The sequence below is a fragment of the Aquarana catesbeiana genome, linkage group LG02, assembly GCF_042186555.1.
Source record: "Aquarana catesbeiana isolate 2022-GZ linkage group LG02, ASM4218655v1, whole genome shotgun sequence".
Lineage (NCBI taxonomy): Eukaryota > Metazoa > Chordata > Amphibia > Anura > Ranidae > Aquarana > Aquarana catesbeiana.
The window spans coordinates 421,514,304-421,625,735 of NC_133325.1; the positions used below are offsets into that span (position 1 = coordinate 421,514,304).

The 111,432-nt window shown below is 42.5% G+C and overlaps 1 protein-coding gene across 1 annotated transcript; it reads left to right on the top strand.

Annotated features, from left to right (window-relative positions):
• The first annotated feature begins 23,796 nt into the window (after positions 1–23,796).
• On the top strand, positions 23,797–92,451 carry SRRM1 (serine and arginine repetitive matrix 1). The gene is made up of 18 exons (XM_073615467.1): positions 23,797–23,892; positions 26,795–26,917; positions 28,867–29,037; positions 31,041–31,144; positions 31,386–31,586; positions 49,236–49,277; positions 50,388–50,576; positions 58,309–58,428; positions 58,688–58,953; positions 59,382–59,462; positions 70,667–70,753; positions 82,166–82,307; positions 82,415–82,456; positions 83,327–83,431; positions 83,635–84,105; positions 84,201–84,393; positions 90,923–91,135; positions 91,448–92,451. Exons 2-18 carry the CDS (start codon positions 26,801–26,803, stop codon positions 91,550–91,552), a joined length of 2,649 nt encoding a protein of 882 aa, XP_073471568.1. The 5' UTR covers positions 23,797–23,892; positions 26,795–26,800; the 3' UTR covers positions 91,553–92,451.
• Positions 92,452–111,432: the final 18,981 nt, after the last annotated feature.

Below are 111,432 nucleotides of genomic sequence, written 5' to 3' on the forward strand. Positions count from 1 at the left end.
CTAAAATGAGAATCACAATTTTTTTGCCTAGAAAATAGATCATGATTCTTGTAGTGTAACATTATCTTTCACATTAAAACAAAAAAGATTGGGCTAACTTTACTGTTTTTTTTTTTTCATTGACGTGTATTTTTTCCCAAAAAATTGCGTTTGAAAGACCACTGGGCAAATACAGTGTGACATAAAATATTGCAGCAACCGACATTTTATTCCCCTAGGGTCTCTGCTAAAATATGTTTGGGGGTTCCAAGTAATTTTCTAGCAAAAAATATTGATTTTAAATTAAGAGACAAGTGTCAGAAAAAGATTTAGACTTTTAAGTGGTTAAACTTCCTGCATTTACACTTGTTTAAAAACTTGGCAGACTGCCTGGATTTTTGTTTTTACACAGAAGTTTTATCCCTTTGATCTAAGAAGGAAGAGTTAGTTACAATGTTTCATGAAAAATTTGGCAGACTGCCCAGATGTTTTCCTTTGACAGCTGAGTGAGCAGATAAGTCTCTCCACTTCTTATATGAAAGAATTGGAAAACTCTGCAATAGAGATAGTCAGGGGGGGTTGAATCGAGATCACGATTTTTTTTAACGATTAATTGTGCAGCTATTGTCTCCGTCAGGGACTCTTTACCTAGGTCGGAGTTGCGATATGTCAGACTGACACACCTGAACAACGATCGCCGTGATGCGCGCGCCCCCGCTTGTTATCCTGAAAGACGTCATATGATCGGTCAGGATAACACAACTACTTTGCTGATGTAATTTTGCTTTATGGCGTGCGGCAAGTGGTTAATTAATGAAAGATCACATCACAAAACGGTGTAGTGCAATATTTTGTCAGATGCCTGATGAATGGGGTCCTGCGTGACTCTGAAATGTTGCACTGTTATGTGATCTTTCTAGGTGTTCTGGTTAGTATCTACATCACCATACAAAACAAATGGACGCAAATCGCACTGCAAAGAATTGCCTGAGACTTGGACAGGAATGCAGTGTGATTCCTATCTGAATCGCATGATTCCTGTGCTGCTCCTCTGTGAACCCAGGCTGAAATCGCTGACAAGCCTGGATTCACCCAGGAGCAATGTGGGAAACCTCACATGATTCAGTCAGGAGTTGCACCGCATTCCTGTTCAAACCACCTGCAATTCTTTGCTGTGCGAGTTGCACCCATTCATTTTGTATGGACGCAAAGTTTCGGTATGAAGTATTTTCACGAGTACTCCTGAAAATACTCATATCGTCACTGGTATTGATGCATTATTAGGCCTCTTGCACACTGCAGCTTGAAAAGCTCAGTACAGTTTTTATTTTATTTTTTTACTGATCTAAAATAAAGCCCATTAATTGTAATGGGCCTATGCACACAGGTTCGTAAACAAGCGCTGTGCATTCTTAACCACTTGCCGACCGGCTCCTGTACATATACGTTGGCACTTTGAAGATGGTTATCTCGATAACGGCAGCAGCTGCTGCTACAACCGAGGTATCCATCTCTTCAGGAGCCGGTCATGTTTACGATGATGGTGGTCTCTGCGGCGGATTCACCGTGAGATCACCGTTAGCTTACCGGAGCCGTTGGCAGCGGCGGAGGCGATCGGGTCCTTGTCGTGGCTGGGTATGGAGACGGGTGAGGCTAAGATGGCCCCCACCCATCTCCATACCATAGCAGGGCGGAAGCGACGTCATAACGTCACTTCCGCCCATACGTCTTAAAGGGCCATTTTTTCAATGTCATTTTTTCCAAATGACAATTTTTTTTTTTTTATTGCATTTTAGTCCAAATATGAGATCTGTGGACTTTTTGACCCCAGATCTCATATTTAAGAGGACTTGTCATGCTTTTTTTTTTCTATTACTAGGGATGTTTACATTTTTTGTAATAGGAATTAAAGTGACCCAAATTAAAAAAAAAAAAAAAGCAAAAAAAAAAAAAAAAACAAACAGTGAAAAAATAAAATCAAGTAAAATAAATAAGAAAAAAATTATTTTTTAAAGCGCCCCGTCCCGATGAGCTTGCATGCAGAAGTGAATGCATATGTGAGTAGCGCCCGCATCTGAAAACGGTGGTCAAACCACACGTGAGGTATCGCCGCGATTGTTGGAGAGCAATAATTATAGCCCTAGAACTCCTGTAACTTGCAACATGTAGAATTTTTTTAAACGTCGCCTATGGAGATTTTTAAGGGTAAAAGTTTGACGCCATTCCACGAGCGGGCGCAATTTTGAAGCGTGACATGTTGGGTATCAATTTACTTGGCATAACATTATCTTTCACAATATAAAAAAAAAATGGGCTAACTTTACTGTTGCAAGTAGAAGAGAACAAGAAACCCCTGACAGCCGCACACTGGAATGGATAAATCGGTCTTTTTATTCAAAGTACAGGATCATGGGGTACACAAAACACAACTTGGGGTGGTACAAATTGTTTCTATGCCTACTTGCTATGGGGATTTCCATTTTAGATTTATAAATCAGCAGCAGGTGCGGAGATCTTATATGGCTGCTTCTCAGCTGTTTTGTATTCTCATCATTGCATGGTCACATGTTCTAATATTTTTATTATATATATGGCTTTTCATTCCCATTTTAGCCAGCCAGCTATGAGTAAGCACTTGGTGTAAGTGCGAAACCCGTCAGCTATTTTTGTACCACCCCACAGTTGTTTTTTGTGTACCCCATGATCCTGTACTTTGAATAAAAAGACAGATTTATCCATTCCGGTGTGTGGCTGTCCAGGCTTTCTTGTTCTCTTCTCTTCTACTTGCACCAGCATTTAGCCAGCACCTGGGGCTCTTCTCTTTCTGGAGGTAATGAGACACTAGTACTCTGGTTTAGGCCCCTCTTTGAGCGGAGGATCCCACATCTCGTTTAATTCCTGGACTTTAACTTTACTGACTTATTTTTTTATTCAAAAAAGTGAATTTTTTCAAAAGTGCGCTTGTAAGACTGCTGTGCAAATACGGTGTGAAAAAAAGTATTGCAACTACCACCATTTTATTCTCTAGGGTTTTAAAAAAAAAAAAAACAGTATATAATGTTTGGGGGTTCTAAGTACCGTATTTTTCGGCATATAACACGCACATATATTTTAAGAGGAAGTTTCAGGAAAAAAACTTAAATTTTTAATAAGGAACTTTGAAGCAAAATAAGGGTCAGTGCCCATCTGCAGCCTCACCATTTGCCATCAATGCAGCCTCATTAGTCCACATCAATGCAGCAGCCTCACCACTGCCATCAATGCAGCAGCCTCACCACTGCCATCAATGCAGCAGCCTCACCACTGCCATCAATGCAGCAGCCTCACCACTGCCATCAATGCAGCAGCCTCACCACTGCCATCAATGCAGCAGCCTCACCACTGCCATCAATGCAGCAGCCTCACCACTGCCATCAATGCAGCAGCCTCACCACTGCCATTAGTGCAGCCTGATTGATGCCCATCTGCAGCCTAGAGGGGGGCGGGATGAGCGCCGACAGATTACATACAGTGAGAATCTCCTATGATAGACAGAACAGTGGTCCAATGGCGGCCCAGGAGACAGGACTTTCTATTACAGAGGCCGCCAAGTAAACAGGAGATTCTCGCTGTATGTAATCTGACGGCGCTCGTCCCGCCCCCCTCTCTGTCCCCTCCGAGGCAGCTAAAATTAAAGTATTGGCGTATAACACGCACACGCTATTTGCACCCGATTTTCATGGTGAAAAAGTGAGTGTTATACACCAATAAATACAGTAATTTTCTAGCAAAAAAAACTGTTTTAAACTTGTAAACACCAAAATCTCAAAACAAGGCTAGTCCTTAAGTGGTTAAGGAAAAAAATAAAATAGAAAAATCTGATTTTTGTTCTGTAATTTACGCAAAAGCATGTGTGAGAAAATACGCACAAATACATACAAGAAAAGTCTGAAAAAGTAGATGCACAAACAGGAGTATTGTGTGCAAGGGGCCTTATACAGGATTTATATAGTGCCAGCAATTTGCGCAGCACTCTACAACGTTTGGGCAAACAGTACAGGTACAATACAATTCAATGCATCCCTATTTTCAACTGGTGCGTTTTTTGAAAAAGCTCTGACTTTTTTGCCTGCAGCAGATTGTTTTTTTTGTTCCATAGACTTCAATGGAAGTGCATGTAAAAGCACATTTCCTGCATAACAAACGCCTTCCTCTAGCAACATTAACACATCCCACATCGCCTGCAACCTGCATAGGTGTGAACTTAGCCTAAAGTGATTGTAAACCCTCACTCTATAAAACAACCCATTTAGTTTAACATAGAAATGAAAGGCAAAACGTGTGTATACATATAAAGAAAATACACTTTTTTTCTTTCCCATTTTTATATATATATATATATATATATATATATATATATATATATATGTATGTGTGTGGCAATACTCAAGGTGGAGCTGCTGGTTTAAGCGGGCCTGTCCTCTTTGCTCTACACCCTTCTTAAATTGTTCACTCCCCTTGACATAACTGTAGTTCAGTGTTGATATGAGCATTAACTTTAACCCACAATATACACTTACAATTAGGATTACCTCTGCCTGGGTGCTGGTAACTCTACCTGTAGGAGAAATGACAACACTGCACGCAAACTTCAATAATGACCAAAAAAATAACTTCTTTCTTTGAGTAAGTAATATATTTATATAAAGAGTTATTTCAATGAATATACTATCACACCAACATAGTGTGATAGTATAAGGAATGATAATGACGGTCAATAACAATCACAGAAATATATGTATGTACAGTGGTATAGGCCTATACCCGGGAGCTCCCCTTAATCTAAACCTTAAAGTCACTATACTAAAATGCAGGGCCCTGCAATGAAAAAGGCAGTCCAGACATCTTCAGTCTTCGCTAGCTTTTATAATTGTAATCCGTATAGGGGGGTTTCACAGTATATAGTGTAACACACTAAATAATTGTATTCCAAATGAGTGACTAGGTGTCTTTATATGCAGAAACAAACATCTAACATCCGCTCTTGAACGCTGAAGTCTATTTGGATGTGATACTCTCAGACTTAACTTGTTCCGTGGGACTATCAGTCCCAGCAACACTCTGTACAGTTCTAAAGATGTGTGTGTAATACTCAATTAAACTTCTGGGTAACAACCCTCTCACCACACGAAATCCAGGCAGGTGGATGTCTCCAGTTCAGCAGTTCTCAGTTCCGTATGGAGGCACCACCACGCCGTCACACTGTTCCATTCACAAACGACCGGGAGTCCTCGGTTATCTCCCCACGGGTCCGCCGAAACAATCACGTCTCTTGTCCGGCTCACTGCGATGCAATCGCAAGATGCTGCAGCTGCTCTGCTCCTTCGCATGGTAGGCCGCAACCCTGTGGGACACACACACCCACAGAATCCTGCTGACAGGCCACGCGTCCCAGGAACAAGAGAGCTAAAATGGCCGCTGCTTACCCTTTTATATCCTCCCACAATGCAGTTCAGTTCTGACTTTGTCCAGGAGCATTGTGGGTGGGTCAAAGCTACAGTTCCGAAGTAAACAGTGAATCACTTCCATGTCACTTAATCCTGAGACGTAAACTTATTGTGCTTTATCAATTATCCACAAGATGGCACTAACACAACTATTGTACTAAATAATACACATAGAGCTAGAAACAACAGTTGTCAGCGCTACATACTCCCCCTGCTCTAAATCTTTGGTCCCCAAAGATATGTAGGACTTTGTTTCTGCTACACATCTTAGCCTCTAAACGAGAACATAGGACCGACAGGGGAGCCTCCCACCAGTTTTCAGGTGTTGGAAAGCTACCCTGTGTACCCACAACTGTCACTCTAGTATCAGTTACAGGTGTGCCAAAGGGTGAAACAGGGTTCTCATTATCCAGATTGACTGAGGAGGAACTAGGCTCATCAATGTTCCTTTTACTGGTAATCTTGGTTGTTTCAGAACACTCACCCAATGTATCGTATGTTAGTCTCTTGGGTGGGCGAATGTTCCTCTTTTCCCTTTGTTGTTTTGGTGCGTCCCCTATTTCTGGCTGGACACCACTTTCTTCTACTTCGGTGGGAGACAAACACTCTTCAGCTCTTCCAGACAATGGCACAAACTCTGGTCTTCTGGCCTGAGGGTCTCACTACTCTCCTCAGCAGTGGGTTATGAAACATTCCCTTCAGTTTCTGGTATATTAGATGACCACAACCAGCTAATGTCCATCTTTCTCTCCTCATTGTCTTCAGTTGCTGAAGTCCCAGACTGGAATCTAGTTATAGGCCGTTGTGCAACTTCTGATGTGGATGATAATTCCTCTTCGGGGATTATCCTGACTGCATCAGTAAGGGGCAAAAGGTGATTCCGATGCCAAGTTTTAGTTGGTCTATCACTTCCTTCTGGCCTGATTTCAAATACTGGAAGCCCTGGGAGCTGTTTACACACAACGTATGGCTGTGATCTCCATTGATTTGCCAACTTGTGTTTGCCAGGAATACCCAAATTCCTTAGTAAGACTCGGTCACCTGGTTGAAGATCTTGGACCCTTACTTTAAGGTCAAAGTTTCTCTTATTCCTGCTCTCTCTGTTTTCTGACATGGTCCGAGCCTTCTCATAAGCAACCTTCAGACTCTTCCTCAACCTATTTGCATATCCTCGGTGAGAAGCTCCTGATGTGTGATCCAGAGAAGTTCCAAAGGCTAGGTCCACTGGTAGCCTAGACTCATGCCCAAACATCAGTCGATAAGGTGAATATCCTGTGATGTCACTCTTGGTGCTGTTGTATGCATGTACTAAAGCGGCAATATGCTTACTCCAGTTGGGCTTTTGCTCGGAGGTTAATGTCCCTAACATATTAAGAGTTCTATTAAATCTCTCTGGCTGAGGGTCTCCTTGCGGATGATAGGGTGTAGTTCTGGATTTTTTTATTCCCAGTAGATCCAGCAACCTCCTGATGAGTCTACTTTCAAAGTCCCTTCCCTGGTCTGTTTCTTGTCCGGCTCACTGCGATGCGATCCAAAGATGCTGCTCCGCTCCTTTGCAAGGTAGGCCGCAACCCTGTGGGACACACACACCCGCAGAGTCCTGCTGACAGGCCACGCGTCCCAGGAACAAGAGAGCTAAAATGGCCGCTGCTTACCCTTTTATATCCTCCCACAATGCAGTTCAGTTCTGACTTTGTCCAGGAGCATTGTGGGTGGGTCAAAGCTACAGTTCCGAAGTAAACAGTGAATCACTTCCATGTCACTTAATCCTGAGACGTAAACTTATTGTGCATTATCAATTATCCACAAGATGGCACTAACACAACTATTGTACTAAATAATACACATAGAGCTAGAAACAACAGTTGTCAGCGATGTGTGTGTGTGTATATATATATATATATATATATATATATATATATATATATATATATATATATATATATATATATATATATAATGTGTGTGTGTATAAGCTACATAAGAGCTGGAGGAGCAAAAGCAGCAGCTTCCTGGTGAATGGCTGTACGGGGGGGGGGGGTCAGGACCAGGCTGTGGTCTCCGCGGGGAGCATCAAAAGTTTCAAAAAACTATTAGATAAGCGCCTGAGTGACTGCAACATACGGGCATATACATTGTAATACTGACATCACACCCATAGGTTGGACTTGTGTCTTTATTCAACCTCACCTACTATGCAACTATGATAATTTGGAGGAGAGTTCTCAGCATAATTAGAAAACTGACCACGCTGTGTTCTGCTAGTGTGGTCAGTTTTTATTAGAAATGCAGAGGGACTGGCAGGAACACCAGGGATTTTATACAGAGGAAGCAATACAAACAGAACAGGATACTTTTTCATACAAGCACATGATACAGCAGGCACATATCGGGGATAGGAAATGTTGGGTTTACATATTCTTTAAAGTTTTTTTTTTTGTTTTTTTTTGTTTAACCGGTTATAGACCGCCCCACGCAGGTACACCGCGGCTGAGGCAGCCCTCCTGCGTGAAATCACATGACCCGCTCACCCTGTGATTGGACACAACGGGAGCCAATCAGCGGGTCTGGCGGACACGCCGATTGTTCTCAGGAGAGGCAGAATGGCGGTAAACAAGACAGATTGCTGTTCTGTGAGAGGAGAAGATGAAGGATCTTGTGTTTCTGCTAATCAGGAACACTGATCTCTGTCTTTCCACAATTAAAGCATCCCCCACACAGAAAGCATTCCTTAGGAGCACATATAACCCTTTGATTGTCCCTGATGTTAACCCCTTCCGTGCCAGTGTCATCAGTACAGTGCAATTTTTTTTAGCACTGATCACTTTATTAGTGTTACTGGTCCCCAAAAAGTCAGATTTGTCCGCCGCAATATCGCAGTCCCGCTAAATATCGTTGATCGCTGCCATTACTAGTAAAAAATAAATACAAATTCAATAGATATATCCCATAGTTTGTAGGCACTATAACTTTTGCGCAAACCAATCAATATATGCTTTTTTCAGCAGCTACATTTTTGGAAGGGATCAGGGACTTTTTTAAAATGCAAAACGGTGCATTTTTTTTTTTTTTGGATCCATAGACTTCGATAGAGAAGCTGCAGAAAAGCATGTACAGTGCCTTGCAAAAGTATTCACCCCCTTGGCATTTTTCGTGTTTTGTTGCCTCACAACCTGGAATTAACATGGATTGTGTGAGGATTTGCATCATTTAATTTACAGAACATGCCCACAACTTTGAAGATGATTTTTTTTTTTTTTTAAATCGTGAAGCAAACAAATAGGACAAAATAACAGAAAAACTCAATGTGCATAACTATTCACCCCCCCCCCAAGTCAATACTTTGTAGAGCCACCTTTTGCGGCTATCACAGCTCCAAGCAGCTTTGGATAAGTCTCTATGAGCTTGCCACATCTTACCACTGGGATTTTTGCCCATTCCTCCTTGCAAAACTGCTCCAGCTCCTTTAATTTCGATGGTTTGCACTTGTGAACAGCAATCTTTAAGTATGACCACAGATTTTATTGGATTGAGGTCTGGGCTTTGACTAGTCCATTCCAACACATTTACATGTTTCCCCTTAAACCACTCAAGTGTTGCTTTAGCAGTGTGTTTGGGGTCATTGTCCTGCTGGAAGGTGAACCTCCATCCTGGCCTCAAATCATACACAGAGTGGTACAGGTTTTGTTCAAGAATATCCCTGTATTTAGCACCACCCATCTTTCCCTCAACTCTGACCAGTTTCCCAGTCCCGACTGCTGAAAAACATCCCCACAGCATGATGCTGCCACCACCATGTTTCACTGTGGGGATGGTGTTCTTTGGGTGATGTGTTGGGTTTGCGCCAGACATAGTGTTTTCTTTGATGGCCAAAAAGTTCAATCTTAGTCTCCTCAGACCAGAGCACCTTCCTCCATACATTTTGGGAGTCTCCCACATGCCATTTTGTTTTTTGCTGAAAGTAATGGCTTTCTTCTGGCCACTCTGCCATAAAGCCCAACTCTATGGAGTACACGGCTTATTGTTATCCTATGTACAGATACTCCAGTCTCTGCTGTGGAACTCTGCAGCTCCTCCAGGCTTACCTTATGTCTCTGTGCTGCCTCTCTGATTAATGCCCTCCTTGCCTGGTCTGTGAGTTTTGGTGTGCGGCCGTCTCTTGGCAGGTTTGCTGTTGTGCCATGTTCTTTCCATTTGGTTATGATAGATTTGCTGGTGCTCCTAGGGATCATCAGAGATTTGGATAGTTTTTTTACAACCTAACCCTGACCTGTACTTCTCAACAACATTGTCCCTTACTTGTTTGGAGAGTTCCTTGGTCTTCATGGCAGTGTTTGGTTAGTGGTGCCTCTTGCTTAGGTGTTGCAGCCTCTGGGGCCTTTCAAAAAGGTGTGTATATGTAATGACAGATCATGTGACACTTAGATTGCACACAGGTGGACATCATTTCACTAATTATGTGACATCTGAAGGTAATTGGTTGCACCAGAGCTTTTTATGGGCTTGATAACAAAGGGGGTGAATACATACGCACATGCCAATTATCATTTTTTTATTTCTGAAAAATATATACATAACTATTTTTCTAATTTTACTTCACCAACTTAGACTGTTGTGTTCTGATCCATCACATATAATTCAGATTAAAAAAAAAAACATTGAACTAAAGGTTGTAATGTAACAAAATAGGTAAAAAGCCAAGGGGGTGAATACTTTTGCAAGGCACTGTAGTGTTTTTGTTGCAATTTTACTGTGTTTTGCTTTTTTAATCTGCACTGACAAATTGGTCAAAAACAAAATTGAACCGCAAATTGCAGTAAAATCGAGTGTGCAAAAATGCACGGCAAAATGCAGTCTAGATCGCACCAATCGCAAACTGCATAGATGTGAACCGAGCCTTAGAACTACTTTAATAAAAAGCATAGCCTTGTCTGGAAAGAAAATGGGTAAGCCCACCTGTGGGCCCAAGAAAAAAAAATTGAACCTTTCAGTGTGGCCAACCAGACTGCAAAGGGTAAAGTTGTTGTAAAGGCTTTTTTTTAAATATTTATTAAAATGGTTCTAAAGCCTAAACGTTTTTTACCTTAATGCATTCCTTGCATTAAAGGAGTTGTAAAGTCAGAAGTTTTTTTTTTTTTATCTTAATGCATTAAGATAAAAAGCCTTCTGCGTGCAGCAGCCACCCCTGCACCCCCCTAATACTCACCTGACCCCCTGGCCGAGCCACGTTGTTTGTGTTTATAGCCACAGGCCGTGTGGTTCAGAATCAATCCCGCAGGTGTACCACCATAAGAAGTAGCTCCTTGTGGTGATACACCAAGAAGAGGAGGAGCAGAGTGCCAGTGGGGGATGCATATGCCAGCAGGCATTTCTTTTTATAGAATAGGGGAAATAAACAGGTGGCACCAGATCACGTTTGCCAAGATCTGGAGCTGCTCTTGTATTCTATTCAGATCACAATATGTAAACCAGGGGTTTCCAACCTGTGACCCAACACAAAATCGTAAATTTGTTTTTTTTTTTTGTTTTTTTTTTTCTGTAAAAATGCATTTAACTTTGGCAAACGCATCCGTCCAAAGAAAATTTTGAGTGTCTCTTTACTGGACTTAAAGTGATTGAAAAGTCTTGTGTTTTTCTTTTAAAAAAAAAAATTGCTAACATGTTATACTTACCACCTCTGTGCAGTGGATTTGCACAGAGCAGCCTGGGTCCACTTTTCGGGTCCCTCTTCTGTGTTCCTGGCCCCTCCCTCCTGTCGAGTGCCCCCACAGCAAGCAGCTTGCTATGGGGGCACCCAAGCAAAATCGTAGTGTCCTGTGTCCTTTCAGACATGGAGCAGCAGCCCCGCCCCCTCTCTCTCCTGATTGGGTGACTGACTTTGACAGCAGCGGAAGCCAGTGGCACCACTGCTATGTCTCAGCCAATCAGGAGGGAAAGTCTCAGAGGGCCGAGACACTTGTGGACAGAGATGGGGCTCAGGTAAGTATTAGGGGGGCTGCTGCACACAGAAGGCTTTTTATCTTAATGCATAGAATGCATTAGGATAAAAAAACCTTCTGACTTTTCAACCCCTTTAAGTTTTATCTTCCCAAAGAAAAATATCCCACTTCAATCACACCTTATTCATGTCACCTATATTTGTGAGCAACTATTTTCAAAGATGAAGTACACGAAGTGCAAAATTAGAACCAAAATATCTGATGAGCACCTTGAGAATTAATTGAGATTTGCTAATACATCCATCGAATACGATATTGATGCATTCGTTTATCAAAAACTGTGTCAAACATCACACTAGTTTTATGTTGCCCTCTTTTACTTTTTATAATAAAAAAAATGAAGCAGCCATCCTTATTGTTCATGTATTTTATGTGTGGCCCAAGACAATTAGGCATCTTCTTCCAATGTGGCCCAGGAAGGTTGGATACCTCTGATGTAAACCATTCCATAACTCTGCCCATGTATGCATGAGATCTGGCACTCTGTCATTGTGGGGCTGGCACAAGAGACACGAAAAGGCAGCCTGCTCCCTGTAACATGAACAAAGAAGATGACAGCGTGGGGCAGTGGGTGGATTTGATTTGAATCACTAGTAAAAATGCTTGATTTAAATCAACTCAATTTAAATAAAAATTTTTAAAGAGCAACTGTCATCTCTGGCCCGCAGTGGCTCCTCCTCTGACCGGCTGTTGACTCACCGACAGTCCCATTCACTTTGATGGGGCGGCTGGTGATGCGGCAGTGACACAACAAGTTGAGGGACGTGGTGGCAGCAGGTGAGTGGATGCCCGCTAACAGGCGCTGCCATGATGGATCTGAAATTTTATTTTTTTATTTCAGGTACTTATATAGCGCAGTCAGTTTACGCAGCGCTTTACATATACATTATACATTCACATCAGTCCCTACACCCTCAAGGAGCTTACAATTTAAGGTCCCTAACTCACATTCATACATACTAGGGCCAATTTAGACAGGATCCAATTAACCTACCAGCATGTCTTTGGAGTGTGGGAGGAAACCGGAGTACCGGGAGGAAACCGGAGTACCCGGAGGAAACCCACGCAGACACAGGGAGAACATGCAAACTCCAGGCAGGTAGTGTCATGGTTGGAATTCGAACCAGCGACCCTTCTTACTGCTAGGCGAGAGTGCTATCCACTACACCACTGTGCCACGACAGGTGCTCTTTAAAGGCTGGGCTCACACTGCCGCATGGAGCTGCTCACAGCAGGAGTCCGGTGCATTCCTGTTTACCGTTTCAGGTCCAATTTTAGCCTGAGATTTTGGCTGAATTCTGACACTGAAATGGACCAGAAAAGGACTACGGAGCAATTCGCACTGTTGCCGCTCTAAAGATGTGTAAACCGGTTCCATAGAGAGCCGGACGCACTCTCCTGACATACAAATTGAATGGAGAAACCTCTGCATCCAATTCGCAATAGTGTGATCCCAGCCTGAATGTAAGGACTCGTTCTTGAAGGTAGTAAGAATCTTTAATATTTGCAAACAAAATGAAGGTTTCTCATTTAGAATAATAAGCTGTCAGGTTAGTAAATATCCCAAACTGAGTCTCTTTTACGGCCTGCTTCCATTTTGCTCACAAAGATCACAAGGTTCATAAGCTGCTTCGAATGTTTTTACTTTCGTTTTTTTTTTTTTTTTTTGCTTGCCCTTCCTCCTCACACAGAGCCTGGTACAGATGCATTTCTCTTCAAACAATCATACAGTTTGTAGTGTACGTAGATTTGCAAAACAACGGGATAAAGGAATATTCATGAACTTTGTTTTATCTCATGGTTACTGTGAAATTGTGTGAATACATCAATGCAGTGCATGTTCTCAGCTTGGATTCATTAAATGAGTTTACCGAAAATGTCTATCTTTAGATTTTTACTCCAAAAGAATTTTATTAAAATAATTTTGATAAAAATCAAAAAAAATCTGAATTTTTTTTAATCATTTATTTTTGTCCACCCTGGTGGGACAGGACCTGGAGAGGGAGAGCATTGCCAGAAGAGAGGACAACCCTAGATCTTCTAGGCTTGTGATTCTATTTATCTAGCATAATAAAGCATCAAAAGTAATTGGGAATGACACTGAAATTTGCATTGGAAGGGTAAAGTTCCTCGTTAAAGTATATGCAAGGCCAACACTTTTGGAGATCATGAGATTATCGTCGGCCCACCTCTCGGCCAATCGGAAAACGCTTTGTTTTCATTCATAGGCTAGATTTTGTTCTGGTAGTGGACAAGACAGGAAGGTCTTGTCCTACTGCTGGTGCACAGTGCTGTATACTTTATGTAGCTGATGCTACATACAGCTAATACAGTGCACATATTTGCTGCATCTCCTCTTAGTGAAGTTGTTTGGAATTAATTAAACCTACTAAAACAGTGGTCATTAACCCTGTCCTCAGGGCCCGCCAACAGGCCAGGTTTGCAAGATAACTGAAATACATCACAGGTGATACAATTTGCTGCTCAGTGAGTGCAGTATTCTAGTCTGCATCTCCCCAAGGTAATACTTAATTCTGGCCTGTTAGTGGGCCCTGAGGGCGACAGGGTTGATGACCACTGTATTAAAAGCTGGAGATCGACCTTATAAACTATGTGACAGTGGCTAAAGGGGTGTGGTGCAGTTTGTGGGTGGAGAGAGGGCTATTTGCACCATATTACGTTACACCCTAAATACAGGTGTACCATAGAGCAAAATGTGAACGTAGCCTTTAATTGCGTGCACCTGCAAAGTACTTGACTGGGAGACTAAAGCCGGCCATAAACAGTTTGGATCTCGGCTGGCTCAGCAGCGACTGGCTGAGATTCAAGACTTGTACTACAACCAGCCTGTCAGTTTTCCTGTGATTAAGCCACTGGCAAAAATCACTGTGTTTTCTCCCAGCCCAGACAACTCATCCTGCTAGATCACAATAGCTTCATGAGAGGGATTCAGTTAGCTTGATTCCCTCATCAACACTATTTTCTTCTGTTGCAGGAAAGAAAGCCGCTCTATCTATGGCTGGCTTCAGGCATTGTGTGACGTGTAGCTTCACAGGAAGTACCAGTTCTTAGACTACAGATTGATGTCATGCATTAACCTATGGAGTGCCCTGCGGCATGCCTCATGATTTAAACAGGCATTTTGGAATGGGGACAATTTACTCTGCTATAGGCTGTGCATACAGGGCAACAAATGGCACCATGGCATAATATGGTCTTAGCACATTTAATGAGTTGAAAAAAAACAAGGTGCAGGTAGGAACATTTGTAATGCATTTAACTCTGTTGTAGAGCTACAAGTGACTAAAAAAAAATCTTCTGCATCTCACACTTGGCAGCAACAGGACACAGCAAGATGGAGAAATTCCCATTTGCACAGGTCACTCATTTTCTCATTGGTTGGATGAGCAGGGCATCGATCTTGCTCATCTAGCCAATGACCTTTAGAAACAAGTATACATTTCCAAATCTTGTCAATGGCAGGTTGTCGCCAAGTTTGCAAGTGTGATTAACCACTTCCCACCCGCAGTACGTCATATGACGTCCTGGGCTTTGAGTGGGGATATCTGAATAATGCCTGCAGCTGCAGGCATCATTCAGATATTTTTTTTCAGCCGGCGACTTACTGCATCGTAAGAACTATCATAGTGGTTGTTCAGCCGCTTGATTGTTCTTACAGGTGGTGGGAGGGGGCATCCTGTTCCCCTCTCCCTCTGCGATCGGCGAGCCGGAGAAGGAATACACCGGCGGTGAAAGTTTATCATAGAGAATACAGAGGACCAGATCGTCCCCGGCAGTCTCCATGACTCTCAGAGGCCCGGGCTTGACGTTATGACATCGCGTCTGGCCTGGCAGTTGTAAATACTGCTGTGTACTTGTCTGGAAAGTCGAGATTGTTCGTTTTTTTTTTTTTTTTTTTTCTCTGGCTTTCCAGCCTGAAGGAGAGATCTGGGGTCTCCTATTGACCCCAGATCTCTCCATAAACAGGATCTGTCATGCCTTATACCTATTACAAGGGATGTTTACATTCCTTGTATTATGAATAAAAGTGCTAAAAAAAAAAAAAAAAAAAAAGTTAGTGTAAAAATAGAAAAAAAAATGTTTTACAGTCCCCCCAAGCGCGCGCGCAGAAGTGAATACGTGCGTACATCGTGCCCACATATGTAAATGGCGCTCAATCCACACGTGATGTATCGCTGCGAACGTTAGAGCGAGAGCAGCAATTCTATCCCCAGACCTCTTCTGTGACTCTAAACAGGTAACCTGTAAAAAATGTAAAGCGTTGCGTGTTGAGATTTTTAAGTACTGAAGTTTGGCGCCATTCCACGAGTGTGCGCAATTTTAAAGCGTGACATGTTAGTTATCCATTTACTCAGTGTACCATCATATTTCACATTATACAAAAAATTTGGCTAACTTTAGTGGTTTTTTTTTTTTTTTTCATGAAACAGTCTTTTTTCCCCCCAAGAAACATGTCTGAAAAATTGGGCGCAAATACTGTGACATAAAAAGTTGCATCGACCTCAGTTTTATACCTTAGGGTCTTTACTAAGATACATATATAATGTTTGGGGGTTCGGAGTAATTTTCTAGCAAAAAAAAAAAAAAAAGATTTTTACATGTAGGCACGGAGTGCCAGAATTGGCCCGGTATGATAGTGGTTAATATTACGATTTATATATTGCCAACAGTTTGCACAGTGCTTCACAAAATAAAGGTAGACAGTACAGTTGCAATGAAAGGATTGAGAAGGCCCTGCTCGCAAGAGCTTACAATCTAAGCTTTTGGCCTTTGATAGTAAACCTATAATTGCTCACGGTAAAAATGCAGAGCTATAAAAGTAATGCAGGTTTGCGATTGCTGCACTTAACTTCAGATGTACAGAGGTACAAGCATCATTATAACATGCATATTTTTTCCACATCAATGACTAAAGAGCTGTCATGGACTGAGAAGTAGCTAATATAGAAGTAACAATAGTAATCAGTAAAGCAGTGATTACCATCTAAGTACGGGATGATGTAAAGTAGCTTTGTAGTCATTGAATGCAAGTTATCTGGGGGTGGCTGATTTGCCAAAAATGGCAATAGGTAAAAAGCTTGTTTGTATAGGTATTTGTGTCTGATTTACTGTGCTGGTGAGAAGAACCAGTCAGATGCGCCCAAGCTTGGACATTCCTCCCTAACCACAGGTAACAGCTTAGGCTGGCCATACATTATACAATTTTCTCCTTTAATTCTTTCGTTTTACCCTTCAGCTATGTCATGCAAGGGCCTCTCTGATTGCATGCAAATTTAAAGAGTTTGACCTTATATTGTATGGTTCTGGCAAATTTAAAAAAAAAACTGTACAAGAAAATTGTGTAATGTTTGACTATCTTTAGTGTGCAGCTACAAGCGAACAGCAATGACTGCTGTCAGCCTGTCATTGGTTTGTACAGGCTGAGTGGCTGCTACTATTCGCATGCATTTGTCCTTCCAGTCGCAAAAAAAATGGATTCTTGCAGCAGGAATCTGGTGTATAAGTAAAACGTCTGTTTGAAGGAGACCTAAGAACATTTGAATTTGCGCTATAGTCGCAACAGCTAGTTAATTTGTGTAGAACAAGTTTACATGAGGTTTTCCTGAAAAAATAGCTATGTAAATATTTTTTTTTTTTTTTTTTAATAAATAGACCTCTAAAGCCCCATACACACGATCCGAATATCGGACGAATGATCGTCCGTTTTTGTTTGCATGCTAATCTCACATCGAATCTGATGAGTTTACTAAAGTCCCGAAAATTCCCGTACGACAGAATAAAAATTCGGAAGCGATGTCATGTGTTGCAATGCATTTGTATTGCATTTTCGAACGATAGCTGTACCGATTAAACGAAAATCGTACGATCTGGCATCGTACGGAAAAAATTTCCGTGCATGTCCGATAGAATAATATCGGATGAACTGTCCTGATCGGCTCTCGAAAGCTCTGTACTAACGATCCGATTATCGTACGATCGTTTCGAATGCGGCATTTTACGTACGACTTTCGGATCGTGTGTACGGGGCATTAGTGTTAAAGGGTTGTAAAGGCAGAAGGTTTTTTTATCTTACTGCATTTTAAGATAAAAAGCCTTATGTGTGCAGCAGCCTCCCTAACACTTACCTGAGGTCCCTCTCTGTCCAGCGATGTCCACAAGTGTCTCAGCCGTCTGAGATTCTCCTTCCTGATTGGCTGAAACACAACAGTGGCGCCATTTGCTCCCGCTGCTGTCAATCAAAGTCAGCTAGCCAATCGGGAGAGGGGGTGGCAGGTCGCGGCTTCGTGTTTGAATCGATACAGGGAGCTGTGACTCAGCTCAGGTGCCCCCATTGTAAGCTGCTTGCTGTGGGGGCACTCGACAAGGGAGGGGCCAGGAGCTTCAAAGAGTCACCCAAGAAGAGGAGGCTCTGGGCTGCATGTGCAAATACACTGCAACAGAGCAGGTAAGTATAACATGTTTATTTTTATAGGGAAAAAAAACAAAAACAAGACTTTACAATCTCTTTAATTTAAGGAAAATAAAACCCTGGTGACAGGTATGAAATCCATGCACCCATAGGTAGGGGTGCGCATCTTCACTGGCTTCACGATTCGATTACGATTATCAAGTCAACGATTCGATTCGGCGATGCATCACGATTACAGCACAAGTCTGCAAGTGCTCATGGTTTTCATCAAAAAAATTCAAGTAGTCAGGGAAACTCCATTTTTTTTTTTTTTTATTCTATCTGTTTTTAAGAAAAAAGACAGCAGAGGAGCTCCAGGCTCTCTTCCAAATTACTAAAGGAGATGGTCAGAGACTGCAGACATACTACAGGAGACGATCAGAGACTGCGGACATGCTACAGGAGATGGTCAGAGACTGCGGACATGCTACAGGAGATGGTCAGAGACTGCGGACATGCTACAGGAGATGGTCAGAGACTGCGGACAATAATGCAGAGTTGTGGTGTGATGAAGGCACATAGAAGACAATTCTATGATATGGGCTTGTGTTGGGATCACAGTGCCCCCTCCCCCTCTGTACTTACATGCTGCTCTGCCGGTGCTGGTGGCAGCCTGTAATGAGAAGGACGATCTGCTCACCCCCCCCCCCCCCCCCCCCCCATCTCCATTCCAGCTGCCATGTGATTAAAAAGTGCAATGCCCAGTATTCTTTTTTTTTTTTTACATATTTCAGCAACATCTGAAAGCTCCTGTCACTGGAAATATTTGTCTCTTTTTCTGATTAAGTTCACATATATACTTACCTTTTAGGAGGAATTATTTATTTTATAAAGCAGTGATTTTTAATACGTTTAAATTACTGCTCTTAGAAGCATGTGATTAAAAAGTGCAATGCCCAGTATTCATTTTTTTTTTTTTTGTTACATATTTCAGAAACATCTGAAATATGTGTCTTGCTGTATCACAGACAACAACAAGCTTTGCTGGTTTTTAAAAAAAAAAAAATTAACCGAGGATTTGCTTTGTGTCTGCTTGAGTTGCTGTCTACAGAATGCAAACGATTTGATCAGGTTGCACGTCAGTTACATCCAAAATGAGACGATGCATCTTTTCTACCTGAATGCTTGACAGTTTGGTCTCGTGTCTCTCCTGGCTCGGTCAGCAGGGAATTCTCCAGGGAGAGGGCTCTGTGCGTAAAGCTGTTACTAGTGTGTGTATATTCCGCTCATATGACTCCCGGGCGCGCCTCCCTCCTCTCACGTCTCTCCTGATGTCAGCCCCTCCTGCCTCTCTTCTGACCTGATAGCTCCAGTCAGTGGGCGGGGCTGACATCAGGAGAGATGTGAGAGGAGGGAGGCTTGGTCGGGAGTCACATGAGCGGAATATATACACACTAGTAACAGCTTTACGCACGGATCGCTCTGCCGGGAGGGGGCGGGGCAAGAAATCGATTTTTCGGGTCGCATGCATCGATGACACCCGAATCGCGATGCATCGATTAATTTCAGCACCCCTACCCATAGGTGACTGCACATACCTATGGCATCATTCAATACCTTCCACACTACCCTGTGCTGTTCTTTGAGCTAAAAATCCCAACACATCTAGTTTGTACTTGCCAACAACTTCCCTCTAACAAACACTTTTTGTTGGTCTATCGCTATGAGCAGCTGCCTCATTGGCCAATAGGAATGTGTGAGGGGGGGCGTGGCCCAGCCAACCCTTTATTAGCATTGAAATGGCGAAAGGTTTGTCAGATAGTAATGTCTTGGCAAATGACATTGGCTATAAAGGGGATTTGAATTATAAAGGAGTGCTACTGTTTATGACGGGGTTTTAAGGTCCAAACATGGACTGGTTTTTCTTTGCCAATTGGGTCACTGACCCAGAAAAAAAGCATTCAACCATTTCATTGTTGGGACATTTCATTGTAGAGACAAAAGGGATGAGCTTACCCCTTCAGAAAAACAAGTCAGTGGTGGCAGCTCCTAATTTTTAATCCTAACCAATTCTTTCAACTACTTGCCACCCACACACAGTTTTTACTGTGGAGGAGCGGCACAGGCAGGCTGGACAAGATAACATTATGCTGCTGGCTTGCTTCCGGGTGTGGGACGCATGCAGCAAAGCCTGTTAGAGTAGGAAATTAGGGTAGAGGAGCTGCACAGCGCTGGATCAAATGAGGGCTTAGCTAAGTAAAAGAAGGGTGGAATGCTGATGCCTAAATATTTTTTTTAACCCAAAGAAGGCGTTAAAAACGCCCCTGTTGCGGCGCTTCCGAAGCGCTACCCATTCATTTCAGTGGGCAGGGTGTTTTGGGAGTACTGTATACAGCGCTCCCAAAGCGCCCCAAAGATGCTGCTTGCAGGACTTTTTCTAACGTCCCGCAAGCACACCGCCCGCCCCAGTGTGAAAGCGCTCGGGCAGCATGCACGGCAGTTTTCAGGTGCTATTTCTAAATATGTTTATCTTGGTCTCATCAGACCACAGGACATGGTTCCAGTAATTCATGTCCTTAGTCTGCTTGTCTTTAGAAAATTGTTTGCAGGCTTTCTTTTGCATCATCTTTAGAAGAGTCTTCCTTCTGGGACGACAGCCATGAAGACCAATTTGATGCAGTGTACGGGCGTATGGTGTGAGCACTGACAGGCTGACCCCCCCACCTCTTCAACCTCTACAGCAATGCTGACAGCACTCATACATCTATTTCCCAAAGACAAACTCTGGATATGACGCCGAGCATGTGCACTCAACTTCTTGGGTTGACCATGGTGAGGCCTGTTCTGAGTGGAACCGCTGTATGGTCTTGGCCACCGTGCTGCAGCTCAGTTTCAGGGTCTTGGCAATCTTCTTATAGTCTAGAGCTAGGCCATCTTTATGTAGAGCCACAATTCTTTTTTTCAGATCTTCAGAGTTCTTTGCTGTATGGTGCCATGTTGAACTTTCAGTGGCCAGTATGAAAGAGTGAGAGCGAACACACCTGAGACCTTGTATCACTGAGTCACATGACAGCGGGGATAGAAAATGGCTAATTGGGCCCAAGTTGTACATTTTCACTTAGGGGTGTACTAACTTTTGTTGCCAGCGGTTTAGACATTAATGGCTGTGTTTGAGTTATTTTGAGGGGACCTCAAATTTATACTGTTGTGGCCCTTTCAGATGTGTGGATCCGTATTCAGCCATCCGCTTGCTCAGCAGGGATCGATCCGTTGATCTCCGCTGAGCCATCGGATGACAAGTCCCTGTCTGCACACTGTGCAGGGGACGGACCTGTCAGATCTCCACTCTCCTCTATGGGGGATCGGATGATTACAGACCACCTGTCCGTTTCCATCTGGTCCGATCCGCCAGTCGGATGGAAAATAGGGTTTCCATTCGTCTGGATTTTGCGGATCCGATGTCACCCCTGACATCCGTTGCTCCATAGAGATGTATGGAGCAACCGTTCAGATCCGCTGAAAAAACTGAGGTGGATCTGAATGTGTGAAAGGGCCCTTATACAAGCTGTACACTCACTACATTGTAGCAAAAGTGTCATTTCTTCAGTGTTGTCACATGACAAAATATAATAAAATATTTACACATGAGGGGTGTACTCGCTTTTGTGAGATACTGTATATCACACCTTTATCACCTGAGTTACATTGTGTGCGAAAGTGATATCTTGCTGGTCCATCTGGCATGAAATGTATACATACAAACAGGTATCTTGATTATTACTAAGATTGTACGTTTACGCGTGGTGTTGTAATTTTACAAACTAAATTTATTTGATAATGCAAATGGAGAGCTTCTTGTCCTGGCTTACAAGTCTGTTTGCACCTGCCTTATTGGTGCCATATGGAGCATTGGAGACTCCACTAATTCCTAGTATATTCTAAGAATAGCATTAGTGTGTACTTGTTGGAGGACAGTGCAGTTAAAAGAAAATTTGTAGACCTTTGGGTTTGCTTAATTTCTGTACAATTTTTTTTTTTTTTTTAATATTGTTTTTGTTCAAGTACACCTATAAGCAGAGCTATTGGTGGCTGCCTAATTGTTTTGAAAATGCAAGTCACTAGGCTGTCTCTAGTGTTAATATTTGAGTCATTTTGTGCCAGTTTCCAGCAGTAATCTTTGACAGCATGGCCTGTTGGTGGCTGATGCAGTGTGTACATCCTGTGGCTCGCTGATCATGTACAAAAAGAAGGGATACTGGGTCTATGTCTACCTATATATAGAGGTGTACTTTTTTGTAAGGTAAACTTTTTAAAATGTTTAGGGCTATTTACACAGCTACAGAGGGCCTTGCAGTGTTCAAGGTTGCTTGATTGTTGTGCCCAGGAGTCATGAGTATTGCCGTACAGCCTAGGCAGCAGTCTGTACAAATTAGTCACACACTGGCTGTATGCACATCTGACTGCATATATCCATACAGGTAATGGATGAGCAGCCTTTGACACAAATTGGTTCCAGGGCTGCTCATTGTCCCTGTAGGCCTTAAGGTTCTAATTATTTGTTCCATCTTCAACAGAAAATTATGTAAAATAAAATGCACTGTGTATCTGCATTCTTAGATCTTTCTACGTTTTGGGTGCATAGCTGAAAATGTTTGTTTCTTTCTAAGCCGTTGAACACAGGAATTCAGATAGTGTCTGGTTATATTACTGCCCACAGAATTAGATACTGGCGAGCGGGAAAAAAAAATTGTAGGCCAGGGTAACTTCAACTCAATCCAGCATACCTTAGTTTTTTGATTGAGTTTTGCTGAGTAAATGCTTAGTGTTACTAAACCCACAACAGTAAAATCAGTCTGTATATGCAGTAAAGCATGCTTCTTATACTTACCGTGGAACCTAAGGGGTTAATTCTCTGCATTGTGTAAAAAGATTGTTTGATCTTGTATGCATAGATTCCCCTTTTCTTCCACTAACTCCAGAACAGGTCAGTATAAGATAAAGTTACTGGAGTCGGGCTGCAAATCCAGCATTGTTCTGAAGTAACTTGCTATTTTGCTATGTATGTTTAGATGTGTTTTATAAAGTAGCCAAAAAGATACAAGCAAAACATACTGCTGCTCACCCAGTCCCACACCACCATCTTCCCTCCTGCATTAACTGCGAACCTGTTGTCCCTACCCAGGAATAGACAGCTGGCCTCCAGGTGACGCTACGCATACGCTGTAGGTTTCTGGGATGCAGGACATGAGTATCCAAGAAGGCTACAGGCAGCTGTGGGATCTCATTCCCTGAAGTGTGGTGAGGTTTAGCAAATGAAATATTGTGTAAAAGGAGAATGGTAGTAAGTGGGTGAAGGTCCGCTTTAAAGAGACACTGTCGCTTTGCCCAATCAAGTCTAAGTGACAGCGTCAGCAGATAATCCACTCCTCCAGGCATTTACAAAGCCGTGCTTTTATGCCTCCTCCCTGCACTGCCAGAGCTTGCATTAATGGAGCAGCAATTCCAGGTATGAGGGAAAACTTGACCTCCCCCATGTGACAGTGCACAGACTTGAGTGGCTGATCAGCAGGCACCCACAGTCTGCCACGGCACACATTGCCTCAAGAACATTCTGGATAGAATTTATGTTCTTCCTTTGCTTTTGTGAGTTTCACAATCCAAAACCCTGCTGGTATATCGGCTTCCACTGTAACTATGGTTGTCAGGTTTTTCAGGTGACAATGACTCGTGGGTTCACTGTTCTCAGTTGTGCTAAGTGCTGGGATTAAGTTAATCTGTGATATACAAGCAAATATACATGTTGTTTGGATGTTTGAGCAGTTCCTGTTTATCACCTAATATGTATAAAATTGTTGTTTTTTTTTTTTTTTTTTCCCCCCAAATAGTTTTCTTTTATTCATCGTCTTTTTTTTTTTTTAATGCTTTGCAGGGCACAAGTGCAGAGCAGGATAATCGCTTTAGCAACAAACAGAAGAAGCTTTTGAAGCAGTTAAAGTTTGCAGAATGCTTGGAAAAGAAGGTACTGTTTGTTTAATATTGAAATGTTCTACCCAAAAGCTTATCTTTCAAAAGGCCAGGGTATCACTGGTGATAAATGGAGAACATTAAAATTCTACCATGGGGAAACGTTTAGACCTTTTTCATGCCATACTCATGCTGGAGTTTTGGATCTGATCACAGAACATCATATGCAACAGATGTTTACATATAATTCTTATAACTGCTGCATAGATGGCAATGGTGAGGCTGCATTGATGTGGACTGATTAGGCTGCATTGATGGCACTTGTGAGGCTGCGGATGGGCACTGATCAGGCTGCATTAATGGGCAATGGTGAGGTTGCAGATGGGCACTGACCTTTATTTTGCTTCAAAGTTCCTTATTTAAAATTTAAGTTTTTTTCCTGAAACTTCCCTCTTAAAATGAATGTGCGTGTTATACGCCGATTAATACGGTACTTATGTTGATGTTAATCCACTTCACAGAATTCTTGAAGACTGGCAATAAAACTTTTGTGATGGGAATTAGTGGTCCCTTTCTTTAAAGGAGTTGTAAAGGCAGATGGTTTTTAAAAGGGACACTAAAGGTTTCTTTTTGTTTTTCTTTTAAAATAACAAACATGTTATATATAGAAAAAAATCTGTGCTAATGTGTTATCAAAAGTAAATATAGCAGCTGTGCACTAAAACATAAATACCAGGTTAATCAAATATGTATTTCCTAAAAGTGCAGTGCTAAATAAAATTACCATGTGCAAAACACCATATATGACCTAGTGTAAAACCTTTACAGTGAACAGGAAATCCAATCAAAATATTATTTAATCCAAAAATGTCCTTATGCAAAAGTGCAAAATATATTATATTCTTAAATTGATCACTAAAGTGCTCCTGTGCAAACAGTTCATGCATGCCTGTGTCCCACACTGGATAGATTGATCCTGATGGCACAGTGCTCAGACATTCACCATTGTGACTCCTTCACCATAAATCAGATGGGGGCTTACCAGACAACCAGCGATCTTCCTTACTCAGGAAGATCATTCAGCACTTATTTGGGATCTCTGGTCCTCGGATGGAAATCCTGAAATGTTCCCTTGCCAGCTCTCTTTGTTCCCTTATGGCGACAAGTTGATCCAGCTCACCATCTCGCACCGTCCCACACGATGCACACACGCTGCAGCACAGATGCTTTTTTAAATTTATGACTGAAGGATAGCACTGGCTATAGTGGAGAGATTTACAGTCAGCAACATCTTTGTTTTTTATGAAAGTGCACTGATTTTAAAACAAAATGGTTGAGACCATACTACACCATGAGGAGTCTCCCTGTTTTATACCAATTTTAACGCTGAGGATTCATCCATCCAACCCATCCGAGACGATGAGCTGGATCAAATTGACACATAAGGGGAACACAGAGAGCTGGTGGGGGAACATTTTCGGATTTCCATCTGAATGATCTTCCTGAGTAAGGAAGAACGCTGGTTGTATGGTAAGCCCCCATCTGATTTATGTTGAAGGTGTCACAACGGTGAATGTCTGAGCACAGTCAGGATCAATCTATCCAATGTGGGACACTGCCATGCATGAACTGTTGGCAGAGGGGCACTTTAGTGTTCAGTTTATGAATATAATCTATTTTGCACTTTTGCATAAGGACATTTTTGGATTGAATAATATTTTGATTGGATTTTCTGTTCACTTTAAAGGTTTTGCACTGTCATATATGGTGTTTGCACATAGTAATTTTATTTAGCGCTGCACTTTTAGGACATACAGCAAACATGTTATACTTGCCTCCTCTGTACAGTTGGTTTCGCACAGAGTGGCCCCGATCCTCTTCTGGGGTCCCGCCGTGGCACTCTTGGCTCCTCCTCGCATCGAGTGACCTGTCGGAGAAGCGCTCTCCTTCAGAGCAACCGTGCAGGCGCACTCCTATGTCCTGCTGCACCATAGACAACAGGACTCTGCGCTGCTACCACACAGCCCCCCCCCCCCCCCCTCGGCACCCGCATCATTGGATTTAATTGACAGCAGTGGGAGCCAATGGCTGCGCTGCTATCAATCTATCTAATCAAGAGCCGAGACACTGGCAAGAGAGGGTGTGCGCGTCTCCGGCGTGGGAAACGAACGGGCTCAGCTGAGTAAAACGGGGGAGGGGTGGCTGGTGCACTACAATAGGTTTTTTACCTCAATGCAAAAACTGGGAGGGTTTACAACCCCTTTACTGTATTCTATGCATTAAGATAAAGTCTTCTGTGTGTAGCTGCCTCCCCAGCACCCCTAATACGTACCAGAGCGCTTTCTGTCCAGCGATGTCGCTGACTCCCCTTCCTGATTGGCTGAGACACAGCAGCGGCGCCATTGGCTCCCACAGGTGTCAGCCAGTCAGGAGAGAAGGGGGGGGCCAAACGGCAGCCCCGTGTCTGACTGGAGACAGAGCTGCAGCTCAGATCGGGTGTCCCGATAGTAAGCTACTTGTTGTAGGGGATCTCGAGGAGTAGCCAGGAGCAGAGAAATAGGGACCCAAGAAGAGGAGGATCCAGGCTGCCATTTGCAAAACTACTGCACATAGGAGGGTAAATATAACATGACATGTTTTTTTTTTTTTTGTTTATTTTTATTTTTAAGCGAGACTTTACAATTACATTAATATCAGAGGGGCCACTTAGCTCCAGATTGGGAGTAAAGTCTCGTTCACACTTGCAAATAAGGGTCTTCAGTGGATTCCAGTGGCAAAACTCTGGTGTATGCAAAGAGCTGCAGGAAGACCTGTACACGGCAGTGACAAGCTGATGGAAGCTGACTGCTGTTGGCATGTTTTCTGCTGAAGTCCCTATTAACAAGCTTAGATTAGGCCTGATTATATCTTTATGCTTTGTTTTGCATTATAACAAAATTATTTATATCCTTTTTCAGGTGGAAATGAGCAAAGTAAACCTGGAAGTAATCAAGCCTTGGATAACAAAGCGTGTAACAGAAATTCTGGGGTTTGAAGACGATGTGGTCATTGACTTTATTTTCAACCAGCTGGAAGTGAAGGTATTCCTCATTGAAGGTTTAGGGTATTATTTTATTATGTGAGTTGCAATGCGTTTGACTTAGCATGTACGTTGTGTGATCTTATTGCCAGTGTTGGTGGAATAAGTTTAGCTGAAGGTACATGGTATTCAGACTGCAAGTCAGGAAGAAGTTAATGTTTTGCTGTGTGACATGATGGGTTAGATGGCAGTTTTCTAATGATGATGTGATTTATGATTTAAAAGGCCTGAACCAAAATGGAAGTTATTCCTTGCGTGTGAAGTATAGCACCATCACCTATTTAGGGCACAGCAGAGTGAGTGTCCAATGTCGCTCTGACCCAACTCTTGATGATGCAGTGTTTGTTCTGGAGGTGAGTTGTGTTACGGTGGATGAGCAAAAACAAAACAAAAAAGCACAGTAAAAAAAAAATGCATAATTAAAATCCGTTTACATTACAAATTACATCGTTTAGCATAATGGTATAACTAGAGTGGGGAAAAAACCTTCCGTTGCCTTAAGCATGACAACATTTACACCCAAATGTTTAAATTATACTATAATAAACTTTATAATTAGTAAAGGCTATATCATGTTTTTGCATACAATTTTGTTTAAACAAAAATATGCTGTCTTCATTTAGTTTACTCAAATTAAGAGTTCAACATTTTAATCTTTAGTCCCTTTTAAACATCAGGTTCCCTCAGTATCCATTCAAAGTGCTTTTTTGAATATGACCAGTCCTGCTCTGTGTGTTCCTCTTATATGGGATGTTATTTCTTTAACGTGCACCTGTGCCCAGACTATGGACATAAAACTGTTTACATATGCTTAACAAGCTGTAGAAAGACCTTTTAAAATAAGCCCTGACCTATGTAGCTGCTTTTTAATATGAAAGTTGATCTTTATCAAAGATCACGACGAGGAGTCTTGAGTCAGGTTTAAATGGGTCTCAGCAGCTTAGAGCTGCCTGTTGGTTGTTTACATTTGAGGCCTGGCAGGCTGCAAAAATTCTGTTGCAATTGAAAAAAAAAAGCTAAGATTTCAGTGAACTTTGAAAGTTTCTCCCCAATGCTTATAGATAGATAGAAAGGTGATTAAGGGCTTGATTTAAAGTCCTTTTACTGCTTGTTCAGAATATTTAAATATTTTATAATGGCCTAATCTGGGCACAGATTCATTTTAAACACTCCACTGTTAACAAACAAGTTGGTCCAGAGATCAGTTGGATGCTTGCAAGTCAACCAGATAAAACCATTTAGCTTTTATAGAATTAATTTGAAGCATGAGTAAAAAGAGTAGATATTTGATATCTTTATATTTGTGGCTGTGTACTCATTATTGCTTGTTCATTTTTTGCAATTTAGATAAATGATATAACATTAAACTCAAGGTGGTTGAGTTGCTGTAGGCAGTCGGAAGCAAGCCAAGCGAACACCTTTCTCTCCAGGGGAACTGGGAGATACCCCCCCAAACCTCCCCCAAGGTTCCAAGAAGAGGCTGAAGACTGCTGGAATCTGTACTTTGTGCTGTTGCGCTAAGCTTGTCACAAGGATCTATACTGCTTGACTATGTACATAATATTTCAAACTGCCCAGTGATCTTTTAAGCCTTTGTGGACTATACCACCTTTTATGTTAACCCACCAGCTTAGTTAGGGCTACATATAAGTCTTCTGTAGTTTACAGCGTTAATAATAATAGTTTTATGTTTAATTGTTATATAGCACTGTTGCTTATCAAGTATACAGAATAATCTTTGCAGTCAGATGTGCAGGTATTTAATTTGATGAGATCCACAAAGGGTTAACAGGCCATTATTAATACGCAGTAATTTGGCAGAATGTATGCCACAAAGACCTACTAAAATGTAGTTTTCCCTAAATGTACATTTTTAGAGCAAAAAAACTAAATAATTCTGAAATAGTTTTCAGTACTCACCTGTAAATCTTCCTGTTGTCTCTTTTTCAGAACCCAGACTCTAAAATGATGCAAATTAACCTGACTGGCTTTCTAAATGGAAAAAATGCCCGGGAATTCATGGGAGAGCTATGGCCACTACTACTGAGTGCCCAGGAAAATATTGCTGGCATTCCTACAGCATTCCTTGAACTGAAAAAAGAAGAAATCAAGCAGAGACAGGTGAGGGTTGTGTTTTTTTTGTTTTTGTATCTTTATCAAGGTTGAGAGGTATAGCTAGTATGCTTGTTTATGGTGATGTCAGACATGCCCTTTTCCATTGAACTGTCACTTTTCATACTTGTGGATTTCAGTTGTCAGTTCATATGATTTTCCTGCCATGTCACTTTGGAGGTCTCACGGATATTAGCACTTTCTATATGTATGTATGATGTTAGTTCACAATTTTGGTTTACTAGATATGGCTATATATTACATATTTTTCCACATTTTTGTTTGATGGTATGTGTGTGTATATATATATATATATATATATATATATATATATATATATATATATATATATATATTTTATTTTCTCTATCTGTTTGTATGTGCACATAGGCACTGTCTTTCTTTTTACTTGGCATGGTTTTCTGTCACATTACACTTTTATATCCATCACGTATGGACACATTCACATATACCTAGCTCCAACAGTATAGGTATTTTTGCCTTCACTAGTGGGAGGTTACTCATTTTTAACCCTGTCTACACCACTTGGTATAATAGGGTAGCGCCACGTACCCCTTTTTTTTTCCTTTTATAAATTAACAAGTAAAAAAATGTGTGCAGTGCTAAAATAAACAAACAATATAATTCATGAATAACATAAACACCAAATAAGTACATTAATAAAGTGATAGCGCACAAATGAAATCAAATTAATAATTTAGACTAGTTAGTTGGAAGCTAATGTAAACTATATGAATAAGACAAATGTATACACAGAGCTGTTGACACTGCAGCTCAATTGTTCCTTGATCTGTTCCTAGAAGCGAAGCAAATTTATCCATAAGGTTGCTGAAAAATGTAGCGAGATTGCCTCTTAGTTTGAGACATGGAAGTGATCCTGTATACTTGATTGTGCACATTAGTAGATACATTGAGAAAATTCCTGGTACAACCCAGCAGGTGAGCTGTGTCTAGGAAAGTGCTGGAAATCTTGGAGGAGATTGTGTATGGTATTGACAGGTAAGCGCTGTAGGATACATTTGTTTCATTTGTTCGCAGACTGACAAGCAAAATCTGGCTACAGTGGTCGGTAGCCTTATTCTGACCATGCACTATGCGAAAAATCGTTTGAACCCATTTTCGAAAAAAGAACATTCGGCCGCGAGCAAACGATAGTGCTATCATGTAATGACCGATAAATCAATCGGTTGACATATATGAATCCATTATTTTTTTTTTTTTTTCATATATACCTAGTGCAAACAGTTTGGACGGGAAACAAATTAACCTTTCAATTCATCGTTCATTCAGCAGAAAATTTCCAAACTTGTATCTCCTTTTTTTTTTTTTTTTTTTTTTTTTTTTAATTTTTAAATTTTTTTTTTGGGGGGGGGTCAAAAACATCCCAACCGATTACTGTCCAAATGACCGAATTTCACGCCGATTTTCCGTATAGTGTATGGCCAGCATTAGGCACGGTTCACACTGCTACAACTTGGGATCTGGCTTGTGAGACCCCAAGTCGCGTGACATGTGAAATCTCATTTTAGTCAATGAGAGCTGTCTTAGCACTACTGAAGTCACCCCGAAAAGGTTCCTGTACTACTTCAAGTTGACTTCTATTTGACTTGAGCCCATACACTTTAATGGAAGTTGCCTCCAAATCGGATCCTCATCTTAAAAAATGTGATTTGGATCCAACATTACAGGAAGATTACACAGGTATTCCCTGAAGTTGCTTCAAAGTCGTGTGGCAAAGTAGCACTGTAAGTAATGCGACTTTCAGGTCGCGGCAGTGTGAACCAAGCCTAATGAATACTTTTTTATTTTTTCATTTTTTGCTTGCTTTTATGTCAGATATATAGGCAAAAAAACCTTAAAAACTTTTTAGTTTGCAGCTAAGAATACTCTAGCTGTGGTTGCTGTCATGGAGACCCGTGGAAAGGGGCTTCAAAACTAAGAAAAAAATATATTTTCAGCAGCGCATATTCAAATCAAAACTTTTCTTTTAGATTGAACAAGAGAAGCTTGCATCTCTAAAGAAGCAAGATGATGACAAAGACAGACGAGACAAAGATGATAGAGACAAAAGGGATCGATCTAGAACTCCAAGAAGGTAGGAGTATATTTTTGTTTTTTATTTCTTGTTTTTTTTTATCCTAACTACCCAGTGTGTGATATTTCATATTCTAATAAAGCATTTTTTTTTTTTTATATAAAAAGGTACAAAAACCTATTTGGATTTTCTTTTACACCCCTCTCCAGCACCCATTCACCTAACTCCTAGGATTTTTAAATTTTAATATCTAATGCAGGTGGGTTGCTAGTTCACAATATTTACCTTTTTGTTTTTTTAGGCGCAAATCACGGTCATCCTCACCACGGAGAAGGTCTCCAAGCAGGAGAGAGAGGAAAAGAAGCCACTCTCATTCACCAAGACACAAAACTAAAAGTCCAAGCCCTGCTCCAGTTTTTGAGAAAAGAGAGGCAGAAATTCAAGAACCTGAGCCCTCTCTAAAAGTGAAGGAACCATCTGTACAAGAGGCAACATCATCAAGGTACTTTATTAAACTTCAACAATGTTTTCTAGTTGTATAGCTGCTGATAAAGTAGAACTAATAGCAAAATATTTTTCTTGGATAGGGTGGAGTGGGATTAGAACACCTGTCGGTTTTTATTGCACCCTTTTTATTTGTCCTGTTTACCATTATTGAAAGTAAGAAAAATATCCTGAATTTTGGGTTGACACCAGAACACTAATAGAGGGGAAAGGGATGGTGAACCCGCGCAGTGGACATAAAGACTTAATTGGTAAAGTTTGGAACTGCTGCCTCCCAACAGGCAGTCACCCTAAATTGGGGACAGCTGAGAGATATTAGAAATGATAGAAGGGTTTGGTGCTGTTCCTATTTGGTTTCCTACCTCCATATAAGTTACTAGATTAAAATAAATTCTTAGGTGCACCGTGCATATATCAAATATTAAATACAAATTAACAATATGGATTCCCAAGTATACCGTGCATGTGTCAATTAAATATTCTGCTACAATATTGTGCACTCATAGGTGATACATAGACATAACTTAAATGCTTACATATGTAATATTGCTAGGGAGGGAAGAAAAAGGGGGGGGGGGGAGGGAGAAGGGAGTGAGATAGGGAAGTGGGGAGGGGGTGTAGGAAATCTGTTCCTAAGGAAAATTGCAATAACAAGATAAAGTGCAAATGTGCTGGTGCAATCCAAAAGGCAACAGTGACAAGATAAAGTGCAAACGTGCTTCAAAATTCTTTAGTAAGTCTCTTGTGTCATATTCTTGTGCTGTGGTGATAATCCTTCACTTATAATATCTCTTTGCTCTGAAAGTGCAGCCACTCACCAGATCACTTCACCCCTGCGGGGGTAGCAGGCAGTTACAGTTTTATCGCCACTGTACAGCGATCGCTGGCGGGCTCAGGATCGTGGTATATCATATATAAAGAGAGAGGGAGTGCCCATAGCGTAAAATTGCTTTAAAAAAGTTTTATTACACAAAATGAAAGGGTACTCACACTTTTACAGTAAAAATCAAGCGAAATGGTAAAAACGTTTATTTAATCAATTTTTTTCCAATTTTTTCCAATTTATTTTATTTATTTTAATTTAAGAACGATATGTATTTAGTAAGCTCCCATTTAAGTATTCCTCATGATCCTCTATGTGCTCCTCATGATTTCATTTTAATTTTTACTTGCATTGATTTTTATGTATTTTTTATGTTTCTTTATATATTTCTTATGGATTTTAAATCATTTTGAATTTAGTATAAATTTTTTGATTTTTAGCGTCATATAAAGCAAGCCGATTAATGTACAATAAACCTTTTATAGTGTGTGATAGATTTAACACCATATATCTGCAGTTGACATCAATAGGGAGATCTATTTACGGTCTCCATTGTCCACAAAAACACAGGCAAAATGGCCGCCGGACTATGCAATACAAACAATGGGGAGAATTGTTTACGGTCTCCATTGTCCACAAAAACATAGGCAAAATGGCCGCCGGTCTCCATTGTCCACAAAAACACAGGCAAAATGGCCGCCGAACTATGCAATACAAATATACAGAGAAGGGTAACTTGAACTACTGTCTACAAATAGCTCAGGCAAAATGGCCACCAGTAGTCCCACTGCTATTAACACAGGAAGTCGGACTTCTGTCTGCAAAATACAAACAAAATGGCCGCGGACGAACTTCCGGTCCGCGGGAAAATGGATGCCAATTGAAAATTTAACAAGGGGACACCACACACACTATATAAGGATGGGAAGACACAACACAGGTCACGCTCCCGTAGACGTCCTAACGACTAAACGCGTAGGGCGTGCCTAATCTGTGCTTCCCAAACATCACCCCCTGTACCAGCGCTGAAGGATAATTATGACGGTTTTGACGTTTTTACCATTTCGCTTGATTTTTACTGTAAAAGTGTGAGTACCCTTTCATTTTGTGTAATAAAACTTTTTTAAAGCAATTTTACGCTATGGGCACTCCCTCTCTCTTTATATATGATATACCACGATCCTGAGCCCGCCAGCGATCGCTGTACAGTGGCAATAAAACTGTAACTGCCTGCTACCCCCGCAGGGGTGAAGTGATCTGGTAAGTGGCTGCACTTTCAGAGCAAAGAGATATTATAAGTGAAGGATTATCACCACAGCACAAGAATATGACACAAGAGACTTACTAAAGAATTTTGAAGCACGTTTGCACTTTATCTTGTCACTGTTGCCTTTTGGATTGCACCAGCACATTTGCACTTTATCTTGTTATTGCAATTTTCCTTAGGAACAGATTTCCTACACCCCCTCCCCACTTCCCTATCTCACTCCCTTCTCCCTCCCCCCCCCCCCCCCCCCTTTTTCTTCCCTCCCTAGCAATATTACATATGTAAGCATTTAAGTTATGTCTATGTATCACCTATGAGTGCACAATATTGTAGCAGAATATTTAATTGACACATGCACGGTATACTTGGGAATCCATATTGTTAATTTGTATTTAATATTTGATATATGCACGGTGCACCTAAGAATTTATTTTAATCTAGTAACTTATATGGAGGTAGGAAACCAAATAGGAACAGCGCCAAACCCTTCTATCATTACTAATAGAGGGGAAATCTTCCAATTGGGACACTAGTTGACACCTCAGGATTCCCTCACTTTGGAGGGATTTTGTTTAACTCCCTGTTTTGGCTATGGGACACAGATTGCAAAAAAAACTGATGGGTTATAACCCTCCCTTACTCTATCCAAAATGAAAAAAAAGTTTTTGCCTTTTATATACACTTTAAATTTGGTACATGGAACATTTAAAGCACCGTGTTTTTAATTTTAATTTTTTTCCTCTATTAAAGAGGAACTGCAGTCTGCTCACATCATTTGTAATAAAAACATCTTTGCCATTCTGAAGCTTTCCTCCAACCACTTTGCATATTTTATATATATTGTGGTTCTGTACTTGCCAAATATGCTGCAGAAATCTCCCTCCGCTATGTCTGGCTGCAATCAATTTAACTGTGGGTAGCTAAAGCTGCTGCCTGTTCAGATTTTTAGAATCACAGTATACTTCATATTCATGACTATATGTGTTATGCTGCCAGTAGTTCTCGTCCAGGCATTAACCACTTCAATACAGGACACTCCCCCCCCCCCCCCCCCCCTTCCTGCCCAGACCAATTTTCAGCTTTCAGCATTATTGCATTTTGAATGACAATTGTGCGGTCATGCAACATCCAAATTACATTTTTATCTTTTTTTTCCCCCACAAATAGAGCTTTCTTTTGGTGGTATTTGATCACCTCTGAGGTTTTTATTCTTTGCGCTACAAATAAAAATCAGTGCAACCCCCCCCCCCCACCCAATGTCATGCCGATCGGCTCTCCTCTACTCTCGCTAAACGGCTCTTCCTACTTACGCTGTGATAAGCTGTGATTGGACACAGCTGATCACGTGGTAAAGAGCCTACGTCAGAGGCTCTTTACCAAGATCAGTGATGCGGTATGTCAGACTGACACACCACACCACTGATCGCTGCCCTGAGGGCGCGCACTTGTTATCCTGCTGGCCGTCATGACGCCCAGTCAGGATAATTGAACCACTTTCCGGCCACCATTCTGCATATGGCGGGATGGAAGTGGTTAAAGAAGTATGGCCAAAGCACAGCACTCCTGTGACCCAGATTCAGCTACCGTGCGCTAAAGCCCGCTATTGGCTGACATCACAGAGCCAATCCTGACAATGTCGGGATCCACCCAGATGCTCGTGTGGCAGCTGGCTCAGCCTCTCAGCATGCTGCTGAGAGGCTGAGCCAGCCACTCCCGTCTAAAGTCCTGCGCTCCAGTGAGCTCTGGAGGAGCAGAGCAGAGAGCTGGTGACTGACAGTCATCGCCCACTGAAGACCAAGAACTGAGTGATCATTGGTCATGTAATCTCCAAGTTCCTAGCAGAGGACAGCTGCAGCCATCTAGGTGAGTATATGTTTGCTTTTTTTATATCTCGCACTTCTCTTTTAACACTTCCCAGCCCAGCTAAGCCTCAGTTTTAGCTAGTGCCCTTAGTTAAACACTTGCCGAACGGCTCCTGTACATATACGTCGGCACTTTAAAGATGGATATTTCGGTAACTGCAGCAGCTGCTGCCACAACTGAGGTATCCATCTCTTCAGGAGCCGGATGTGTTTATGATAACGGTGGTCTCTGTGAGGGATTCGCCGCGGGATCACCGTTATCGGCGGTGGGAGAGGTGCCACCCCCCTCCCGTCGCTCTTTTTAAAAAAAAAACTGTGAAAATATAAACTAAAGTAAAATAAGAAAAAAAAAACATAATTTTTTTAAAGCGCCCCGTCCAGACGAGCTCGCGCGCAGAAGTGAACGCATACGTGAGTAGCGCCCGTATATGAAAACGGTGGTCAAACCACACGTGAGGTATCGACGCAATCGTTAGAGCGAGAGCAATAATTCTGGTCCTAGACCTCTTCTGTAACTCAAAACATGCAACATGTAGTTTTTTTAAACGTCGCCTATTTAGATTTTTAAGGGTAAACGTTTGACGCCATTTCATGAGCGGGCGCAATTTTGAAGCGTGGCATGTTGGGTATCCATTTACTCGGCATAACATTATCTTTCACAATATAAAAAAAAAAATTGGGCTAAACTTACTGTTTTATCTTTTATTCAAAAAAGTGTTTTTTTTTCCAAAACAAGTGCGCTTGTAAGACTGCTGCGCAAATATGGTGTGAAAAAAAGGTATTGCAATGACCGCCATTTTATTCTCTAGGGTGTTAGAAAAAAAAAATATATATATATATATATATATATATATATATATATATATATATATATATATATTTATTTGGGGGTTCTAAGTAATTTTCTAAAAAAAACTGTTTTAAACTTGTAAATATCAAAATCTCAAAACTAGTTAGTGGTTAAGAGATGTATGGGTTTTTTTTTTTTAAATCATACTTACCTAAGTAAGTATGATTGCTGCATCTGTCCCACAGCACCTCTAACACTGAGAACCGAGCGATCAGTCAGCAGCTCTCTGCTCTGACCCCCAAATCCCCCCCCCCCGGCACGCTCACTGAAGTGCTGGGCTGTGGAGGGGGGTGGGAGCTGAGAGGCTGTGCCAGTTCAGGCATTTGGGCATATCCCGACTTCATTGTCGCAATTTTGCCTGACTATGGACCGCCTCTGTGACTTCAGCCCACTATCAGCTGAAAATGATCACAGGAGTGCAGAACAAACTGCACTCCTGTGGTCCACAGGAGATGTACAGCCAAATGAGCTTTTAGGTCTACTTTTACCTTTTTAATGAATGCGCCTACATATGTCTCTCTGAAGATTTAATTTAGTGGACTTTGTTGCTCTACCTATGGTTCTATTCTGCACACCCCTGCTGGGGAAGGGAATGACTTCATCCACATTGGTCACCTACAGACCTGGGGCCAAGAGGGGACTGTACCTGGACCCCACCTGTATGATGGGGTATGACCTGTAATCTTAATGCTTTGCGTTGGATCTCTAGGATACTCTGTATCTGATGACCTCGCTAGCACTGTGCTGGTCCATAGGCAATGATCTCCTTGGGGTAGTCTAGAACCTGTAGGCCCTCACTGTGAGGGTTGAAGATTGGGCCTTGTGGCAAGGAATAAGTACCTCTGGTTAGAATGTCCGTTTCCCTTGTGTTCCTTGGTGCTTTGGGGCAGTGCAGGCTGGTAAATATGCAGGACTGGAGGGATACACCACAGTTGGCGGTGCTCAGAAGGGGCAAATTGGGTGGAACACATGTAATCTTCTCTGTCATGAAAACACATTTGATTAGCAGCTCCTGGGCACAGTACTAATACATCCCCAGCGTTGTAATCTGGTGTGAGTCCTGCGCAAGTATTGGGACATCTGTTACAGAAGTGACTGTCACTTAGGTGTCTGGCCATGGTCAACACTTCTCTCAGCTGTGTGGCAGCTCCCATATTTGGGTACATGCCTACTGACCCTTAAGCCATGGCATTAGGCAGGAACAGTGATGTTGGGATAGGGTAGGCTTCCAAATCCCTCTATCGGGTAGGGGGGACCCCCCTGCATAGTTTACCCTGAGTGGTTTCCCTAAAGCCTCGTACTCGCGATCGGATTTTCGTCCGGGAATTGTGTGATGACAGACTGTTTACCTAAAATCCGACCGTTAGTACGCTCCATCAGATATCTGTTGTACAACTTTCCGCCGACAAATGTTGGTTAGCAGGCTAATAAATTTTCGGCGGACAACAGTCTGTCAGATTTTCCCATCGTGTGTACACAAGTCCATCACACAAGTCCAAAGTACAAACACGCATGCTCGGAAGCAAGGATGAGCCAGAAGCGGTCGGTCTTGTAAACTAGTGTTCGTAATGGAGAGTTAACATTTGTGACGCTGCAAATTATGAAATCTTGAAATGCAGCGCACATTCTCTTCTTCTTTAATTGTATAACAATGAAGCTGCTTTGCTGGTGATACTGATGGAGTTCTGCCAAATGTATTTTCAAAGGCTTTATTTTTCTAGTGATATCAAGAAGAATAATATGCTTATGTGTGTGTGTTGTGTTTTTTTTTTTTTTTTTTTGTTTTTTTTGTTTTTTTTTTAGGCCAAGTTCCCACAACACTATTATCCTGTGGTTTTTAATCTCAAAGATACAACTATGTTGGTGTCCCTTGCTAATTTTACATTGTATTTTTGAAAATGTACTGGCCTACTCCCAAACTGTCATTTGAAGTAAAACACATAGCCAAGTATTATTCTACACAAGTTTTTTTATTGTGCATTAAAAAAAAAATAGAATTAGACATGCTATCTGCCAATAGAACTTAACAAAAAAGTGCATTCTATGCATCCAAAAATATAGAAAATATAACAAATCAAATCATTATTCAACCAAAAAATAAAATAAAAGCCTCATGCATGTGTCCTGCTTCTTAATATAGAGGGTCAACAATGCCAAGAGTTGGTGAAAGCAGGGGTCCGTCATCTGGAGATAATTCCGAAAATCATCCGGATTATTCTCCTGGAGCTCCTGCAGCAAAGGCATATGACCTAATTGGTCATGATTAATAAAGCAACCAATTTTTGGTCCTCCTATTCCTGGACTGAACTTGGGTCAAAGCAATAACTCGCAAGGTCAATAATACGTTATCTCCTCCGATTCCGCAACATATCTGGTTGACGAACGGCGGTTCAGAAACAAAATGAAAAGAGCAAATCAACACTCACCAAACTTCTACTAACACGAAATTAGCAGGAGCACCAAGGGTGCCGCCTGACAATTGAACTTCCTCTTTATCGGCTCGTACGTACGTTTGTTGGCCAACAATTATGTACCGTTTGTATGCAAGACAAAATCCAGGCACACGCCCTTTAGACAAAAGTCTTGACGCTTAAGTGTAAGGTTAGCACCAGACCACTGCCCTTATCTAGCATTTCCACTGGTTTGTAGCTTGTCAAACAGTAGCTAACTGGACTAGGGCAGTGATTGGTTTTCTACAGTAATTTGCCATAAAATGTAATCTGATACTCTTCTAAATCGAAACAAACATAATGTGCTTAAATCAGGAATCAGTCCAGGCACCACGTCATCAGGGCAATAGTGTCTGGATCCACCAGGTGCCTAGACTGAATCCTGTCTCAGCCTCTCAGCAAGCCGCTGAGAGACTGAGATGGCCGATCCCCGCCCCTCCACAGCTCAGCGCTCCAGTGAGCGTGGAGGAGCAGAGAGGAGAGCTGCTGATTGACAGTCAGCAGCTCTCCTCTCAGGGATCTGTGAAAACCAAGCCACAGGCAATGTTCGATGACTCGGTTCTCAGTGCAGAGGCGGCGGGGAACAGATGCTGCATCCACCTAGGCAAGTATAAATCTGGCAAAAAAAAAAAAGCCATACTTCTCTTTTAAGCTAATAAAACACAAACCATTCTAATTTCTCGTGTCTTTATTGAACACACCCATTAAACAAGCACTGACGGAGGAAAAAAAGTAAGTGAACCCATAGATTACTTCACAGAAAGGCTAATTGGAGTCAATTTACATACTTGGAGTCAAATACATGAAATGAGTTTGGAGATGTAGTTTACAGCTACTTTGATTGGACCTATATTAAGATTGCAGTTCATAAGACATATCAGCTGATGTGGACCATGCCTCTCAAAAAGGAGCTCTCTGAAGATATACAATTAAGAGTAGTTGATCTTCATAAGGCTGGAATGAGATACAAAGCAATCTCAAAATGTTTGGGCATCCGTCAGTTGACAGATAAATTGTCTATGAATGGAGGCAGTTTAGTACTGTATACACTCTTCCTAGAAGTGTGCATCCAGCCAAGATAACTCCTAAGGCACAATTCAGATTCCTCAATGAGGTAAAGAACCCACGAGAAACAGCTATAGGTTTGAGGACATCAGTGGAACTGGCAAACATTCCTGATCACGAGTCTACCATATGTAACTCTTTGAATAGGCAGGGTGTCCATGGCAGAGCACCAGCTTGAACTGCACTTATGGGACTTGCCACGTCACCAAGTGTTAATGCAGTGCTGGTTTGTGTACCACCAGGACGTACTAGGCTGGTGGTGCTTCCCAGTTTACCAGAAGGTTGAGCGGCACTAATACTGCTGCATACGACAACCATGCGTTTGTTACACCTCCGCAACAGAAGAACGGGGATGGGTACGCCTGACCTTAGCAGGGACCGCTACTCCGTCGTTAGAGCTATCTGTCATGGTGCTGATGCTCTCTTCAGGTTCGTATAGTGCGCCTGAATCAGATTGCACTCTCATCTGTCATGCTCAGTATCCTGTAGGACTCTTCACTAGTGTACCTTTTGTTTGACATTTTGGCCACTAAATTTACAGGTACGGCTAGTGTGACTCGCAGGTAAAAAAAGAAAAGCACCTGGTTGTCAGACTGCTTGAATCGCTACAAAAAAATAACTATTAGCATTAGCAGGAATCAGGTGTGAATCTGCTAACGCTGCAGTTTGTAGCGTGATCTACTGATCCTGCACTTTGGGTGGGCTGGGCGGAGGGGCTAAACGCAGGTGCTGGCAGGTGTCTGGGCTGATTCTGCTAACGCCATGTTTTTGGGAACACTATACTGCTGGGTACGCTAGTATAGATCTGATCAGATCAAAGATATTGGTCTATTCATACACTATACTAGTAAGGGAGGTGTATGGTGTGTGTTAGCGTTACTGGCATCAGTGTAGTGTTGGTGTACTCACAGTAGATGTCTTCTTCTCGCTTGCTGGAACTGAAAAGGGCTCCACGAGGGGAGATGACATCACTTCCTGTGCCTGTGTTTACATTACACAGGAAGAGGACAGACTGCCATTCGCCACAACCGATCAGCAGGTTCTGAAACCGGTACGGCGATTCGCGCAGCCAAGCCACCTTGCTGCAGTAAATCTGCGGCGGCTGGTTGGGAACTGGTTAAAGTCTGGTCAGCTAAAGCTGTCAAACGATGTCTCGCACATGCCGTTCAAAGGAGGACATCACTTTGAGGCACTAATTTATCAGGTGTCGCAAGTTAAAAGGTGGTTCTTCCATAGTTCAAAGATCCCCTTCCCCAGCAGCCTCTTCTTCCTGAAAACACAGAACACTTAAGTGCTCTACCCAGGCTTCAACTTTAAAACCTTCAGACCTTTTTTTCAACTTAAGACTTGACCCACAATTTCCAACAATTCTTCCCCATGCCCTCTTCCCAATGAAGGGGCTCACAAACTCCTTAGACTGGGGATATGTCCTGTAACAGTGTTCTTCTCTGGGTTGCTAGTGTCCTGGACCTGTGGGTTTAGTTGGTTTCAAAGGGGTAGAAAACAAAAGTTCAAAACTATACCCACACACTGCTTTCTTCTCTCAAATTAATCAACATCTTCACAAAATCAGTTATGCAGAATGCCCCAAGGAATCTATTAATACCGGTTTGTGGTACCACAAACCGGTGTCAGGGGTATTCATCCTATCCTAGACCTAAAATTTCTAAACAAATGCCTTCAAATTCCAATATTTCGCATGGAAACCACAAGGTCAGGTATTGCCTCTGTGAGACAAAGGGAATAATTGACATCCGTAAACATCCAAGATGACAATCTGCTTATTCCCATTTATTCACCTCAACTGATGATTCTCATTGCACCAAACTGGCCCAGAAGAACCTGGTACACAGACATACTAAGACTACTAGGAGATGACCACTGGCTTCTCCACATGAAGTAGAATAGTAAAGTATCGAACCAGGCTGAAATTCAGCAATGCAGGTTTAACAACAGCTGATAACATACAGGTTTATGTTCAAAGTATTACAAGATACAGGTCTAATTTATACAGTTTCTTACAATGCAAGCATATTAGATATGAATATTCTTATCCTCTAACCAAATTTAAACAATTGTGAATTGTTCTCACCTTGAACCAGAATGGGTCTTTACTGCCAATTCTTGGGAACCTCTCACCTGATAGGGACCAGCCAATTGGCCAGTGGTCTGGTCTCCTCACAGAGTTCTGGGTTCCAGCTCGACCAAGTTTGTGAGGGAAATTCACCTGAGACCACACTCTGGAACAAGTTAAGAAGTCTTCTCTGACTCGTACGAGGAGACAAGTTATGGACAGATACTTGCCCATTGGTTCTGACCTCTATGACCTGTGCAATAGGGCAGCATACACAGAGTTCAGCCTTATGAGCTCCTATCTGACTTGTCCGAGGGGACAAGTTAGGACAGATACTTGCCCATTGGTTCTGACCTCTATGACCCGTGCAATAGGGCAGCATACACAGAGTTCAGCCTTATGAGCTCCTATCTGACTTCTCTGTCTAACAATTGCAGAGCTTGCATTTATATACACTTTTACAATTCTTATCTTAACATCTCTCTTACATATGATTGGTCGCTAAGATCTACATCAAAGTAACCAACCATAAATATGACACCTGTTCTACAACCAGATAAACTTAATTATTCCCGAAATTCCTATATGTTCATTAAAGTGATTTATAACTGTTTTTGTCCAATTAAAAACACCTGTATAGAGACAGTCTGGCACCCAGCTGTATTATCAAACTCTCCTTATCTTGATAAGATTTAACTAGCTTCAAGGATTTGCAGATTTACAACTTTGAGACAATTAACTTTCAGTAACCCCACCAGATGTTTTATATGTTTCACTATATGCATGTATTTTAACAGTTTTAATGAGGGCACAAGCAGACCTTTGTTTGACCCTGTCAAACTTAATTAATGTTCTGTACATAACTTTCCTGTATTCCACCTAATTATTTTAACCACCTGTTTTCTTATCTGTCTGAGACAATTCTATATTACTTGAATCTATTCTAATGAACTTTTACCCAGTAGACTATCTTAATACATTTTCGAGAACACCTGTGTACAAGTACTTGTCATAAAGCAGAGGTCATTTAAAGTTCAACACTTAAAAATGAAGACTTTCTAAATCTGGAAAATACAGTATATATTATTAAAGATTAATAATTGTTGCTTTACTTATTGAATAATAATATTGATAACACCACTACTATATAATAATAATAATAATCAATAAAATATATGCAAATCAATATGAATAATATGAAATACATTGGCTAATATGAGATTCCACAACACACAACAGGCCAAACCTGTTGTCCTAGGGTCCTCTATTCCATCTTGCTTCTTAATCCCTGGCTTTAACAGCATGGCTTTTGAAGTCTGGGTCCCAAAGAACAGAGGAGTTGCTGAGTCTCTTGTTCCTTCTTTGCTAAAGGCAAGAAAAACCACTTCCAGAAAGATCTATTATCGTACCAGGAAATCCATCCTTCTTTGCCTGGTGTGAGCACAGGCACTTTAAACCCAGACACCAATCTGGACTTCTACAATTAAGACTTGACCAGAACATGGCCTTAAAGTGTATTTCCACCTTTGCAGTCAAATTTGAGAAAACCCTACCTTTTTGTTGTGTATTTCCATTCACACAGCTTACCTTAACCACTTGCCGCCCGCCATATAGCAGAATGACAGCGGCAAAGTGGTTTCAATATCCTGACTGGCCGTCATATGACGTCCTCAGGATATTAAGCCGCTGCACACCTCTGTTGTTGCGGTGTGTCAGTCTGACACACTGCAACCTCCGATTTAGGTAAAGAGTCTCTGACGGAAACTCTCTACCACGTGATCAGCCGTGTCCAATCACAGCTGATCACAATGTAAATAGGAAGAGCCGGTGATCAGTTTTTCATCACTCTTGTCTGACAGACACGAGTAGAGGAGAGCCGATCGGCTGCTCTCCTGACGGGGGATCTGTGCTGATTATTTATCAGCACAGCCCCCCCTCGGATCCCGCCCAGGACCACCATCATGCTGCCCTTGACCACCAGGATGGCCATCCACACTGGACCACCAGTTATGCCTCCCTAGACCCCCAGGGAAATGCTAATCTGTGCCCAGGCAGCTGCTAATCAGTACCCACTCACAATGCCTACCACTACCAGTGCCACCAAGGATGCCTATCAGTGCCTCATATCAGTACCCAGCAGTGCTGCCTATCAGTGCCCAGCAGTGCTACCCATAAGAACCCATCTTTGCAGCCTTTCAGTGCCACCCATGAGTGCCCATCAGTGCTGCATATCAGTACCACCCATCAGTGCTGCCTACCAGTGCTGCATATCAGTGCCACCTCATCGGTGCCGCCTTATCAGTGCCCATCAGTGAAAGAAGAAAATTATTTACAAAATTTTATAACAGAAATAAAAGCAAAAGTTTTTATTTTTTTCAAAATTTTCTCTTTTTTTTTTTTATTTAGCAAAAAATTAAAAACCACAGAGGTGATCAAATACCACCAAAAGAAAGCTCTATTTGTGGGAACAAAATAACAATTTAGTTTGGGTACAGTGTAGCATGACCGTGCAATTGTCATTCAAAGTGCGACAGCACTGAAACCTGTATTACCTCATAAACCCCTTCATGAAATATGTCAAAATAAACCCTAATGCCCAAACCCACATTTGCACGTTTGACATGTTAATAAAACAAGTAGTTGATGATATCTACAGTTATACTAACACAGAAACCTAGGCCAAAATAGTAGAAAATATATACTTTAGACTTTAGCTGTATATTTTTAGGCTATAACAATGACCCATCACCATAAAAACACACACCATTTATCTCAAAGCATGTGATTAGCACAGGGCCAATCAGCACTGTCCAGACAAAGTCAGGGGTCATGCAGCCTCATAGGACAGTCATAGGAGAGTGAAAACTCATCCTACAAGCTTTAACCAGTGCTTTGCCAAACACTGATAGAAGTTACAAGACTGAAGAGAATAAGGTATTTTAACAGCTTATATTTACTAAAATAATTGCATTCCCATATCCTTTGTCCCGTGGGAGACCACATATAGTGAATGCAGGGTTCTGGGTTTAGTAACACTTTTTAAAAGTACAGCTAATCTCCTATTACATATATTAGTACCAAACCACTTAGCTCTGCCCCCCCCCCAAATCTGGGTTGCTGTCACGTCTGTCAGACATGTCTGAGTTAGTAGCTCTTTTCTAAGGAGTCATTCCTCATTCTTTACAAAGGTGAAAACTTAAGGTAGTTTTACTCCCAGGACCATCTTTTCTTGCTCTTCCCTACTTGCACATAGAGCCATCAATCTATCTCAAAGCACAACGGATTCTATCAAGAAGACGGACTCCCTATCACTTCTACATTTAAAACCTGCAAGATAAATCCTACTTCCAAGTACATCATTGCTAGATGAATAAGGCAACTTATCGCCAAAACTTATACTCTTAAAGGGCAAAGTTCATCCAGCACTTTTACACATTCACTTCTACCAGGTTGGTGGGTGTTTCCTGGGCATTCTGACACAGGACCTCTGTCCAGCTTTGTAGGACTGCCACCTGGTCCACTGTTCATACCTTTGGAAGTCAGCCCTAGTTCTGACTTAAGCACTGGAGTGTTTTGGTCTTAGTCCTCAAACAGCTCAGGTGAAGGTACTGCTGCAGCTGAAGAAATGTCTTTCTCTAAAATTTCAGGTAGAGTCCCTCAATTTGAGCCTACATGAGGGTGCTGGGGATGATGGTGGTCACTTTCAATGCAATCGCCTATGTCCAGATTCATTCCAGAGCCCTTAAACTCCATATCATATTGGTATGGGACAAATGCCAGGAGTGCAAGACCTGCTAACGCATCAGACTCCAAGGCCAGGTTTGCTCTGGAATAATGGGGTTTGACGCACATTCTGGGAGATCTGTCGGGCTGGGGGGATGTTCTGGTGAACCTCTTGATTCAGGGAATGGTGGTCTTCAATGGAGCTGAAGTTCTCAGTCAACATCCCGGAACTTCAGTTGATTAGTCTGGCTTTTATACACTGGTCTGTCTACCTTCAGGTTCTGTCAGGGTGCTGTGGGATAATGGTACATCTGTGGAATTATAGCAACCATCAAGAAGGAACAAGAAGTTGCTTGGCTCAGGAAAAAAAACTGATCTGGACTTCAATAGAACTTCATGTACCAGGCCTCTCCACAGTGCACAGGCCTGACATGGAAAATTAACAGGTTTTCACAGAGATTTGTTTGCATTGGGCTACACCGGATATGGATCTTGGCATCCATATTTAACAACAAACTGAACAGGTTTGTGTCCTGGACAAGGGATTTTCAGACGTTTGCAGTGGATGCCCTGGTAACTTCTTGGAATCAGTTCTCCCTAACCTATGCCTTTACTTCACTGCAGTTTCTTCCTCGCCTTTGCACAGGATAAAGGTGGAAGGTATTCTTGTGAATCTGATCACACCTGCCTGGCAAAGAACGTGGTATGTGGGTATCGTAATTCTCCTGGTATGTGATCTGTGGGCTCTTCCAGATCCAACAGACTTGCTTTCATAGTGTCCGACCTTCCATCCTGCGTTACAGTACATGGAAAGTATACCATAGACAGCAGAGGAATGAAGCAGCAGACAGAAATGACAGTGCTCTGGATTGAGACAAGTAGAGGGATATACTTTGTTCATATTTTGTGTCTGAGGTTTACAACCACTTTAAGACCGGGCCTATTTTTCAAACTTGTTTACAAGTTAGTTATTTCTGTTTTTTTTTGCCAGAAAATTAATTTGAACCCCCATACATTTTATATGATAAAATGGCGGTGGTTGGAATACTTTCTGTCACACCGTATTTGTGCAGCGTTCTTACAAGCGCACTTTTTTTGGAAAAAATACACTTTTTTTTAATTAAAAAATAAGACAACAGTAAAGTTAGCCCAATTTTTTTTTTTTTTTAATTTGTGAAAGATAGCACGGAAAGACACACGTCGGGAGAGGTAGTGGTGCTGCACACCCCAATTAGTACAATATGGGAAAGTTCCCCCGGCGGGGGGGGGGGGGGGTTTAGCAGCAAGGTAAGTAATTGGAATGAGTGATTTAATATAGAAAAATACTTTATTAAAGTTTACATATAATACCATGGCAATTAAAATATGAGCTCTGGTAGGAGAATAAGAATCATTCCAAGTACATAAAATGCAAACACAGAATTATACATGGCATTACAAATTAGAATGTCAAGCCTGAGCTGACGCATTTTGACCCATGACTAGTGTTCACAGGGCGAAGCGACATTACATAATGTCGTTTTGCCCAGCCGTGCCTTTCTGCCACAGTAAAACTGCATCGGCTGGTCGGCAAGTGGTTAAGAGCTATGGGCGGAAGTGACGTTTGACGTTGCTTTTGCCTTGCAATTGTATGGAGCCGAGCGGGGGCCATTTTCCTCTCAGCTCCATACCAAGCAGGGGAGAGGACGTGATTGCCTCTGCCGCTGTATAACATTTTTGTTATTTTTTTAACTAAAAAAAAATAAGACTTTAGTATCACTTTAATTCTTTGGATACAAAGAATAGAGCCGACAACTCCAGAAGTCCTTGTTGCTGCTTTATTGGTGCATAAAAAAGAGTGAGTAAAAATATACAGGGGCTCACAAGCCTTGATCACTTTAATGCTTCCTGGATGATTCAACATCAAGCTTCTGTTTGAATTTGTAATTTGCTACTACCTGGTCTTGTTCTCGCACATTTGCAGAGTTCTACCAGGTAGGTTCATGCCAGTTTTGTACCACATGACAATGCATTTCATCCATCCTACATCAGAAGTTTCTCAGGATGTCGCGGGGTAAGCCCCTTCAGGCCCTCAACACCACCTGCTTCAGGCTCGAGTGCAGGCCAGCCTGCATCAGCAGTATATTTACTAGCAGCTGCTACACAGGTGATCTGATATAGCAGCCTGAACTCTGCATCGGAGCATTAATGGATCTGAGCTATGGACACATGAAGCTTAAGTGGGTGAGATCATAGTATGATTAGCCAAGTATCTTGGTATCCATTGCTTGGTGGACTGTCTAGGATCTGTCTGAAGTCTACACAATATTGTAGTTGGGCGCTGTCTGTCAGAGTGCAGATGTCGGCCACCATTCAATATGACCATTTCTTCAAGTTTCTGTTCCAACTAGGAATGTACATCACTTTTATGTAAGCATCCAGTGAACTCATAAGTTAATCAGTATACTGCTGCTGCATTTGAAGCTTTGCAGAACATAGGCTAGACCTGCTATTTTTACCTGCTGCACAGCACCCACCTTTTAATCCCTGGATGATAACAGGGCCCTTAGGTAGACACTCATATCATCTGCCCACCATCCTAGTCCAAGCCATCATATACTGATAAGAGTTACTGAAGTTCTTATACGGGCTGCAAACTTATTTTCTATATGGTTCAAGTTCTGGATTTTGAAGGTCTGCTCTGGAACTTTGGAATCGGCCCTCCCTCTAGTTAAACTAGTGGATCATTAACTACCTATATGAACTTATATTTAGAAAGCATATTCTGGCATATTTCAAACCAATTCCTAATTTTTTTTTTCCCTATTTGTCATTTTATTTAATTTTTTCATCTACGTAGTGTTGGCATACACACAGTACTATGTAAAAATTTTAGGCAGGTGTGAAGAAATGTGGTAAAGTAGGAATTTTTTCAAAAATATATATTATAACCACTTGAGCTTTGGAAGGTTTCACCTCCTTCATAACAAGGGCATTTTTTTTTCTTTTCAGCACTGTGCTACTTTAACTGGCAATTGCACGGTCATGCAACACTGTAACCAAATTAAATTTTGTATAATTTTTTTCACACAAATAAAGCTTTCTTTGGGTGGTATTTATTCACCACGGGATTTTTGTTTATTATATAAATTGAAAGACATTTTCTGCTTTCTGTTATAAATTACATCCAATAAAAAAAAAAAATCTTAAATTTAGGCTGAAATGTGTTGTGCTACATGTCTTTTGGTAAAAAAAAAAAAAAAAAAGTGTACATTAGTTTGTGAAAGCTATAGCGTCTACAAACATACATATATATATTTATATTTATTTGAAAATTGATCAGTCTGGATGTACTGAGGGCCTATCATTTCTTGAGGCCCTAAATTGTCAGGACAGTACAAATTCCCCTCAGATGACCCCTTTTTGGAAACCGTCTGAGGTATTTAGTAAGAGGCATGGCAAGTTTTTTTAAAGTTGTAATTTTTTTTGTCAGTTTTTTGGAAAATGAAGAAATTAAATGTTTTCACCCTTTTTTTTTTACATATGGTCATCAGTGCAGTACAGCATCATCATATGACTGATTTGGCAGTGATCAGGTATTTTTTATGCAATTTTTAAACATATTTTTTTTACATCCTGTCAGAGTAGTTATTGCTTTTACAGTGAGCAGCTTGCATTTGGTTGTGATCTGTGATTGGCTACAGCTAATCACATGGTACAGGTATCCAGGCGCCATGTTTTTGTTGTGGGCTAATTATAGATCATAACAGTAAGCAAGCTATTCATGAATGGAAAGCCATTCATGACAGGTTGTTTATATTATGTGATCACTATGACCAATCACTGACCGATCACATGATACCCGGTTACCAATTACTGGTAACTGTAACCCTCTTTGTCACATGAGGGTTGTGCTCCTAACCCAGAGCAGGCAGAATGATGTATAAGAACGTGAATGTACTGCCCCGCCGCAGTACATTTACAGTGGCAGGTCGGCATGTGGTTAATTTACAAAATGTAAAGTTGAATGAACAGAAGAAAAGTGTTGTATCAAATCCAATATTTGGTGTGACCACCCTTTAGTTTCAAGCCAGCATCAATTCTTTTAGGTACACTTGCACACAGTTTTTGAAGGAACTCGGCATGTAGGTTATTCCAAACATCTTGGAGAACTGACAAAAGATCAAGCTGTTTTTACTTTTTGATGCTTGACATTCAAATAAAAACACAATTCGGTAGTCATAAGCTGGATTAGATTCCTTGTTGTGTTGGAACGCACCGTTGTATGTAAATTGCAAGCATATTTATTGGTCAAGCACCATTCTCACCTATTGTGGGCCCCCAGGACCAAACTTGGAATAGAGCAAGTTAATATGAAGTACCCTGTGTCCTGTGATGTATTGCTAGAAGAGGATTTTACAGGTAAACTAAAAATTTCATTGGGGGACAAAGCTTTGACAATGTTTTTTTTTTTTTTTTTGTTTTTTACACTAGCTCTTTAACCGTTACATTTTTTCATCATGCTTAAACAAACCTATTACTTTGGGCAAATTGTAAACCTGCCCAAATATGCCCTTTCTTAGGCCTTGATAACTGCCAAGTGCACTAATTTATTGTAATTTTTCCCTGTTCATTTATTACATTTCCAAAATGGTGGCAATGCAGCGTTTGAGTTTATTAATAATCAATCTGCTTCTTTTCTCCAGTGACATAGTGAAAGCTTCCAAACCAGATCTTGTGGCAGATACGAAGGAAACCTCACCTGAGCCAAACTCACGAAAGCTAAAAGAGAAAGAGAGACATCGTCACAGGTCGCGCTCACGCTCCAAATCAAAATCCAAGTCTCATTCCCCTTCCCACCCTAGAACACGAAGGCGTCATCGATCAAGATCTAGGTAATTACCAATGCGTTACAGTTGCTTGTTCATAATTTTACATGTATTTCTTATCGTACATCATGGGACACAGAGCCTTAAGATAAAGTGCACTCCCTATATAACCCCTAGTTATCGGGAGTATCTCAGTTTTTTCGCCAGTGTTTAAGGTGTTGGTCACGAGTGAAGATGTGCTGTGCTGAGCTCCACTGGTGCAATCCTTGCTGGGGCTAGCTATGCAGCCGGATCAATTCAAAGTGTCTTTTATGCCAAATTGAATGGTACCCGGGCCTCGTGTCCGAAGAAACAAGGTTTTGCCTGTAACGCTTCTCTTTAGAGAGCTGGACCCCGGGATCCAGTACTTTTGGTAGTAAGGCCATAAAGTTTTACTGACGGTGGTGCTATTACAGGTCCAGGAATGTGGGTTTCCTCAAGGATCCCCGGCTCCTGAAGGTTTAACGGAACCCACCGTGAAGGTGAAGATTGGGTCTGTTGGTTTTACCACAGAAAGCCCTGCGGCGGGAAAGTTAAGTGGAGTTTTTCTAATTTTTGAATTTTCTTATGAATGTCTCCTTTACATTAGTAAATGTTGTCATGCTTATGTGTCACCACTGGGGGCTGTATAGAGCACATACCTTCTCACGCTTCCTCCAGAGCGCTCACGATGTGTCTGGAGCAGCAGTTTCCATTTTCCTCCAGCAGCAGCAGACCCCCGGTAAGTCTGGGGTGGGGGGGGGGGGTTCATCCCCACCAGACGCCCCCACCTGTGCTATTTCCTACCCCTCTTCAAGAGGAAGAAGCACCAAAAAAAAAAACGAATGGCACGCCGCACTACCAGGTGGCTTCCAGGCTCTACGCGCCTTTTTTTTACTCCTCTCTGTAAGATCCCATAGGATCAGAAGCTCGTGCGGGAAAACTCTGTTTGAAAGAGCGGAGGGGGGCGGGGCTTAGTGCGGCGTTGGCGCCCTTCAACGCCCAGCGCGGGAAAGTGTTTTTTTTTTTTTTTTAAAGCTCTAGTGTTATTGCTGCAAGCTGCGGAGGGACACGAGCATAAAGGGGCATGAAAGAGGTTGGTGACACAAGCATTCTTTTTGACACATTTACTATTGCATCAGGCTGAGCGTTAATAGCAGCGCCAGTGGCTGACTATTGCTCAATTCAACTTAACTGCATCGAAAATAAAATCTGGTGCCCCCTGGAACATCAAAATCGGGACAAACACCCGAAAAGTACATTGGTGAAATCATCTACCTTTGAGACTTTAAGGGCCGCCTTCATTAATGCCTGCTCAGCCACTAAGCATTGTTTGGAAATTTTTGACATGCTAGAGTCAGAGCAATTTCACATTTTAGTAATCACAGAGACTTGGTTTAATGTGAATTATAAGTCCGTTTTAGAAGAATTCCCTGAAATGTTAAGATTTTAGTTAAAAATAGACAATACAAGAGGGGGGGGGTTGTTTGTGTGATTCATGACGACTGTTTGGATTGCACTGAGCTAAAAACACCTGAGTTTAGTTTATTTGAACACCTGGTGATCAGGTGTAAAGTGAGTGACTCCTCTTCATTTGTATTAGCCCCTGTCTATCGTCCACCTGGTCCAGTAGGGACTTTCCATGCTGACTTATCTGAACTAATGATGCCCCTGTGTCTACAATCGGATTGTGTCGTCCTCCAGGGAGACATGAATATGTGGCTGGAGGATGACACAAGCTGTGACTCCCAGGATCTCATAGGTGACCTAGATGGCCTCCACTTTACCCTGGCATACACCATGATCACACACATAAAGGGCCATATGCTAGATGCCCTTTTTACTCATGGCACAGAAGCTTTCAGTGTTATAGCACATGAGGTGGGATGGTCAGACCATAGTCTGATCACGTTTAACCTCTTGGATTTTGCACCAATAAAAATCCCCAGAGGAAATTGTATGACCAAATCTGCTCCGTTTCAGAAATTAAAAAATATGACCGTCGAAGACCTTCAAACATACTACTACCATCAGGGACAGCCGCTCCTAGTAAATGAATAGAGAGAAATCAGAATTCCGGCTTTAGAAACAGATTGAAAGGCTGGAAAGTTCCCTAGATGAATTTGAGTTAAGAATCAAGGCAAGTCTGAACATCCTGGCCCCATTGACAACCGTAAATAGGCGCCCAAGACTTTCTAAGTCAAGCCCTTGGTATGCCACTAGTCTCAACTTACTTAAGAATAAAAGATGAATATTGGAAAGAAAGTGGCTTAAATCAAAACTTCCCCCGGGACAAAATGGCGTATTGGGTCTATTGTCCAGGCTACACAAAAGAAGTAAACCGCCATAAAAGATACTATTATAACGATCAAATAATGCAAGCCTCGGGAATTATTTACATTGGTTAGGAACATATTTGAACCGAATAAAATGTATTCTAAGATTGTCCCATCTATGGAATTATGCTCTGCGCTTCGGTCTTCCTTTGGGGAAAAAATTTTAAAAATCCGTAACCAGGACAAAATCTTGCCTGATGACTGTGACCCTCCGACACAAATAAGAGCTCTTCCAGCTTTTAGTTCATTTGCATCCACTTCAGTGGCAGAGATATCCAATATTATGTCCAAGCTTAAACCGTCAAGCTCTCCGAATGCAGATACATTTGCCCCAGAAATTACAAGGATAGTTAATCTGTCTTTTAAAAATAGGGGCTGTTCCAACACTACTGAAGCATGCCATTGTCTCCCCCCTTGTTGAAGAGCATACTCGATCCTTCTCTGCTTACTAATTTCAGACCTATATCTCATCTTCCCTTTCTGACGAAGATCCTGGAGTAGGTCGTCTTTCAACAAATGCAAAGCTTCTTCGAGGGTAACGACCTGTTCCATGACTCCCCAGTCGGGATTTAGGCTGGGACATGGCACTGAACTTGTCCGCACTTTGATATACGCGAACGCCTGTTTAGGGAAAGGGATGCGGGGGGGTCAGCAGCCTTGGTGCAGCTCGACCTCTCCGCAGCCTTTGACACGATCGACCATCAAATCCTGGGAGACCGCATGAAATACCTTTTTTGGATGTAGTGGCACTGTCCTCCTTTGGATCAACTCCTTTCTCACGGATAGGACCCATCAAGTGCGGATGAATGCTTGCAGCTCGCCAATGGAACCACTTCTCTATGGAGTCCCGCAGGGCTTGGCATTGTCACCCCTGCTATTCAACTGCTATATGCGCCCACTCACTGACATTATTGCTACACACAAATGAGCATGCCAGATCTACGCAGATGACACGCAGATCCTGGCTGACGCTGACGATGGGCCAAATATGCACTTACAACTGAGAAATGTCCTCCTTCAGATACAAAAATGGATGGCCGATAACAAGTTAGGCCTTAATGATGCAAAGACTGAGGTGATGCTGGTGGGTCCTCAATCAACCACCAATTTTCTCTTGGCCTGGCCCACTTCATTCTGCCCCATCCCAACGCCAGCAAAACAGGTCAGGAACCTAGGTATTCTCTTTGATTCCTGCCTGTCATTTATACCTCACGCAGAACTCTGTATCAAAAACTCCAACTTCTATATATATAGAGACTCCAGAAAATTAAAGATATGTTTTCGCACGAAAACTGGCCAACTCTTGTACAGGGCCTTGTGCATTCCCGGTAGGATTGTTCTAACATCTTTTTTTCTTGGCCTTCCATTGAAGTGGCAAAAAAAATTGCAACATATAACATAGATTGATGCGCTCTGATACAAAGTTCAATCAATGTGAGAAAAGAATTTTTGTGCTAAAAAACCAATGTGAAAAAAATTGCTACCAAATCGCTAAAAAAAATCGCATATATATAAAATCGCAAATATTTAAAAACTGTGTTCCTCCAGTTATACAAATCCACTGGAAGTGGTGCGATATCTTCACAGCCAAAACAGCACAGGGATACACTCACGTGTGCCTGACTTGTTTTAGGCATGCAGATAGGCAGATCTCAGCTGGCTTGTAAGGACAAGGCTTGCTACGCAAGCTGCTGCTGCTGCTTGATGCAATGTATTCAGCAGACTGTGACCTAGGCTCCTCCCACGCGTTACATCACTGACACGTGACTTTTTCAAGTCACGTGTCAGTGATGTAACGTGTGGGAGGAGCCTAGGACACAGTCTGCTGAATACATTGTATCAAGTAGCAAGCCTTGTCCTTACAAGCCAGCTGAGATCTGCCTATCTGCATGCCTAAAACAAGTCAGGCACATGTGAGTGTATCCCTGTGCTGTTTTGCCTGTGAACTTTTATTGTAACAATATTGCGCAATGTTTTCTCTCTCTGTTTATTTTACATAAAACCACTTGATACTGAGAAAATTACCATTCATTGTGGCTGTGGAAGAAATAGCTCAGAGGGTGAACAAATAAGTACTGCAGAAATCCAGATATCCCAGATTACTGAGGATTGAACTGTCGCCTGCTACTTATCCTATCTCATGAATTTAATCATCTATATTTAAATCAGATTCTATTGGCACTATTTATCTATTTATATTCATCAATTGTATATATATTGCACCTTTATAAGTTTATCATTTGTTTATTTTTTTATTACGGAGGATTCAACACTTATCACAGGGAATATATCTAATTTATTTATTTATTGGCACTAATTTGGATTGATTACTATTTGTAAACGCATTTTTAGTATATTTATACACAATTGTTGCTTAGTTTACTTTGGAGATATCGCACCACTTCCAGTGGATTTGTATAAATGGAGGAACACAGTTTTTAAATATTTGCGATTTTTTTTCATATATTTGCGATTTTACATACGATTTTTTTTTTTTAGCGCTTTGGTAGCAATTTTTTTCACATTGGTTTTTTAGCACAAAAAATTCTTTTCTCACATTGAACTTTGTATCAGAGCGCATCGTTATATGCTTTAATTTTTAGGGGATTCTGACCACTATATAATTGATAGCAGCTTGATATTGTCAATCCAACAATTTTTTTTTTTTTTTTTTTTTTAATTTAATTATTTGCACGTGCATTCACATACTTTTGATTTACACTTATTTGATTGTATATGTCACGCTAGAACATTATTGTGCTTGGTGTTTTTGTTTATTTACTTTAAAAAAAATTGCAAGCAATTCAGAGTTGTGTACCTGTGTATTGTCTTGTGTACCTGTGTATTGTCTTGTGTACCTGTGTATTGTCTTGTGTACCTGTGTATTGTCTTGTTGTGTACCTGTGTATTGTCTTGTTGTGTACCTGTGTATTGTCTTAACTATTAGTGCCAGGAAGCTAGCTGTTAGGTTATTTGGACAGGGTATAATCCCCAATCCTCACTAAATTTAATAGGTACGATGCCCGACGGGTGTGCAGAGCCGACTCTTTGTACTTCTTGCTGCATGCATGTGTTCCTTGATCATCCGATCGAGGGCGAATACTGCTGTGCAAAATGTAAGCACATTGTTTCCCTGGAAGCCCAGGTTCTGAATCTGGGGAAGCAACTGTCAGCACTGAGAAGTCCCTCCATACTAAAGGAGAGCCAGGAGCGTACACGGCAGGGGCCAGCACGGAGGCGGGTGGAGACAAAGAGGTGCAGGCACTAGCAAAGAGTAGATGGGTGACAGGGTAGAGGGGGAAGTGCCAGGGAGGCGGATCCAGGACTGGAGCATCCCAATAAGTACGCTCTATTGAGTGACATTGGTGAAACCAGTCAGGGACCAGCACTGCTGGAGCCGGGGGAAGAACTCCAGTGAGAGTGGGGGGGCAGCGAAGGGAAAGGAAAGACAAATTCTGGTGGTAGGGGACTCAATTCTTAGAAGGACAGAGAGGGCAATCTGTAACAAAGACCTGAAGCACCGAACAGTATGTTGTCTACCGGGCGCTCGGGTTCGGCACATCACGGATCTTGTGGACAGATTACTGGGAGGGGCTGGGGAAGACCCAGCTGTCATGGTGCATATTGGCACCAATGACAAAGTCAGAGGCAGATGGAGTGTCCTAAAGAACGATTTTAGGGACTTAGGAGCTAATTGATGAAAAGGACCTCCAAGGTAGTATTCTCAGGAATACTACCGGTACATCGAGCCACACCAGAAAGGCAGAGGGAGATTAGGGAAGTAATCAAGTGGCTGAAGGGCTGGTGTAGTAAGGAGGGGTTTGGGTTCCTGGAGGACTGGGCCGACTTCTCAGTCGATAACCAGTACTATAGAAGGGACGGACTGCACCTAAATGACTAGTGGTAGGCTGACCAAAGCACAAAAACACAAGGTAAGTATGGTAGCAAGTGCTAGTTGCAATCTCGAAACACCCAATACGAGGACAATATTCGACCGGTCTAAACTATGTGGCATGTTCACCAATGCCAGGAGCATGGCGGACAAGATGGGTGAACTAGAGATACTGTTGTACGAGGAGGATTTGGATTTTGTGGGAATTTCAGAGACCTGGTTCAACAGCTCTCATGATTGGCTGGCAAACATTCAAGGGTATACCCTTTACCGCAAGGATAGAGAGGGTAAAAAAGGGGAAGGGGTATGCCTATATATCAAGTATAATGTACAAGTGAATGTGAGAGATGACATCACTGAGGGAGCTAGGGAGGAGGTGGAATCCTTATGGGTAGAGCTCCAAAGGGATGAAGCTAAGGGGAAAATAATACTGGGAGTATGCTATAGGCCCCCTAACCTGAGGGAGGAAGTGGAGACAGATCTCCTATCACAATTTGGATTAGCAGCAAGGATGGGAAGTGTTATCATAATGGGGGATTTTAACTATCCAGACATAGACTGGGCGGAGGGAACCACGCATTCATTTAAGGCTCGCCAGTTCCTCAATGTCTTGCAGGACAATTTTATGGGTCAGATGGTAGACGCACCAACTAGAAATAAAACATTACTGGATCTACTGATTACCAACAATACAGACCTGATCACAGATGTGGAAATACGGGGCAATTTAGGTAACAGCGATCACAGGTCAATTAGTTTCAGTATAAATCACACAAATAAGAAACATAAAGGGAATACAAAAACACTGAATTTCAAAAGAGCCAACGTCCCTAAATTACAAACCTTGCTAAAAGGCATAAATTGGGATAAATATTAGGAACAAAGAATACGGAGTCCTTTATGACCTGGGGTACGAATACCCTTTTCTGGGTGTACCTATGATCAGACCCAAGTATTTTCTTCATGTTTTTAAGAAGATTCCTCCTAGGTTGAGAATCCAACCTATATATGCAGTATTAGTCCTCTAGTCTCTTATTGCCCTACTTTTTTTTGTGTCTCCCTCCCTTCAGTTGGCATTGCTATGGGACATCCCACATAGTAACTATATGGCTCTGTGTCCCGTGATGTACGATAAGAAAATAGCATTTTTAAAACAGCTTACCTGTAAAATCCTTTTCTTTGAAGTACATCACGGGACACAGAGGTCTCCTCCCTTCTTTGGTATACACGTGTATTGCTTTGCTACAAAACTGAGATACTCCCAGTAGTGGGAGGGGTTATATAGGGAGTGCACTTTTTATCTTAGGGCGTGCCAGTGTCCATCACCTGAAGGTGGCCTATAACCCACATAGTAACTACTTACTACTATGGCTCTGTGTCCCGTGATGTACTTCAAAGAAAAGGATTTTACAGGTAAGCTGTTTTAAAAATCCTATTTTTACAAATCTTCCTTTTCTTTATATGGAATACACAATAATATGTAACATTTTTTTTTTTTTTTTTTTTATTGATGTTGAAAGATGGCAGTTTTAAACATTTCGTGAATTTTCAGGTCTTATAGCCCTAGGAGAAGACCCAGCCCACGGCGTAGACCTTCACCGAGGAGGAGAAGTCCACCTCGCCGTATGCCGCCACCACCTAGGCACAAGAGAAGTAGGAGTCCAGTCAGGCGGTAAGTACTAAAGTTATGAATTGAGAACAGTCTATAAAAACAGTAACTGTTAGATTGTATTGATATTCAAAATCAGTTTTTTTAGAATTCTTTATTTCTGTTAGCATTTTTTAAGTGAGACAGTAGTAGTAGTGTATACCTTTCCTATAGGATTCATTTTTGTGTACTTGGTAGTTAACATTAGCATTATATTTTATGTTTGTGCATGCCTGTGTCAGAGAATTTTTTTTAAGTAACTGTTCAATAAATAATCAAACAGAAGGCGACGCTCTTCTGCATCGGTATCTGGAAGCAGCAGCTCCTCCTCTTCATCAAGGTCACCACCACCTCCAAAGAAACCACCTAAGAGAATGTCCTCTAGCCCACCACGCAAGCCTCGTCGTTCCTCCCCATCTGCAAGTCCTCCAAGAAGACGTTTTAGGCAGTCTCCTCCACCAAGCCCACCTCCAAAAAGGCATTCTCCTTCCCCACAGTCCTCTCGACTCAGAAAGGCACGAGGATCTGTGTCTCCTCCTCGTGCACAAGGTGGGTTTTATCTTCCCTATTTCCTGTTCTTGTATGGACTTTCCCTAATGCTTTGGTTTTGCAAGAACAACTGGTCAGTACGTTTTTTTTTTTTTTTTTATATCTATACCATCTTGTTTCCAGTCCATTGAAAGTACAAGTCTGCAAATGCAGAATTTTCATGAATGCGAGTAAAAACGTTTTATGCTTTTACTGCATATTCCGTTGTGTTAAATTCCCATGAAAATTTTTTCAGCACTTGTATTACTCATAGATCTGTTTTTGATGGACTTTACATAAGACTAAGGATAGTCACAGCTTTTTAGTCCGTTATAGCGAGAGTGGGATTTTTTTTTGTTTTGTGAGATTGTATCCTATGTCATTTTGATTTTGCTCATAGTTTTACCTTGTCATGTTTGATTTAAATATACGTCCTTTCTACCATCTAGTACCAAAACACAAAATTCCAGAAAAGCGGAAGACTCCATCGCCACCTCCAAAACCTCGCAAAAGAGAGACATCTGATTCAGGTGAGTTAATCACTCAGTATCAAGCAATAACATTTTTCAAAGATGGTAATACGCTGAATATTAATGCAGCCTTTCTCAACCTGGGTGCTGTCTAAGTTTATAGTCAAACAAAATCTCCTGCGCTCAAGTGGTGCGACAGCAATGGAAATAGCCTAGAATGTCAAAGGCTCTCAGGCCTTGCTGCCTTCCAAGGGTAAGGGGACACCCAATGGAAACAGTAAAAGAACAAAAAGAGGGCGCACCAACCTTGTGCGTTACCCAAGTGGTATTGAAATCAAAAAGAAGACTATATTCCCAAACAAGTGAATAATAAAAGCATATCAAAGTCCAAAACTGGACGCAGAGCAAAGCAGGCCACCGGGATCACGCCGGAGAACCTTCCAGATGACTGGCACGTTTTGAGGGGTGATCCCCTCTTCCTCAGAGCCCATCTGTGATGCTGCATTGGCCACATAAATATGGTAAATGAGTCTTATCACATGGTCTGCAGACCCATCCCATTAGTGGGTGGAGACGGGAGTGGTCAGAGAGCAAGCCGCATCCTAGTGCATAATGGCATAAAATGCACATGCGGGTCGCCCCTTAGGACTTTAAAGGCAACAATAGAGTAATAAGGAGTAGTTATGTATAAAATGCACAAAAGTGCTACTTTTATTAAATTCATAGAAAAGGTATAAAAATTACAAGAAATACAACTAAATGCAGTTTAACAATATACAGCACGTATCCCGACATGTTTCGGAAATTGGTATGTATTATTCCTTCATCAAGGGGTTTACAGTTGGGTGATCAATCTTTATCTGTAATGTAGATTTAAGCATAGTGAAATAGCAGCATACTATATGAAACTGCTACAATATATTAATTTAAAAACTCTTTAAGTATTTGGGCAATTATACTTACACAGCAGGTTCATAAAAATTAGAACAAAGCAGAAAACAAGCAAATTGTATAGAACAGGCTGGCTGGAAAGTCCGCAGGCAGGCGGGGTGGGCAGCTTCGAGTGCAGGGCTGAATGCTGACACACATTCACAAGAGGCGCCTGATCAGAGTCTGCATAGTGAAAAGGTTAAAAAAAAAAAAAAAAAAAAAGGGGAGTATGTAAATATGTCCTGAATGCAGCTGGAGTAGTCGAGCTGGGATACAAGGACATAGGGATGTCAAATCCCATCAAGATCGATAGCAGTAATAGTTAAGTTACCTGTGTGCTTGACATGTTTCAACAAGACGCAGACCTCTGGGCAGCAGTTCCACAACTGACAAAGCCCAGTGAGTGTCTACGTCTTATAGATGGCTCTGACAGAGGCAGCAGCCTATCAGAGCCATGCCCCAGTTACTCAGCTGTATCGATAACAGCTGTGAGTGGGGCTCAGAGCGTCTCCCTGACGCTGAGGCGCACGGCGTAGCCACGCCCATAGGGGCGTGATGACGTCACGCGCCGCCGCATCACCGGCGGATATTGTATCCCAGCATAGGCTGAATGCCAGGTACGGGGACACTGAAAGGGCTTGCCCGCAATAGGAGGCATAGGGGGCCACGCACAATCGCCGCCCTCCAGCCAAAAGCGGGTGGAGCCTACCCGCCGGGTGTCTGTGTGCAGACATACAGCCCGCACATCAAAAGCCGCGCCATCTAGTGGATGAGAACGTTACAGCCAATCCGTTGTACAGAAATACAAAAAATATAGTACAAAAAGTATATTGTATCGACGAATAATAGTTTAAACATTATAGATGCATATGTTGAGATAAAACAGAAAAAAGGGGAAAGGAAAAAGAAAAAAAGCGAAAAAGAAAAGGGAGAAGAAACTTTTCGTTTTTCTTCTCTCTTTTCTATTCTTTTTTCCTTTTTTTTTTTCTTTTTTTCTTTCCTTTTTCCTTTTTCCTTTTTTCTGTTTTATCTCAACATATGCATCTATAATGTTTAAACTATTATTCGTCGATACAATATACTTTTTGTACTATATTTTTTTGTATTTCTCTACAACGGATTGGCTGTAACGTTCTCATCCACTAGATGGCGCGGCTTTTGATGTGCGGGCTGTCTGTCTGCACACAGACACCCGGCGGGTAGGCTCCACAGGGAGACGCTCTGAGCCCCACTCACAGCTGTTATCGATACAGCTGAGTAACTGGGGCATGGCTCTGATAGGCTGCTGCCTCTGTCAGAGCCATCTATAAGACGTAGACACTCACTGGGCTTTGTCAGTTGTGGAACTGCTGCCCAGAGGTCTGCGTCTTGTTGAAACATGTCAAGCACACAGGTAACTTAACTATTACTGCTATCGATCTTGATGGGATTTGACATCCCTATGTCCTTGTATCCCAGCTCGACTACTCCAGCTGCATTCAGGACATATTTACGTACTCCCCTTTTTTTTTTTTTTTTTTTTTTTTTTTTTTTACCTTTTCACTATGCAGACTCTGATCAGGCGCCTCTTGTGAATGTGTGTCAGCATTCAGCCCTGCACTCGAAGCTGCCCACCCCGCCTGCCTGCGGACTTTCCAGCCAGCCTGTTCTATACTATTTGCTTGTTTTCTGCTTTGTTCTAATTTTTATGAACCTGCTATGTAAGTATAATTGCCCAAATACTTAAAAAAGAGTTTTTGAAGTAATTAATATATTGTAGCAGTTTCATATAGTATGCTGCTATTTCACTATGCTTAAATCTACATTACAGATAAAGATTGATCACCCAACTTTAAACCCCCTGATGAAGGAATAATACATACCAATTTCTGAAACATGTTGGGATACGTGCTGTAAAATCATCCGTTTGACCTTTACAATATAGGCTACAGGGTGTAAGCACTGGGTTGATATATCTACTTTGTATGTGTATTGTAAACGCACAGGTATATTGTTAAACTGCATTTAGTTGTATTTCTTGTAATTTTTATACCTTTTCTATGAATTTAATAAAAGTAGCACTTTTGTGCATTTTATACATAACTACTCCTTATTACTCTATTGTTGCCTTTAAAGTCCTAAGGGGCGACCCGCATGTGCATTTTATGCACATTTTGTTCTTTGACATTTAAGTAAGGATGTTGGCAACGTTCTATACATAATCAACGCTCATGGTTTTCTTTATTCTAGTGCAGGGGTCTCAAACTGGCGGCCCTCCAGCTGTTGCAAAACTACAAGTCCCATGAGGCATTGCAAGGCTGACAGTTACAAGCATGACTCCCTCAGGCAGAGGCATGATGGGGCTTGTAGTTCCGCAACAGCTGGAGGGCCACCAGTTTGAGACCCCTGTTCTAGTGCATAATGGCACATACATAGAAACAGCAATGATAAACAAAACATAGTGTCAGTTGTAAACATACAATATAATATTAAAACCAAATACAGTGAGCAGCAATGGCTAAAAATCAGCAAATGCTGGAAACAAAGCCCCCTGTATATACAGAGTATCCGCACACGCAAAGGCAAAAAAAAAAAAACATATATTGTATATTAAAGGAATAAAAATGTATGAATGGTACCTCTTTTGCATGAAGGACATGGAATCCCAGAGACGCCTCCTATCAGGTGTTACCACGGGTGGCTGATGGATCTGACCATGTAAGCTGGCATGGTGCTGTATATTGTAGTATGTAGTGAATGCATGGTGTGGAACGCACGCCATTACGTTCCACCCGACACTCCCTGCCTCCGAAAAAGACTTCAGAGCCAAAGTTGCGGCTCGGAGTATTGTGGGAAAATCATCTGTATGGTTCCTCTGCACTCAATAAAATAGCAAGCGTGAGAATAGAAAAATAAATAGTCTATAATAAAACGTTAAAAATTTTCCAATATTTGTGATGTCTTCCTAAATCTTCCACCACACCACTATGTGACAGTGATTCCACTCACCAGCTTCCAATGCCTTATACTTCCGTGCTTGGATATAGCGCTTTTAACCACACACACAAGGGGTTAAGTGAATTCCAGACTTCAGCTGTGAACATCAATCAGGATCTCTCCACATGAAAATAATAAAGTGCTCCAAATAGTGTAATAACGTAAAACCAGTTTAATTAAAACATCCTCACTCATTAAACTCACATTAAGTCATTGCATAAAAAGCCAGAAGTGAAAACAGCATTCCTTCAAGCAAGTGATAACAGCAGTATGTATAAGGCATTGGAAGCTAGTGAGTGTGCTATCTGAAGGGAGCGGAATCACTGTCACATAGTGGTGTGGAAGATTTAAGAAGACATCACAAATATTGGATAATTTTGGACGTTTTATTATAGACTCTTTATTTTTTCTATTCTCACACTTGTCACAGGGTGGTTTATATTTATTGTTGCATGTTCAGCAATTTATATTTTACTTTTTTTATTAATTTTAGCGCCACTATTTTTATCTCCTTTTTTTTGGTAGAGGTTTAAATATTTTTCACTTTATTGCATTTTTTAAAATGGCAGCTACACTAATATTAATATATATATATATACCTTTTTTTTCACACGCCCAGTGGTGGTGCTTCAAGTGTAGGCCTGGGGGACTTGCTGACCATTAGTGTTCTGATACAATAGCAAGTCTTGGGAAATACAGCATATCATTAAAAAAAATTGAAACATTCTCAGTAATAATCCTGTGTTGAGACATTCTGCCAGATGAACCCAATTTTATCTTCAGGAAACCACGGGACTTTAGAAGTATTGTGGCCCCTAGCAGGGTACAGAAGGTAAAGGGATCATTAGACAACGGTCAGACAGTTTGGACATCCATATTTGACCAAAAAGGTAGTTGCAAGTGTGGGGTCCACAACTGTGGGACATGTTGTCTTATGTGGCACCGGAAGCGTCACATTGTCGGCACATATGGGAGAACTTTTCCCATTAAGCAATTCATTAATTGCGGTGCATCCTATGTGGTTTATGGGCTTCTTTGTCCATGCAGCTTATTTTATGTAGGCCGCATGTCTAGACCATTGAGGGTCCGAATTTGAGAACATAAGGGTAACATCCATCACAACAGAGACAACTACTCTGTGTGCCATCTTTGTAAAGAGGCACATGGTAGTAATTATTTGTACATGAGAGTTTTTGGGATCAAAGCCATGCCCAATGATTTCGACAATGGCAGACAGTCTGCAGGCCTGAAAGTTATTGGATTTTCACTTTGAATTGTTTAGCGCCTAAAGGCCTTAATGAGGAGCTGGAAACACACAGTTTCATGTAGTACCATCAAGTGCAGCCCAACCCCATTGGGTTGCATATGTTATGCTGTGCCCCCCCCCCTTCTCTCCCCTGTGGTTGGACACTCTCTTCCCACAACAATTGGGTATATTGTGTGGGTTCATACCTATGTCCCTTTGTTCGGTTTTATGCTGTGGAGCAATCTGTCTCTTTTTTTGCTAAAGATGACAGTCATTGGCTTAGCAGGTGCTCACGTGGGTTGCATACATCAGCGCACGGTTCCCCACCGTGTGTGTATGTATGTGTATATTACACGTACACTAGCTCTCACACACTTATGCTCATAAGTTTACATACCCTGGCAGAATTTGATTTCTTAGCCATTTTTCAGGGTATGAATGACAACACAAAAACTTTTATTATCAACTGTTTACTCTTTTTAAATCATAATCGCCACAGAAACTACCCAAATGACCCTGATCAACAGTTTTACATACCACAGTTCCTAATACCGTGTATTGCCCCCTTTAACATCAATGACAGCTTGAAGTCTTTTGTGGTGAGGCTCTTTATCTTCTCAGATTGTAAAGCTTCCCATTCCTCTTGGCAAAAAGCCTCCAGTTCCTGTAAATTCTTGGGCTGTCTTGCATGAACTGCACGTCTGAGATCTCCCCAGAATGGCTCAATGATATTGAGGTCAGGAAACTGTGATGGCCACTACAGAACTTTCACTTTATTCTGCTGTAGCCAATGACAGGTCGACCTGGCCTTGTGTTTTGGATTATTGTCATGTTGGAATGTCCAAGTACGTACCATGTGCAGCTTCCTGGCCGATGAATGCAAATGTTTCTCCGGTATTTTTTTGATAACAACATACTGCATTCATCTTGCCATCAATTTTGACCGCATTTCCTGTGCCTTTGTAGCTCACACATCCCCAAAAGATCGGTGATCCACCTCTGTGTTTCATATTTGGAATGGTGGACCTTTCATCATAGGCCTTGTTGACTCCTCTCCAAATGCAGCCGTTGTTGCTAAAAAGCTAAATTTTGGTCTCATCACTCCAAATGACTTTGTGCCAGAAGGTTTGAGGCTTGTCTCTGTGCTGTTTGGCGTATTGTAAGCGGGATACTTTGTGGCATTTGTGTAGTAATAGCTTTCTTCTGGCGACTTGACCATGCAGCCCATCTTCAAGTGCCTCTTGAAACAGCCACACCAAATAGTCCTGTATTTCACCTGAAGTTATTTGGGGGTTTTCTTTGCATCTCGAACATTTTTTCGGGCAGTTGTGGATGAGACTTTAGTTGGTCAACCGGACCGTGGTTTGGTTTCAACAGAACCCCTAATTTTACACTACTTGAATAGTGTGTGAACACTGCTTGGTATTCTCAATTCCTTGGATATCTTTTTATATCCCTTTCCTGTTTTATACAGTTCAACTACCTTTTCCCGCAGATCCTTTGATCCTTTTGCTTTCCCCATGTCTCAGAATCCAGAAATGTCAGTGCAGCACTGGATGAAGGATGCAAGGGTCTGTCAGGAGTCCATAAACTCATTGACCTTTTTTTATACACACACACACTACAAGCAAACAGATCACAGGTGAGGATTGTTACCTTTCATAGCCGTTCAAACCCCTTTGTGTCAACTTGTGTGCATGTTATCAGGCCAAAATCACCAGGGTATGTAAACTTTTGATCGGGGTCATTTGGGTAGTTTCTGTTGTCATTATGATTTAAAAAGAGTAAACACAGTTGATTGATAATGGCTTCAGCCAAACACTATCCATGAGTAAAAATGTTTTTGTGTTATTCATATTCTCTGAAAAATGGCCAAGAAATAATAAATTCTGCCAGGGTATGTAAATTTATGAGCACAACTGTATACACAGTATCTCACAAAAGTGAGTACACCCCTCACATTTTTGTAAATATTTTATTATATCTTTTCATGTGACGTATTGTGTTACCAATGGTTTGTTTGACTGTGGTCCCAACTGCCTTGAGATCATTCACAAGCTCCTCCCATGTAGTTCTAGGCTGATCCCTCACTTTTCTCATGATCATGCTTACCCTGTGAGACACAATCTTGCATGGACCGAGGGCGATTGATGATGATTTTGTATTTCTTCCGTTTTCGAATAATTGCTCAAACAGTTGTCTCCTTCTCCACCAAGCTCCTTGCTGATGGTCTTGTAGCCCATTTCAGCCTTGTGCAGGTCTACAATTGTGAGCCTGACGTCCTTTGACAGCTCTTTGGTGTTGCCCATGATGGTGAGTTTGATGGAAGAGAGATTCTGTGGACAGGTGTCTTTTATACATATAATGAGTTGTCGTTAGGAGAACCTTCTTAAATTGACTCAACTAATCTGTGTACCACATACTGTAGCCGGTCTCTGGGAGCCAGAATTATTGTTGGTTGGTAGAGGATCAAATACTTATTTTAATAACAGAACTGTAACTCATATTCTAACATTTGTATTATTGGTTGAGATTGTCTTTATCGTTTAAAATACACCTATGATAACAATTATAGACCCTTCATTTCTTTGTACGTGGGCAAACTTCCAATATCTGCAGGGGATCAAATAATTTTCCCCACTGTGTGTGTGTGTATGTATGTGTATATATATATATATATATATATATATATATATAATCTCCCAATAGTGAGTACACCCCTCTCATTTTTGTAAATATTTGATCATATCTTTTCATGTGACAACACTGAAGAAATAACACTTTGCTACAATGTAAAGTAGTGAGTGTACAGCTTGTTTAACAGTGTAAATTTGCGGTCCCCTCAAAATAACTCAACACACAGCCATTAATGTTTAAACCGGTGGCAACAAAAGTGAGTACACCCCTAAGTGAAAATGTCCAAATTTGTCCCAAAATGTCTATTTTGTGTGGCCACCATTATTTTTCAGCACTGTCTTAACCCTCTTGGGCATGTAGTTCACCAGAGCTTCACAGGTTGCCACTGGAGTCCTCTTCACTCCTCCATGACGACATCACGGAGCTGGTGGATGTTAGAGACCTTGCGCTCCTCCACCTTCTGTTTGAGGATGCCCCACAGATGCTCAATAGGGTTTAGGTCTGGAGACATGCTTGGGCAGTCCATCACCTTTACTCTTAGCTTCTTTAGCAAGGCAGTGGTCGTCTTAGTGGTGTGTTTGGGGTCGTTATCATGTTGGAACACTGCCCTGCGGCCCAGTCTCCGAAGGGAGGGGATCATGCTCTGCTTCAGTATGTCACAGTACATGTTGGCATTCATGGTCCCCCCCAAGGAACTGTAGCTCCCCAGTGCCGGCAGCACTCATGCAGCTCCAGACCATGACACTCCCACCACCATGCTTGACTATAGGCAAGACGCACTTGTTTTTGTACTCCTCACCTGGTTGCCGCCACACATGCTTGACACCATCTGAACCAAATAAGTTTATCTTTTTCTCATCAGACCACAGGACATAGTTCCAGTAATCCATGTCCTTAGTCTACTTGTCTTCAGCAAACTGCGGGCTTTCTTGTGCATAGAAGAAGCTTCTTTCTGGGATGACAGCCATGCAGACCAATTTGATGCAGTGTGCAGCGTATGGTCTGAGCACTGACAGGTTGACCCCCCCACCTTCAACCTCTGCAGCAATGCTGGCAGCACTCATACGTCTATTTCCACCATGCTGCAGCTCAGTTTTAGGGTCTTGGCAATCTTCTTATAGCCTAGGCCATCTTTATGTAGAGCAACAATTTTTTTTTAGATCCTCAGAGCTCTCTGCCATGAGGTGCCATGTTGAACTTCCATGGACCAGTATGAGAGTATATAATCTCATTCATATATATATATATATATATATATATATATATATATATATATATATATATATATATATATATATTATTTATATATATATTATTTTCACTAGGACTCAACTTTTTATGTGACAGAGGGGATGATTTAATCAGTTTTGAAGCAGTGGGGAGAGGAGCAGAGCGGCACTAGTGAGAGTTGACAGGCGGGGAGGAGGACACAGGAGAGCTGCAGATAGCAGCATATGACGGAGGCAGGTACACTGACAACAGTGTCAGGGCTTAGCAGCCCTGATATATTGTGGTCAGTGTACAGAGGGGGAGGTAGAAACTGGCAGGATCAGCCAGGTATTTCAGGTGATACAGGGGGCCAAAATACACAGCACAAGCACTGTGCTGTTGTTCATGCTTTAAGGGAACAGAATCCATTTTTTGGGGGGGGGGTTACACACAAACGGTTTTATTATACAATAAGTGTTTTATGGGGGCGTTTTTTGTGTGTGCAAATACTTTGTATATTTGGGGGCTCTGTTTCCAGCATTTGCTGATTTTTAGCCATTGCTGCTCACTGTATTTGGTTTTAAGATTATGTTGCATGCTTACAACTGACACTGTTTTGATTATCATTGCTGTTTCTATATATGTGCCAAATTTGCACTAGGATGCTTTGCTCTCTGACCACTCCCATCTCCACCCACTAATGGGATGGGTCTGCAGACCATGTGATGAGACCCATTTACTATAATTATGTGCCAATACACCATCACAGATGGGCTCTGAAGAAGAGGTGACCCCCCCCCCCCCCTCTAAATGCGCCAGACATCTGGAAGGTTCTCTGGCGTGCTGCTTACAGTCCCAGTGGCCTGGTTGCTCTGCATCCAGTTTTGGACTTTGATATGCCTTTTATTCACTTGTTTGTGAGTATATTTCCTTCTTTTTTGATTTCAATAAATACCACTTGGCTAATGCACAAGGTTGGTGCGCTCTCTTTTTTTTTTTTTTTGTTTTACAGTTCTGTCTAAGTTTGTCGGAGGTGCTGCAGCTTCCTGGTTGAGAGAGGCTGAGGTCGCACTTCCACTGCTCTGCCGAACTGTAAATTGGCACAGCGCAAGCTTGATCGGGACAATAAGTGCAGAACAGTGGCAGGGGGAGCTGTGTTCCTGGGTCCTAACCTTCTCCCTCCCCCTACAGTGCAGTACCTGGCAGTTAGGGTGCAGCTACAGTAATGCAGTTTTTTTAAATGCTATGTGTGTATGTATGTGTGTTATTTTTAATCCTGACCCCTAACTCTGTACGATCTAACAGCATTTTTAGTGATTATTCACAACAGCCGCAAAGGACTACTGCTCCTCTGAAAAGCGATCCTCACGCAGATCATTTTTCTGAGTTATTTGACAGGTGGGGAGGAGATATGTTGCCTCATCATTGCCTGTTTTGGTAAAAATGTGCCTCAACTGCATGGTTTTACTGCCCCCCAGCCTTGTGTATGAACATGCCCTTAGGCTTTGTTCACATCTGTGTAACTGCATGTAGGGCAGTCAATTCATTTTAGTGAGCTGCCTTAAGTCTATGTACCCGGTGCTGTGACACCATGCGGTTTGGCCTGTGTGAAAACATGCTGTTGGCTGATGTGTGGAGGTAGCATTAATAAATGGCCTCACACATGCCTGCTATAGAGCAGAGCCTTTGTGTGTTGGGAACATGCGATTTTGTGTGCTTTCTCGACATGCAGTAATGTGAACCCTAGCAATTGGAGTGCCTCGAAACTGAAAAGACTTTTAAAGGGCGCCATGACTTAAAGGTTGAGAAACACTAATGTGTAGTGTTTTTTTTTCTTTAAAGTGCAGGATTTCAAAATAAGTCAATAGTACTTACCTAGGTGTATGCAGAATCGGTCCCCTGTCTCTCTAAGACCGGTGATTGTTCAGTTCTCCGTCTTCAGTGAGCAGAGAGCCGGTTACTGTCAGGTACTGGCTCTCTGCACTGCCCCTCCAGCGCTCACTGGAGCACCAGACTGTGGAGGGGGCTGGAGTAGCTAGCTCAGTTTCTCCGCAGCACGCTGAGCAGCTGAGCCAGCTGTCGCTCAGGCATCTGGGTAAATGCCAGAAATAAAGTTGAGATCCCTCCAAAGTCTGGACTGGCTGACAGGTGAATCTGGGTAACAGGAGTGCAAAACTAAAGACGCTCCTTTAACCCAAAGAAGTAGGGCCAAAAGACCCCTACTTTGGCCCTACTTCTCCTTTAAGTTAAGAATTTGTTTTTGTAGATGATGAAAAAGGAGGCAAAATGGGAGCGTCAGATTCGGTACAGCAGCGTCGTCAGTACAGAAGACAGAACCAACAGTCGTCCTCTGGTATGAATTCCATCTTATTTTGTTTAGCACAAATTTCATTTTTCTTTATCATACATCATGAGACACAGAGTTGGGCTATTATTCCATACTGGGTTATATATGCCATTTTTAGGTGAAGGGACACTGGTAGACCAAAGTTCTCAGACAGGAAGTCTGCTCCTATATAACCCTTTCCATATAGAATGTACTTGTGTTTTTTTACCAGTGTCTGCAAGGTGGATGGGCATGTTTGAGCTCTCTCGAGCTCCAGGTCTTGAGTCCCAAGAACGGTCATTAAATGAATCAAAGGGCTGACCGATCGGATCCATTTAAAGTAAAGCTTGAATGCTAAAATAAATGGTACCCAAGCTTCACAAAGAAGACACAAGGAATCCTGCAAGGTTTTGCCGGTATGCATAGCGCACAAGAGTTCACGGCTGTGTTGTCAGCCATGGCGAACGCTGCTTTGCCACACAGAACAGGCGCACACAAAGCTGCGCATGCGCTGTAGCTCTAGGGAGGTCTTGTGATGTCTTCAAAAAAGAGGAGCAGGGCTAACACTACAGGGAAGGGCACATCTGTGTCGTCAGTAGCTCCTGAGGAGCCTAGTCGAAACTGTAGTGTTGTATCCCCTGAGAGATCAGAGGCTTCCAGGCAATCTGAGCCGCTGCGCATGTCTGGTATTGTGCCTACTGCCAGGGCTGCTGTTTCAGCCTTTCTCACCGGGGATGATCTGTCCTCAGCTCTAGCCGGGTTAGAGTACAGAATTGCTGGCATGATTGCCTCCATATCGCAGGGTGGCAAGAAGCATGACAGATCCCCCTCCCCTGATCCTCCCAACTTGGAGCAGGAATGGGTTGATGAAGGGGAAGAGCTAAATGCTAAGGATTCTTTGGAGGGTCAGGCAGATGAGTCTGCTTCTGAGGAATCTGGGCCAAAAGATGTCCAGTTGGTATCTGCCTCTCGGTCACAGAGGCTTTTGATCCAGACTTTTACCAAGATGGTTCATTTTGCCTTTAGGTTACCTCCTGCAGAGGTTACGGAGCCCACCTGGTCCTCTTTGGGGTCTCTGAGTCCTCCTCAGGCTGCACAGGCTTTACCCTTGCACCTTGGAGTCACTATTAACCACATGCCAACTGGGCCATAGCCGAAAGACAGCTGCAACGCGGTCGGCTTATTCTGGGTGGGCGTCCGTGGGACGTCCTCACAGAATCGCGCTCCCGCACGCCCCCTGGGGCATGCACCCAGGAACATCCGTGACCCGGCGGATGACGGTAAACAGAAGCTGATTGCGACCATTTACCACGTGATCGCTCCGTCAAATGACGGAGCATCGCTTGTAAACAAACCGGCACCATGTCATGACGCCGGTTCCTCCCTCCACTCTCTGTACAGTGTGAGAGGAGAGGGGGAGAGATCGTTTGCAGCGCTGTGGGCACTATAGATCCAGCCCACAGCGCTGCTCAGTGCCCACATTCTGCCAATACTCTGCAATAAATTTTTTTTTACAGAATTTTCAGTCTTTTTTTGATTTATAGCGCAAAAAATAAAAAACCCAGTGGTGATTAAATACCACCAAAAGAAAGCTCTATTTGTGTGAAAAAAAAGGACAGACATTTCAAATGGGTACAATGTTGCATGACTGAGTAATTTTTATCCAAAGTGTGAGAGCACCGAAAGCTGAAAATTGGTCTGGTTAGGAAGGGGATTTAAGTGCCCAGTGGTCAAATGGTATAGGGCTTCCTTTTCTTTGACCAGTTCAGCTATTCAGCCAGCTGTCACAGCAATTGGAGTCTGCCAGTCCTTAGGCCCCATTCACACCTGAGCGTTTTGTAGTTTGAAGCCTGAAGCTACAAAACGCAGGAGAGGAAAAAAAATCAATTATTCTCTATGGAGATGGTTCATCATCTCCACTCCAAAGCGCCTGAAGCTCAAACAAGTTCTGGAACTTTTTTTTAGGCAGATCTGAGCGTTTTTCTGCTTTTTACATTGGTGACCTTTTTGACCTGTACAAAAACGTGGCAAAAACGCACGACTTTCTACCTGCAAACGCTACGCTCAAATGTGAATGGGGCCTTAAAGAGGAACTGCAGTCTGCTCAATTTGTAATAAAAACATCTTTGCCATTCTGAAGCTTACACACACACACACACACACACACACACACACACACACACAAAACTGGGCAGCTGAAAACTCTCCTCCAGGCCTAACCAGGAGGATGATCCTGCTGAAAGTAGGACAGAATATACCTCAAGCTTTTGCTTCTAGATCCCTTCAAGTATTCGATACAGCAAGTCTCTCGTTTGGCTCTCCTGTCTGTACATATGCGCAGACTTCTGTGGGCTTAAGAACTGGTCAGCTGAGCTTCCCTGTAAGAAGTTGTTGGCAGGGTTCTCCTTCCATGGGGAACGCTTGTTTGGTGATGATTTGGACAAATATATCCAAAAGATCCGGAGGGAAGAGCTCTCTACTTCCTGTGAAGAGAAGGACCAGGCATCCCTCATTTAAAATCTCAGGGACCGCTTCCTCAGATTTCTCATTGCCAAGGCAGTTCCGCCGCCACCAGGGCCAGAAGCAACCCTGGGCCCAAAACTCTTCTAAACCTGGCACCAAGCCCTCCTTTTGAGGGGACACCCCCACTCTATTGGGTGGGGGGGGGCTCCTTCATTTTGTGGACATTTGGAGAACAGTGGTTCAGGACAAGGGGTCACCTTGACAGTATGCATTTACAAGCCAAAATTGCAGGTTTTCCTCAGAGGTTTCTAAGATCCAGCGTTCCTTTGGATCCTCCAAAAATACTTGTTTTAGGCGCTAGATCATTTAGTGCATCGGGGAGTGATTATACAGGTCCCTGTATCCGAAAGGGGTGCAGGCTTTTATTCAAACCTGTTCAGGGTTCAAAAACCAAACTGGGATACTAGCCCATTTCGGATCTAAGATCCCTGAACCAGCATCTATTAATCCAGTCCTTTCGGATGGAGTCAGTCCGCTCGGTAGTAGCGTATTTACACATACCTATCTTTCAACCTCTTCAAAGGTTCCTGCGATTTGCAGTAGAGGAGCGTCATTTCCAGTTTGTGGCGCTGCCTTTAGGGCTTGCCACAGCACTCCGGGTGTTTACAAAGGTCCTAGCACCAGTACTGAGTCTTTTAAGGGCCCAGGGAATTTTGGTGCTCGGATAGCTGGACGACCTCCTGCTCAGAGATCACTTACTGCAGGCCCTAGAACAAAGCATAGCCTGCACAGTGTGGCATTTAGAAAGCCTGGGCTGGGTCATAAATACCGAAAAGTCAGCCTTGAGACCAGCTCACAGTCTGAAGTCTTTAGGTCTGATCCTAGATACGGTCCAGGCAAGGGTATTTTTGCCACCCGTAAAGATCTGTGCTCTGAAGGATAAGGTCGGTCAGGTAAGCGGCACCAGACAACCCTCCATTCGGCTCTGTATGAGTCTTCTGGTAAAGGTGGTGTCCTCCGAGGCAGTTCCGTATGCCCAGTTCTATTCCAGGCCTATACAACACGCCGTCCTGTCGGCTTGGAACAGGAGAGTGCAAGCCCTGGATTTTACCCCATGTCCTTATCTCCCCGAGTGTGTTTAAGCCTAAGCTGGTGGTTGCAGGATCAGAACCTTTTTAAAGGGAAGATTATTCCTCATGTCTTGGAGAGTGCTGACCACAGACGGCAGTCTCTCGGTGGGGGAGCGACCCTAGAGGGGCTCACAGCTCAGGGGAGATTAACAAGGGTGGAGAAGAGCCTGCCCATCAACATCCTGAAGTTGCGGATAGTACGTCTTCAGGACTGCCCTATCGGGGTTCAGTCTGACAATGCCACTGCAAAGTGGCCTTTATAAACCACCAAGGCGGTACCAGGAGCCGGTGAACTTAGGAGGAGGTGAACCACACATTAGCTTGGGCAGAGGGACGTGTGCCGGATCTATTGGCAGTCCATTTCCAGGGGGTAGAGAACTGGAAGGCAGATTATCTCAGCCGCCAGCAGATCTGCCGGGGGGGGAATGGTCCCTACACCCGAACGTGTTCTGGGGGATGGCCAGATGTCGATCTACTGGGAACCAGGTTCCACGACAAGCTACATCAGCTTGTGTCTTGAGCAGGGGATCCTCTGGCAATCAAAGCAGATGCGCTAATAGTTCCATGAAGCCAGTTCTCCCTGGTTTATGCTTCCCCCCCCCCCCATCCCTCTCCTTCCACATTTGTTGCTCAGGATTTGGAAAGAGGGATTCCTTTTACCAGAGATCATGAGATATTCCACTCCAATTTAAAGTCTCTAAATTTGATGGTATGACTATCAAAGCCAGGGTGTTGAGGGATCATGGTATCTCGGGACCAGTGGTGTCTACCCTAGTGAATGTCAGGAAAGCGGTCACTAGGAGGATCTGTTGTAAGGTCTGGAAGACTTTTATTGCTTGGTGTGAAACTAGAAAATGTCATCCTCGGAAATACGTGATTGGAAGAATTCTCTCTTCTACAGTCGGCTGTGGAAATCAGATTGGCTTTGAGTACAATCAGGGGTCAGATTTCGGCCCTGTCCGTATTCTTCCAAAGGCCTTTAGCCTCCCATTCGCTGGTCCGAACCTATATGCAGGGGGCAACTCGTTTGCTTCCTCCCATTAGGTCACCAATCTGTCCTTGAGATCTACAGTGGCTATAAAGTCTACACCCCTGTTAAAATGTCAGGTTTGTGAGATGTTAAAAAAATGAGACAAACATAAATCATTTCAGAACTTTTCCCACCTTTTTAATGTGACCTATAAACTGAACAACAAACTGAAATCTTTTAGGTGGAGGGAAGTAAAAATAAAAATTTAGTTGCAGAAGTGTGCACACCTTTAAACTAATACTTTGTTGAAGCACCTTTTGATTTTATTACAGCACAGTGTCTTTTTTTGGGTATGAGTCTATCTCTTCTTTGCAAAAACATTCCAAATCTGTCAGATTGCAAGGGCATCTCCTATGCACAGCCCTTTTCAGCTCACCCCACAGATTTCCAATGGGATTTAGGTCTGGGCTCTGGCTGGGCCATTCCAAAACGTTAATCATCTTCTGATGAAGCCATTCCATTGTCGATTTGGATGTATGCTTTGGGTCGATGTCATACTGAAAGATGAAGTTCCTCTTCATGTCCAGCTTTCTTGCAGAAGCCTGAAGGTTTTGTGCCAATATTGACTGGTATTTCGAACTGTTCATAATTCCCTCTACCTTGACTAAGGCCCCTGTTCCAGCTGAAGAAAAACAGCCCCAAAGCATGGTGCTGCCACCATCATGCTTCACTGTTGGTATGGTGTTCTTTTGGTGGTGTGCAGTGTTGTTTTTGCCCCAAACATATTTATTGGAATTATGGCCAAAAGCTTCAACCTTGGTTTCATCAGACCATAACACATTTTCCCATGTGCTTTTGGGAAACTTCCGATGTGTTCTTGCAAAATGTAGTCGTACTTAAAGAGTTTTTTCTTCATAAGAATATGGGAGATTGTTGTTACATGTACCACACAGCTAGTACTTGCCAGATATTCCTGCAGCTCCTTTTAATGTTGCTCTAAGCCTCTTGGCAGCCTCCCTGACCAGTTTTCTTGTCTTTTCATCAAATTTGGAGGGATGTCCAGTTGGCATTGTCACTGTTGTGCCATATTTTCCCCACTTGATGACTGTCTTCATTGTGTTCCATGGTATATCTAATGCCTAGGAAATTCTTTTGTACCCTTCCCCTGACTGTACTCTTCCCCTGACTGATACCTTAACAATGAGATCCCTCTGATGCTTTGGAAGCTCTGCGGACCATGGCTTTTGCTGTGGAATGCAACTAAGAAAATGTAAGAAAAGCCCTACTAGAACAGCTGAACTGTATTTGGGGTTTATCAGAGGCACTTTAAATGATGGCAGGTGTGTACTGATTCCTATTTAACATGAGTTTGAATGTGAGTGCTTAATTCTGAACACCGCTACATCCCCAGTTATAAGAAGGTGTACACAATTAGGCCTCATGCACACAGGCTGTTAAAATAACTTTATGAAAACGCCAGTATCTTTGCAGTGATTTTTTTAAAACTTTTTTCAGCTTTTTTTAATGTTTTTGCAATAGCGTTTTTGAGCGTTTTTCCGCGTTAGCGTTTTTAGCGTTTTTTTTTTCAAAAAATTTTTTTTTTTCAATGGATCAAAAACGTTAAAAACGTTGGTGGATGACGTTTTTGAGCGTTTATCAGCCTTAGAGCGTTTTTACAGCTGAAAAACGTCTCTCTGAACCCACCGGTCCTGGTTTTTTTTTTTACAGCTTAAAAACGCCTATGCCATTTGCAGCTCAAAAACGCCTAGGTGGGCATGAAGCCATAGACTAACATAGACAGGCCTTTTTAAGCTGAAAAAAAAGCTCAAAAAAGCAGCTGTAAAAACGTCTGTGTGCATGAGGCCTTATGCAACCACATTGTTTTATTTTTACTTACCAAACACCCCCCCCCCCCCCTAAAATATTTCAGTTTGTTTTTCAATTGAGTTGTACAGTTTATAGCTCACATTAACCACTTATAGACCGAGCCTCTTTCTGAGATTTGGTGTTTTACAAGTTAAAAACTTTTTTTGCTAGAAAATTACTTGGAACCCCCAAACAATATATATTTTATTTTTCGAACACCCTAAACACCCTAGAGAATAAAATGATGTTCATTGCAATACTTTGTCACACCGTATTTGCGCAGCGGTCTTACAAGCGCACTTTTTTGATTTAAAAAATAAGACAACAGTAAAGTTAGCCCTTTTTTTTTTTTTTTTTTTTTTATATTGTGAAAGATAATGTTACAGTGAGTAAATTGATACCCAACATGTCACGCTTCAAAATTGGGCCCGGTCGTGGAATGGTGACAAACTTTTACCCTTAAAAATCTCCATAGGCGACGTTTAAATTCTACAGGTTGCATGTTTTAAGTTACAGAGGAGGTCTAGGGCTAGAATTCTTGCTCTCGCTCTACCGATCATGGCGATACCTCACATGTGTGGTTTGAACACAGTTTTCGTATGCGTTCGCTTCTGCACACAAGCTCGGCGGGACGGGGCGCATTCAAAAAATTTTATTTTGCCTTTATTTTTACACTCTTCTTTAACCACTTCCATACAGGGCATTTTCACCCCCTTCCTGCCCAAGCCAATTTTCAGCTTTCAGCGCTGTTGCACTTTCAATAACAATTGCGTGGTCATACAACACTGTACACAAATGAAATTTTTATCATTTTTTCCCCACTAATAGAGCTTTCTTTTGGTGGTATTTGATCACCTCTGCGTTTTTTATTTTTTGCGCTATAAACAAAACAAGAGTGACAAGTTTGAAAAAAAACACAATATTTTTTACTTTTTGCTATAATAAATATCCAATTTTTTTTTTTTTAAAACAAATTTTTTCCTCAGTTTAGGCCGATTCGTATTCTTCTACATATTTTTGGTAAAAATATTGCAATAAGCGTATGCTGGCGGCGATCTGTGTTTTTTGTCGTGACTGCGATATTGCGGCGGACATATCGGACACTTTTGACACATTTTTGGGACCATTCTCATTTTTACAGCGATCCATGCTATAAAAATGCATTGATTACTGTATAAATGTGACTGGCAATGAAGGGGTTAACCAGGAGGGGGCGCTGTAGGGTTAATCGTGTTGCTAGGGAGTGATTCTAACTGTGGGGGGAAAGGACTCACAAGGGGAGGAGACCGTTCGGTGTTCCTCTGTACAAGGAACACACCATCGGTCTCCTCCCATCTGACAGGACGTGGATCTGTGTGTTTACACACACAGATCCACGGTCCTGCTCGGTTACCGGGCAATCGCGGGTGCCCGGCGGACATCGCGGCTGCCGGGCACGTGCACCGGGACCCCTGGGGGACGTGGAAGGGCTGCCGTCATATGATGGCGGCCCAGGATAACAGTTGCGCCGTCATATGATGGTGGGCAGGCAGCAAATGGTTAAAAAAAAAAAAAAAAAAGTCACTTTTATTCCTATTACAAGGGATGTAAACATCCCTTGTAATAGAAAAAAAGCATGACGGGACCTCTTAAATATGAGATCTGGTGTCAAAAAGACCTCAGATCTCATATTTACACTAAAATGCAATAAAAGGAAAAAAAAATGTTGCTTTAAGAGCTGTGGGCGGAAGTGATGTTTTAATTTCGCTTCCGCCCTGCACTGGTATGGAGACGGGTGGGGGCAATCTTCCCCTCACTCATCTCCATACCAAGCCAGGGAGAGGACCCGATCGCTACCGACGGCTCTGGTAAGCGGCGGGTGGGGTGGGGGCGCCTCTCCTGCCACAGATTTAAAAGTGATCTCACAGCGAGAGATTACTGCATTCCTTAGACGTAGTACGTGAAGTCAGACTTTATTTGTCTTGATCTGTGGACTACTTTTTTTATTTTGCCAGAAGCACCCAAGAAGGGGCAGGCAGCTTCCAAGGCTTCCATTGCCCACTGGGTCTGCCAATTGGTCATTTAGGCCTATAGTCTGAAATGTAAGGCTCATTCTACCAGGGGTGTGGGAACCTCCCTGGGCTTTTCGCCATCAGGTATCTGTGGCTCAGATTTGTAAGGCTGCTACCTGGTCTTCAGTGCATACCTTTACAGGATTTAATCAGGTGGATGTTAAAGCAGGCTTTCGGCCGTTGTGTACTACAGGCTGCTGTATAAAGTGTGATGGCTATTTTGCTTTGTTTTGGCAGGGTGTCCCCCTCCCCTCAAGGCTATTGCTCTAGGACATCCCAGTAAGTAAGGAATAATAGCCTAACTCTTTGTCCCATGATGTATGATTAAAGAAAATTGTTTTTTTTTTTTTTTGTCGTATTTTCCTGTAAATTCCTTTTTCTTTGAATACATCATGGGACACATAGGTCCCTCCCCTCTTTTGGGAATTTGGTGCTTGCTACAAAACTCAAGTACTTCCTGTATAGTAGGGGGGTTATATAGGGGCAGACTTCCTGTCTAAGACCTGTGGTCTACCAATGTCCATTCACCTAAAGATGGCGTATAACACAATAAGTAAGGAATAGTAGCCTAACTCTGTGTCCCGTGATGTATTAAAAAAAAAAAAAGAAAAAAAAGGATTTTACAGGCAAGTATGATAAAAAAAAATCCTGTTTTTTTTTTTTTTTCATTAATTATAGAGTAAGTTCGCGTTCATGCCCATTCCGCACAGTTTATCGTCATCACCTGTGAAAGTTACCTTTAAGAGCCCCCCTCCTATAGAAAATGGCAATCTGAATTGGTGTACCTAAACAATCACACTTGCATATGTCCATGCTACCACTCCTTGCCCTTCAGTCTTTTTAAAGTGTAAGTTCACCTTTACAGAAAATCTGTAAGTTAAACTTACACTGGAACCCCCTCCCCATCACACCTGGTCCTACTGACCTGGAGTCCGGCAATCACCCACTAGGAGACATCGTATAGCAGCTTCACCGGTCTGGGAGACTGCGCCACCCCCTCTGAAGTTTGGCCTCCTTCCTTCACTGGGCCATTCAGAAAGCGCAACGCGCTTCGCACATGTGCAGTAGGGAACCAGACGGTTTCCCTTACCATGAATGACGGTGGCAAAACCCGAGAGCCAATCCGAAAAAATCAGCTGAGGTGTCGACAGGTGTTGCAGCCTCGCTGTGCCCTGTCAAATGCGGCCTCGCTGTGCCCTGTCAAATGCGGCCTCGCTGTGCCCTGTCAAATGCGGCCTCGCTGTGCCCCGTCAAATGCGGCCTCGCTGTGCCCCGTCAAATGGGGCCTCGCTGTGCCCCGTCAAATGGGGCCTCGCTGTGCCCCGTCAAATGGGGCCTCGCTGTGCCCCGTCAAATGCGGCCTCGCTGTGCCCCGTCAAATGTGGCCTCGCTGTGCCCCGTCAAATGCGGCCTCGCTGTGCCCCGTCAAATGCGGCCTCGCTGTGCCCCGTCAAATGCGGCCTCGCTGTGCCCCGTCAAATGCGGCCTCGCTGTGCCCCGTCAAATGCGGCCTCGCTGTGCCCCGTCAAATGCGGCCTCGCTGTGCCCCGTCAAATGCGGCCTCGCTGTGCCCCGTCAAATGCGGCCTCGCTGTGCCCCGTCAAATGCGGCCTCGCTGTGCCCCGTCAAATGCGGCCTCGCTGTGCCCCGTCAAATGATAACGCTGTCTGCCCGGCACTTACCCTATCTCGTGGGGCAGTGGGTGATGGCGACGAGCTGTGTCCTCCATGCGTCTCCTCCCCTCCTCCTGATAGGCGTCCAATCACAGCACCTGTCGTTTCAGCCAATTCGGTGATGGGTAACATGCCTGCACTTCCTGATTGGCGGAGAGGCGGTTCAGTGTTAGAACAGCAAATATTAATTCGGTGTTCTAACACACCTGGGTGAACTGCGAGCGCAATGCTCTGTGCTCGCAGCTCACCTTTTTTGAAGCCTATTAGAGCTTATGGCTCTAATCAGGTGTTCAAAAATACACCCCCGCCGCTGTAATTCAGGCACCCGGCGCCAGAAAAGATGCCGGACGCCTGAATAGGGGGTGGTGGCGGTGGCCATGGATAGATTCAATGCATGAATCTATCCATTCATATAGGGGGGTTGCTGGAGCCAGTGCGTCCCTTAATTAGGGCTGGGGAATTTAAATCTTGAATCGAGTTGAGAGGTCAAATCGATTCAAAATTTAAGCAAATCGATTTTTTTTTTTAGATTTTTTTTTTTAGATTTTTTTTTTTAGATTTTTTTTTTTTTCACCGCACTGGTCCTGAGGCGCTGCGGGCATGAGTTTTTAGGCGAGGCCGGACGCCGCAGACTAGGCCGAGGCCGCGGCCTCGCTTAAAAGCTCATGCCCGCAGCACCTCAGGACCGCCGCTGTTTCCAAAGAAAAAAAAGAACTCGATTTGAATCGCGAATCGAAGATAAGAAAATCTCCCGGCCCTACCCTTAATGGACGCACTGGCACATGCTGAAATCAATGCAAATTCATTAACAGTCTACATCCAGTGAAAGTTTATGTACTGCAAAGTTAGCAGTACATGAACTATCACTAAATGAGGAATGTTTAATAAACTTTTAACATGGATCACTATATTAGGCCAAAATACAGCACTGGTCATACCCCCAGCTCTCAACATTGATGTATTGTGTATGTGCAAGTTGGAGCACATGACATTATATGCTTGTCAAGCACATGCAAAACTACATTACATCTGTTTTTTTTTTTTTGTTTTTTTTTTAAAAAGTAAAGCCTTCTTGCAAGGTCTCAGGGAGTCAGCCTTATTTTTATGAAACCCTGAAAGCTGGTAAAGTGAATTGGCTTCCTGTAATGATCCCCAGAACAGTGCAAGCCTTAGGTCTTTTTGTCCAGGGATAGGTTGAAAAAAAAAATTACCTTGATTTATATGTGACTATCTTCTATTTGTCTTATAGTTATTGTGATTGAAGTCTGATTTCTGCAATTTTATAGACTCTGGATCATCCTCCTCTTCAGAGGATGAGAGACCAAAGCGCATTGCAGTAAAGAATGGAGAGGTTGGCAGAAGGCGCAGGCATTCAACCTCAAGAAGCCCTTCACCTTCAAAGAAGAGACCTCGGGATCCATCTCCACGGTACTTTTTATATATAATTTTTTATTTTTTTTTCGCAGAATGCACATTTTAATTTGTTTTTTAGGTTATAATGAGCTTGAAACTGTTTATTTCCTTTTTGCTGTCAGGATGCAGACTGTGAAAAGGTGGCAGTCACCTCTTCTTAAAAGGTTGGTTTAGGCATGGCTATTGTCATCTTGCTGCAGGTGTAGGTAATTTTTAGTGACTGAGCAGACCACCACTCTTTTGTGTTTTTTTTTTGTTTTTTTATATATATATAAAAAGTATTTCCATCATTGCACTGCTGCAGCCTCTCCCCAACCCACCGTTCGATCTTCTCCCCGAACTCACTGTCGCAATAAAATTTTTAAAAATGGCTCTGCCCACCTGGCCACGTCATTCATTCAGAGTTCTGTGAATGGGAGAACTCTGTTCATTGTTTCTTCCTGCATTGCACCTGCAATCTGCTGATCATGGGTGCAGCGATTTCCAGCCTCCTAGTAAAAAAAAATAAAATATATATAATAAATGAACTTTTTTTTTTTACCCGCAAAAAGATGTGCATTTATTTATTTATTTTTTTTTAAAGGTGAACTTATTCTTTAACTTTGTATTTAATATTTTCCTAAACAGCAAGCAATAATAGCCAATATGCCCATTTGCGTGGAAGGTTAATTTTCACTAAATGGTTTGTTCTTTACTCTGCATTCTCTTGAGCCTTGGGTAATTTCATTGGCTCCTCCATTTTATTTTAGTATTGTTATTGTCTTTATCTCTTCTCAATTTAAATTGGACATTCTTTGCAAATTATTAATCCTGCTTTCTGTTCTGTCTCTGGGACAGAAAGTGAAGTGAAATCTCCCCGTTGGGATACAGACAGCAAGAGAAAAATAAACTGAAAGGGGTTTTAACTGTTTCCCACTCTACCCTAGACTAAAAAATGTATTGACTTTATAGACACTTTGAAGATTTATATAAGTTAGCACTGCTGCATTTTTTTTTGTAAACGGAACAATTATTGTGTTTTTTCACTTCTACAGCAGAAGAAGGAGGAGTCCAACTCCACCTCCTGCCCGAAGAAGGCGCAGTCCTTCTCCTGCTCCACCTCCCAGGCGGCGCCGATCTCCATCTCCTCAAAGGCGCAGGTAAGGTTATAAGAGAAACTGTAATTATTATGATGAGATAGAGATAGATAGAGAGATATATATATATATATATATATATATATATATATATATATATATATATATATAAATGATTAAGTAATTGTTTCAATTAATTTTTTTTTCTTAATGTTTGTCAGTATACCTTATTTCATGGAGTTTGACATTTTTCTTTTATTTAATAGATCTCCATCACCTCACAGGCATTCCTCTACTCAAAGACGGTACTCGCCACCCATTCAAAGAAGATACTCCCCCTCTCCACCCCCAAAAAGAAGAACTTCTTCACCACTGCCCCAGCCTCCTCCAAAACGTCGAGTATCACAATCTCCTCCTCCTTCAAAGCGCAGAGTATCACATTCACCTCCACAAAAACATAAAGGGTCACCTGGAGGAAAGCGGCGTTCTCCATCACTATCCTCTAAACACCGTAAAGGAACTTCTCCTAGCCGGTCAGGGCGAGAAACCCGCTCCCCACCACAGACTAAACGTTCTTCACCTTCTCCACGTCCACGAGCAGCTCGAAGCTCTGAGAGTCCTCCAACTCACAGGAGAGGAGGGTCCTCATCTCCTCCCAGGAGGCAGCAGTCCCCTTCACCAAGCACTAGGCCAATTAGACGAGTATCAAGGACTCCAGAACCTAAGAAACCTAAAAAGTAATTTTTTGGCTCATTCTTTTTACGGTATAAACATTCTATTCTGTAAATATTCACTCTGAACTATATATATTAATATTTGCTTTTTATCTTAGGGAATCTCCCAGTCCACAGCCTGCAGGAGGCTCATCATCGCGATCTGTTTCTGGGTCCCCGGAGCCAGCTCCCATAAAACAAGTAGTCCCCCCATCCCGGTCTAGATCTCGTTCTCAATCTGGCAACTGGTCCCCAGCTCCAGCACCTGCTAAGAAGACCAAGAGTGCCACACCCAGCCCATCTCCAGTTCAGGTATCTAAGCTGCACTGCCGAAAAAAACGCCTACATTCTAAAATACAGAAGTGAAAACTGCTTGTGGGGTCTTTTAAGCCACTTAAATCCACAGTGTAAACTAGAAGAGCTATGACCATTTTTTTTTTTTTCTGTTATCCTTGGTGAATTTTGTTGTGCCACGAGAGGGCAGGTCTATTTATTGTGTACTAGAGGGCATGCCTGTTTATTATATCATGATCAGTAGCTCCTGTTGGACTCATTCATCGCCTCCAGAAATTTCAGATGCCTGTGTCTCCTTTTGTGCACTGTGGTTCCATCCTCTCACTACACCCATGCAGGACACAGCATGTGGTGAGGGTTGCAGACATCTGACACTTCTGTCAGTCACTCCAAATAGAGGTGCTGTTTGTTTTGTTTTTTTTATTTTTTAAGGGATTGACAAGGTTGCTGTATTCATAATCTGTCTAAAAAAAAATTAAAGCTTGCCTTCAGTCAGCTTGCAAAAAATTAAGTCAGCAGCTACAGATAATGTAGCTGCTGACTTTTAATAAAGGGACAATTACCTGCCAAGGATCCAGCTACATTCTCACCCGGGCCAGTCTTCTAGGTGCTGGCATGTTTAGTGTGGGAAGCCGGCTCTTGCAGCTTCACAGCTATCCTCCCACTGCATGTGCGCAAGCCGTGCTGTGTGATGGTCCTGAAGCCAACAGAACTAGCTACCTCCCCCAACTCCCCGTCCCCAACAAAAATGCCCAAAAGTGTTAGAGGAGGACGCAGAGGGACATTAAGTCGAACCTCCCCTTTAAGGTGAAGTTCTGCTTTAATTTACCGATGTCTCCCCCAAAACGTACGACGGAGCCACTGCCAGGCTGGACAAGTTCCGTCATGAGGAATGTGGAGCAGAGGAGGAAGATTACGCCGCTCCTCCCACGGAGACAGTGCAAGCTACTGGCGATACAGCTAAGGTACTTGACGCGATTGCTGCCTGCCACACCTCTGACATCCAAAATTGAAGAAGTAAAGGTGGATATTTCTCTTATCTGCCAAGACTTTCACAGACTGCAGGAGCAGGTTTCAGAGTCAGAAAGGAGAATTAGCCACGTGGAGGATGAGATCCAGCATCAGTTACACTCTCTGATACAGAAGCAGGATGATATGGAGAACAGGCTCTGCCGCTGTAACCTGCGATTCGTGGGCCTTCCTGAGGGAGTGGAGGGATAAGACACCCCATTCTTTCTGGAAAACCTGCTTACCACCACATATAGGAGGGAGGCCTTCTCTACATCCTTTGTAGTGGAGCGGGCCCACAGGCTGGCAGCCAGACCACCCCCTTGTGGCGCCCCTCCGAGCACGTTCATAGCCAAGTTTATGAACTTTAGAGACCGGGGAGCTATTCTCAGACTCACCCGAGAAAAAGGTAATCTGCTAACAGAAATGTTGGGTGGCAGTATACCCCGATTTATCGGCAGAGGTACAGCGCCGCCAATTCACCGAAGCCAAGCACCAACTGCGAGTCAAACACGTATCCTATACCATGCTGTATCCCACTCACCTCCGGGTGGTGGGAGATGACAAAGTACACTTTTTTCAGGAACCTGAGGCTGTTCTCGAGTGAATCTCGGTGTTCTCCATCTGGGTTGCTTATGTTTTTCCCGTTTTGTGTATTTCGCCTTACTTCTTATACAGCCATCACCAGAGACATGGCTTCTTATGCCTCCATGCGCTCTTCAGCGAGCATTCACCCCCCCCCCCTACTGACTTTTTTGTATTGGTACTCTGTGTTCCCCTATGGTACCTATTCACAGTTCAAGATTGGTTTCCCTGGCCAGTTTGCCAGTCTTTGTCAACACCCAGCTTGTATTGCTGTGTTGGCTCCTGCTGGTCCTGTGTTTACATCTCACTTTATTTTTTTCTTGTTTATTTGTTGTTTTGGTTAAAAGAGAAGTATGGGTTTCCTTTTTTTTTGCTTACATCTATTCTATGTGAGCTGTTAATGGCTAAAAAAAAAAAAATCTTTCCCGCCCTCTCAGAAGTGCCCCAATTCTGTTAAAATTGAACTAAATGCTTGTGGGAGGGGCTACAGAGTGTCATACAGCATCATACCGACAATGGTCTGGCTCTGGAGTCTGGATCCACCCACTTTACTGTCATTTTGCTTGACCTCTTTGCTCGTTCAGAGACTTCAGAGTGTAGCTGCTCCCCCTCCCTTCTCTTTCTCCCTCTCTCTTCTCCCCCACAGCATGTTTCAATGGTCAGAAGAGTCGGCAGAGATGAGAGCACTTCCTTCAATGACTAAGGTGGGGGAAGTCACTGGTAGTTCTGTGTGTGTAAATGTAATTTACATATTACTATCTACCAGAGTGAAAACAATATATTTGTAAAGCAGAATACACATATGGATGTGAGAGCACACAGGCATTCCATGCATTACTGGTATAGTAAAATGAAAAAAAATCAGAGCTAACATTGTGAATGGATCCTTTTATTGACTATCTGGATTGTTATGAGACAATGAAACCTTCCATTCACATCTACTTGTATTGTCATACTGAAGCACATAGTTCCTCAGACATGGACAGAGCCTTGCTCCCCCATAATTGGTTTATTACCTAGTACCCCTATAACAATGTTTCCTTCATTGTAAGTGGAGTATTACAGGATCACATGCTGTGCAGGGCCATCACATGCTGTACAGGAGTACAGTGACAGAGGGATGATTTGTATGTACAATAAAGGAGACTCTGGGGACATATCGGGGGTCACTTTAGGTGTGGGGGAGTTTTCCGTCTCCCCTCCTATGTACTGTACACAGGTATGCTCTCTACACATAGCACTGTGTACATTTGAGAGAACAGCACAGGTCACTATGCTCCTCACCATGTCTCCTCTTCTCATATAACACGGTGCTATGTGTAGAGAGATTCGGCTGGAGGAGACGCTGATACCGACTTTGAGGGGGGGGGGGGGGGGGTATTCAGAGGACTCGAGAAGGAACATCAAAGCCCTGGAGAGAAGTGAGACAAGAAGAAATCCTGGATAGCCGCACTTCGGGATAAGGACATCTTTATTAAAGTAAAATCCAACAATACAGGCAAATGCAGAGAAGTACAGGGTGGTAAACCGCTAACGCGTTTCACATCATTTGGATGCTTATTCCACTCCTCAGGGTACGCCTGTTTTTCTACTTTTCACTCCACTATGTCCCGTATTGATAACATTTTTGTGTTCACACCTTTATTGCCCAGGTTGGGGAAGTGGGTTTCGGGGTACGGATATTATCTGATCACTCCCTGTATTGGGTGACCCTGAACTTACAGACCTCACCCTCAGCTGGTGTCTGGAGGCTGAATCCTTTTTGGCTCTCCACACTACTGGACATTGAAGCCCTCAACTCTGAATGGACATACTTTTTTAGCACCAATGGGGGCACTGCGTCCTGTGGGGCTGTGTGGGAATCCTTTTAAATGGCATGCTAGAATGTTAACTACCTGCATATCCAGGTATAAGACCACCTCAAAGCTGATTGTTAGACTGAACAACACTTAGCATCCCTAGAACATGCTTTTCAGCTTAATCCCACACCTGAAACTGTTTCTTCCATGAAAGTACAGGCTGGTTAATTCCCTTCATCTCGATAAAGCTAAACAACAAATCCTTTTTTTTTTTTTTTTTTTTTTTTTTTTTTTTTTTTTTTGTAAACAATGAATATTCGAACATGGGGAATGTGCAGGCAAGTTACTCGCATACTTGGCACACCTAAACCATAATTCACCAGTTGTGGTTTCTTTAAGAGATTCCTCTGGACATTTGTATAACTGACGTAGACCTAGTTTTTAAAGAATTCCATTCCTTCTTCCAGACTTTGTACTCCTCTACGGACGTAGCTGCCTTTCTACAACCTGTTCATGTCCTCTCCCAGACCCACCCCATTGGAGGCCTCGATTACTACTGATGACATTGATGAGGCTATTGCGCACCTGGCAAAAGCCAGCGTTCCGACGGCCTCCAACTAGAGTTTTATACCCAATTTAGAGACACAGGTTCCTCGGCTGAGGGAACTATTTGCAGCCATTTTTGATCTTTCTACCCTCCCCACTTCTATGAGAGAGGCTTTAATTATACATATTCCTAAGCCTGGTAAAGACCTCATGTCCCCTGAATCTTACCGCCCCATTTCCCTAATTAAAATTAATTAAATTTTTGGCGCTGCGCTTGAACAAAGTAATCCTCAAATTGATCCACTCTGACCAAATCGGCTTTATGCCAGATAAAAACACTGCTTTCAACTTGAGGCTTTTTATGAACCTACAGGCGACGCATGATAATGTAGGATCTCGCGTGCTAGTAAGTTTGCATGCTGCTAAGGCATTCGATTCCGTCGAATGGGAATAGATATGGGTTTGGCCCCAAATTTATCAAATGGGTACAATTGTTCTATCAATCTCCCCTTGCTAGGATCTAGGTTAACGGTAAGATCTCTGATTTCTTCCCCTTAAGTAGAGACGTGCCAGGGCTGCACGCTATCCCCGTTGCTCTAAGCCCTAGCCGTGGAGCCACTGGCGATGGCTCTTAGAGCTCACCCAGACGTTAGAGGTCTGCAAGCAGGAACCGAAAACCCTGATAGAGACAATTGGCTTATACGTTGATGACATGTTGCTTTATCTGGAGGATGCGGTTAGTTCCTTGACAACGGCCTTGGGCCTCATTCAACAATTTGGAGTGTTTTCTGGTCTTCGGATCGACTGGGATAAATCTCAGATTCTCCCATTAGACATTGGACTGCCCACCAGGCCAATTTGCCACTATTACACACAAGTCAAATCAAATATTTGGGTGTTCAAATCAGTCGGCCCCCTTCTGAATATACCACGCTCAAATTGAAAACCCAAATTTGGTCTCGACCCCCGCTAGGAGTTATGGGACGTATTAATTTGGTAAAGATTATTTTGCTACCTAAACTTCTTTACATATTTTGGCACTGTCCTGTTTATTTATCACTTCTCATATTCAAATCAATGGATTCTATCCTTCATTCTTTTGTATGGAGCCATTTGAGACACAAGCTCTCCTGGCGGACCCTAAAAAAACCCTACTGATATAGGGGAGTACTCCGCTTCCCAATCTCCAGTCCTATATTGCCACCCAGCTCCCCCATTTCTTTTATCTGACTTAGGATGACAAGGACCATTACATAGCCTTAGCATGCGCAGGAGCCCCTAGTCTGACTGTACACCCCTTTCAAATCTTACTTGGATGCACTCAAGAATTAATGTATTTGGGGGGTCAGCGGGGTATGGTCTATCACCACTCTAAAATATGGGACATCACGCTAGGCAAACTAAAAGCTCCCATGTCCATTGGCCACTATGGAACAACCCTATTCTCCCAGAACTACATCCCTGATCCGGACCTGTGGCTTGCCTGTGGGGTTGTATTTCTCTTTCAGGTATTCGATAGCAATGGAGTTAGGTCATTTCAGGATCTCAAACTGACGTTTAATTACGCCTAATTTTATGCTCTTCCAATTCCTCCAGCTTCACCACGCACTGCATACTTATTTTGGAGAATCCATTCCTGATATAGCTCCATTGTATCCACTGGAGATTTCTCAGGGCACTGACCCTAAAAAGCTGAGAACTACACCCCTACAGCTGCCTGCTCCAACCTACAGCGGCAGAGCTGACCCTCCAGCTTAAAACAAGGTGGGAGGTAGGCGTGGGGGAGCTGGAGGACGAGGGCTGGGAGGATGCTCTTGCATCTTGTAAACTGGTCTCCCCAAAGCTATCTGATAGACTTCACAAATCCTACATTACTCCTATCCATTAATCTAAATATAAACAGAACCACAACGACTCTTGTCCCAGATGTGGAGAGTCTGGGGGCACGTTTTACCACTTGTTATGGACATGCCCGATCATTTAAGGTTACTGGACACAGGTTGTGCAGTTCCTGCATGATCGCATGGGCTCCCCCTTGACCCTTTGCCCTAAGTGGTGTTTATTGGAAATATTACCTGGTCAAGAAAACAATCATTATCAACACACTTTCCTACAGGAGAAACTGTGGTCAGATTGATGATAGCAAGGGTATGGCTACAGACCTCCCCACCTACACTAAATGACTGGCTGTCAACCAGTCCTTACCTTATAAAAAAAGTTTTATATATACATAGAAAATTCCCTGCCAATTACCACAAAATATGGGATTGTTGGTTGAATGTTGCATTTGCTTGTACAGAAGAACTGGTAGTAAACCGATTAGCTGCATTATAGATAAAGTACTTTGTTTATTTGATCCATTGTCACTATTCTGAGACACTGAGCACTTCAAATGCCAGTCTTTGTTTACCATCTATGGATGCTCTGTAACTCATATCCTTCCTTAGTGTTGAATGTAATTTCATGTGTTGAAAAATATTGAATTGATATCATCTTTCTTACCTCTGTGCATGCCTTTTCATTTTCCAATAAGTTTTTTGGATTTAAAAAAATGTTTACAGAGACCTGACACAGAGCCAGCATTTTAAGTATTCTATTTGTTTTTGTAGACCTCTGATCAAGATGGTGGTGGAGGTAAAAAGAAAAAGAAGAAAAAGGACAAGAAACACAAAAAGGAGAAGAAGCACAAGAAACACAAAAAACATAAGAAAGAGAAGGCTGCAGCTGCTGTATCTCCTGCATCTCCTCCATCTCCTGCATCTCCAGCATCTCCTGCATCTCCAGAACCTGGTGAACCTGATGCAGACATTGAAGCCAAGAAGGTGAGGCAGGCGCATGTTTGCTGAGGCTTCACATTACGCACCCTACCATTCAAAATCCATCCAGCTCCCGAAACTTGCATTTCCCCAGGTTCCTGAAACTTATGGCCATGTCTGCATATAAGAATATGCTGTACCCTGTAGACGCTGTTAATTATGGGGGTGGGAGACATAAGGGAGCCCCATTACCAAGTTTCGGTAGCAAATCACTGTTCTGCCTCCTTTTCTGTCTTCTGCTGCAGCGTAATAAAAATTCTGCTGATGCCGGGCGTGTACCTCCCTAAACAAAAATCCTGTACATTTCCCCCCCACCAGGAGACTGAAAGTGATGGCGATGGAAATCTAGACGATCTGGAGAAGCATTTACGAGAGAAGGCTCTGCGTTCCATGAGAAAAGCGCAGGTTTCCCCTCAGCCCTAGTGGTTGTTCGCTTTCCAGTTACAATAATGTAAATTTTATATAGGTTTTTTTTTTTTTTTTTTTCTCAGATGGCTGAAAGGAAACATTTGTCTGCCATTGCTTTGACTACTGAAAATCCTGGTTGCCAGACTTTTTTGTGCTGTACCTCTGGAGTCACTAACTAAAAGCAAGCATGCAGATCAGAAGTTCTGATGTTCCTCTAATTGCACTTGTGCATACTTGTTCCAATCCATACTCAATCTAAAGGATCAGCATGACAGCCTGGCAACTGGCATTTTCAGGTGGTCTAAACTGGCAGCCTTTGAATTTCTGTCATGATGGGTTTCCTTTATTGCACGGAAGTTTTTTCCAATTGTTAATAGAAGAAGTTTTGCTTTGTTATCCTATAAATCATCCACACCGTGACTCAAGGAGTTTGACAACTGCAGCTGCAAAATATGCGGTTCGACTGTGCAGTCTTAGGCCCCTTACTGTATTAGTTCATTCCTGTTCTGTCAGGAATGAAATTTTGATGCGTTAAAACAGGTTTTTTCCTGATGTGTGCTTTTAATATCTTCCATTGTCTTGCCATTTATTTCCAGATTGAATAAATTTTACAGGCCATTTATTTTCATAACCATATGTGAAGAGCATACTGATTTGTAATGGTTAAGGAGGTGAATGCAGTACATTAGTATGTAAGGGGTAACAGTTGTGGTGTAATTCGGCTTTGTTGCTCTGTATACCTTTTTTGTATGTGGCCACAAAAAAAAAAAAAAAAAACAAGTTTACCTCTGGGTCTGTTGTATTCATCAAATGTCCTTTTCACCACAGTGTTGTGGATAAGTTTTTTTCATTTGAAAAGATAACTTGGAACACTGGAATTTCATGACTATGTTATTAAAGGTTTTTTTTAAGGGTTTGGGTCTCGCCTCATTTTCTTTGCTTACATTCTTTCAGACAGGTATCAATCAATTCGTATTGTATGGTATGTATACACAAACAGGCAATTCTGTTTATGTAGCTTTATTAGTTTGACAACAGAGATGTTCATAACCTTTAGAAATGTGCGCACAGCTAAGGCCCCTTTCACACTTGTGCGACTTTTCCTTTGACTTGGGACTGCAAAGTCGCATGACAAGTCGGACCTCTTGATTTCCAATGGGTACCATTCATATCGGTGCGACTTCAAACTAGTCCCTGTACTACTTTGGTCTGACTTTAATGGGACTTGGTCCATAGACCTCAAGATTACACAGGCATTGCTTCAAGTCGTGTCAAAATTGCGTGACTTTCAAGTCGCACAAGTGTGCAAGGGGCCTAAAGGGAATCTTCATGATTGCTGTCAGTTCTTTGAAACCTATTTCAGGCTGAAAAGAGCCCATTAGATTATTGGATTTTTGAATAAAAATGTTCACGATCACTTATCTGCTTCAAATATTAAAGAATAAATGTCCCTGTACAATAGCATATTTAAGATGGAACCTTTAGACCCCTTTCACACTGAAGGTGTTTTTCAGGCGCATTAGCGCTACAAATAGCGCCTGTAAAGCGCCTAAGAAATGCCTCATCTGCGATCCCAGTGTGGAAGCTAGAGTGCTTTCACACTGGGGCGCTGCACTGGCAGGACGCTAAAAAAAGTCCTGCAAGCAGCTTCTTTGAGGCGCTTTAGAAGCGGTGTATACACAGCTCCTAATGTGCCCCTGCCCATTGAAATCAATGGGCAGCGCTGCTTTGCGGGTGCTATTAAACCCTTCGTCGTCCGCTAGCGGAGGTTAACAGTGCCCCGCTTGCGGCCGCAAAGCACCTCAAAAATGAAGGTAAAGCGCTGCTAAAAATAGTGGCGCTTTACCGCTGACGCCCGGGTTCTGTCAGTGTAAAAGGGCTCTTAGGGTGGCTTTACATTGCCCTGCTGGCCTTTGGCCGAAGTGCAAGTGAAGCGCAGCATACACACAGTTTGCCATAGACCTCTGTTATGTCCTGTGACATTTAGTGCATTTTCTGAAAGCTCACCAAAACCACAGGACATATGGCAAAGCGCAGCTAACCCGCACTAAAACCGCGGGTGTGCTGCGGCCAAAGGGCGACCACGCTTTACCTGTGTCCTGTTGTCTAGTAAGTGCCATGTTAGCATTCTTCGCTGTGTCAGCCAGTTCTGTTCTGTCAGATAATGTACAGTTGTTTCACACATTGGATGAATTGCACACACTGGGCAATTAGGATTGCCTGTAAATGTGCATGTTTATGTAAATGGCCAATCGTGCCAGCAGCACAAGAAAAAAAAATTAAAAAATCATGCAGATACGTCAGGAGCTTCAGTTCACGTTTCACATAACACACCAACATGAGATTAAAAAAAAAAAGTTTCTGACTGCTGATCAGAGATTTTCATGACAACAGTCTAGACCAGGGATCTTCAAACTACAGCCCTCCAGTTGTTGTGGAACTACACGTCCCATGAGGCATTGTAAAACTCTGAAATTTACAGACATGACTAGGCATGATGGCAATTGTAGTTCCTGAACAACTGGAGGGCCATAGTTTGGAGATCCCTGGTCTAGACTTAACTCAGAATGCTGTGAAACACTTAAAACAGCTAGTGTGCATCTGTTGTGCAGATTCCACCTTTTTAACACTGAATAGGACGCCAAGGTTGGGTCCTGGATGGGTGCTATATACCACCGATATTTGGGTTGAAAACAAAAACAAAACTAACAAGTCCTAGTTTTCTGAAACTATAGTTAAAGCTTTAGCGAAGAAGCTAAGAATTATTTCTAAAAATTAAAGTGTATTTTTTCAGAGACAATTGCTAAAAATAATGCACAGACTTGACGCACACTGTATAAGCAGCTTTTTATAGGCTATGATTTAAAATGGAGAAAACATGCAGGTGTTACCATGAACTAAAACTTACATACTGTGCACCCAGTTGGTACAATGTTTCTGTTGATTTAATGAAAAAACTTGCATTACACAGGTTTTATCATGATATAAAAGTTACATATTGTACCCTAGTAAAACTGTTTACATACTGTGCAGTGTGTCAGTGCAAACTAGGAGACACAGAGCATGACTTACCCTGCAGAAAACAATATAAATGTTTCAGCTGTGAGGTGTAACATGCTTACAGAGCCTGATTACCAGAATGGACCACAACACAGAATTTACCTTGCAGAAAACATGAAACATTTTGCAGCTGCATAAAAATGATATGTGGCAACAGTGCTGGAGAACCAGAATATTGCAGGAGAGGTCCCAGGGGCTGGTAATGGTGGCAGGTGAGCAGAGGTTGTGAAGGCTTTTAATATGGCAGGCTAGGAGAGTTATCAGGACTTGGTAATGGTGGCAGGCCAGCAACTTATTAATTAGAGGTTGGGGAGGAAGTCTATACTAGTTATAGCTGACAAAAAGGGTACAGTTACTCAGCTAAACACCTCTTTTAAAATGTTGGGAGCAGAAAGCATTTAGATTGTACATTAAACCTAGAGGTGAATGGGCTACATCAATGAAAGACCATGTTGGGTTCCTCTCCTGTCAGTCATAAAAACAGAAGGCTGAGGCTGCTGTGGGCACAGGCTCACCAAAACTGGATAGTTGTGAAGTCAAATTAAGACATCCAGATTTGTTTCATGAGCATGACGAGTTCATTGTTCTTTAATTGCTCTCCAAGTCACTAGATCTGAATCCAAAAAGAAAACCTTTAGAAAGTGGTAGATGAGCTATGCCATGTAAATGTACAGCTAATAAATCGGCTAACCTCATGTTATGCATCCAAGTCACTATGGCGCAGAATGCCACGAAGCACTGAGGCTATTTGCAGAGGAAAGGGAGACCCTATCCACTATTATTATAGCGTTCTTTAAAAATTGCCTGGTGAATGTGTATAAAAGCTTTCAAGAATCATTTTAGATGTGCATGATTCTAGCTCACAGAGTCTCCCTTTCAATAGTAGAGAGATTCTCAATCCATTCAATCCATTAGTTAATATACTGACAAAGCTGTTTTTGCCTGAACAGATAGTGCTCATGAGTCACACATTAAAGCTCATATGGGCCACATAAATAGCAGGCCTGTGGTGTTTACAGATGGGTATCTGAGAGCTTTTAGCAACATATTTGAGCAGGGCTGAAACAACTAATCGATTATGAAATTAATCGATTACTATTTTCATAATCGATTAATCGGCCAGTAACATAATGGGGTTAAAAAAACTAAAATGAGCCCTTTATAGTACAAAAAGAACAAATAATCGCTACTGTAAATATTACTTTCACAGGTCTACAGTAAAAAAAGAACCCCTTACAGTAGCGATTATGTGTTTTTTTTTTTGTTTTTTTTGTTTTTTTAATTTTAATTTTTTTTTTTTTCTGTACTATAAAGGGCTAATTTTAGTTTTTTTTAACCCCATTATGTTACTAAACGTTTTAGACCTGGTTTACATCTGTCTTTTTTGGTGCTTTTTGCAGAAACGTACTACAGTTCATTTACATGGTTTCCTATGGGACACTTTCACATTTATGCTTTTTTCAGCCGCTGCGTATTTGGAAAGGGTTGGGGACTTTTTTAACGCAAAACATGCTTTTTTGGTTCAATATACTTCAAAGGAGAAGCTGCAGAAAAGCATGTAATGTGTTTTTGCAGCAATTTGTGTTTTTTTAAATCTGCCCAACAACAAATTTGCCAAAAAATGCAAAACTGCAAATCGCCGCAAAATCGTGTGTGCAAAAATCAAAACGCACAGCAAAAAACACTGCAGAAACAGATCAAAAGCAAACTGCATAGGTGTGTACCGAGCCTTATGCTGGTCACACGGATCAATTTTCAGACGAGAATATTCAAACGAAAAATCTTTGTACATTTGCTGAATGAAAGAATGTTTGCAATTTTCACTTGTTTTTAACACTCTGTTTTTAATATCAATGTAATTTCTGAACGAAATCCACATACACTGTCTGAAAATTCCTTTGACCAAAATGTTTTCTATTTCCAAATTTTCCCTTCACTGTGGTTGAAAATGAATGTCGATTTGACCCCACTAACGATTAGCAAATCGAACGAACGTTTTAAAATTACTTTTTTTTTTTTTTTTTTTTGAAGAAAGACATTGTTTTTTTCAAAATAAAAAAAATTTGATCTCTGAATTTGATATTTACCAGAGTCACCCTTTAATAGTATATACAGTATATCTCTTCTGTCTGTTATTCTCAGAGAGGATTAGATATTTTACTCCCTAACCATATAGTTATTTATATTTACCACTGCATAGAGATAATTAAGAATAAATTGCCTTTTTTTAAAACTTTAAATATTAAGTAAATTATACACCATACTTTTTTTTAAGGTTATTAACCGATTAATCAAAATAATCGGCCAACTAATCAATTATGAAAATAATCATTAGTTGCAGTCCTATATTTGAGTATCCTATTCACACTTGCAAATGGGGTAGTTTGTGAAAACTCGGTAGGGATCTATGTGATTAGGTGCGGGTGGGAAGCCCTATCAAAGCGAGAGCCTGACAGCGCCTTCAGCTATTCCAACTTGGGTGTTCACATGTAATTGTTCATTTTGTTGTTACCTGCAGATGATATGCCCTGAAATCATAGTTTGCATCTAGAGCTAATCATTCACAGGTAATCGCTGCATGAGTAATTGTGTGCAAATAGCTGCTGGTGCTGTCAGGGTCCCATGTTAGGCTGTTAACCGGTAATGGAAATGTGGTGCCGCTTAGACTTCAAGGGAAAGCAATCCTGTGTCCACCACTTTGGAGCGGAGATAATCTCCTTCCCTGGCCTGCACTCAAACAACTGTTGACCAAAGGATGGATCCCATTAACTAAAAATAATGTGGTTGCATAAGTGAAGTGTGCATGCCCTCTTATAACTGGGGAGGTAGCTGTGTTCAGAATTAAGCAATCACATTAAACTCATGTTAAATAGGAGTCTGTACAAACCTGCCATCATTATAAAGTGATTCTGATTAACCCCAAATAAAGTTCAGCTGTTCTAGTAGGTCTTTCCTGACATTTTCTTAATGCCATCCTACAGCAAAAGTCATGGTCGGCAGAGAGCTTTGAAAAGGAATCTTTTTGTTAAAAGGTATCGGTCAGGAGAAGGGTACAAAAGAATTTCCAAGGCATTAGCTATACAATGGGACACTGAAGACAATCGTCAAGTGGTGAAAATATGGCACAAACGTGACATTGCCAAGAACTGGACCTCCCTCCAAAATTGTTGAAAAGACTAGAAGAAAACTGAGTCGAGGAGGCTGCCAAGAGGCCTACAACAACATTAAAGGAGCTGCAGGTATATCTGGCAAGTACTAGCTGTGTGGTACATGTGACAACAATCTCCCGTATTCTTCATATGTCTGGGCTATGGGGTAGAGTGGCAAAACGGAAGCCTTTTCTTGTGAAGAAAAACATCCAAGCCCAGCTAAATTTTGCAAAAACACATCTGAAGTCTCCCAAAAGCATGTGGGAAAATGTGTTATGGTCTGATGAAACCAAGGTTGAACTTTTTGGCCACATTTCCAAAAGATATGTTTGGCGCAAAAACACTACACATCACCAAAAGAACACCTTACCCACAGTGAAGCATGATGGTGGCAGCATCATGCTTTGGGGCTGTTTTTCTTCAGCTGGAACAGGGGCCTTAGTCAAAGTAAAGGGAATTATGAACAGTTCCAAATACCAGTCAATATTGGCACAAAACCTTCAGGCTTCTGCTAGAAAGCTAAACATAAAGAGGAACTTCATCTCTGAGCATGACAACGACCCAAAGCATATATCCAAATCAACAAAGGAATTGATTCACCAGAAGATTATTAAAGTTTTGGAATGACCCAGACCTGAATCCAATTGAAAATCTGTGGGGTGATCTGCAGAGGGCTGTGCACAGGAGATGCCCACACAATCTGCCATATTTGGAGTGTTTTTGCAAAGAAGAGTGGGCAAATATTGTAATATGAAAGACCAGGGTTAAATAAATGGGAGAACTCAATAGATATGTTCTGATAACAGAGCTCTGAGTCCAGCCATAGGGAGTGGTGGTGGTGGTAACCCCAAGGGAAGTAAATAAAGGTATTCATGATAGTGGATCAGATCCCACTCAAAGTTCAAACCCCTGGGGATATGGGTGTCTAATTTAAATATCCAGTGCACCTCTGTTATGGATTGATTAATGCTTTGATAAAATTACTATTTCCATTATGTATACATATAAATGCTGAATCTCCTTACTCAATGAGGTAACTAGAGACCCCCTCCCATCGAGTGAGTCCAGGAGTCCACAAGCCTCACAGCAGAAAATCTGGATGAAACTGGCCAGGAGAGCCTTAGATAAGGGTCGACCAATCCACAGATGACAGCACGGATTGCAGCTGTGATGATGATTTTGCAAACAATGACTCATTCTTACTATAAAGGGGGCTATATGCCCAAAAGCAATAAAGGAAGTTTTTCAATGAACAGTGTGTCGGTGTGTTCCTCCTTCTAAACGTGCACGTTTTTACATTTAGGTTAGACCAGGTGCAAGATACTCAGTCAGACATTTGTCTGGGATCCAAAACAGCTTGGCAGCTCAACGTGGGGCTCTTGGGTTGAGAGCCGACCAAGAGGCCACCGAGAAGGAGCCACCACGGGTGGGACAGAGACTGATCACCTCTGAAAATACGGTAAGATATCACATTCATATCTTGCTTAAGTATATCCCGTCTCCCGTGTGGGTCCATCTTTGTGTCCGCCTCGGGTGCCAAAGGTCACCAAAAGACAGGTAATACTTGCCTGAGGTCCATTATATGAACCTGTATTCCGATTATCTGCAGCCTGTAAGAACATTGTGTTGTATGGGTCTGTGATATATGATGTTGAAAGAGATTGACACACAGGGACCCAGCTGACGTGGACAAACTCCTTTGGGAAAGGTGATAGTGCGGTGTAGCACGTCACCCAGAAGGGGGCGTCAGGGACGCAGATAGCGTGGAAGGAAAATATTCTGTGGTCATTATAATTCAAACATACACATCTATTACAGTTCATGCAAATGTCATACCTGTGTTTGTGGATTGATGTTCAGCATTTTTGAAGGAGGTTGGATGGTCAATTGGGTCTTTAGAAAGTGAATGTAGGGAGAGTGGACAGAAACCGATAAGGTGTCCTGAACAAGTGGGAGATTTAGAAGGAACGGAGGAAAGTGAAAAGTTGAGGATCTCGTTGAATATATGGTGGGGAGAAACTGATGATTGAATATTAACTGCTGTACTTTTTATCTGTCTGTTAAATGTCCTGTTGAGGGAAGTGAGTGGTCATCCACTACCCGACCCGTATTCTGTGGCCGTCTTGGACGGGCAGACCCTGTGACTGAGTCTACGTTTTGGGAAGAGACCCCAGGGGCGACCCAGGTAGCAGTCGAGCACTTTAGACAAATCCTCTCCTTGTTGAGGGAAGTGAGTGGTCACACACTACCGGACCTTTATTCTGTGGCTGTTTCGGATGGGCAGACCCCGTGACTGAGTCTACCTTTTGGGAAGATGCACCAGGGGCGACCCAGGTGGCAGTCGAGCACTGTAGACAAAAACCCCTTGTCTTACTATCTGTTTTGTTCTCGTTATCTTGAGATTGGGGTATAGTCTGAACCGGTACCAGGTGACGAATAGAGGAATTGCCAGACCCTTTTAGAATTCAAGGCAACCTTGTGACCTGTCTAAAATCCTGAGCAGACAAATATCCCAGTCATCAAGACATAAAATAATGGGGCAGAAATTGGTTAGGCCAGAGAAAGGAAAACTCGCATGTGACTTGGTCACGGAGAGGGGGGGGGGGGATTACAGTGGGGCAAAAAAGTATTTAGTCAGCCACCAATTGTGCAAGTTTTCCCACTTAAAAAGATGAGAGAGGCCTGTAATTGTCATCATAGGTATATCTCAACTATGAGAGACAAAATGTGGAAACGAATCCAGACGATCACATTGTCTGATTTTTGAAAGAATTTATTTGCAAATTATGGTGGAAAATAAGTATTTTGTCAATATTAAAAGTTTATCTAAATACTTTGTTATATATCCTTTGTTGGCAATGACAGAGGTCAAATGTTTTCTGTAAGTCTTCACAAGGTTATCACACACTGTAGCTGGTATGTTGGCCCATTCCTCCATGCAGATCTCCTCTAGAGCAGTGATGTTTTGGGGCTGTTGCTGGGCAACATGGACTTTCAACTCCCTATAAAAGGTTTTCTATGGGGTTGAGATCTAGAGACTGGCTAGGCCACCCCAGGACCTTGAAATGCTTCTTACGAAGCCACTCCTTCGTTGCCTGGGCGGTGTGTTTGGGGTGATTGTCATGCTGAAAGGCCCAGCCACATTTCATCTTCAGTGCCCTTGCTGATAGGAGGAGGTTTGCAATAAAAATCTCACGATACATGGCCCCATTCATTCTTTCATGTACACGGATCAGTCGTCCTGTTCCCTTTTCAGAAAAACAGCCCCAAAGCATGATGTTGCCACCCCCATGCTTCACAGTAGGTATGGTGTTCTTTGGTTGCAACTCAGCATTCTCTCTCCTCCAAACACGACGAGTTGTGTTTCTACCAAACAGTTCTACTTTGGTTTCATCTGACTATATGACATTCTCTCAATCCTCTTCTGGATCATCCAAATGCTCTCTAGCAAACCTCAGATGGGCCCGGACATGTACTGGCTTAAGCAGGGGGACACGTCTGGCACTGCAGATTCTAAGTCCCTGGCGGTGTAGTGTGTTACTGATAGTAGCCTTTGTTATGTTGGTCCCAGCTCTCTGCAGGTCATTCACTAGGTCCCCCCGTGTGGTGCTGGGATTTTTGCTCACTGTTCTTGTGATCATTTTGACCCCACGGGGTGAGATCTTGCGTGGAGCCCCAGATCGAGGGAGATTATCAGTGGTCTAACATTTTCTAATTATTAGGCCTCTTTCACACGGACGATCCTTATGTCCGTTTTTCATCCTTCCGTTTTCGGATGAAAAACGGACATGCATTCATCCCTATGGAGCGTCGGATGTCAGCGGTGACATGTCCGCTGACATCCGACCCGCTCCGATCCGAAAAGTGTAACGGAGGAAAAACCTACTTTTCCATCCATTTTCGGATCGGATCGGGTGACGACGGACACTACGGTCCGTCATCGTCCGATCCCCCTATAGGGGAGAGCGGCGCTCTGACAGGTCCGCCGCTGCACAGCGTGCAGCGATGGACCTGTCACCTTCCTGCTCAGCGGGGATCGGCGGAGCGATCCCCGCTGAGCAAGCGGGTGTTCACGGGGCGGATCATGACTGATCTGCCCCGTGTGAAAGAGGCCTTACTCCCACAGTTGATTTCTTCACACCAAGCTGCTTGTCTATTGCAGATTCAAGTCTTCCCAACCTGATGCAGGTCTACAATTTTGTTTCTAGTGTCCTTCGACAGCTCTTTGGTCTTCACCATAGTGGAGTTTGGAGTGTGACTGTTTGAGGTTGTGGACAGGTGTCTTTTATACTGATAACAAGTTCAAACAGGTGCCATTAATACAGGTAATGAGTGGAGGACAGAGGAGCCTCTTAAAGAAGAATATACAGGTCTGTGAGAGCCAGAAATTTGCTTGTTTGTAGGTGTCCAAATACTTATTTTCCACCATAATTTGCAAATAAATTCTTTCAAAAATCAGACAATGTGATTGTCTGGATTTGTTTCCACATTTTGTCTCTCATAGTTGAGGTATACCTATGATGACAATTACAGGCCTCTCTCATCTTTTTAAGTGGGAGAACTTGCACAATTGGCTGACTAAATACTTTTTGCCCCACTGTATGTCAAGAAAGCAAAAAAAAATTGGCGAAGATTTGTAGCATCACCATTTCTCCAGGGGGTAGATTGCAGCCGGAGGAATGGTGGAAAATACTGAAAGAAAAACGGGGGGTGTTATCTTACAATGGTCTACTAAATGCTGCATATGGCTTGGTTCAATGTGGCAAGAGCAATCCACAGGGAGAACTGGGTGGAACAGGAAACCCAGCAGGGGAGTAATGTTGTATATGTGTACCATGAAGGAAAAAGTGTCCCTGATGCCCTACCTGAACCACCCCCATACAAGGGGAAGAGGGCTGAGCCTAAAAACACACCAACACCCCTGTACCCTGTGTTGAATGCTAATGGTTCATATTTTAGCCCAAACACCACAGTAACTTTAATGCCAAGTTCTGTGATTGGGGTGGGGGGGGGGGTTCTGCAGCTGGCAGCAACCAAGCCACTGCGCCGCCTCCCACTGCCCAGCTCCCAGACAGGGCCATTTGTGTCTTGCCCACAACACAGAACCCGTTCATTGGCACACCACTTGCTGCAAACATCCCCAACCAGCCAGGTCCCCTCCAGACACCTTCCCCGCCTGTCCTGATAACCCAACAGCTATTCTCCTATATGCTAGGGCCTGGGCCGCAGCCCATACCTTTAGCCCAAGACCTGGCTCGACACATTACTCAGAATACTCGCCATAAGAGTAACCAAGCTCCCAGTGCCCACTATTACCAAAACACACACAAACCCCATTGGTCAGGATACCCAGATGAGTCCGACCCCCAAGACCCCTGGAGTGGCCAACCCCAAGCTCAACACCTGCCAGCCCCTGTAGTGATGAGGGCAATAGAGCAGCAGAAGGTGCCCCAATAATGTACGTTAACTTTACGCCGCCCCAAGTAATGTCATTGGTAAATAACCTGCCTGACCCGGAAAAGCAGCCAATGCCCTTTTGTCGCAGCATAATACAAATACAGCATACCTATGCTGTGGCTTGGAGGAACCTGTACAACCTCTGCCGCACGAAAGCAGGTGACGCCTACTGGCTTATCATGGAGAAAAATTTGAAAGAAGGTAGAACATTTAGCGACACTGACTATGAATGAGGCCTAAAATTCTGCAACCAATTGCACGATTGGGCTAAGGACAAGTTGGCAGACCAAGCCACAACTTTACAAGACATAACGCAGGATAAGACAGAAAGTGTTGAGAAATACCATGCCAGGCTAGTGCAGACATTCACTGACCTAGGTTTTAATGTGCACATGAAGGCACATGCACAAATGCTCTCAGCAGCGTTTATCACAGGCCTAAAAGACTCCATAAAAAAGGGGTTGCTGGTATCTCAACCCGAATATCGTATGATTGCCCAAGGCTCACTTTTATTGGTAGCAAAGGGGCTAGAATCCAGTCAGAATAGCAAGAAAATAACTCCTCTCATGATGGCCTCTGACACCCAATACTCGCCTCCCCAGCAGAGACCCCCCCGCCTCTGCTTTAACTGTGGACGCCAGGGCCACTTTAAGAAAGAATGCAGAACACCCAGACAAAGGCCCCAATGGGGTCCAGAAGGTGATCAGTCTACCCCAATCCCAAGGAATCTTGCCCCTACAGAAGACCTTCTGGACCTCCTCTACTAGGGTATGGGGAAACCTGTGTCATCCCACCTAATTACAGTGTCCTCAAACACACACAGCCCATTGGCAAAGGTGACCATCCCAATTGAAGGTCACCCCACCACCTTCCTAATTGACACAGGCGCAGCCAGAAGCGTGATACGGGCTCAAGATCTACCGGACACTTCCTACTTATCAGACATAGACGTTTCATGCGTGGGTGTGGACGGCTCACCTAAATCCCACCCCTTAACCAAACCCCTACAAGTTGGTACTTACAGGGACCTGCTTGCCAGGTTCGTCGTCTCCCCCACCTGCCCCCTGAATCTTTTAGGGGCAGATGTCCTATCCCGCTTGCAAGCCTCCATCATCCTTACACCAGAAGGTACGATCAGCATCTCTATTCCCCTTACTACTGAGGATCAATCAGCCCTGTGCTCCATCCCACTCCTGATGACCCTACAGACTACCCCCTTAGCCACAAGCCAAATACCCCCAGAAGTCCTAAGAAGAATCCCAGACGAACTCTGGTCAAAAGGGGCAGAAGATATCAGACATCTACATGTCCTGCCAGTGTACATCAAGCTGAAACCAGGAAGACCCCTGCCCAGGAAACCCCAATACCCACTAAAGCCCTCACAAACCAAGGCTATTTCCTCTCAAATGGAAGCCTTGGTCAAGAACGGAGCTCTAATCCCTTGTACTAGCCCATGCAATACACCCCTATTCCCGGTCAAAAAGAAAAGTCAAAAAGGGGAACCAATCAAGTACAGGATGGTCCAGGACCTGAGAGCTGTAAACGAGGCAACCATTTTGGAAACACCCATTCCCAATCCACACACACTGCTGGCTGGTGTGCCACCATCAGCAAAATTCTTCACGGTGGTAGACCTTGCAAACGCATTCTTCAGTGTACCCCTACACCCTTCCTGTCAGTACCTTCTTGCCTTCACCCACAATAATCAACAGCACACCTGAACAGTTATGCCCCAAGGGCAATTTGCCAAAGCAATGGCTACAATCCTGAGTGCATGGCAAGAAGAGAGCACCGACATAACACTGCTGCAATGTGTGGATGACCTTCTCCTGTGTGCAGATGACCTCCCCACTGCAGAGGGCAAGTCAGAAAGCCTACTCGTGTTTCTGGCCGGCCAGGGGTGCAAGGCATCCAAGCAGAAGTTGCAGTGGTGCTCCACGAAGGTAGTATTCTTGGGGCATTGTCTATCTCAGGGCTTCCGACACCTGACCAGTGACAGAGTACAAGCTGTAAAGAACAGACCCCTACCCCAAGGTTCCAAATCCCCCACAGGCATTTCTGGGCCTAATATCCTACTGTAGAGCATGGATCCCAGCTGCGTCTCTGTTGATGCAACCTCTCTACGACGCATTGAAAATTGAACCTTTTAAAATGACTTCACTGGCAACCGAGAACTTTAATAAACTGAAGGATGCGATATCCAGTGCCCCGGCACTTGGGTTACCCGACTATGAGCAAACATTCAAATTGTTCGTATCTGAAAGACAAGGCCAAGCAACAGGAGTGCTAACCCATTCACATTGCCTGCGCCTCCGCCCCATCGCCTACTACTCTTGCCAACTGGACCCAGTGGCGAAAGGAGGACCCACCTGTCTGTGCAGTATTCGCAGCTCAAACACTTCTGGACAAAACTGCACACATAGTCCTGGGTCACCACCTGATTCTACTCGTCCCCTATGACATAGCTGCTATACTGAACCAAGTTCAACCCAAACACCTCTCGTCTGCAAGACACCTTCGCTTACAGTGCTCCCTCCTCTTGCCAGATAACATCACCCTGATGCGCTGTGCAATTATCAATCCCTCCACACTTCTCCCACTTCCAGAGGGGATAACAGTGGACCCCAACTCTAATGACGAAGACCATAACTGTTTTGAAGTCATGAAAATAAAAAGTTCACACCTCCCCACGGTCTCTGAGACTCCATTGCCTAATACGGATATGATCATGTTCGTGGATGGCTCACGGTATGCTGATGGTGGTGGAAGATGTATGGTCAATGGTAGAAACTACCAACCAAGTGGAAGCTGGTTAAACTAATTTAAAATTGGTTTAGGAGCAGCACGTTATAAGGATAAATAAAAAGGACAATAGTTAACAAATTCATTACAAACCGCGCTACCTTTAAAGTGCAAGTGCAAATATCACACACTAGTGTAAAATAAATATAAACTGTGTCAATAATGATACTCATAAATAGCTTTCGACTGAGTGAAGTCAGCAAACAATCAAACATCAAAAAAAATTAAAAGATCAAAATCAAGTGAAAGCAACAGTTCAAAAATAAATTTAAAAATATATTAAAACAAGTGTTCAAATGGTGTAGAAATCAAACTTCTGGATAAATCCTCCTGGAGTTCAGCAAAACATCAGAAAACAGTAATCCACCACCATCACCGGCCACACAGCCTACTCACCAGATTGTGGTGACTCCCATGACAGGAGTCAAAAACGCTTCAAGGACAGCCAGAGAAGCTTCACACGATCACGGCTCGGTTCAGGTGCTGGAACTGAGGTAACACTGTAGCTGCTTAGATGCATGCAAACGAACTCCCGAATAGAGATGGGTCATTACAGACCATTAGTGCCATGAATGGGGAGAAAATGAAAGGAGAACTCCCATCGTGAAGTAAGCCAAAAATTTATTGGACAAGCTAAAAACAAGCTACAAACCGCATCAACCACATGTGGGTTTGTGCAGACAAACAAAACAAACTGAGTGACGAACGGAAGTGGCGTGTTACGTTTGGTAAGTCTGACCGGTTTCGTCAGTGCGTTCTGACGTCATCAGGGATCATACGTACGGGCACGCTGCTTCCTTAAATACACACACCAAACGAAGGTATCCAATCCGGTGACATCCCGCCTCACGAAGGGATTAACCAAGATTAAAAAATACAAATAAACACTGCCATCTTGTGGCCAGCAAGCAGAATACGGTTATAAAAATAATAACGTCTAAACTGCCATCTTGTGGATAGATGTCAGATTACACAACTGAATAAAATGTCAGTTTATAGTGGATAAATAAATCAGGATACATAAATAAAATTAGATTAAATAGTGGAGTTAAGTAAATAAAATTAAATTTAAATATAGAAAATTTTGAGAATATAAATTTGGAGGGAATGTAAATTTGAAGGGATGAGACCGGAATGGATTGCCTTTTCACAATATATATCAGTATGAGTCAATAATTGGACAGATAACAATTTATCGATGTCGACATTAATACCTGCCGGAATAAGTGTGTTCAATCTATAAATCCATTCTGTTTCATTTTTTGATATTCTGGTTCTCTGAACCATATTTTCTCCCCTCCAATCAGCATCCAGCTTGTCTATCCCAAAAAATCTAGCCAAGCTAGGATCCTGACGGTGGTGGATTCTAAAATAGTTAGAGAAACTGGGAAAACCGTTTTTTATGTTTATGAGGTGTTCATTGATACATGTGCAGAGGTTTTTCTTGGTACATCTGACATACTGTAACCCGCACGGGCAAATAATAAGGTATGTGACATGGGTAGATTTGCAGGTGATGAATTGATCTATTTTATAGTCTTTGCCCGTGCTGAAGGATGTGAAGTGTTCTACTTTTCTCATATTATTCCTAGTTAATTTTCAGGCTTTACACTTCCTACAGTAAAAAAACCCTTTAAGATCCAAAAAAGTGGGAGCTCTCCTGGGGGGGTTTAATACATTCGGGGCCAGTTTATTTTGCAAGTTCGGTGCATGCCGATAGATGAATCTATTGAATTTTCAACACTTTTGTAGTCCCTATTGAGACTAGTCAGAAAAGGAACATAGTCCAATTCACATTTTTCTTTGATATTATCTTTCAGGAGTTTATCCCTGTCCATCCGTGAAATAAGTAATTGTGTGGCCCTAAGATCATTTTCCCGGTACCCTTTTTCTTTGAATCTATCAACCAATAGATTAGATTGAGACATGTAATCTGATATAGAATCACAATTACGTCTGATCCTTAGTAGTTGCCCCTTAGGTATCCCTTTGAGCCAGTTGGGATGATGACAGCTGGCCGTGGGTATATAACTATTTCTATCGGTGCTCTTAAAATGGGTCTTGGTCTGGATTTTACCATTGTTCTTATATGGAGTTAAGTCAAGAAAACTAATCTCACTTGTACTCCAATTGCCTGTGAAACTTAGTCCATAGCAATTGTAGTTGATGTTATTAAGGAACGTTTCCAATGCCTCTACTGTACCGTTCCACAAAATCACAGTGTCATCAATGTACCTTTTGTACAGGCAGATATATTCCAAATATGCTGTGGTCTTCCCAAAGACTCAGGAGTATATTGGCCACACTGGGAGCATGCATGGCTCCCATCACCACTCCCTTGGTGGTTATGACTAAGGCCTTATAGGTTGAAACGCGTCAACTGTTCTCATTTGCGTTTGGTCACTGTGGCTTGTCAATAAATATTACACTTTTTAAGAGCAACCACCGGAGTGCGGATCATCTTTTCCTCATTTCCCTACTCAGCCAGCGACTGTGGATCGAGCACCCGGGATCTCTGCTTTCTATGTGATGTATGGGTAGTAGCACTGACTTTTTTGTTTATACTCCCTTGATCTGCCTGTAACAAGACCCCTTATGCCAAAAGTAGTTATTAGACATAGCCAGCTCCAAGATCTCAATCAGAAATTCTTTCTGTTCAACTTTGAGGCTGGACTTAGAATCAAGGGCCCTCCTTGTACTTCTCAAAACATCTTTCTGAACCAGGTTGGTATAGAGTTATTCAACATCAATCGTAACAATGATTGTGTCATCCTGAACCGGAATATACTTAAGCAATTCATAAGATGTTTACTACCTTGCAAATATGAGGGGTACGATTGAACAATCGAAAATAATAGAAACCTTCGCGCCAGTGGTGTCGATAGCAGATAATATATATGAATTACATATACTGGTGGTACATCTAGTAAGAAAACATTCCCAACAATAAAAAAATTGTGGAAATATATAAAACAATCAGTGTAAGCTGCTCCCCAATTTTTGAATAATCAAAAAAATAGATAATCAAAAAAAGGAATGTAAGAAAGATAGGGGGCGCTAGATACCATAATATTCAAGTGCTCCAAAAAAATATATCTCCTGCATTACCAAAAAAATGGAAATGTAGGAAGCTAGGGGGCGCTAGATACCATACTATTCAAGTGCTCTAAATAAATATATCTCCTGTGTTACCAAAAAAAAAATGAAAATCATAATATTGACAAATCATAGTTAGATTACACATTGAAGTGCCCACATTAGTGAAAACATATATAGTGATTGATTGTCCACATAAAAAAGTGATTGAAGTAGTTGAAGTGATATCTTTCAATATTATCCCAATCTTGTTGCTGTAAACAAAAGGTTTTCCATCACCAAAGAAACAAAAGAAAAAGGAAAACACCTCGAAGTAGTAGATATCTGCTTACCAGATACCAATGACTCCTTTAGTTAAAAAGGGAGTCACTAGCGCTTGTGCAGGCTTGTGCCTGCTCACATGGATGGCCGGACTGTGGTTGGTATTATAGGCATGGATCGTTCCCGTCAGGCTCATTCAAGATAGGATAAGGATACATAGGAAACAAAAACAGTCTCCATAGCGTAAAACCATTTATTAAAAAAGTAAACAAATTAAAAAGCCAAATGGCCGCTTACATTGGTGGGTGCCTACCCGGCACTGGGGCTGCTTGCATGTCAGGGTGACTTCGCAGTCAGAAAAAGCCTTTCATGTCTCCTCCACGCTGGCGTGCGTTCCAGCTTACACAGGGGGGCAGCCAAAGGATCCGGATGTTGTTGGATGATAGGACATGTGACCACGTACCGCTCCGACGTACGTTTCGTAGTGAACGTCTTCAGGGAAGCGTACGTTTATATATATATTGTTCACAAAAGCTCCTTATTTAAAAACGAATGTGACTTTTTATTAGGAACAGGAAGGGGGCGGGTAATTGGCAAATGAGCCACAGGAACTGTGCTCATAGCAATAAAGTTGGAAAGCTCAACTATGGTTTGGAGCTTGGCTCCATCTTGTGGATATTTACTATATTGTTCACAAAAAAACTCCTTATTTAAAAACGAATGTGACTTCATATCAACCATCTCCTAAGGGGAGATGGCATGTTATTATAGTCCCCCTACTGGTTAAAAACAGGTAAGTAAATCCATCCATATAGGTGGTGGGGAAGTGAGAAAAATATATAAGTGAATAAAACTAATGGTGGTGTTTTTTATATAGCGAAAAAAATGGGGGGGGGGGGGGGGGGGACTCATGTAACCATGAATACTATAACAGCCCCAGTCTCGGTTTACATACAAAAATGATTACAAAACTAAATAGTATTTAATAAACCTTAAAAGGCTGCAATATGACCTATCCCCGTCTGACTCAAATAATAAAGAGGACAAAGAAGCGGGGGGGAAGAATATTCCATCTTCCACTAAATATCAGGAAACATTTTGCAGGGCAAACCAGCAACACTAGGATTCAGAAAATAACAGACCCTTTTGTACACAGTAATTTGAAAAACAATTCGGTGTTCAATCCCCAAAAGGGTTCTCACCACCACATAGAAGTATTCAAGAGTATGGTCCAAGATGAAGTACGACAGATTGAAATATTACAACACAAAAACAACCAAAGAATATGGGAGGGAATAAAAAAACTGGAAGAGAACAAACAGATAGTGGTGAGACCTGCTGACAAGGGGGGAGGTTTGGTAGTATTAACCAAAGAAAACTATAATACAGAACTAAGGAGACAGTTGAATGACACCTCAACGTATAAAAAACTTAAAAGTAACCCAACCCCACAACTGAAACAACAACTATTAGACTGGATTAACCAAGGTACCAGTAAACAAATATTAACTCAGAAGGAAGCAGATTATTTGAATCTAACTACACCCAGAATTCCGGTACTCTACATAGTACCAAAAATACATAAAGATAAGGTAAACCCACCAGGCCGTCCAATAGTGAGTGGGATTGGCTCTCTGTACTCTAGGGTGGGGGAATACCTTGACACTTTCCTCCATCCTCTAGTCCCACAGAGCCAATCCTATCTCAAAGATAGTCGAGAACTAATTACACTGTTACAATCTACCATCATTACGGATCAAACCTTACTAGTAACAATAGACATCGAGTCTTTGTATACAAATCTTCGCCAAATAGATGTGTTAGAATCAGTGAGGTGGGCTCTCACCAACCAATCCACCCTGAAAAAATCACAAATTAAATTTTTACTTAAAGGATTATCTATGGCCATGGGGAATAATTATTTTTGGGCATTAAACGAATACTACAACCAAATTGGCGGTGTAGCCATGGGAGCCCGCTATGCACCTAGCGTGGCGAATATCACGTTAAATAAATGGGAATCAGAGACCATTTTCAAAAATAGACCTCACTCACTTCTTCTGTATAAAA

Bases quoted from the DNA above. Each gene is read 5' to 3' on its own strand.
- SRRM1 (XM_073615467.1), top strand. From the start codon at position 26,801: ATGAGCAAAGTAAACCTGGAAGTAATCAAGCCTTGGATAACAAAGCGT. The intron at 31,587-49,235 runs GTACTTTATTAA...TATGGTCATCAG, and splicing joins CAAGAGGCAACATCATCAAG to TGCAGTACAGCATCATCATA. The intron at 84,394-90,922 runs GTATCTAAGCTG...TTGTTTTTGTAG, and splicing joins CCAGCCCATCTCCAGTTCAG to ACCTCTGATCAAGATGGTGG.